This window comes from Ursus arctos, unplaced genomic scaffold (genome assembly GCF_023065955.2).
Source record: "Ursus arctos isolate Adak ecotype North America unplaced genomic scaffold, UrsArc2.0 scaffold_27, whole genome shotgun sequence".
In the NCBI taxonomy this organism is placed as follows: Eukaryota; Metazoa; Chordata; class Mammalia; order Carnivora; family Ursidae; genus Ursus; species Ursus arctos.
In genome coordinates, this window is record NW_026622952.1 from 27,270,878 (window position 1) to 27,414,698 (window position 143,821).

At 48.6% G+C, this 143,821-nt stretch overlaps 2 protein-coding genes across 9 annotated transcripts in view; one reads left to right on the plus strand and one right to left on the minus strand.

The window, feature by feature from the left end:
- Positions 1-4,342: 4,342 nt before the first annotated feature.
- Positions 4,343-85,787, plus strand: TDRP (testis development related protein). Its single transcript, XM_026508519.4, has 7 exons — positions 4,343-4,471; positions 6,595-6,768; positions 16,800-16,877; positions 41,227-41,376; positions 42,350-42,538; positions 81,936-82,039; positions 83,409-85,787. Exons 1-7 carry the CDS (start codon positions 4,343-4,345, stop codon positions 83,752-83,754), a joined length of 1,170 nt encoding a protein of 389 aa, XP_026364304.3. The 3' UTR covers positions 83,755-85,787.
- Positions 85,788-95,006: 9,219 nt separating this feature from the next.
- The window catches only part of FBXO25 (F-box protein 25), a 58,050-nt gene continuing 9,235 nt past the window's right edge, over positions 95,007-143,821 (minus strand). For 3 of the 8 annotated variants that reach the window (XM_057303387.1, XM_026508513.4, XM_026508514.4), the window contains exons 3-11: positions 119,453-119,556; positions 118,533-118,582; positions 116,036-116,128; positions 105,829-105,922; positions 104,534-104,718; positions 100,859-101,038; positions 98,787-98,930; positions 96,320-96,346; positions 95,007-95,726 (exon numbers count right to left, since the gene is read on the minus strand). In XM_057303387.1, the coding sequence (XP_057159370.1) occupies positions 95,637-95,726; positions 96,320-96,346; positions 98,787-98,930; positions 100,859-101,038; positions 104,534-104,718; positions 105,829-105,922; positions 116,036-116,128; positions 118,533-118,582; positions 119,453-119,556 (967 nt within the window). In that variant the 3' untranslated portion in view covers positions 95,007-95,636. Of the gene's footprint in view, positions 95,727-96,319; positions 96,347-98,786; positions 98,931-100,858; positions 101,039-104,533; positions 104,719-105,828; positions 105,923-116,035; positions 116,129-118,532; positions 118,583-119,452; positions 119,557-143,821 lie in introns of those variants that run through there. The other 5 variants (XM_026508516.4, XM_048226243.2, XM_044387571.3 and 2 more) reach the window with 4 other exon arrangements.

A 143,821-nucleotide genomic window follows, 5' to 3' on the forward strand; every position in this document is an offset into this window, starting at 1 on the left:
AGCACATTTACTCGAATTGACCATCTTTGAGCGGGTGGGAGCTCTGCCTAGACGAGTCAGCGCCGGCCGTGTGAAGATGAGCGCAGAGTCCTGCGTTCGTGAGAGAGATGAGTTAGACCTACTTCCAGCACATGCACGAGAGCTGATCGCTAGGGTATGTGGTTTCTGTAACTAAAAACATCACTTCCAGATCTCAATATTCTTTTTAGGGATGTTCTTAGTGGCGTGGAGGTGTATTAGGGGAAAGCACATCAACACAGACCAGAGTCCCAGCTGCAGCACTTGGCAGTGCGTTCGGGGCTTCAGAACGTCCTCACAGGTGTGGTGTTGCCCTCCCAGGACGGGCTGCCTGAAAGTAGTCAAGTAACACGGTAGATGGAGAAGTGGCGATTTTTGAAAATCTACACACACTCACACACACACGCAGCCCTTCCTTGTACTCATCCTCCAAGAGTGAAACCGCCTGCACGAGCTCTCTCTGCTGCACAGGGCACGTTTGTCTTCATAGAATTACAAGCTCAGACTCAATACCCTTCTCCCTGTACAATTAGTCTGACAATATTATTAAACTATAATTTGAATGATCTTTGAAAAAAGTCTTATAGATGTGGAGGAAAGAGACCTTTTAAGAGATGCCTCGGGTACAAGCTATTAACCTTTACCAAGCTAATTAAAGCCATCCAGAGTTATAATTGTATGTAAATGAACTTTGCTTCCCATCAGCGTCCTTCCCGAGACCCTTAGGGGGTCTTGGGGATTTCTTTTCTTTTCTAATTTTTCACTTTGAAAATGACGCCCTGCCAACACTATTTACATGTGGCCACTAAGGGACATCCGAAACAAGATGATTATTTTAATGCATAAAGATTGTTCTTTTCAGCATTATTAATTACAGGCTTATACCATCTTGAAGACTTTTCCCGCACAAGAATTAATTCAAGGAAATTTGAAAAATAAACTCTTGGTCAGGTTCCAACAAATTGCCCCATCATTTCCCACAAGTCTGTCTACATGTAACAATTTGGACCTCCGTGACTGTTGGGTGGCCGGCCCCCCTGGTCCAGGGGAGAGGAGGGGCTGGGAGGGGCTCTCCAGCCAGGCGGGAAAAGCAAACAACTATCCTGGAGTGTTTTGTTGAATTTCACATCACCCTCTAAACTCACTGACCCTGGAAGCACTTGTTTTGAAGTCTTGGTTGACACGAAGACAGGAGTTTTAAGAAAAATAACATACTTTCTGATACTTTAAGATGTGAACTGTTTTAAGCTTTTATTGACTTCTGTAAAATCAAATTGGAACAACTTCAATCCCAGCTGCACTCCGACTGCAAAAAAATCTGATTCTATTCCCAAAGCAGCAATAGAAAGAGCGTGGACCTGAAGGGTGTCTGAGCCCGAGATCCCTGGTCAGGTGCATGCTGCCCAGTGCGGGCCGTGGGCAGAGTCCGGGGCTCACCTCCTTTCCCATCAGCTTTCTCGCATTTTGTCTCCACCGGAAACAAAGTGGACAGGAAGTACTAAAGCCTACTGGGGGGCATCACAGCTGGAGGGCAGCAGTTTGGGGGAGCTGAGGCATGAGGCGGGTCAGTCTCATGGGTCTTGGGTCTCAGAGTATTTCAGAGTCACAAACAAGATAACTTCATAAATGGGAGGACCCCCACTCACACATCCAGGGTATTTGCATACGTTGCTTCAAAGGAGGTGAGCTGAAAGAGAGAAAGGTCATCACAGCCAGAAAGGGGTGCTGGCCCCTGGGTGTGCTCCTGATGAGGGAATAGAAGGCTGGCTGAAGACAAAGCAGAAGCTGACACCCTGCAACCCCCCCCCCCACCATGTATGCAACATTCCTCAGCACTCCTGGCTGCCCTAAAACTAAGAAAAGGACCCGCAGCTCATTGATAGGGACACAGTGATAGTGTAAACAGCTTGGCTTGACAATAGTGGGGCCTCCAATATCCTGCGAGTCTTCTTTGACATATGGAAGTAACTGCAGCTCATTGATAAGGACACAGTGATAGTGTGGACAGCCTTGGCTTGACGGTGGTGGGGCCTCCAGTGTCCTGCGAGTCTTCTTTGACATATGCAAGTGCTTTCTCAGCCTCCCTTTTTCCTCACCTCCCCCAACCCCACAGTATATAATCAGCCACCCCTCACAACCCCAGGGCAGCAGCTCTTTCTGCCCACGGGTCCTGTCCCCGTGCTTTAACAAACCACCAGTTTTGCACCAAAGACGCCTCAAGAATTCTTTCTCGGTCATCAGCTCTGGACTCCACCCCACTGAACCTCACCTGTATTCTACGACCTCATCATTTCTGCAGGGTGTGTGGGATGCAATGTGTGCAGAGTGCGTGGGGTGTCCAGGGTGCCGGGGCCAGGGAGTCACTGCCGGCTGGGTTCATGTGTGAGCGGCCCCACAGGGGAACCGGAAAGTGAAAAGTTTGCCAAAATAAAGAGTTCATAATTTTGGTATAAAAACGTGGCATCCACTGCGGTTTTCGTGAGCACACACCCTGTGCAGGCTCTGTCCATGGAAGTGCAAGAATCCGTGGTTTGGCTCAGCTCTGCACTCACGTGTTTGTGGAGCCCATCCGTGCTCTCTCCGTAAAGCGGGCACGGGGCCACAGCCCCTGAGGACACAGCAAGTCCCCGCCTGCCGGAGCCTGGAACACCGTGAGGTCAAATGTTGTCTGTTGAGAACTTTAACTGGAAACATAAGCTCAAGAAATAAGAAATCTAATTAAGGTCAGACAATCAGTAAACGGCAGGGTTGGGAATTCAGAACCAGCTCCTTTCTCACTGTGCCCCGAGCAGTCTTGGTGCCCCCATCCAGCTGGGGTGGTTGCCGCCCCCCCCCCCCCCGCGAAGGTCACGTGATCTGTTTGATGTTTCCCGTGTGCCCAGAGCCATGGCCCAGAGGCTCTGAAGTACATTCTTGGTGCAAAGTGCTTTTCAAATCACGCGTTATTTATTTAGGTTTCGATTTTTCTAGGAAGCTATTTATCCCAACGTTACAGATTGAAATCTGCAGCATGCGAGGAGTGAGCAGTATGGCCAGGGCACAAAGGCTCTGGGGTGATGGGAGCGGACCCGCGGAGCTTCTGTTGGTGGCTGGGGGGAGAAGATCCTCCTGAGCTCTCCAGGGGATGGAGACAGGCAATATTACTACAGTGTAATTTGAGTACCGTCCGGCTGGAACAGAAAAACAAGTTTCTTAACCTGGGTACTGCGCGTGGGACGCACAGCGTGCCCCGGGCGGTGGCCGTGGCTTGGAACGGGCTTGTGTCACAGCCTCCACGAACAGCGGTGAGTGAGTGTCATGGAAGTGGCAGTCTGGGCTCTGAGGCTGGGCAGCCGGCGGGGCGCACCCTGCCGTGTAGACGCCTGGTGCTAGTGCTGGCCTGACACATGGTCTCCGGTCCGGGAGAACGCGTATCCTGCTGCCCCTTCATCGCCTCCGCTCCAGATAAACTGATGTCCAGAGGCCTCCTTTGGGGGACATACCACCTTCCCTCAGCATCGTGCTGAGATGTCGCTCATCCTCCATCAGGTGGAGAAGCCGGAGACACAGGACCACAGCCGCAGACCTTCCCAACACGCTGGGGCTCCGACAGGGACTCCGGAAGGTGAGGGGCAGGCCCAGAGGCATACAGCTCTCAGAGGGCAGAGAAGTCCTGTCCTCCTGATACAACCACTGAGGACTGACATTCCTACAGGTGGTAGGTGGCCTGTGCTGTGCCTGCAGGGGGAGCGAGACCCGCCACGCAAGCCACACGTGGGACAAGTGGGCTTGCTGGTTCAAGATGGTCTTGGGGAGAACTGCCTGCAGGCAGCACCAACCCGGGCGCTGAGGCTCAGGTGCTTCTGCAAGAGTCCATGCACGTGAGCACAAGGAGCAGCGTCTGTGCCCTTCCTCTGCGGGCGCCACCACGTTCGTGCCAGAGAGGGCGTTCTTGCTGAAGCCTGTCACTCGGAAGGGTGAGGTGACTTTGGGCGTAACCAGGGCAATATGGTTCTTACAGCGGGGAATGCGCTCATATCACAGGCCGGGAGATCGGACTAGAATTTAAATTCTACGCCATCAACAGCATTAACTGTGAAACGTGATTCGGAAATTCCCGCCGCAAGACGAATTCACTGTGTTGAAACAAGGTCTTGGCCCCTGAGAAAGTCTGAAATCCCTGATCTGAGTACAAGACAGGTAGCAGCCCAGCGAGGGGCTGTCGCCGCCCGAGCCTGGGACTGAGCGCACGCCAGGCAGCCCTAGCCTCCCGAGCAGAGCGCCTGCCTCCTTGGTGCAGGGTTCACACCACCGGACTCACAGTTCCAGACTCGTGGAAGGAACCATGGTGCTGCAGCTTCCTCTCCTGGAGGCCATGGTGCCTCCAGACTGCGTGTCGCAGGCGCGGAATCCCGTGCCTCACGAATCGACACCCACAGGGGTGAGACGCAGCCCCTGCGTCCGCAGCTACCCTGTGAGCAGGAAACCGTCCCCTGCAGGAGTCGCAGCCGAGCTGAGGAGCGCAGACACTGGAACCAGGAGGGGGAGGCGGCGGGTGGGGCTGGAGTCGGCGCCCGGCCCAGGCAGCCCAACAGTGTCATTGGGCCAGCCCAGCTGGCCTGCAGGGCAGACCAGGGTAGAGTCAGGGTGACAAGGCGTTCCAGGGCATCATGGCCACAGTCGGCGGGGGCCCAAGCCCAGGGTCCGGGAATCCAAGGGCGAACAGAGCAGCCTGTGTCTGAGTGACCCGCGTGGCGGAGGGCTGGGGGCTCCCTGGACGGAGGGGCTGCTCTCTGGGGCACCACAGATTTGGGGGCAGCCCCAAGTTCCAGCAGAGCCCGAGGCCCTCGTGGACAGGCTGAGCCACAGGCCTCCTCCCTCAGGGAGTAGAGGGGGCGCCCGCCTGTAAGGTCCTTGCAGGAAACCCGCCGGAGATGCAAGCGAGGCTGTGTCTGGAGTCTGGCTTACAGGCCTGGAACCAGCCCTCAGCACAGGGCATGAGGACAGATGCGAATGCCGCGAGATCCCCAGGAGTGCACTTCCCTGCATTCCATCAGAGGTTCTCGAGGACCCTGGGTGAGCGTGCACCTGCCAGGGCACTAACCCAGGACCCGGAGCTGAGCCAGCATCTTCACAGCCCCTGGGGCAAGCAGACCCCGTCCTCATGGCGGTCACCCCCGCATCACCCACACTGAGAGTTTTTCTGCAAAGTCCTCCCCCCATTTATACGCGATAGCAGGGGGGCCGAGGGTGAGCACGTGCCCAGTGCTCTGTTTCTGGGCGCTGGGGCATGAAGGAGTGTCTCTGGGCCTGACGGGCGAGGCAGAGTATTGTGCCCATGTCCTACACTCCACCCTCAGTGCAGAGACGGCAAGGAGCTCGGGGCTGTGTCTGCTGGGGAGGGGTAAAGTGTGCTTCTACGGTAAGGAGCAGGGGGCGCGTGCTCCGTGCACTGGCTCCTGACTTCATTCCTCTGTACACGGCAGGGCTGTGCACACCTATGTCCCTAAGTGCGTTGGTTTCTAGGGCCACCGTCACCAGGTGGCTTACACCACAGAAATTCACCATCTTGCAGTTCTGGAGGCTGGCGCCAGTGACCAGGGTGCCCATGGGTTTGGTCCCCGCCCCAGGGGCTCTGAGGGAGGGTCTGTGCAGGTCTCCCTGCTCGGCTTGCAAGCGTCTTCTCTCCAGCCATGCTGGGATAAGCCTCCACGCAGACGACCTCGGCTAACTCCGTCACCAGCAAATACCGAGGTCAGGAGTGGCAGCTGGGACTCGGGGCTGCAGGCGAGTCCGGGCTGGAGCCCTATGGCGTGAACTGCAGGCTGCGTCCCAAATGTCCTTCCCAGTCACAGCAGTGATGACACTGTGGCTCACGACTCTCACTTTGCAGATGCGGGCAAGCCAGCGGCGATCTGGTCTGCAGGGACCGCCAAGCCCGAGTGCCCACGCTTTAGGGCTAAGTCAACATGCTCAATATTCGGGAATTATTCTCATAGAAACATCCTGTTTATTTGGGCACATGCTTTGTTCTCATCTATGTGAGCGGCTAATGTGTTCGCACACCCTGGGTTTTCAAAGTGTAAAACACAGTCCATTTTTTAGCCTATTCTGTGATGTTTACGGAAAGTGGCTCTGCGGCGACTGTGTCGTGTTTTTGTAACTGAGCCCAGCTCGGTCAGTGAATTTCTCTTTCGTGTGTGCCAACCTCTGTGGCTAAGATCCACTAATTCAAAGTGAGATGGTTCAGCAGGACCACTTACACCCTGTCGGGTGTAAGCTTTGGAAGTCGGTTTACAAAAGGGGACAGGTGAGCCAGACGCAGGTGCTTGTTGGTTGGTTTGGGGTGGGTGTGAGCTAGGGGGTGTCCGTGTTCTGTCCAGGGAAGTATCCATGGGAGAGCGTGACCTCCCAGCACACACACCAGGCCCTGCTCCAGACCCGGCTTCTCCCCAGCCACCGGACCTTCTGTGATGTAAAAATAATCATATTCTAGTCTTCGTCCGCGCCTCCTGACACAGAGCCCCGAAACCCCTTGACATTTCCTGGGTGGGAGGAGCACGTTTGTTCGAATGAGGTGACTTGGCCTGGCTTCAGGCTGGGGGCTGCTCGGCAGAAGCCCCGAGCCGTGATCGGGAGTGTGGAACCTCCAACCGCACCCCACACCCTCCGAGGAGAGGAGAGGGGCTGGAGGTGGAGTTTGTGCTCCATCACACCTACGTGAGGAACCCCCATAAAGTTCCCAACAGTGGGGACTCGGGGAGCCTCCAGGTGGGTGAACACGTTAAGTGCGGAGGGGTGATGCCCCCAACCCCACGAGGGGGTCCTCCCAGGCCTCACCCTATGTGCATCTTCAGCTCATGGCCCATCTGTATCCCTCATCATATCCTGGGTTCTGGAATAAACCGGCACATGTCAGTGTTTCCCTGAGCTCTGTGAGCTGCTGGAGCGAGTCACTGAACCCGGGGACGGGGCTGCAGGAACCCGGCGTAGAGCCACGTGGGGCCCGAAGCACCTGCCGCCGGCATGTGGGGTGGGGCCGGCCTGCGGGGCAGAGCCCTCAGCCTGGGGGCTGCAGGAACCCCGGGTGGACTGAATTACAGGGCGTCCAGTTGGTGTGAGGACCTGTGGGTGGGCAGGAACCCACAGGGTGTCCTGGATGAGCAGAGGGGGACACGAATTTGCACCGTCCATGGAGACCTTGCCTGGCATGAAGGCTGACAGGTGGCTCCCGCTTTTCCGAGTGTGGCTGGTCTGTGTTCACGCCGCTTGCCGTCTCCTTACCGCATGGGTCCCGTGTAACAGCCTCAGGGACCATTTCTTCTCGGTGGCGGCTTCTCCCTGCAGATCCTGGTATTTGTGGTGAGACATGTTTCTGTCTTCAGGACCAGTGTCAGCCCCCTTCAGCGGAAACATGCCTGGCATGGATCTGCACCTACTCAGTTAACTTACACCCACTGGCTTTCCCCCGATCACCTGGAACATCCTACAGGGGCGAGGTGCACACCGAGGGGGACCAGGGGACGCGCCCGCCCGCCATCACGCCCTGGGACGCACCTCAGCAAGAACAGGCTCCCTGCCATGTGCCGTGGGGCCCCTCTGTCTTTTCAGCAGAGTGTGACCCCGGGTGCCAGAGGCAGAGGGAGGGGAGGCGCAGCCGGCATCAGGGGACACAGGTGGGGGAGAAAGTGGAGGTCTGGGGGAGGCAAGAGCCCAGTGCCGACGGGGTTCCAGGAACAAGAGCGCAGCCCGCTGTCAACCGGGCTTCAGTAATAAGAACTAAAAGTCAATTTAACAAGAAATCTTGCAACAATCCTCTCTGCCTCCAACTTATGGTTCTGTGATTGCTGTTTTTATCGGGAAATGCACCGCAGAGCTGAAGCCAGTGTGCGTGAACGCGCGCCCGGAGGCACTTGTCTCTCCGACTTTGCTGGGCTGGCAGGATGTGGGTGATGAGGCTGGTGGACACGATGTGAAGCGCACACAAAAGCAACTCAGCTACGGGCTGTGAGAACCGTGTCCACGGAAAGGGGCCCCCAGCTGCGGCCCCAGATCCAGGCAGGCACACAGTGATAGGGGCCTGTGTTTCCAGAAATATGCTGGTACACACGGTACCCACACACACGTGCACATGCATGCGTGCGCACACACGCATATGCACACACATGCACACATGCACATGGTACATGCACACGGTACACACACACATGCACCTGCACACAGTACCCACACACATGTGCACGGTACACACACACACAGTGTACCATCCCATGCGTCCACTGTGTGATTGTTGACCACTCTAACCAGGGACCCTGAGAAGCTGGAGGCTTGCTCACACAGGGCCAAGGCCACTCCGGCCATCAGGGACCCCTGCTTTGGAAGCGCCCCGGGCCGTGTGCTAGCTGTCCCCGCAGTGCCTGCATAAAGCAGGAAACCATCACGACAAGCAAAGCTGAGGACATGGACCCAGGTGGGAAATTCAGAGGAAGAGCCTTCCCACGTGAGGAGTCCACGGACAGCATGGAGAGCACGTGCTCTGCAGCCACAGCTGTGTCCAAAGTGGGGCTGAGTGCCATGCACGGTCCGTCCAGTACTCACATGCGAGGTGAGGGCTGCTGGGGGTTCAGGTGAGTGGATACAGGTGAAGCCCTCCACGGCCTGGCCCAGAGCAAGCATCGTGTCATCAATACTACTACTGACTGAGCGCGACAGCGGCTGGCCGCACCGTGCAGTGATGTGTGGAGGGATGCATGGGTCAGCCCGGATGTGTTCTGCTCAGCATGCTTTCCTGGGGTCCAATAAGGTCTCCCAGGTGGTGGGGACACATGGTGAGAACAGAAGGGATTATTTCTGCACGTAGCCCCACACGTTGCAGGGCACCCTTGTAACCACCGGCTATGGTCTGAACATTTGCATCCCCACACACCGTCCACGTGGAAGCCTAACCCCAGGTGCTGGTGTGAGCAGGTGTGACCGGTGGGCGGTGACGAGGCCGTGAGGGAGGGATCAGTGCCCCTGGGAGAGCCCCGGAGCGAACCAACCGCTCCCTGCCCTGCTCACCACAGGTGTCTGCCGCCTGGCCACGCCCACACCTGCTCTCCGTCATCCAGGGCCCAGAAAAGCAGACTCTGTGGTTTATAGCCCCAGGGCTGCGGTGCTGGTGAACAGTCATCCCAGCTGATGAGCACTCAGATTTCTAGTTCCTTCTTGGGATGGGTGGGCTGCTCCTCAGGCTCTTCCATCGTCCATCCATCCTCTGGCCACTCCAGACACCAGAGCCTTCCGTGGGACACTTCCTGCCATTTCGCGGTTTTCCACCCTGCTGGCCCGACCCAGCTCATACTTCCCTGCACCTGCTGGGAGACTCTTCTGTTTGTTGGTTGGTTGATTTGTTTTGATGGGGGGTTGTTTTCTCTTTTCATCTTTATTAAGATATAACATATGTGAACGTAAGGTGTAGGACATGATGATTTGATCCACGTGTGTATTGAGAAGTGATCACCACCACAGGGTAAGCTAATACCCCCGTCACGTCATATTACTATTTCTGTGTGAGCTGAGAAGGTTAAGATCTACGCCCTGGGCGACTGTCCAGTGTCCAACACAGTACTGTTAGCCGCAGTCGCCATGCTGCACACTAGATCCCTAGGACTCCCCATCCCCCCACCCCAGACCCCTCAACCCCCGCCCACACTCTGCTTCTGGGAGTTCGGCTTTTCCAGATTCCCCACGTTAGTGAGAACATACCGCATCTGTCTTTGTCTGGCTGATCTCTCCCTCAAGGTCCATCCATGTTGCTACAGATGGCAAGATTTCCTTCTTTTTATAGCAGCATAATATTCCATTGTGTATACACATGCTGTGTTTTCTTTATGCGTTCATCCGTCAGTGGACACTTTGTGGTTGCTTCCGTGTCTTGACTATTGTGAATAACCCTGCAATGAACATGACAGTACAGTTATTTCTTAAAGGCCCAGAATTCCTTCCTTTTGTACATACTCCCAGAAGTGGGGTTGCTGGGTCATAGGGTGGCTCTATTTCTAATTTTTTGAGGAACCTCCATACTATTCTCCAGAGTGGCTGCAGCAGCTTGCATTCCCACCAACCGTATGAGGGTTCCCCTTCCCCCACATCCTCTCCAACATCTGTTGTTTCCTTTGTTGTTAGTTTTAACCATTCTGACACGTGTGAGGGGGTATCTCATTGTGGTTTTGATTTGTATTTCCCTCATGATTAATGATGTTAAAATCTACATATCTACATAATCTCCATGTTAAGAATCTATATATATCCCATTTGTATGCAATCTAGGGTGTAAAAGTCTGTTCAGGTCCTCGGCCTATTTTGGGTTTTTTTTGTTTGGTTTTATTTTGTATTGTTTTTCTCCCTGTTTTACTGAGATATGATTGACATTCAACCTTGTATAAGTTTAATGTGTGCAATATAGAGACTTGACGTGCATGGATGCCGCAAATTCATCACCACAATAAGTTAACATCCATATTTTTCCTTGTGGTGAGAACTTTTAGGACTTTCTCTCTTAGTAACTTTCAAATACAGCACACAGCACAGTAGACTATGGTCACCATGCTGTGCATCACGTCCCAGGAGTTATTGTATAGCCTCTGCCTTTTTTTTTTTTTTTTTTGCTTCCTGTGGGCCTGGGCTCTGTCATTCTGTCTCTCCAACACCTGCCTCCCAGGTGCTGTTTTCAAATACATTACATTTCTGTAGGATATAACCAAATAATACAGTTCTACGTAAGTTATCTTATGCAATTATTCTTAAATCAGTTAAGAGAAGAAAGGGGGAGAAATACGCCCTGTGCCATCTGTTATAACTATCCACACAATGGCCTCTAGCAGCACTCCGTTGTATCACATGAATTTGAATTCTGTCTGGTGCCACCTGCTCTCAGCCTAAGAGCCTCTTTGAATGTCATGTACAGTGATTCTGCGAGCGACAAATGCTCTGTTTCTCCGGGAATGTCTTCATTTGGCTGGCACTTCTGAAAGTCCGTTTTGCTGGATGTGAGATTCTTGGTTGACAGCTTTACCTGCAGCACGTGGAGCGTGTCCCTCCACTGTCTCTGGTGCCCTTTGTTTCTGGTAACCCAGGGGCTGGCCCCGCTAGGGTTGTTGGCGGGCCCTGTGAGGAGCACGTGGGACGGTGTCCGAGTCTGCCCCACGTCTGTCTCTGAGTGTCGCCGAACAGGTGCCACCCGGTGCTCGGGGACAGCTTTCCGCAGACAGAGACAGAGAGATGAACAGAGAGAGAGGCTGTTGCCATGGAAACCATAGGTACCAGTTTTTTTGAGTGGTACCTTTTGCAGGAATGGCATCATTTCACTTAATTCTTATAGAGGTAACAGCTGCCCCGGCTACTGTTAGAGTAGTTGGTCTTGTCATTATCCTCGCTTTTATGGCGGGGGGAAATGAAGACCAGCGGGACGAATCTTAGGTGTCCTTTGTCCCCAGGGGTCCGCACCTGTCTGTGGATCCATAAATGTTGAATTAAAGCTGAAGACAACTGATCTCCCTTAACCAGGTGTTTCTAGGAGTCCCGAGCAGATCTAACACTGACAAAATGAGATGACAAAGGACAGAGATATCACCAAATTGACTTACAGTGCTGACCTCTGCTATCACAGGTCAGAACTGACTTTGTCTTGCTTTCACTGTAATTGTTTTGTGTCATGAGTAACTTTCTTAAGAAAGAGCTGGGAGCCCAAGACTCAGGGCTGCGGTTGACTCTACAAGGTGAAGGAGAGCTAAGATTTCCAATGACCCGGGAATTTCAGACAGTTGAAGTTGGTCATTTTTCTGCCCCAGGGTGGCTTGAACGCAGGCATGGCTCTAGTCCCTCTGACAGTCGTGTCCCTCGTCCCTACGTGCGACCCGCAGAGACCTGCTCCTTGGCGTCATACAGGCGAGGAGCTCCGTTGGCTAGGTGGGTCTCCTCTGTACCGACTTCCATTGATCCTGAAGGATGCCCTCTTTGGATTGACCAATCTCAACGTCTAGATAAAGACCTTAAGCTTTACTTCGGATTGAAGAAATTCATGGCATCGGGCACAGAGCTAAGCATCAGTTAAGTGTATGTTGGATAAATGAATGGATGGATGAAGTAAAATGAATTGAATGTTGACTGAACACTCCTTCCTACTTTTCATTTAGTCCCACATGAACTACAGAAGAACTTAGAATAGGGGCGGGGACATGAGACAAACACACACGTCATCAGTGCTGTTGACAGCGTCGCCACCGGCAACCTGACACCTTGGACAAGTCACCGCGTGCGCAGTCCCGCACCTGTCCAGATGAGTGCAAAGGGGGGTGTTGGCAAAACTGGGGCCAAATAAGCAAATGTGTGAATATTCCCACGATCCCAGACTGGAGGAAGTTAAGTGTCTGCAAACATGGGAAAACACGCTGAATGGTGTGGCTTTAAAAAAAGAGGAGGGTAAGTGTTGCTCTTTTCATTTCTGAAAGGTGTGGTCCCAAGTCTCAAAGTAAATGAGTTTCCAAAGGGTCTGAGGTGTGGTTCTGCACACACATCCCTCAGGTGAAGACAGGAGCACTCCACCATGGTCGCGAAGGGAGACCTCGGAAGGCCCAGAATCGTTACAGAGAAACGCAGGATCCGTGCACAGGTCTTCAAGAGTAAGTGGCCTGTGGTTTTCAGGTGATTTGGGTGCAGAAAGGCACCCGTGTTCCATCATCCACCGAGCCGACTAATAAGGTCCCTACGGCTGCTGGCTCAGCCGCTCCCGCCGCCCTCCTGCTGTCTGGGCCGCAGGAATGCCAGCTGTCTCTGGACACGCTGGGCTTGTCCTCTCCCCTGAGGACGCGCCTCACTGCCACCGCCACCCCCACCAGCCTGCATATCTTCAAGTAATTGATGAGTATTTGCTAAAAGAATAAGTGACCAATAATCGGGTCAACAAGATTGTTAGACTTCCAAGCCAATCTGGGGCTTTGGTCACTTGTAAAAGATCAGAGGCAGAGAGAAAGAAAGGCCTCGGAGCAGTTGGAGATCTCCTCAGCTGAACACCACGTGTTCTCTTGTTCATCAGCTTTTTTTTTTTTTAAGATTTTATTTATTTATTCGACAGAGATAGAGACAGCCAGCGAGAGAGGGAACACAAGCAGGGGGAGTTGGAGAGGAAGAAGCAGGCTCCCAGCGGAGGAGCCCGATGTGGGGCTCGATCCCAGATCGCCGGGATCACGCCCTGAGCCGAAGGCAGACGCTTAACCGCTGTGCCACCCAGGCGCCCCATGTTCATCAGCTTTGACTAGGGTTTCGTCACCCACACTTGGCGTGTCTTTCCTGTTTACACATGTCCCAGGTTGAGTTTCGTGAATATTTAATTTGTTTTTAAAAACTTGGTCGTGCTTGAGTGTGTAAAATTCAACCAGTCAGACCTAAATTTTCTCACAGAAGAAGACCAATGCATTTAAAATGTACCTTTGGCACAATATTTGGCTGAACTTAATGAAAAATGCTGTTTTTTCCACTTCACATACATTTTATCTGTGTAATGAGGTTCGTTATTTGTTTCTTACGTAAGTTTCATTTTGCGCCTTCTACGAATGTTATGCACACGTGCACACAAACACGTTATTGGACCGCAGATTCCATTTACTGCCATCTCATTTTTTAAAAAGATTTATTTATTTATTTTAGAGAGGGAGAAAGAGAGCATGAGCGAGAGGGAGGGCGGCAGAGGCAGAGAGAGAGTCCCAAGCCGACTCTGAGCGGAGCGTGGAGCCTGACACAGGGCTCGAGCTCACGACCCTGAGATCATGACCTGAGCCAAAACCAAGAGTCGGACACTTAAACCGACTGAGCCACTCAGGTGCTCCAACTGTCATCTCATTTTAAATAAATACTGGAAGTTACATAAAAATAAATCTTTTTACTTAGGTGAATGATCATTAATGGAAGATGGACAGATTTGCAAAGATTTTAAGTCATCCTGGGAAACAGGGCCCTGCGTGACTGTCACTTTGCTAGAAAATCCATTCATTCCCGTTCAAGCACCTTGTCCTTTCAGCACTCACCCTACATCTTAAAAGTAAACATTACATTGTGCTGCTTCTGTGTTGTTAATTCTATTCTCGATTGCGTTTGAGCTTTTCTGCTTAGAACAGAAAGCTCACACTTGACATTGACTGCAGATGTCCAGTCCAGCTTCTCTAAAGGATCGACATTGATCTTTTTTTTTTGTCCTTCCCTCTACTGATTGTAAGAAATTGAGTTGATACAGACATAGTGAAGAGAAGGGCCATATGCACCCCAATGTTCATAGCAGCTTTGTCCACAATAGCTAAATCGTGGAAGGAGCTGAGATGCCCTTCAACAGACAACTGGATTAAGAAGATGTGGTCCATATATACAATGGAATATGACTCAGCCATCAAAAAGAACGATTACACAACATTGGCAGTAACATGGACGGGACTGGAGGAGATAATGCTAAGTGAAATAAGTCAAGCAGAGAAAGACAATTATCATATGGTTTCTCTCATCTATGGAACATAAGAACTAGGAAGATTGGTAGGGGAAGAAAGGGATACAGAAAGGGGGGTAATCAGAAGGGGGAATGAAACATGAGAGACTATGGACTCTGAGAAACAAACTGAGGGCTTCAGGGGGAGGGGGGTGGGGGAATGGGATAGACTGGTGATGGGTAGTAAGGAGGGCACGTATTGCATGGTGCACTGGGTGTTATATGCAACTAATGAATCATCAAACTTTACATCAAAAACCGGGGGTGTACTGTATGGTGACTAACATAATATAATAAAAAAATTATTATAATAAAAAAAAGAAATTGAGTTGAAAGAGAAAAAATAACGATGGGGACTCCCCCCCACGACCTCATCACCCCCAAAGGCCCACCTCCTGACCCCATCCCATCGGGAGTGAGTGTGCACCATGTGGGTTTTGCGGGGGGTGCAGACATGCAGTCCCTCACAACCTTGAACAAGCCACTGGACTTATTTCCTGTAGCTGTGACATGAGGAGACCGGACTGGAGGGTCTCTTGGAGGGTCCCTTCTCTGGCATTCCTGCCCTTCTTATCTCATTTCTCCAGGAAGAGCAGAAGCCAGGAATCCCGCCAGATCTATGGCTTCTGGACGTTGAAGCCAGTTAGCTGTCAAGACGACAACACATGGTCAGTTAAAACTTAATGAGATGAATAAAACCAGCCGTGTGTAGACGTCTTCACGACAAAAATACTGTCTAACACTTGGCGTCGGTTACTGTGACTGGAGACACTCCCACACTACACCGCTGTCACCAGCGCTGAGACCGGTCTAGCTCGCGGCGACTTTCCCGTGGGGCTCTCTGTGCTGAGAAAGCAGCGTCCCGGGAATAACGCGTCTAAGGGGTCCCGGGATTCTCTCCACAGGGCGTCATGCGAAGCCTGTCTTCTCTTGGTGGCAGAAGCCTCTGGCAACCTGTATTTCAGAACAAAGATGAGGGCTGACTCGTGCCATGATCCTGGTCTCCAAACTAGACTAGTCTCTACTCATTCACACGTCTGAGTGATACAAAAAGAAATTCACATAAAATCAATAACAGTTAAAACACAGTTTAGCTTGGCCCACAGAATACAAACAAAAAAAAAATCATTTGTCTCCCAAATTAATGTAGGTCTACAAACGTCACCCTGTCAGACCTCTGTTTTCTCAAAAATCACGTTGGGACACCTTCTTTACGTCTCCAATTTGAGGTTAATTTTTCTCATGTCTTTTTGAACCAAACGAAAATGCCTTTGGAACAATTGTAGGCAGTTAGATATTGTTCAATCGTCACAAAGTAAGAGAATCAAACAGAACCACCTCTAAACCAGAAGAGAGAACCCCAGTGGCTCTTCAAATTAGGGCACCAAAAGGATGGAAACAGTAACAGAACGTAAAGCGTGGAACAGAATGACACTGACTATGCCAAGGTGAAGCAACCCACGGACTTCCTTTTAAAAATCCCTTTGTAGTTAAAACAAATGCAATTGTTGTCACAAGTCAATGACCCACAGTCCGTGTGTTCGGTCCCCTAACAGCAGAACGGTCACAGCGGCTGAATGGATACTTCCCTGTAAGGCCTTTTACTTAGGAGGGAAAGCCATGCTTGGCACTTTTTCTGTTGGGGGAAAAAGGAGCGGTTATGGTATTTTGTTAACTGGGTAATTTTTGGAGAAAGGTTTTATATTATTTTGGAAAAGCATTTTTCAAACAGATGCTAGTTCTACCAAAATGCAAAACAACTAGAAAGTTGAATAAATTAGCCAATCACTTTCTGTTTTGTTGACAAGGAACTGACCTATTCATTTGCCATCTGTAGGCAAATGTGGTGCTAAATATTTATTACATTCCATTAGATGTCAAATCATTAGTTAACCTAATTAGGCGCAAATAAATTTCAATAAATTATCTCGTTGGTACACCCGCTTTCATCTGCTGGAGATTTACACGCTCCAGACACGGTGCAGCTCCACGGCCGAGGGGCTCATGAAACACACAACCGCGTGGCCGCTGCGGTCACTGACAAGTGTTCTCTAACATGCGGGCCCTGTGCTGGATTCTGCTCTGTCCAAGGGGCCGCCACGAGTCTTCACAAGAGCCTGTGAAGACAGGAGCTTTGTCCCCACCGGCAGCTGGTCTGAGCGACACTGAAGGCCAGGGACAAGTTAGGTCTTCCAATCGGTACTGGACTCCTGCCAACTCCACCAGCCACTGAAATCGTCAAGTCCCTCCCCTGAGGTTTTTCCTAGACCATTGGTTTCCACATCTTTAGGGAAAAATGAAGATCGACCTCCAGCAAGCTCTTCAGACGCCGTCTACACGTGCCTTCATGCTGCAGGATTCTCCTCCAGTAAGTAAACGAGGTGAATATTTTACTTGTTTTTAAAAGAATTTGCTTTCCTGTTCTATTCTTGAACAAGACAAGCAACAGAAGCCACTTCTGGCTGATACACACGAGAAAGGGACTTAGTAAAAAGATACCAGGAAGGTGACTTGTGGGAGCTTGAACCGTCATCACAGCCCAGCAAGGCCAACGGAGGCACTGGGGAGTACCTCACGACCTCCCGTGATCCCTGCACACAGTCCCCAGAGGCGGCTGCCATGTCCTCGGCCACACCAGCAGGGACACTGCTCTCCTCGCCCTCTGCTTCATTCCGCTGCAGATTCAAAATCCCAGCAGGGCTCGATCACACGGAAGTCAGAGCACAGACCTTGCTCGGGGATGTCAGCTTCTGTCTGAGGAGGCACAGCCCCCACCCCTGGACTCCTAATGGGGGAATTGTCCAGAAGGAGGAAGGAGGAGGGGGGATTGTCTGTGTAGAAAATCCCAGAGAAGAAATTAAAAAACCAAAAACTCCTGGAACTAATAAATGATTATAGCAAGACTGCAGGATGCAAAGTTAATATACAAAAATCAATTGCTTTCTTATATTCCAGCAATGAACAGTAGAATTTGAAAGTAAAAACATAGTACCATTCATTTATATTTTCACCCCAAAAATTAAATACTTAGGTATAAATTTAATGAAACAGATGCAAGATCTATGGGAGAAAACCATAAAATTCTGATGAAATAAATCAAAGAAAAATAAGTGGAGAGATGATTCATGTACCTGGTTGACAGGACTCAGTATTGCCTAAACATCACTTCTTCACAATTTGTTCTATAGAGTCAATGCAATCCCAGTCAAAATCCTGTTATTTTGGCGATATCAATGAACTAGTTTTAAAGTTTATGTAGATAGGCAAAGGACCCAGAATAGCCAACACAGTAGTGAAGGAGAAAAACATAATGAAACAATGACACTGCCTGACTTCAAGACTTACTAGAACACTAGAGTAATCAAGACAGCGTGGCATTGACAAAAGAGTAGACAAATATATTAATGGAACACAGTAAGAGTCCAGGAACAGACCTGCACAAATATAGTCCACTGATTTTTGGCAAAGAGGTAAATGCAATCCAGTGGAGAAAGGATGGTCATTTCAACAAATGGTGCTGGAAGAAGTGGATGTCCACATGCAAACAATTTAATCTGGACACAGACCTTACATCCTTTACAAAAATTGACTCAAAATGGATCAGAGACCTAATGTAAAATATAAAACTAAAAAACTCCCAGAAGAGAACATCAGAGAACACCTAGCTAACCTTGGGTTTGGCGGTCAGTTTTTAGATACAAAATCAAAAGCATGGTCCATGAAAGATAAATTGACAAGTTCATTGAGATTAAAAATTTCTGCTCTGTGAAAGATAGCATTAAAAGAATGAAAAGACAAGCTACAGACTGGGAAGAAAATCTTTACAAAACACACATCTGATAAAGGACTTGTATCCAAAATATACAAGGAACTCTTAAAACTCAGCCATAAGAGATCAAACAACCCAATTAAAAATGGACAAATGATCTGAACGGAAGCCTCACCAAAGCAGCTAGACAGATAGCAAATAAGCATATCCACATCATACGTCACTACAAAATCGCAAATTGAAAAAAGTGCAACTATGAAATGGCTAAAATGCAAAACACTGAAAATATTGGATATTGGTGAGGCTGTGGAGCAACAGGAACCCTCATTTGTTGCTGGTGGGAATGCAAAATGGTGCAGACACTTTGGAAGACAGTTTAGCAATTTCTTACAAAACTAAGCACGCTCTCACTATGTGACGCAGCATTCCTGTTCCTTGCTATTTACTCAAAAGAATGGAAACCTTGTGTCCACACCAAATCTGCACCTGAATGTTAATAGCAGCTTTATTCAAAATTGCCAAAACATGGAAGCAATCAAGTGGTCCTTTACTAGGTGAATGGATAAATATTCTGTGGTCCACCCAGGCAATGGAATATTATTTAGCTTTAAAAAGAAATGTGCTATCAAGTCATGAAAGCACATGGAGGAAGCTTACATGCATATTACTAAGTGAAATAAGCTATACCCTGTATGATGTCAATGAAATGACATTCTGGAAAAGGTAAAACTATGGAAACCATGGTTTGCCCGGGGTTAGGCGAGGGGCATGAGTCAGTGGAGCACAGAGGACTTTCAAGGCAGTGAAACTACTCTGCATGACACTATAATGATGAATACATGCCATTATACATCTGCCCAAACCCACAGAATGCACAACACCAAGTGGAAATCCTGGACTCTAGTCAATAATAATGTATTACTGTTGGTTCACCCACAGTAACAAATTTCTATACTAACAAAATGTATAAATAATAGGGAAACTGATAAAGGGAAAAGGAGGTATGTGGGAACTTTCTGATAATTTTTCTGAAAACCTAAAGCTGCTCTAAAAAATAAAATCTATTAAATTTCTAAATGTAATAAACAAAACGGCATACGTAGACTATGATCCAAATTATATGTTTAAACACTGAAAAAGATACACTAAAATGTTAATTATGGTTGCCTCTGAGTGATGGATTATGGATTGTTTTGATTTTCTTCTTTACCCTTTATGAATTTTCTTATTTTTATGCAAAGAAAATATGATTTTTTTAGTCATTAAAAAACAATAAAAGTAGTTCATTTTGTTTTGTTTCAACAGGATACACAGTCTCACAAGTATAACTATACTTTGGGGATAGTGGAGAAGAATGTTGGAAACTGAAAATCCAGGGACCATGTTTTCTGTTATTACACAGAACACCAAGACCCATTCCTCAAGGAACTGACACTAAGTGAGAACAAATGTTGGACAAATTCGTGTGTATCTCTAGCTAGTTCGAGGCAGTAGAAGGGATATGTGTAATGGCATAGCATTAAGAAAAGGATCTATACAGGCATTCTGCAATTATTTAAACTCCACTCTGTAGAATAAGCTCCCCACTGAAATCAGTGATGAGGCCATGCTTTGATTCCCTTAGACTCTGTGGATTGTTGCAGTGTGTTTCAGGGGGTAGAGAATGAATGCTGCCTCATTCCCTCCTGCCTATCCGCTGGCAAGTCCTCATGTATTTGCTTATTGTCAGTATTTTGAAAGAGTTTCATGGTATTTTGTTAACTGTTTTGAGTGAGGTCAGAGGGTCTTTTGTTTTTTGCTTTGGGGTTTATTATGTCCTTTGGTTTTCCCAAGTCGGTCACATCTCTTCAGAAGCCTAACAGTGGGCGGAGTGTGGATACAGCTCTGTGCTCCCAAATATTCTGTAATTTCTTGACTGTCCCTGATGGACGATCATATGCTGCGTGGGAGGGGAGCCCTTGGCTTCAGGGTAGTTGCAGTTCAGAATGAATTTGGGTAGCAAGCAGGGCTTCACAGCAATCAAGTTTGATCAATTTTAGGTACAGACTGTGTTAGGTGGAGTGGGTGACGGCAGACTTGGGGAAGAATGCAGGCACAGTTCCAAAGGCCCCATCACCCAGGTCACCAGTACAAGGAAACAGCTGCTGAGAGAAGTCTGGATGTCTGGATTACAAGATTAACTGCTTCCCTGACTAGTCCTGGCTCCACCAAAACCCTAGCTTTGTGATCTTGGGTAAATTACTTTTCCTTTTGGACCCTCAAGTGAAATGAGGAGTTTGGATTAGCTCTGTGGTTTTCAAACTGTTTTTTGGCCATACAACCCTATGTTAAATGAAATTTAATTACACAGAAAACCAACATAGAAAAGAGAAAGAAGAGGAGTATTTCAGACAGGAGTGGGATTCCTGGCGCACTGCAGCCCCTAAAGGGCACACGTAGAACAAAATTTGAGCATGTTCTTGTCATGTGAATTCTAAATCTCCTTTAAGCTGGCACATGCCATGTCCTCTGTCAGTCTTCTGGCTTCTGTATTGAACCTACCACACTCAATTTTAAAAAGTTAAGCTCTCTTCGTACTTACTAGATATTAAGAGTCACAGCTAGAACCGGAGGTAAAATGGTAATCTAGGATCAAAGCAGGTTGGCTTGGTCCTAACCGACCGCTGATGTGGACAAAGAGCTTCGGCGCTCTCTCTCTGTGAAGAGGGAATGACACTGCAGCTGTTAACCTGGTGGAGGGGTAGTAGGGTGGCGGGGTGGAGGGGTGGCGGGGCCGAGGGGCACCCAGCAAATGACAGAGTGAGGAAACACTGTTTGTGAATTCAATCCAGCAGCATCTATCGGGCATCTGTTATGAGCCAAATAGCAGGCTGGGTGCAACAGAAGAAAGTGAAGAAATAACTGAAATATGGTGTCAGATCTGATGTGGCCACCATAACACCTGGATAAATATAAGGTACTGTCTTCACAGGGACCCGTGCAAGAAACGTGATCCCATGGGTTTAAACAAACCTTCCAGAACTTGGAAGAGATCGTTTGTAAAGCTGCTTCCTGGAAAGGATTCTATCTGAGATAAAGATTATCTTTGGCACAAAAGCCAAAAATAAAATATTTACCTTTCTGAAAGGTAATGTCCTTTATGACATATCTGTGAAGGTCCCTTCACTGAAAGGGAAGCAGCTCTGATTTCTTTCCTTAGAAATGACGGATGAGGGGCGCCTGGGTGGCACAGCGGTTAAGCGTCTGCCTTCGGCTCAGGGCGTGATCCCGGCATTACGGGATCAAGCCCCACATCAGGCTCCTCCGCTATGAGCCTGCTTCTTCCTCTCCCACTCCCCCTGCTTGTGTTCCCTCTCTCGCTGGCTGTCTCTATCTCTGTCGAATAAATAAATAAAATCTTAAAAAAAAAAAAAAAAGAAATGACGGACGAGGACTTGTGCTCATGGGAAGAGGCGGTAGTGGTACTTTTCCCTGTTCTTCATACCAAGTGCAACTAAAAACCACATACAGTGTATAAAGGAAACAGTGTATTCTGGAAGACAGAAGAAAGAAGCCCGAAGAGGGGGATGATGCTGGCCTTTTCTGTGGTCTCCTGGATCACAGACTCGGAGCTGAGGAAGCCAGAAGCCTGGACACAGCGAGAGCGCCCAGTGGAGGCCCCAACAATGCAGCTCTCCTGGCCGAAGCACCAGGGAGGGGAGTCCAGAAAGACAGAACTTGAGACAGAAACTGCCGCACGCCAGAGAAGACGGTGGTCACAGCCCCACCCCCACCAGCAGAGGATGGGGGTCCCTGGGAAATCCGCAGCTCGGGGCCCTGGCACCTCCTGCAGAATCAAGGAGCCTCGCCCAAGACTGAGACAAACCAAGAAACACAAGTGACAGATATCAGGATGGAGTGGGGGCTTCTGCTACAGACCCTGCCGACGTCCAGGGGACAGCAAGAGAGCGTTGTGAGCAACTGTAGACACTTGATAACTTAGAGAAACGGACCGATTCTTCCAGAAACAGAATACCACAACGCAGCCAATATGATACAAACAACTGAAGTAGCCGTAGAAACTATTAAGGACATTGAATTCATAATTTAAAAACTCCCCCAAAAGACTCCCTCTCCAGGCTCAGATGGTTTCACTGGAGAATTCTACCAAATGTTTATAGAAGCATTAACACCAATCCCACACAATATTTCAGAGAATAGAAGAGGGACTACTTCCTAATTCATTTTTGAAGATGGTATTACCTGGTACAAAGATCAGACAAACAGTGCATAAAACCAAACTGCAGACCGACATCCTTCATGGATATACATGAAAAATTCTTCATTATTTTAGTTTATTTAAATTCCAATTAGTTAACACAGTGTAATATTGTTTCAGGTGTACAATATAGTGATTCAGCACTTCCATACATCACCTGGTGCTCATCACAACAGGTACCTCCTTCATCCCCATCACCTGTTTCCCCCATCCCCCACCTCCTCCCCTCTGGTGACCATCAGTGTGTTCTCTGTAGTTAAGAATCTGTTTCTTGGTTTGTCTCTCTCTCTCTCTTTTTCCTTTGCTTGTTTGTTTTGTCTCTTAAGTTCCACATGTAAGTGAAACTATATGGCATTTGTCTTTCCCTGACTGACTTATTTCACTTAGCAGTATACTCTCTAGCTTCATCCAGGTCATTGCATATGGCAAGATTTCATTCTTTTTTTATAGCTGAGTAGTATTCCATTGTGTGTATATATGAACCACATCTTCTTTATGCATTCATCGGCCGATGGACACTTGGGTTGTCTCCATAGTTTGGCTATTGTGGACATTGCTGCTATAAACATAGGGATACATGTATCCTTTTCAATTAGTGTTTTTGTATTTTGGGGGTAAATACACAGTGTGATTTCTAGATCATAGGGTATTTCTATTTTAATTTTTAAAGGAACCTCCATCCTGTTTCCCAGAGTGGCTGTACCAGTTTGCATTCCCACCAACAATCGCGAGAGGGTTCCTTTTTCTCTACACCCTCACCAACACCAGCTGTTTTCCTTGTTAATTTTAGCCATTCTGACTGGTATGAGGTGATATCTTATTGTGGTTTTGATTTGCATTTCCCTGATGACGAGGGATGTTGAACATCTTTTCATGTGTCTGTTGGCCGTCTGGATGTCCTCTTTGGAAAAATGTCTATTCGTGTCTTCTGCCCATTTTTAAATTGGATTATTTACTTTGGGGGGGGTGAGTTTTATAAGTTCTTTATATATTTTGGATATTAACACTTTATCTGTAATGTCATTTGCAAATATCTTCTTCCATCCCATAAGTTGCCTTTTACTTTTGTTGACTGTTTCCTTTGCTTGGCAGAAGCTTTTTATCTTGATGAAGTCCCAGCAGTTCATTTATGCTTTTATTTCCCTTGCCTCTGGAGACATGTCTAGAAAGAAGTTGCTAAGGCCGATGTCAAAGAGGTTACTGCCTGTGTTCTTCTCCAGGATTTTGATGTTTCCCTGTCTCATTTTTAGGTCTTTAACCCATTTTGAGTTTATCTTTGTGTATGCTGCGAGAAAATGTTCCAGTTTCATTCTTCTGCATGTGGCTGTCCAATTTTCCCAACACCATCTGTTGAAGAGACTATCTTTTTTCCATTGGATATTCTTTCCTGCTTTGTTGAAGATTAGTTGACCATACAGTTGTGGGTGTGTTTCTGGGTTCTCTGTTCTGTTCCATTGATACATGTGTCTGTTTTTGTGCCATTACCATGCTATCTTGATTACAGCTTTGTAATAGAGCTTGAAGTCTGGAATGGTGATGCCTCTAGCTTCACTTTTCCTTTTTTCAGGATTGCTTTGGCTATTTGGGTTCTTTAGTGGTTCCATACAAATTTTAGGACTGTTTGTTCTAGCTCTGTGAAAAATGCTAGTAGCATTTGATAGGGATCACATTAATTCTGTAGATTGCTTTGGGTATTACAGAGATTTAATAATATCTGTTCTTCCAATCCATGAGCATAGAATGTTTTTCCATTTCTTTGTGTCATTTTTAATTTCTTTCATCAGTGTTTTATACCAATTAGATTACAGGTCTTTTACCTCTTTGGTTAGGTTTATTCCTGGGTATCTTATTATTTTTGATGAAATTGTAAATGGGATTGTTTTCTTAATTCCTCTTTCTGTTGCTTCATTATTAGGGCATAAGAATATAACAGATTTCTGCACATTGATTTTGTATCCTGCAAGTTTACTGAATTCATTTATCAAGAAAAGATGTTTAACAACATTTTAGCAAATAGAAGACAGTGACATATAGAAAGAATTATCCACCAATGACCAAGTAAGTTTCATTCCAGGATAAACATTCAAAAATCAATTATATTTCTGCTTGCTAGCAATGAACACATGGATACCAAAATTAAAAACACAGTATCATTTATAATCATTAAAAAAGAAACGTGTAAATGTAACACATTATCTATGAGGCTTGTGTGCTGAAAACTATGCAACAACAAAGAAATATCAAAGAAAATCCAAACAAGTAGAGAGACATCTTATTAATGGAGGAAGACGACATAGTAAAGATGTCAATTGTCCCCAGCTGAGATACAGGATGAACAAAGTGCCTATCAAAACCACCACAGGATTTCTGGGGACACAGACAAGATTCTAAAATGCATATGGAAAGGCAAAGGAAATAGAAGTTAAAATAATTTTATAAAGAATAAAGTGGGAGGAAACATCCCATCCAATTTCAAGACTTACTTTATAACCACGGTAATCAAGAGTGTACAATACTTGCTTGGGGTAGGCCCATAAGTCAGTGGGTCAGAACGGAGAACCCAGAAGTAAACCCGCGAGATTAGGCCTGATCGAGGTTTGATAAAGGCACAAAAGCAGCTCAGTAGGATACAGATGGCCTTCCCCACAAATCGAGTGGGGCGACTAGCTGCGCATCAGCAAGAACTGAACTCAGCCACCCAGCGTGAAACAATGAATGAACCGCAGTGAGACACGTCATGCAATAGTTAACTCAGAATGGATCCCGACTTAAATGCAAAACATGAAACTATAAAAAGGTCAGGAAGAATATAGGAGAAACTTCGGGATCTAGAGTTAAGCAGAGTCTATGTTTGACACCAAAAACACAAAGGAAATGATGTCCAAATTGGACTTCATCAAAATTTTTCAACTTTCGCTCAGTGAAAGGTCTTGCTAAGAAGATGGAAAGGCAAGCTGCAGAGTGGGAGAAAATATTCCCAAATCATATGGTGTCCAGAATATAGGCGGGAAGCTCCAAATTCCACAGGACAAATGAGCAGAAAAGCGGAAGAGAATTTCACAAAAGAGGATCTGCAGATGGCAAACAAGCACACGAGAAGTTCTGCCTCGTCGGTCGTGAGGGAAATACAAATTAAAACCACAATGAGAGGTTACCTCTCAGAAGAGCTCAGATGAAAAACAGTGACAACCCCCAAGCCTGGGAGGATTCGGAGTACCCGGCCCACACTTGCGTTGCCGGCGGGCAAGAGAAATGGCACAGCCAGGCTGGAGAGCTGGTGCATTAGAAGCGGAACGCGCGGCTCCCCTACCATCCAGCCCTTGCGCTCCCGGGCGCTCTTCCCAGGAAAACAGACTTCCGTCCTCACACAAACCCGCACGCAAATATTTACAGCTGCTTTAATCATAGAGCCCATACTGGAAACCATGCCCGTGTCCTGAAGGAGCAAAGAGCTAAACAAACGCAAGCATTCCGCGAAATTCTGCTCACGGTAAAGGGATTGGACATGATCCACGTAATAACCTAGATACGTTTCCGGAGAATCGTGCTGAGTGAGTCACACTAGTCCCCGAAGGTTACAGGCTACGTGATTCTATTTACACAACATCATGAAATGGGAAAATTGCAGAAGGGGAGGGCAGGTGAGTCGTCATCCGGGTGGAGAAGGACGTGGGAGCACGAGCGCCACGTGGAGGACCCCTCGTGGCAGACGTGCGGTGTCTCGGTTGGAGGACGCTCGGTGAGGAGGCACCAGAGCCTCTGCGTTACTTCTTACAACCGCATGTGAATCTACAATTACCTCAAAGATTGAAAGTTTAATCACGACGATAAATTGCCAGTCTTTATTTATGTAACCTTCTCTCGGCTGATTTTGAAAGCAATTAGACATAAGGGACTATCACATACACTTCCTCTCAAGTATGTTACATGTATTTCTTTACTCTGAAGACCCTACCATGCTTTAGGAGTCCCCACTGGAAACATTAACTCTGATACCATTTTTTAAAGAATAATTAATAACAGTAATAAAGTTTTGAGCTTCTGATGCCTCAGAACTCATGTGAACGCAGAAACCCTATTCCCACTCCCACAGAAGATAGGACAATTCATGTCCTCCGCGGGGTCATGTTTGTCTCGGTGAACTGTGATGGATGGAAGGTCCTTAAAACGCACATGGCATCCTCACCTGGAATGTGCTGGAAAGAAAACGTATCTGAACGGGGACACGCTGTCCCCCAGTGCACGAGGGGCTGTCACAAAAAAGAGCCGTCTTCTTGCTACAAAGGGCAGAGAGGGAGTCAGCCGGAATGGAGCTGTTTTCTTCTCAAACGAAGAAAGCTTTGTGAAGACCGGAGCATCTGATGCGAGGTCAGCTCACAGTAAGCGAGGTGGAAACAAATCAGGGCCGCCCAGGGCAGGACAGGCGGAGGCTGCGAACTCACTCAGAGCCTGTGGGGCCGGGGAGGCGGCCAGGCTCACCCGCGTTGGGCAGAAACTCCAAGGTAGCGGAGGAGTGGGAGCTCCACGTGGGAAAGAGATGGTCCGGGGAGCGCCAGGTCAGCCCTGACAGAGGCCACGGGCCCCGGGAAGCCAGACTGGGCTCACAAGGAGGGTCGTCCTCACCACTGGTTTGGGAGCATATCTGGCTTCCCAGGGTGGGTCCTGAGCTGGCAGTGGGGACAAAATTAGGGAAGCTGTCAGTTATAGATCAAGCTCTGGCCATTGGGCCAACTGTCACAGGGTTATTGTCAGGCTTCCTGGATGGGTTGCTATCGACAGGTCTGACTTCCAGCTCCCTGGGTCCCCAGGCTGCTGATCGTGGAGGACGGGCTGGTCACCGGGCTGGTGATCATGGAGGACGGGCCAGGTCCCCCCGGGGTGGTGACTGTGGAGGATTGGCCAGGTCTCCCAGGCTGATGACCATGGAAGACGGGCTGGGTCCTCAGGACTGGTGACCACACAGGAGGGACTGGGTCCCCCGGGCTGTGACTCTGGAAGAGGGGCCAGGTCCGCCAGGCTGCTGACCATGGAGGATGGGTGGAGTTCCCAGGCTGGTGACACATCTGAACAGGGAGGGCTGGAAGATGGGCTGGGTCCCCCGGGCTGGTGACCGTGGAGGATTGGCCATGGAAGGCTGATGACCATGGAAGACGGGCTGGGTCCTCAGGGCTGGTGACCACGGAGGAGCGACTGAGTCCCCCGGGCTGTGCCTCTGGAGGAGGGGCCGGGTCCACAGGGCGCTGACTGTGGAGGACGGGCTGGGCCCTTAGGGCTGGTGACCGGAGAACACTGGCGATCTTTCCCAGAGCAGTCTCCCCCCCACAACAGAACCAGAGAAGCTCTAGGCTAAGGGGCACACATACCCACAAAGGGTATTGGTTCTGGGGAATTCAGTGTGGAGTTGGGGCAAAAATCATCCTAAGGTGACTCCCCCAGTTGAAGTCACGAGGCGACAGGGCTCGGCATGCAGTCTCGGGCCCCAGGGAGTCTGCTGTCTGTGGGCTCAGAGGGGTTTGGATGTAGATCCCGCAAAGATGAGTGAAGTGTGCGTGAGGCCAGTGTTCACTTCTGCATGTGACAGGTTTCTCCTGGCCTAACAGTGGCCGTTTGTTTATGTCACAAGATGGCCCGGGGCCTAAAATGACTTTTCTCCTGTAAGGAAAGCTGTCTGTCCCACTCTTTCTGCTTACGGTGACTGTGAGGCATGGCCGGCCCCCCTCCCCAGCCCTGGGCTTCTCCCCAGCTGAGTGGCCGCTGGCCTGTTCTGCCTCCCCTTCTCCTCTGCGTTCCTGCAGGCAGCGCCAAGGGGCAAACTTCGCGAGGCTACGAGTGGGAAGAAACCCCACTCTGCTCACGCATCTGCACTGTCCAGCCGCAGGGAGAAAGCCAGAGAGGCCAGGCCAGGGACACCGCAAAGCCGCCAGAGGGAAAGACACAGCTGTCTTCCTCGGTAACACCCTCCTCCAGACCTCGATACGAGCAAGAGCAAACACCCGTTCTTGGAGACGGAGTCGGAGGCTCTGACCATCCTCACCAACTTCTCAGAAAGGACTTCGCGATGGGATTTCATACCCAGTGCCAGTCTGGGGTCCCGTGCCACGCAGACTCCCAGCATACAGGAAACGCCGGCGCCACCCTCAGGACGGTGCGGGTCTGCCACGCGTGGCCCTGTGTGTGGCCCCCTGGTGGCCGGTGCGGGGGCGTGCGGGCCAGGCCCCAGGGTCAGGCCTTGACTTTGGTGAAACAACGGCCGCGTTCTAACAGCCGGTCGTGCCCGCGCTTGAGGGAAAAAGAAAATCAGGCGTATTTGGACTTTACAGCCAATAAAATATATTCATTGGGTGAATAAAATATATTCATATGGGTGAATAAAAAAATTCACCCATAGGTTTGTAAAATAACCCAAATCCTGTGACCGATCAAACGGCCCTCCTTCCTGCCCGCTCTTCGGGAAGCATTCCAGGAATTTTCCCTGAGCCCCAAGGGTGGGAGGGGCAGGTGAGGGGAGGTCCCCGCAAACCTTCATCCCAGAACTTGCCTCTCTGCACTTAAATGTTGTCTCAGAGTCAGGGTTTTGTGTCCCTCCCCTGAGAAATGTCTTACTCGCTTGCAAACCAAAGCATTTCTGAATGAAAAAAAATAATGTTTTTACACAAAATTAGCAATTCAAATGGTAATTCAAAAAACTCCCAAAAATATGCCTGTCAATTTTATACTGCTCTGAAGGTACAGGTATGTTTTCTGAAGGCTCAGAACTGTGTCTTGGGGTCGCACTAACAATGGAAACATGCAAACAGCACCCTGCCTGGAAGAGGGGAAACTTGAGTCCTGCTCTGAAAGGCACAGGAGGGCAGGTGTTCCGAGGAGGCCGTCTGCAGGTGGCAGGAGTGTGGAGGCCAAGGACAGGGCCTCCTGCAGACAGGGCCCCGTGGACAGATCGTCCAGGCTGGAGCCAGGCAGAGGGACGGGCGAGGCCAGAGTCTGGGACCAGCCTCACCCCACACCCGTGCTGCACAGAAGAGACAAGGCACACTCAGTGACTCTGAGGGAGGCACATTCCAGAGAAATGGTGTTTGTGGTGACACAAAATAAAAGGAAGATTGAGCGCTGCAATTGAAAGGATATTTCACCTGTCAGCCCTTCCTTACCCGTGGAGAGGCTCAGTGGTTTACCGGAGCTGGTCACCACCGTAAGATACATACGACAGCAATAAAAACCCAAACAGAACGCCTCCTTTGCTTGCAACGTCTTGCTAACTTGGGCAGTCCTAGGAGGTAGAGGAACCTACTGTCGGCAGAACCCCAAGCGGGGTCACCTTCCCTCAGAGCTGCCCTCGGCCGCACCAGCCACTTCTGAGCTCAGCACAGGTCATCTGAGACCAGTGCAGGTGATCTGTTTGTGCTGCGTGCTGCTTGGCATCCCCTGCCAGACTGTGAGCCTGAGGATGATGACGATGCTCCCTGGGGGAGTGGTCCTCTCCTGGGGCTCCGAGTTCCCACAGACACATTCACACCGCGTGTCTGCATCTGAGATGCTTTGGGCATGCAATTTTTTAATGGGCTGATGAAAATCAGTGGTCCATTAAAGTAATGCATGGTGCTCTGCGGTCATCCTTCCGCAGAGAGCTCCTAGAACGTGGATCTGGAAGCCTGTGGAGCCCGTGAAGCCTCGGCAGCAGCGCTGGTGATGAGCAGAAGGCTGTCTGAACACAAAGCGCACGCTGACACCCTGCAACCTCCCTCCATCCCCCACTCCTGGGTGGGACACACGTGACACTCTCCAAGGATGCTCCCGGCTATCTTCATGTTTAATGCCTTGCTAGAGGGAAAAACAACCTTAACTTGATAATGGCAAAGCCTCCGGTATCTGGTAGGTGTCAGGTAGATTGGTCCTCTTTAGCATATGAAAGTTCTTTTGAAACCTCGCTTTTCCCTACTTCCCCCAACTCTGCGGTATATAATCACCACTCCTCAAGCCCCCCACCCCCACCCCAGGCAGCAGCTCTTCTGCCCACGGGTCCTGTCCCCGTGCTTTAATAAAGCCCCCATTTTGCACCAAAGACATCTCAAGAATTCTTTCTTGGTCGCCAACTCCGGACTCCACCCCGCTGAACCTCCCCTATATCCCAAAACCCCATCACTGGGACGTGCTACCCCTCTTCCCAGGACTGCCCCACACCTCCCCAGTCAGGAACCACATGGTTTCACTGCACGGTAGCATGGTAAGCATCGCCCTTCCCACTGTCTGCCTTTTCCACATAAAAAAACTAAGACCCACACAGGGTCTGGCTGCAAGTCCCGTGGCCACTTTGTGACAAGGACCAAGCAACCTCTGATAACATTCAAGAAAGACTGCACTCAGAGAATGGGCAGGCAGCCATTGCAAGGTGATCCTGACCCATCCATGCATGAAAGAAAGCCTTCCTTATGATTTGCTGTATAAACGCAATGCATTAATTATTGCCATGGACAGTCTTTTTACAAAAAAAAACCATTGTCAGTGATATCTCCGACCGCCCATGTTTGTGTTGGCGTATTTAGGCTTTGCAGTCTCATTACTTCTAGGAAGCATTTGTTAGTTCACGCAATTAAGACAACACACAGAACAAAACCCGATAAAATGGCGGACATCAGAATTTGTGCTGGTGAGCAGCCTGGTGAACTGTACATAGCTGACCTCATTGTGAGTTAGGTGTTCCGTTCCTAGAACTGGGGCAAGGCACCTTACTTTCTGAGTAAAATTACGAAACCGAGCGTGTTTAGCTGATCACTAAATGTGTGTGCTCATTCACGTGAACGAGCAGCAGCTCTGGGGAAGGCACGCCCCACACTCACACAGCGCCACGGACACCTCCCAGCCTCTGTCGCGGACAAGCTGACGTCTGTCATCGGAAATGTCCCGCGTGGGTCCCAAACTGGCAAAACTAGAAGGTAATTAGAGCAACACCTCTGAGAGATAGTTGATGGGCATTTAGAGTGTCTCTCCCCCCCCCACCCCGTGATCAGTGAGGAGCAAGTTGGGGGGAGGGGAGACCCTACAGTGGGAGGTGCACTCCAGCTGGTGGACCCCGCGTGGACCTTCTGAACCCGACAACCCAGCCTCCCGGACGGACCCTCAGACCCTCAGGCACCCCGTCATTCCCGTCATTCCTGAGTCTTTTCCCTTCTCGGTGAAGGAGAATGTTTCTGTCTGGGAGGGTGAGAGCCCACGCTTGCCGTTGAAGGCAATGCAATTATTTCCAAAATCTTCGACGCCTAGATCCCCCAGACGAAGAACTGTAGAGGACAGACAGACAGAGAAGGAAGTCATGTGTGCGGATGGATCCCTGCGTGGGGACAGAGAGCAGGCGGCGCGGGTCCTCTCCAGCCGGCTGTCCCCTCCTGCTCACAGAGCCTCCCTCACTCCGCTCCCACAGGAACCCTGCTCGGCTTCAAGCCTGTTTCCAAGGTCTGAGAAAGAGCTCCACTCCGGCAACCTGTTTACAGGCGAGAACAGAGATTTAGGGAGATACCGGGCCCGGTAACCTAGTCTCTGAAAGGAAAGGTGCTTTTCCAGAACTCGAAGACAGCAAAGGTGAATCTCTCAGAGGCTGGCAGCCCCACGAACAATGGGTTTATTTTCAAACAGGAACCTCTGTGCCACACCCAGACCTTTCTTTCTATCTCGATGGGTAAATTTTGCCTCCAAATGGCTGAATATTGTTTTTAGCTTCCTCTCCTCCTGTGCACACGTGTGTGGTAAAGCCCTGATTGCACATTGTGGCACAGGCCTTCCGCTGACCATGTTAGATGGTCGTGACCTTGGTGACTTCCGCTCTCGCTTCTTCTCGCCCGATCCTGCCACAGAGAAATGACCCCGCCTACTTAAAATCTGTGGGCGCCAACTTGAAACCATGGTTGATCACCGAGCTCGTCACGTGGAATTACTGGCTAATCTGTCCGCGGCTGTGTCTGCCCTGGAGGCGCCCCTGTGGCCCCATGTCCTTCCCTCTCAGGCGGACCTTGGTGTACTTTAACCTAAGGGACTGAATTTGCCTACAGAAAGTGAGTGCAGAATCGGGAGAGATAGGGAGTGACAGAGAGGGAGAGACAGAGACAGAGGGAGAGACAGAGACAGAGAGGGAAAGAGAGAGAGGGGGCGCCTGGGTGGCAGAGCGGTTAAGCGTCTGCCTTCGGCTCAGGGCGTGATCCCGGCGTTCTGGGATCGAGCCCCACATCGGGCTCCTCCGCTATGAGCCTGCTTCTTCCTCTCCCACTCCCCCTGCTTGTGTTCCCTCTCTCGCTGGCTGTCTCTCTCTCTGTCGAATAAATAAAGTAAAATCTTAAAAAAAAAAAAAAAAAGAAAGAAAGAGAAGAAGAGACAGGGCAGTCAGAGAGACAGAGGGAGACAGGGGGAGAGAGAGGGAGAGAGGGGGAGAGACAGGGAGAGATAGAGGGAGAGAGAGAGGGAGAGAGGGGAAGAGGCAGAGGGAGAGACAGGGAAAGACAGAGAGGAGAGACAAGGGGAGAGACAGAGAAACAGAGCGGGGCGGGGGGGAGACGGGGGAGAGACAGAGAGGGAGAGACGGGGGGTACACAGGGAGAGGGCCGCTGAATTGGGGTCAGCTACCCAGACAGTAATGTGAGCTGTCAGCAAGAGCCCCATGGCAGGTGCACCCTTCCCTGCAGACGGAGGCGCACGGAGACTTCTCAGAGACGCCTCCTGCAGGGGGTGTGCGTGGAATGCTAGGCGGCCACTGAGGAACAGGAGCTCCTGAGCTGGGCAGAAGGAAGGGGACTCGGCTCCTCAGGCTGGGGTCTGCCTGTGGGCGGTGGGAAGGAGGCGGCTGCTGGCGAGTGGGAGCCCCTGCAGACTCAGGGGCTTTGCGAGCTCAGGGCCCTGCAGGGAGGTCCCAGGCGGGCCTGAGGGGGAAGGAGTGGAGCGAGCAGGGCATTGGAATACATGACAGTTTAAAACCGCAGAACCTCACAGAAGCGGGTGCTGTTGTGCTGCATTTGAAGGGCCAAGTTGCTTGGCTCGATCACTATGTTACTGCAAATTGGGGGATGTGTAATTGCTTTGTGCTCTTCATTATCTACCAACTTGCCTACTGTAAACGTGCATTATTCTTGTAAGCAGAAAAATAAGCCATTTTAACAAAGATACTGAACATTTTAACACCAATATAGTAAATCTGTGGCTATTAGCCAAATGAAAAGGAACAGGCAAACTTTGGAGACTCTGTAAACGCATGGCTGTAAAAAGGAGGGGATACAGGAAAGGAAGAAAGGAGGGAAGGGGAGAAGAGCACAGCAAGGACAGGGCAGAGCCGGGAAAGGCAGGGCTGAGGCTGCCGGTCTCCGGTCTCCGTGCAGCAGGCAGAGGCGTGTGGCCCCCGGGGAGCAGACACCTCGCTTCCTGGGACTGTCCTGCCAGTGCTTGCTGGCGCCCCGCCAGGCCGCGAGGCCATGAGGCCACCAAGGTCAAGGCTTTGCTCCTCTGGGTTTGCAATTTGCACAGGGTGGGAAGGCCAGCCGCCCTCTGTCGATGGCTGAAAGGATTGTCCTGCTGTTTTTCTTCTTAAAAAAATGTTTTTTAAATTTAACATCTTAAAAAAAATGACAAATTCAATGGTGAGATGGGGTTTCCTCATGGATCAGGGGAAGCTCAGTATGCCCTCCAGGCCGGCGCGGCGGACCGGGACTCCCCGCTTCTATGCAGGACCTCGCAAGCGCAGTGCAGAGGGGAGTTTCGTGCGCTGCCAGGCACATGTGCGGTGTGCGTGCGGTGTGCGTGCGGTGTGTGCACGTGTGGTGTGTGTTTGTGTGTTATATGCGTGCATGCGGTGTGTGTACTGCGTGTGATGTGTATGTGCAGTCACGCATGTCTGTTGTGTGTCTGTGTGTGTGGTGTGTGCGTGTGGAAGTCCAGATGGGAAGAAGACCCTGCACGTGTGCACTCTGCCAGCCGAGCACCCAGACGCCCCGAGTTTGGACACCCCTGGAGCCCAGCCTTAGGTGAGTCCTTGTAGAAAGTTCACTGCCTCTGTCCCTGTTTCACCTTGAAGGAGTTTGGGACACACCACCCCAAAACGTGCTGCTTGGGTGCACTGATTATTCTGAGCGGAAGGCACTAGAAAAACAGCAAGTGCCTGGAGAGGCTTTCTCTGAACACCCCTCAACTGCCTGAAGACAGACCCTCCAAAGGACGGGTGGTCACCCATCCCCTCCCTGGAGTCGGACCGGCCAGAAGGATGGACGCTTGTCACAGGCCAGGGAACCGGACGTCAACCCACCCCAGGCGTTGTCACCAACAGCCACGCCCCCCCCAGTGTTCTTCCCAGGGCCCCGCATCTCCTTAATCATGCCCCCCCCCCGCCGCCCCCTGTGAAGCGGCCAAGGCCCCAAACCCCGGGACACCTGAGCCCTCAGCCTTCCAAGTTCGGGACGCCCACCCTCTCCTCCTGCTACCCTGCCTGTTTCAGGGCCCAGCTCTAGAACCCAGGAGGCCTGGGGGGGGGGGCCTTCCTCCCCTACAGCTTCCCAAGACCCTGAGGAACTGGTCAGCAATTCTAACTCTGTCCCCTCAGGCCACCTTACCGTTTTCTGTTCCTTTAAGGACAGTGTGCAGGTTCCAGAGCAGGTGTCACTGTCCTGGTCCTGATGGGTGGGGCGGGGGGGGGAGCAGCAGGACCCTCCCAGTCCTCCTGTGGGTCCTCCCACCTCCCCGCTCTCCCTGCAGCCTTCCTGCTGGAGCTGCCTGCCAGGCGCCGCCCCACAGAAGGAATGAGACTTGGTGCAGAAGCAGAGCTTGCAACTAGCTTCCCGCAGGAGTGGCCCAGATGGTGGGGGGTCTGCGGGAGGGGGACACGTGCTCCCCGTGGGCTCCCCCCCCAGTCTGACCCTCCCTGCTCCCAGCAGGCCTGCCCCAGCTCTATCTCCCCGTTGTTCTGACCTGGGTGCAGCTGTGGACGGTCAGGATGACTGTCCGCAGGTCCTCGGACACTGGTCCTAGTGGCTCAGTACTGACTGTGCACCAGGCACTACGTCAAGGTCCTCCCAGCTGCCCCAGGAGGTAACACCTCGCATTTCTCCAGCCTCACTTACGCGGGAGACACGGAGGCAGAGGCATGGAGAGACGGTGTGAGGGCCCCCGCGTCACAGAGCCAGCGGCCGGCAAAGCCCGCATTCCCAGGTGGGCTAGCTTGTCGTGGATAACCGCTATTTAAAAATGTTTCTGAGTTTCAGTTTCCATATTTTAAAAACGTACAAATATAACTAAATACAGAGCAACAATTTTAAAGGATTGTACTTTAAAAAGGAATAACTCGGACATGGGTCGTGATTCAGATGGGGCACCAGGCACGAAAGTGCTTTGGAAGGGACGCTGGCCTGCTGGCAAGGAGTGGCAATGAAGATGCGCTGGCCTTGGGGCTGGTGACAGAGGAGGGCCACTAACGGAGGTGAAGGTGATGGTTGGGGGCAGGGAGGGAGGGTCAAGGTCCCTGTGCTGTCCCGCTGACATTCGGGATGTGGGAGGTGAGTGCTGCTCCAAGGAAAGCTGTGTCCCCATCCCTTGGCACTTCTGCTTAAGACAGGCTCTTCTGCCTTGGGTGCTGAGGGTGGGACGGGGCTCCATCTGCCTGACCAGAAGGGAAGTGGGGTGTGCACCCCAGGAGCAGGTGGGGGCACGGAAGAGGAAGCGTCAGGAGGTGGGGGCTCTGCCAGACCAACCTCACAGGCTTTTTGCTGAAGTTGGGCCAGGTGATGGGATTCATCTGGGGAGGGGGTGGTGAGGCACCTGCTCGGACACGGGGGGAGGGGTGGTCCCCCTGAGACTGGGCAACACAGGCCCCATGGGCCAACACTAAAGGCTGAGACCCTGGAAGAGCCTCGCTGGAGTTTGGTCAAGGATAGAATTCTGTCGCCTCACAAGGGGTTTGTTTGTTCCATGAGCAACGCGTCAGGTCAGTTATACCAAGTGCGTTTACCCATCTGCATCCGAGACCCAGAAGCAGGGCTCCTGGGAGCTTTACTAGGGAGAGGTAGAGGAATCATGCACAGGTTACAGACCAAAATCTAAGGCTCAGAGTGACTCTCGCAAAGCCTCACAGCAATGCATATCCAGTCTTCATGTTGCAGGCAAGCCTCCCAGTCTCATCTTATCTCCTCAGCTCATAACCTGTGAGGCATTCCTACTCCTGTCCCATGGGGAGCAATAGGCCAGAACGCTCGAGGGGCCCAAAGTCACAGCTTTCGTAAGTCAAACGGCAAAGTTTTTTATATTTGCCAAGGGATTTTTTAATCTGTAAAACATAGAACAGTACCAAAACAGAAAACCAATTTCACATAAATACAGATGTGACTCTGTGATATTTATGTGTGCATGTTGTTTAATTGCCAGAATGTGAGTTTTTCTATCTTTGTCATCATTATGTATATATTTGGATATAGTCGCTGAGGTCATTATAGGGTTTTTTACGTGAAAAATACGAAATAAATTAGAATAGGGCGCCTGGGTGACTCAGATGGTTAAACGTCTGCCTTTGGCTCAGGTCATGATTTCCAGGTCCTGGGATGGAGCTCCACATCGGGCTCCCAGCTCAGCAGGGCGTCTGCTTCTCTGTCTGCCGCTCTCCCTGCTTGTGTGCTCACTCTCACTCTCTCTCAAATGAACGAATAAAATCTTAAAAAAAAAAAAAGAAAGAAAGAAAAGAAATCAGAATAAATCAATCATTTAAGTTTGTTGTAAAATGCCTACGTGCAAATTGTTTATATTTTATAAGAGTAGATTTCTTAAAAATTCAAAACGGCAACTACTTTCTGAACATCTTACATACATAAGTCATAGTAGATACATACTATATGATGTACACATATATATGGTAATAACTTCTGCAACCACATACACCTCACTCTGCCCCAGCATACTCCCCGAACGTGACCAGCATGAGGCTTCGGTGCAAACGTTTGTTCAGGTTTTGTTTTTCATCAGTAGAGCCCAAATTTGTAACCCAGCTCAATGTGCTTCAAATTCTGTGTTCCTTCCATTAAATGCGATCATGTATATACAATACTGATGAGTATTTGATATGCAGTAAGCACTCAATAAATATTAGCTGCAGTTTCCAGCTTTATTTCCCTCAACACTGCTCAGCTAAGAGAATTAGTGGACCAACCAAAGACTGTGTTTGGCACACATTCTGTTCTCAGCATTATGCTAGGCACGGCTGTATAGGAGGGTATTCGAGAAGCTCCGGACAGGGTGTGACTGGTGTAGACCCTTAGTTTATTCTGTACCCACGATGAAGGATCTGGGAGCTCAGGCTGCATCCGCGCCTGCCTCTGGGGCTCCCAGGCATTTGAGGACGGAGTCCGAGACAGGAAACACGGCCCGTTTCAGTGGAAAACACGATATCTAGATCGAGAAAACTGGCAGTGCTCTGATTAGCCTACCTCCCGGTCGGCCGGTGAACTCACTTTCTCCTGAGGCCCTTCCTCTAGTTTCCAAATACTTTGGTTGCTAGAAAGTTCTATGTGGGGTGCTCCTGGGTGGCTCAGTCGGTGAAGCATCTGCCTTCGGCTCAGGTCATGATCTCAGGGTCCTAGGATCGAGTTCTGCATCGGGCTCCCTGCTCAGTGGGGAGTCTGCTCCTCTGTCTGCCGCTCCCCCTGCTTGTGCGCTCACCCTCACTCTCTCTCAAATAAATAAAATCTTAAAAAAAAAAAAAAGAAAGTTCTATGTGGTACCCCAGAGCATACTCTCATTTAAAATTAATTTTGCCAGAATAAAACCTCACTAAATTGAGGCTTCAGACCTGGATGGCAGACTTGACCTTAGATAAATAAAAAGAGTTTCTCCACTAGTGAATTTTCAGGGGCTCTGTTAGCCATCGGGGAAATTCCAGCTAAGGCAGCTTCCTCCGCAGGAGGGCCCAGTACTCGGAAGGGTTTTCAACCATGTCTTTCTGGATACAGAAATGAACTCTTGTGCGTCATGTTGTCTTTTTGTGCCCCCGGGTTGTGCGAAGTATACCACTTGTGAGGTTTAACTAGCATGACTTAATTTTATAAAAATCATGAATGAGTAAGTCAACGACCCATGGGTCAGCTTGCTAGAGCATGGGGTGGGAGTGCCTCCCAGGGTTCCGGAAGGCCTGACGCGTCACACAGAGGATGACCACCTGCTTCGCTCTCCTCCCATCTGCTTGCTCGGGCTTCCTGGCCTTCCACCTCCTACCATCCTAGACGTCCTTCTCTGCCGTGCTCTCCCAGAAATAACATGAATGCTGTTTAAAACAGTCTGGGATTTAGCCTTTTGATTTAGGAAGTCTGGCCTTCTCCTTCCTGGATTTGCAGGGGGTCACAGTTGAACTTACAATGAAGACTTGAAAAGCCCAGGAATGTGGGTACAGCAAACTGAAAGGAAGCCGGCGGTCTGAGCACAGGCCCCAGCCCCTCTCGCATGAAAGAAAGGATCTGTGTTATTTGTTGAAGTGTTCTGAGTTGGTTTTCCACGTTTTGTTTGTAGTGTCCTTGAAAGGGCTGTGTTTAGATCCTGGCTTTGTTTTGTAACCTCTGCTTTATGGTGTTTGACTTTTATCAGTGTTTGTGCTTGGCCTGTGTTTATTTTGACAGTCCCCTGTGGGACCCGGAGTACAGACTGCCATAACCGCGGTCACATTGTCCGCGCACTGCTCTTTCTAAAGACTTTCCAGCCCGAAGGCCAAGCTTGTTTGACCTGGTTTGAAAAGGTGTGCGTATATACACATCTTTAACATTCTTATATGTTCCGAGGAAGCAGTTCTAAATTTAATTCCTACTGGCGATTTGTTAGTAAGTGTTCTATGGTTTCACGTGACTCTGTAATACTTGTGCTTGGTGAATTCAGAGATATTTGGGAGTGGGTGAGGCAGATATGTGTGTGACTGTTATCTGCTGATCCTTGTGACCTACTGAGAATGTAAGGTGGGTCACACGGTCTTGCTTTCCAGGTAGCTGGCTGCTCTTTAAATTTTGGCTTATCGGGCTCAGCTGCTTGGCCCCATCCAGACCTTCACCACTCACCCTGTAAGGGCCTGTGTGCCTGTCTCCAGGGGGTCTGTTCTTAGGGCTCCTGCAGACCCTTCCCGAAGACAGACTCAGACCCGCTTTTCATTTAAATGTTCTGCTCCTCATCTATTCTGGAAAAACCCCAAAGGTACCCTTGCTTATTGTTATTATTTTTAGAGTAGCAAAGTTGCAAAGCTTAAGACAGTGTTTACTGAAGCCAACCACTCTGCATTCCTTTTCTAAAATAAATTTTTAAATTACTCAAGTAATACATGAATATATATCTGGTATGAAAATATAAGCAATATTGAAGAGTACAGAGTAAAAACTTTATGCAAATTAATTTGCTGGGTACGAGGGTATGCGCATAGACTTTTGATAGCTATTAACAAATAGATCAAACTTGCCTTCTAAAAGTTTGTACCATTTACACTGCTGCCAGGAGCCTATGAGGGCTTCCCTATCCTGTTCCCAACACTAGGAGTGTCTTTATAAATGTTCGTTACACCCACTTAGATAGGTGGGTATCTTTTTTTACTAAGTTTTTATTTTTAATTCCAGTATAGTTAGCATAGTATTGTGTTAGTTTCAGGTGTACAATATAGTGACTCTACAATTCTACGCATTACTCAGTGCTTGCCAGGACAAGTGTCCCCTTCATCCCCAACGCCTACTTCACCCATCCTCCACCCATCTCCCCTCTGGTGACCATTGGTTTGTTCTCTAGAGTTAGTTCGTTTTTTGTTTTTTCCTTTGTTTTTTTCTTAAACTCTACATGGGAGTGAGATCATATGGTATTTGTCTTTCTCTGACTGATTTCACTTAGCATCCATTGCTAGGTGGATCTCTTAATTTGCACTTCCCTGGTTACAACCCAGTTGAGTATCTTTCTGTATTTTATTGTTCGTCTCTTTTCGGAGACAGGAAATGCATGTCATTTTGTACTTTGAAATAAGTAAAGTGCAAGAGGGCCAGAAGAGCCTAGGCATCGTGGGGATGGGTCCTCTGACCGTCCAGCTGGGGGTACAGGCCAGCGTCCTGCCACACTCCCACCCACATGATGGTAACCTATCTTAGCTCAGAAAAGACCACCTGTGAAAGTCCTTCTTGTGGAAGCCTATAACCTACACCCACACATCTTATTTGTCGGCGGTCGAGAAAGCCGGAGAATCCTTTACCACTCTGCCCCCGGCAGCACTGCCTAGTGGGGCTTCTTGAGTGCGAGGGGCTGGTGCTGACGCGGGTCAGTGGCGGCCAAGAGCTGTGCTCCAGGGCCTGTGCGGGGTCCACGGGGTTGTGTGACTCTGTCCCAGCCCGGTCTGGCCGCCCTGCTGCCTTTTCCTGGACCCGGTACACCATGCATCCTCCGAAAGCTGCCCCTGTCCTGTCCCGGCCTGCGTCTGGACACAGTCGTCCACCTTTGTGGGCCCAGGCCACAGCCCCAGCCGCGCACACCTGCCGCCATGCACACCTGCTGGAGCCTGGGTGCGGGGAGGAGGGGGGCAGGGCAGGCCCGGGTTCGCCTGCGGGAAAGCCGAATGCTGGGCGCCATCGCGCCCCGGGACACCCGCGATCCCAGGCTCGTTCGAGGACAGCCGCCGCCCAGGTCCAAGTCCTCGCGAAAGGGTCACAGCCTGGCGCGCGTCGCCTTTCCTTTTAGGGGCGGAAGCCCGGCGGGCAGAGGGCAGTGGGCATGCGCACTGCACCCGCCCCGCGTCCGGCGGCCGTTGCCATGGTGACCGCAGCTAGGCCGCCCGGGCCCCGCCCCCGCGCCACCGCCCGGCGGACCTGGCCGCGCCCCACCGCCGGGGTGAGGGGTCGGCCGGGGTTGGGAGGGGGGTGGTGGTCCCGGGGTGAGGCGGGGCCCAGGATGAGGGGGCGGGCTCGGGGTGAAGGGGCGGCCCGGAATGGGGGGGGTCCCGAGGTAAGGGGGTCACCTCGGGGTGACGGGGTCGGACCGGGGTGGGGGAGGGGTCCAAGGTGAGGGGTGCCCGGGGGGGGCGAGATGAGGGGGGGCGGTGAGGAATGGGAAGTCCCGGGGTGAGGGGGTCCGCTTGGGGTAGGGGACGGTCAGCCCGGGATGGGGGTGGCCGAGGGTGAGGAGTGGTCTGGGGTGAGGGGGCCGGAGTGAAGGGGTCCAGGGTTGGGTGAGGGCCGAGGGAGGATAAAAGAGGGTGGTGAGCGGTGGGGGGGCCCCGAAGTGAGGGTGTCAGCTCGGGGTGGGGGAGTCCGCCCAGGATCGGGGTGAGCGGGAGCCAGGAGAAGGGGAACCCGGGGTGAGGGGGCCAGATTTGGGGGCCCGAGGGTAGGACCTCTGGGGGCGGAGGCCGTGAGGGGCGGGGTCTCGCGGAGGGGGCGGTGAGGGGGGCGGGACCGTCGCGGGGGTGGAGGGGGAGCGTGGTCCTGGGGGCTTGGTCCGGGCTGGGGCCTGGCCCGCGGGGCGGGGTCCTCGGTCGGGGTGCGGGCGGAGACCTTGCGTTGGGGGGGCGATAAGGAGGAGTGGAGGCCGGGGTGCGGTGGCGGGGGGGGGCGGCCTGGTCTAGAGGTGGGCCTGCTTGGGCTTGGGGTCTGGGACTTGGTCAGGGGTGGGGGCGCCTGCTCCGGGGGCGGGGGCGGGCATGGTGGGCCTGGCTGGGCTCGGGGAAGCCCGGGCGGGGCGGGTGCGGGGGCTCGGCCCACCCGGGGTGGGTCCGGTCCGGGCAGGGTGGGTCGGGCCCCGCCGCCGCTGCCGCCGCAGCCGCCCAGCCCCGCCCTGCCCCACTCGCTGCGTCCCGGTCCCGCAGGAGCCGCAGCCAGAGCCTCCGCGCGCTGCGGGCCGGCCCAGGAGGGGCTGCGTCGACGCGCGGACCCCGGAGCCGCCCTGGAGCATGTGGAAGCTGAGCCGGAGCCGGGTGCTCCTCGACGAGCCCCCCGAGGAGGAGGACGGCCTGCCAGGGGGGCCGCAGCCGGTCCCTGCGGCCGCTGCCGCGCAGGTAGGGGGAGGTGCGGGCGGGGTGGGGGAGCCGGCGAGGGGGTACGCGCGCGCCAGGCTCGGGGCTGTGCGGAGGTAGAGGCGCGCAGCTGGGGCGTGCTTAGGTGGACCGGCGCGCCAGAATGGGGCGCACAGGTAGGGCTGCGCAGGTGAGGCCCGGGGCCCGGGGCCCGTTAGGGCCCAGGGCTTGTCCCGTGCCGCGCCGCTGTGGCCCGTGTGTACCCCCCAAGTTAGCAGGCGTTGAACCCCACGTCCTCGCCTGCCCCCACGCGCGGGCTCGGGAGCCTGGGGCAGCGCCCGGGGCGCGCATCCCGTAGCACCTCCGCTGCTGGCCCCCTGGCCTTCCTGCCTCGGTGGGCCTGGCTGTCGGGAGGCGGCTGCCCGGGACCTGGGCAAGTCCGCTCCGCGCCAGTCCCGGGCGGCTGGGGGGCTGAGGGCCTGCCCGTGGACGTGAGAAAGCGCTTAGACACCACATACTTGCTGGGATAAGTATTTCCTTTCCTTAAACCTTTGTCTGGGGAAAGAAGGCAGGTGTCCTTCGTGCAGAAAATGGACAGACACTGGCCTTGCAAGTTGGGAGATATGCTTGGAATGCTTAGAATTTTTTAATTAAAAAGGATCCCAGGTGGAGCCTGGATGCGTTACATATGTGTGCCCCCTTTCCAATGCAATGTTCTTTTTCTTGCATTAAGAAATTGAGGTCAGAAATTCAGCTTTTTTTTTTTTTTTAAAGGACGTGGTCATAAAATTTCTTCCCCCCTCCCCCCTTTTTTTGTTAAGTGTTTGGAAACTCCTGCTGTTGGTAAGGCTCTCATTCGAAGTTCATGATGATCTGTGTCTTCCCTTACGAGACTGGGGAATAGTTGCCGAGATCGCTTCATCCCCAGCGAGAGGAACATAACTTAGCTTCCAGACTGAAGGAGTTCGTCCCGACAGCTACTTCTTATAGGATTTAAACGCATCTGATGAATCATTTAAATATGGTTCCTATCTGAGCTGGCCTTTCAGAATTTACTTTTTGATCGAGTTAGTGCTCATCCTACTTACAACTTTTTTAATCCCAAATTTAATGATTGCTCTAAACAACTCTCTTAAAGGTAATGTTGAGAACGTATATGTTGTTTGTATGTGGCAACGGAATTATTTAGTGCTATAAATAATTCTTACTGGTCAAAGATGAGAAATACTGCTGTTTCTGAATGAACTCTTTGAATTGATCCTTGTTGTGTTCTGCTTCCACTTCTAATGAATCCTAAAACCCATTTTGCTTCTTCTTTTGTCATCTTAGCTCACGGTGTTATGTTGTGTGTTTTTTTTTCTATTTTAACAGACTTTATTCTTTAGGTATCCAGCAAGATTGAGTGGAAAAGACAAAGCGTTCCCTCATCCTCTCTGTCCCCACACATGCCTGGTGTCTCCCATTGTCAGCCTCCCATTTGTTGTAATCCGTGAACCTCTGTTATCTGGGGGTCCACCGTGGTACACGCTGGCGTTCACTAGGGGTGATATGTCTGATAGATTTTGATGAATGTAATGTGAAATTTGTCCACCATTAGAGTACCAGAATAGTTTCACTACAGACCTCCTTGTGCTACTTAGTCATCCCTCCCTCGTGCCCCTGGGTCTGTCTTTTCCAGAAGGTCCTAGGGTTAGAACCCTACAGGATGGAGCCTTCTCAGACTGGCCTCTCTCATTTAGCAGTATGTGTTTATGGTTCCTCTGTCTCTTTGAGGCTTGAGAGCTCTTTTCCTTTTAGCTCTAAATAACATTTCATTGTCTGGTTGTACTGGGTGGCCATCACCTGCGGAAGGGCGTCTTGGTGGTTTCCAGGTTTTGGCAGTTAGGAACGAAGCTGCTTGCTCTAAATACCTTTGTGCAAGTGTTTGGGCATCAAGTTTTAACTCAGTTAAGCTCAAGAGTGTGGCTACTGTACGGGAGGGTAAGAAGTGGTTGAGTTTTGGGAGAAACCGCCACTCTGCACAGTGCCCGGGGGGATTCTGCCTCCCGCCAGCAGGGCGTGGGAGTCCCCTGGGTGCTACGGCCTCGCCAGCACTGGGTGTGGTCAGCGCTCTGGGTGGCGGCCTCTGATGGGCGCGAAGTGGTGTCTGGTTGTTTCAGTTTGCGGTGCCCTGAGGACCCAGGATGTGGAGGATCTTCTCCCGTGCCCGTTCTTCATTGAGGCGTCCAGATCCTTTGGCCCATCTTTTAACCGGGTTGCTTGTTCTCTTCTTGTTGGTTTGGAAGGGTTCGTTGTGCGTTTTGGATAACAGCCCTTTAGCGGAGATGTTTTTTTCAAATATTTTCCCCTGGTCCGTGGTCTGCCTTCTTCTCTTGCCAGTGTCTTTCACAGAGCAGAAGTTTTAAAATTTTTAAATTTTTTCTTGTGTTTTAGAAGGTTCTGATTTTAATGTAGTCCCGGTTGTCAATTATTTTTTTCACGGATTGTGTCTTTTGTGTCGTATCCCAGAAGTCACGGCCACACTCAGTGCCGTTTGGGTTTTGTTCTGTGTTTTCAGGGAGATGACAGTGCTTCTTGTGCTGCTGTATCAAGGGTGCGTGTGGTTTACTCTGTGGGGACACTTTGCTGTGGAAGTCAGAGCCATGTTGAGTTGGGACCAGGTTAGTCATACCCCACGTTGTTCATCCCTTCAGGACGATTCCTCTTTATCCCAAAGCCAGTTCTCCTTAGAGTTAAATTTTAAAATTCATGACAAGTCTGCTGGACAACTTCTGCCTACAAAATGTTATTTTAACGTTAAAAGAAGTTGGAATTAAGGCGCGAGGGATTAGTGGAGCCGTTCAGGCCAGCGTCTCATTCGCAGGAGGCTGTGCTTCTGCTTTGTGTCCAGCCTTTGGGTGTCCAGCCTTTGGGTGTCCAGCCTTTGGGCCCCCACCCCACAAACTCAGCCAGCCGCTTGGGCGTCACTCTTGCGGGAGAGCGCGCTGCCTTGCTCTAGACGGTGTTCTGTTGGCATTCCTGTCTGGTGTTCTGCTTCCTTGGAAATCAGGTCACGTGGCTATAATTCGTGTTTTGTTTAAAAAGAAAAAAATAGCTTCACGTTAAGCTTTAATAAGTTTGAGATGTGAGGCATTCCAAATTGGTACTTGGATGTGGGTAACACCAAACTGTTACTAGAACAGTTCTAACACAGTAGAAAACCATCTCTTGAGCTGCTCTTCAGGCTGTTGGCCTTTATTGTCATGAATACGTACTATTTTGTATTAAAATCTAACAGTAAGGTTTATAAAGCAAATCATTCATTACAGTCATTTAACAAGGAGAGAGAAGTTTCGTTGAGTCTCATGTTTATTTTTTTTAAGGATTTTATTATTGTTTTTATTTATTTGAGAGCGAGAGAGAGAGATACTGAGAGAGAGCACGAGTGGGGAGGAGAGGGGAAAGCAGGCTTCTCCAGAGCCCCAGGATCACGACCTGAGCTGAAGACAGACGCTTCACTGACTGAGCCACCCAGGTGCCCCAAGTCCTATGTTTATTTAAAAAAAAACCCTGCTATGCACGTAGTAAAAGATTCCTGGAAGTTAAATGTTAGCTCTTAACTTCTTTCCATTCTCCCAAAGAAGTATTGTTACTTTTGTTGTAGAGCTATCCATGAGAAATATTTATGCTTATACATAAATGTGTGTTTAAAATCATGTATTTGCTTTCCTGCTGTAAATCTCTGCATGTTGAGCTGTTCCCTCAGTAATATGTGTATCACGGAGCACTTCCGGTCTCAGCACTGTGGCTGAGAAGAATTCCATTTTTAAGGCTGTATGGTATTGAATGTCAGAATTTCATTGGACTGCTTCTGATGGCTATTGAGGTTGCTGAGCCTTTTTTTAAACCTCTGCTTGTCAGAGTTCTGTGCAGTAGCAGAGAGGGAAGGTCAGAGACGTTCCACGACAGGCAGTTCACACAGCTTCTCAGTTGCTTTGAGCTGGACCGCATTTCTGTTGTGTGAGGAGCCCTTGACATGGGTTAGTGCCTCCGTTTGCCAGAGGCGGGGAGACCAGTCTCAGAGCCTGACGGTGACCTGGGAGGGCCGGACAGCTAGTAGGTGGTGATCCAAGTTGAGTCAGGCTCGCCTGAGCGCTCTTTCCGGCTCTGAGAATATTTGTTAGCAGTCTCGGGTGGACTTGCTGTCCACGTGACTTCAGCTGGTGGGGTGCAGGTGGGCAGGGGACCCGAAGGGGTGATTCTGTGCAGCAGGACAGCTGGCTCTGCACTCGTGGTGCAGACTTCCTGCGTTTTAGTCCCTTGATAGGTGTTTATTTATTTATTTATTTAAAGATTTTTATTCATTTATTTGACAGCACACAAGCAGGGGGAGCAGCAGAGGGAGAAGCAGGCTCCCCGCCAAGCAGAGAGCCTGACGTGGGGCTGGATCCCAAGACCCTGGGACCATGACCCGAGCCGAAGGCAGACTCTTAACCGCCTGAGCCGCCCAGGCGCCCCTTGATAGGTGCTTAGAGAACATTTATTATCTCTCTTCTGAAGAGTCACTTAGAATCTAGGTGGACAACTGCCCAGAGAAAGGACTTTGTGTCTGCTCTGTCCCTAACGCCAGGAGGAGTGCCAGGCACCCAGCTGGTGGGTGCCCGTCAGTACCTGTGAAATGAATGGTCTAGGCGCAGGATTTCCAGGAGCTCCCCCCTCCTGAGCTAAGTGCCGCTCCGTAGTGCTGCGTGAGGCACTGAGGGAATTAAAGGAAGGGAGGGCCGTGAAGGAATCCTAGAACAAAACTCGTTTTCACTGGATCTGGAAGGATGAGTACGAGTTCTCCAGCCTTAGAAGATCGGAGTCATTTCTAGATACAGATTCATCATGGGGCAAGCAGATGCATCTTTGTAGGGTTAGTCTTATTGGACACTCAGCAGCTAAATCGAATTTAGTCAGCAAAACTACTTTTGTCAAATACAAGTAAACGACTTTGTCTGACTCCATCAGAAATACTTGATAAATATTTATATTTTATAAAATTTGCTGTTAAAAAAAGTAGATTATTTTATCCAGGTTGTTCCACACACACTTAAAAGCTTTCTGGTAGCTGAGTTGTGTATCTGTTTTTAAATTGATACTGCATCGTTAGAAATGCAGTTCCTTGGCTGTGCTAGCCTGGGTCAGCCAGGGTTATGAGTGGACGGCACAGCTCCAGAATCCCCCCAGATGTAGATGAGCTCGTCCAGGAGGGTTTGTGGGTTCTTGTGCTTGCTTGGCCTGTGGGGGCCTTCCAGTCCTTAGCCAGGCATGTGTTCAGGCCCGCAGCTATTGGCACAGCTAGTGATGTGAGGTCAGAATTGATCCAGGCTTGGCGTCGCTCTCCTAGGCCCTGGCGTACTGCTGTGTATAATGTTCGCCCATAAATGCTAAAATTGTTACTCCCAAGAGTTTAAAGTCCAGATTGATAAGTTTTACTAGAGCTTAATGTAGCATGACTTAGAGCATTCTCAAAAAAATCAGCACTCCACATGACATGTGCGTTGGACCGTGTGTGGGTTTCAGTGTGAGAGACTGGGAGTGACTCTTCTGCTCTGAGGCTGTGCTCCTTCGGGCTGCATGTCCCCTTGCTGGCGACCCCACCGGGGGAGTCATGAGGGGTAAATACTGGTGGGAAGCAAACCCTTCTTTGCCTTGTGTCTGGGTTTGAGGTTAAGGTGTAGTATAGGGGCTAATCATTCCAGTTCTAGGAGCTTAGGAGGGCTTTCACCTGTTATTTAAGAATGCGTCAAAGTCCACCCTAGGGACAGCCATGAGAACTTGGTAGACTTTGTTGTTTTCCTATCTGTTCATGGCAGGTGGCTCGTTTTGCCTGCATAGTCATACACTGTGTGAGCTCTTCTTGGTCTCAGACTTGTGGGTAGTCAGATAAACCAGAGTTTCTGTCTCGAAAGTCTAGGGGGAGCTGCTCTGAGGAAAGATGGACTCTTGTCACTTGTGCTCATCACAGAGACTGAGGAGAGGAGGGACCTAGACGCAGGGCACGCACACAGGGACCGTGTCCAGGGAGCGCGTGACGGGGGCTTTTCACCTCCCAAGATGGTAACTGATGTTCCGTAAGAAAGAAATTGCGGGTTAGCTTTTGAGTCTTGTAGACGGACGTACAGTATTCCGTATGAGCTTCGCAGTGTAGGAACTCGGTGGCCGATGCTAATGGGTTCTAGTGTTGGAGCGAGAGCTTGAATCCTCTTGGGAGTGCTTGCTGTCATACACAGTCAGGGGAATACCGCGCGCATCTCGGTCCCGCTGTCTCAGGGCAGTCTTTCTGGTACTTTGTGTTGGTGGATTGGCCGTGTTCGGTGGCCCCCAGGTGTCGTGTTGCGGTGCTCTCTAGCGTTCCTTAGGGCGAGAAGGCTGCGATGTGCCTTACAGAGGAAATGCACGTTGAGACGAGCTTTGTTCGGGCGTGAGTTTCAGTGTTAATGAATCAGTATGTGCGAAATAAGAGGTCTCTGTGCAGAAATACACAGAAGACAAGGATGGAAACGTGACCAGAGGCTCGCAGAAACCTGACCCTGTGTTTCCCCCTGAGAACTGGGACTCAGTCGTTTAATTCCGTGCTCAAGGCCATGTTTACCTCAGTGCTACCTCGAATAATGACCATCACGGTAGTTTACATTTGAGGAATTTAGTGACATCAAAGACTTGTGTGCAGTTATACAGTCACTAAGAGGAATTTGAATCCAGGTTTCTCTGAGTTTATATATATATATGCACACATATATATACATACACACACACACACACACACACACACGGGTGTATGTGTGTGATATATACATCCTTTTTTTTTTTTTTAAGTAGGCTCTGCACCCAGCGTAGGGCTTGAACTCACGACCCTGAGATTAAGAGTCACACACTGCTGAATAAGCCAGAGGCACCCTGAGGTTATATTTTTTGCTATACTGTTTCTCTTACTAGGTTATCATAAACTTGTGATATCATTTTTCTTCATTTTCTAAATATTGATATTTTATATAAAGAAAAATTTTAGAATTTCAATGATCAGTGCCATAAGAGAGCATTGATGAAATTGTGTTTTGGCTCAAATTCCTATGTGGTATAGTTTTACTTTTTGCTGTAATTAAGTTTTTTTTTTTTTTTTTTTAAGATTTTATTTATTTGACAGAGAGAGACAGCCAGCGAGAGAGGGAACACAAGCAGGGGGAGTGAGAGAGGAAGAAGCAGGCTCCCAGCGGAAGAGCCTGCTGCTGTACTTAAGTTTTGTGATACTGAGCGTATTGGTAGAAGTCTTACATGGGTGGTAAGAGTCCTACCAGAACACTGTGAGAAAAGAACCATCATGTGTACCCCTCCCCTCTTCTTTTTTTTTTTTTTTTTAAGATTTTTTAATTTATTTATTCGGCAGAGATAGAGACAGCCAGCGAGAGAGGGAACACAGCAGGGGAGTGGGAGAGGAAGAAGCAGGCTCCTAGCGGAGGAGCCTGATGTGGGGCTCGATTCCACAACGCTGGGATCACGCCCTGAGCCGAAGGCAGACGCTTAACCGCTGTGCCACCCAGGCGCCCCCCCTCCCCTCTTCTTTGTACACGTCTTTTCTGTAGTTAATTATTGGAGAAGGAGCAAATAGAATTTAAGCTGACGCTTGAGAAAGGATATCCAGAAAGACGTAGCAATGCAATTTAACTGGCACAGGAAGATTTGTTTAGGGGGAACCTGGGAAAGCCCCATTAAGGAGTTCAGACTTCACCTTTTAGGTAAATAATAAAGATTCTGAGTGAGCACTTCATGATGTTTTATAAGGAATCCTTGCCTGAGGAGGAGGGATTAGAGGCAAATGCAGATGGAGCAAGTAGGATTCTAGTGTGGCTCTTTGGATGTGAAAGAGCCTGAATTTTAAATTGAAGAGTTGTAGAGAAAAGCTGGAAGAAGGGAGCGTGCCAAAGCTGGTCAGTGAGTCTGTGCTTTGGGAGGTCAGGGTCAAGGCCTAAAGGGCAGCTGGAGGGATCAGGACAAAGATGTCACCTTTGGCAACAGGGAGGCCCGAGGGCAGCATGGCTTTGGGAGCAGTAGGATCCAGATAGAAGAGTGTAGCAGGTGATTGATGGGCAGAAAGGCTGAAATGCTCATCATTTATAGCACTGTAAGAAATCTGCAGGGATTGGCTCTCCGTTTCAGAGCTCGTAATTTGTTAAGTGAATTGTAAAGGGAGTAAGTAGCAAGGTGTGTTGACAAAGAGTCTGTCGAGGAGTCAGCAGGCAGATCTGGGTCTCAGCTGTGTCACTAATTTTGTGACTTGAGGCAAATAGTTATTTTGTGTTCTACACCTTATGTTACTGTAAAGGGCCAGATAGTAAACAGTTTAAGCTTTTCTGGGGGCCAGATGGTCTCTGTCACTACTGCTCAGCTTTGCAGTTGTAGCAGACAAACAGCATAGACAATATGTAAATGAATGAGTGTGGGTGTTCCAATAAAACTTTATTTACAAAAACAGCTGCGCAGGTCTGCGGGCCATTATTTGCTAACCTCTACTTTATTTTTAATTTTATTGACGTGTAGTTGACATAAAATATTATATTAGTTTCAGGTGTACAACATACTGATTCAGCATTTCTATATGTTGTGGCGTGATCACCACTATAAATCTAGCCACCTTCTGTCACCATACAAAGTTGTTACAGTGTTTTCGACTATGTTCCCTATGCTGTAGGTCACATCCCCTTGTCTTAATTATTTCGTAACTGGAAGCTTGTCCCTTTTATTTCCTGCCCCTCTGCCCCCTGGCAACTGACAGATTGTTCTTTGTATCAGTGAGTCTGTTCCTTCATTTCTTTTTCCTTTTCCGTTTCTTTGTTTTTAGATTCCACATGGAAGTAAAATCCTACGGTATTTGTCTTTTGTCTTTCTCCATCTGACTCGTTTCACTTAGCATAATATGCTGTAGGGCCATCCCTGTTGTTGGAAATGGCAAGATTTCCTTCCTTTTTTGTAGCTGAGTGATATTCCGGTGTGTGTGTGTGTGTGTGTGTGTGTGTGTGTGTGTGCGCGTGCACGCGCGCATGAGTACACACACATCACATCTGCTTTATGCATTCATCAATCAGTGGACACTTGGGTTGCCTCCGTTTCTTGGCCATTGTAAGTAATGCTGCTGTGAGCATATGGGTGCATGTGTTGTCTTATGTGTATATTGTATTTATATAAATAAACTTATTTATTCATTATTAGTCATTATAAAGGATAAAACTCAGGAACAGCTGCAGGGAGGAGATGCATGGGCCAGGTATGGGGAGGGGTTCCGGCTTCCTTGCCCGCTGCGGGCGCGCCACCTCCTAACACGGGAATGTGATCACCAACCTGGAGCTCCCCAAACGCTGCCATTCAGGACGTTTTATGGAGGTTGCATTACCGAGGCCTGATTAAACCACAGGCCCATTTCCAGGACTTTCCGTCCCATCGTCAGGGGAGGAGGGGAGGGTAGCAGGCTGCAAGTGCTGTAGGGCTTGGTTTTTCTGGTGACCAGTCTGGGCCCCAAGCTCTCTAGCCCCCTCCGCAGCCACATCATTAGCATACAAAAGGCTGTCAATTCTGAGGATTTTAGAAGCTTGTGCCAGGAAACAGGGACAAAGACCAAATGTTTTTTACTCTACCACACCCAATATTTGATTTGTTATAAATATGTATGAATTTCAGGTTAGACATTTTATCAAGATAGGTAAATTACTTCTTTGAGAACTTCACAAAAGATAAAATCTCTATTTCTCTTTGTTTTTATTCCCCTCTTGCTTTTATGCCTAGAAAGGCATTTCCTTCCCTGAGATCCGATTCTTCTAGTTCCTTTATGGCTTTATTTAAAAGGAATACCTCTTTCATCTGTGTGGAATTTATTCTGCTGTCTGCTGTATAAATAAGGATTTAACTTTTTTTTTTTTTTTCTCAAAATAGATTACCAGTTAAAAAACTGTTCTTTTACCCTCTTTTTTCATACTGTTTACTGAAATCACTATATGTTGGGGTCTGTTAGATTTTTCCATTCTGTTTTCTTGACTTTGTGTATTCTTGCCCCATTCCTGCAGTTTTGCTAACTGAAGTTTTATAATGGATTTAATAACAGGTACCACAAGTTACCTTTTATTAGACTTCGAAAATATGCTTCCTTTTCCTGTTCACTTTACTTTTGTGTTATTGAGCCAGTTTTTAATTTTCTTTTTGTTTTTAATAGACTTTATTTTGCGCGGCAGAATTGAGGGGAGGAGGCAGAGATTTCCCATAGACTGCACCCCCTCCCCTTCCTCCAGCCTCCCCCACCATCAGCACCCCACCAGGTGGTACATTTGCCGCCACTGATCTGATGAACCCTCATGGACACGTCGTCATCAGCCAGAGTCCACAGTGTACATCAGGGTCACTCTGTGGGTTTGCACAAATGTGTGATGACAGTTACCCATCGTTGTCGTGTCATATAAAGTAGTCTCACTGCCCCAAACCCTCTGTCTGTGCTCTGCCTGCTCCTCTCCCACCCCCTAACCTCTGCCAACCACTGATCTACCACCTCCATAGTTTTGCCTTTTCCAGAAAGTCACAGAGTTGGAATCACGCAGTATGTAGATTTTTCAGACTGACTGCTTTCACTTAGTAATCTGCATTTACATTTCCTCCCCTGTCTTTTCCGGCTTGAAGCCTCCTTTCTTTTTGATGCTGAATAGTATTCTGTTGTCTGGATGGACCACAGTTTATTTAGCAGTTCAGTAACTGAAGGACATGTTGGTTGCTTCCAGGTTTTGGAAATTATGAATGAAGCTGTTGTAAACACTCGTGTGCAGGATTTTGAGTGGCGGTAAGTTTGTGACTTGTTTGCGTAAGTACTAAGGAGTGCAGCTGCTGGATTGGAGGGTGAGAGTCTATTTAGCTTGGTAAGAAGCTGCCACATCGCTGTGCTGTGCTCGTTCCCGCCCGCAGTGACGGCCATTGTCACAGTTGTGTGAGGGTGTCACATTGTAATTTGCAGACCCTCATGACATATGATACTGACCCTCTTTTCATAGGCTTATTCACCATCTGCATATCTTCAGTCAGTGCGTAATGCTTTCATTGAAATAACCGTGCCCCGCAGCCCCTGCTGTCGATGGGCACACCAGTCTCGCTGAGACTGGACGCCAGTTACCGCCGCCATCGTTGTTATGGGTGTTCGCACACGAAAGTGGGAAACAGGCTTGTTTTTGTATGAGAAATAGGAATTCACCTATTTGGTTTTACTCTGTCTTTGATGAAGTGTTTGTTCAAGTCTTTTGCCCATTTTTAAATTGGGTTTTCATTCTCTTACTGTTGACTCTTAAGAGTGCTTTGTATGTTTTGGACAGTAGTCCTTTATCAGGTATGTCTTTTGTGACTATTTTCTTTCAGTCTGTGGATTTTCCTCTCCTTCTCTTAAATTTTATCTCTAATCTTGTATTCCACACTCCTGAGGGCCGAGCCGCAGTGCCAATGTTGATAGCAGCTCCCTGGGTCTCTGGAGACCTGGGGGAAAGCAGTGGCCTGGATCCGGGTCTTCCTGGGCCTGTGTGACCTGGAGCCCCCACAGATTCTGTCCTTCACCCCCTGAGAAGTCAGCCTACCAGCCCAGTAGAGTCATTTAGGAAGAAGTGATGTTTTCTAATGCCCCGTGCCATTCCAAAAATGATTTTATAATCATCATTTATTCAAGTATTTTTAACATAATTGGTTAAGGCAATGTGTAAACTTTTTTTCCTGAATATTTTTAATGTTTTTGTCCTTGTGACTGGCTTTTTTCCTATTGTCTTTAACTGTAATAAAGCTATTTTTCCTACTTAGCCGCTTCCTTAGGTCTAATGGTTCTTCATTTGATGCTTTTCCATTTTCTTGTGATATAGTTTCAATAATAATAATTGTAATTTCCTTTCAAGTAGTTTTAATTCATTTCTATTTTATGCCTTATACTGATTAGAACTTACAGAATAATACCAAGTAAATAGTGTTAGAGGGCTGTTGTATGTTCTTTTTGACCCCAGTGGGCTATGCTGGCTAGAATGTCATTTATTTTGATAGGACTTTAAACATGCAGATATACACACTACTTTAATACTAGTAGTTACATTCGGAGAGAGATTTCATAGTATTACAGAGTCAGGGTTTTTTTTCCCCTTTCTCAGGGATTTCTAAGTGAGCATTTAAAAATCATAGAAAGTGTAGATCAGAAAAGATACTTAAGAGTGAGGGTGACGATGGGGAGGGAACCGTGAGGTTTCTCCCAGCAGCTCTCAGGAGTCAGAGGTCAGTGCAGAGTCTGTTTCGTGAAACTCAGGCCGAGGAGTTGCTGGGTAATGTCCAGCAAGTTGCAGAGCTGCTGAGTGAGGCCCTGAAACTTGACCTGCAGTCCCAGTATGATGATGTCTTTATTCAGAGTTATTAGCTAAAGCATAATAAATTCTGAATTGTAAAACTCTTCCTTTTCTAGATTTTTTTTCTGGGTAAATTCCATCAAGGTTCAGTTCCTTTGTGTTACAAAATGAGAAACTTAATTTAAGGGAGCTCTTCCCCCTTGGGAACACATACTCTCCTGCGCCCTGGTGCCATCGCTGGAGGGCGAGGGTGGGACCAGGCTGTGAGCGCCACCTTCCATGGCTCAGGCCTCCTGTCCAGCAGCTGGGAAAATAAAACTTAGGATTCCCCTTGTCTTTGGGGCCTGCCAGACTCCCTGTACCATGCTGCCTGGGAAAGAGTTGAATCTGGAACGGAGTTTATTGGGGAGAGAAGAAAGAGGCCTTGACAATCCATCTTGCCGATGTATCAGTCATGGGGTGGCTTTGTGGCTGAACAAGTGGTTCTAACTAACACAGTGATTTTCTGGAGTCACCAGGTTTGTCAGGGGCATCGCGATCCCTGGACTGGGGCAGAGAAGGTTGACCTAGAGCAACAGTGAGGACGGCAGCCTCTAGTTCCTCCAGTGGGGTGGTGTCTGCGAGCTACGGAAGCATTGCGAGAGGAGGCCTCGAGTTCCCCTGGGCTGTGGGCTTGTGTGTGTGATCTGGAGAAGCCTGGGGTCCTCCCGCTGCTCTGTCACTCTTGAAGCATTGGGAATGCAGCTCATTCTCTGTAGTAAATGTATTTAGAACAAATAACGTTTCATACAGATTGTGCGGGAGCTCTGTAGCCCTGCATGTGCTGGTTACCTTGATGGGAATGTATGTGACATCGCGATAACTGGCATTCTTGCTCAGGCGTCAGTACGTGAGTAAAATGGGAAGTGGGTCCAGGATATGGTTGTGGATTGTTTCCTGTTGTAAGACTCTCTTAGCCGCCGCCTTGTGAGCCGTGAGCAGGTATTTCAGGCGTTCTGTTCGCAGGGTTTGACTGCTGGTGGTAGAGGTGGTCAGGTGATCTCTGCGGACCTCCTGAGTTTGAGCTCATCCTCATGGCATTTTTAAATATAACTGTCTCCTTTTTCTTTTGAAACAGCTTTATTGAAATATTGTTCCTGTAACGTTCAATTCATCCACTTACAGTGTACAGCTAATGGTTTAGTGTATTCACTGATACGTACAACCTGTCAGTTTTAGGACAAAATTTTCGTGACCTCAAAAAGAAACCCAATCCTAAAGCTATGCACTCTGCTATATTTCCCCTCCCCAAGCAGCTCTAAGCAACCGGCTACCAGTCTAATTTGTATCACAGAGATTTTAGTATGTTTCGTGGCCTCTTTCACTTCATGTAAGTTTTAAAGGTTCAGTCGTGCTGTGCATTTGTCAGTACTTCATTACTTTTTTTTGCTGAATAATTTTTTATTGTATCAATCTACCATAAATGGGCTCCTCCCGCTTTTGGCTATTGTGAGTTATATGATGTTGTATACACATGTGTAGAAGATGTGTGGACCTGTGTTTTTGTGTTCGGTGGGGGTATACGCGGGAGTACGGTCGCTGGGCGCTAGAAGCCTGAGTGTTGGCATCCGCCCCGTCCCCCGGATTCACATGCTGAACGCTTATCCCCAGTGCGATGGTGGTAGGAGGTGGGTCCTTCCCGACGTGGGTAGGTTATGAAGTCGCTCCCGCATGGCCTCAAGTGCCTTTATTAGAGATCCTACAGAGCTCCCTTCTGCTGTGTCAGGACCCAGTGGTCAGATCGCCCTTGGCGAGCCTGGAAGAGGGCCCTCACCAGACACTAAACCCATTGTTGCCTTGAACTTGGTCTTCCAGACTCCAAAACTTAGAGAATAAATCTGTTATTTCTGAGTCACCCAGTCTGTGGTATTCTTTACAGCAGCCTGGTGGACTAAGACACTGGGTCAGATGGTAACTCTGTGTTTAATCGTTTTAGGAACCTGCTGGACTGTTTTCTGTGGCCACTTGCACCATGTGACATTCCCAGCAGTGATGTATTGAGGGTGTGATTTCTTTCTTTTTTAAAAATATTTTAAAATTAATTAATAATTACTATTTTTAAAGATTTTATTTATTTGAGAGAGAGCGAGGGAGTGAGCACGTGGCAGTGGTGGCAGTGCCGGCGGCGGGGTGGGGAGGCTGAAGGAGAAGCTGACTCTCCCCTGAGCAGGGATCTGGATGTGGGTCTCAGTCTCAGGACCCTGGGGTCATGACCTGAGCTGAAGGCAGATGCTTAACCAACTGAGCCCCCCAGGCGCCCGAGGGTCTGATTTCTCCACATCCTTATTATCTGACTTTTCTATTTTAGTCATCCTAGTGGGTTTGAAGTTGTAGCTCGCTGTGGTTTGGATTTGTATTTTCCTGATGTACTGAGTATCTTTTCATGTGCTTATTGCCTACTTACACAACTTTTTGGAGAGGTATTTATCCTGATGCTTTGCTCAGTTTTAAAACTTGGGTTTTCTTTTTATTATTGAATTGTAAAGTTCTTCATATGTTCTGGATTCAAGTCCCTTATCTGATAATATGATTTGTAAATATTTTCTCCCATCCTGTGGGTTGTCTTCACTTTCTTAATAGTGTCCTTAGAGGCACAATTTTTGAAGATTATGATGAACTCCAGTTTATCTCTTTTTTTCTTTTGTTGCTCCTGGTTTGGTATCTAATCTTAAGAATCCTTTCCCAAATCCAGGATCTTAAAGGTTTGCCCCCTATGTTTTCTGTTAAGTGTTTTATAATTTTAGCTCCTACATTTAGATCTTTTGAGTTAATATTTGTATGTGGTGTGAGGTAAGGGTCCAGCTTCATTCTTTTGCATATGGCTCTTCAGGAGTCCCAGCGTCATGTTGAGAAGACTGTTCTTTTCCTAGTTGATTGTCTTAGGTCCCTTCAAGAAAATCAGTTGACCTTAGATGGATGGGTTTGTTTCTGGATTCTAATTCTATTCCATTCATCTATTTATTTATTTATTTATTCATGTGCCAGTCCCACACTGTCTTGATTGCCATTGCTCTGTATGGCAATCCATCTGTTCTTTTTAAAAAAAAAATGTTTTGAGTCTAGTTGACACGTTACATTAGTTTCAGGAGTATAACATTGTGATTCAAGTACTTTACACGTTGTGCTGTGCTCAGGAGCGTATCCGTCCCCTGTCCCCATACAGCACTGCTGCAACACCACTGACTTTATTCCCTGTACTGTGCCTTTCATCCCCACGATTTACTCATCCCGTAACGGGAAGCCTGTACCTCCTACTCCCCTTCACCCATGTGGCCCATCCTCCCATCCGTTTCCCTCTGGCAACCAACAGTTTGTTCTCTATGTTTATAGGTGCTTTGTAGTAAGTGTTTTTTTGTGAGTCCTTCTACTTTTTTTTTTTCAAGATTATTTTGACTACATGGAATCTATTGTGATTCCATATAAATTTTAGACTCGTTTTATCATTTTCTACTAAGACGTCAGATAGGATTGTGATAAGGGATTGCATTGAACCTATAGACCAGTTTGGGGACATTGCTATCTTGACAGTGTTACGTCTTCTGGGCATGGTATGAGTTTCCGTTTATTCAGTTCTTTTCAAACTTTATTTCAATAATATTTTGTAGTTGTCAGGGAAGAAATTTTCAGCTGTTGTAAAATTTATTTTGAAGTATTCTATTTGATGTGTTTATAAATAGAAGTTTTCTTCTTTTTTGATTGATCGTTGCTGGTGTATAGGAACACAAATGACTTTTGTATATTGATCACGTATTCTCTCAACTTGTTGAACTGGTTGATTAGTTCTAATAGGTTTTTGGTGGATTTCTTAAGATTTTTTATGTAAAAGATGATGTTATTAAAGAAGAGATAGTTGCACCTCTTCCTTTCCAATCTGGCTGCTTTTTATTTTATTTTTTCCAATTGCTGTGCTTGTGCCTTCATCACAGTGTTAAATAGGAGTGGCGAGATTGGCATACTTGATCTCAGGGGGGAGGCTTTCAGTAGTTACTCATTTAGTGTGATACTAGCTGTGGGTGTTTCTTAGAGGCCTATTGTCAAATTGAAGAAGTTCCTTTAAAAAAAAATTGTTGATTACAAAAAAATAGCATAAAAAGCAAAGCAAACACTTAAAACTTACTGCTACCATACTTGGAGCCTGCAGTGACAGTTTTATTGTAACTATATGCAAATTGTACTTGAAACTTGAATGGACTACTTTCAATTTATATGTTTAGATAACATGAGATAGTAGGTCAGAATAACAGACTTCACACTAATAATAATACATAAAAGTGGGACTTAAAAACATTAATTTCTGGTTAAAAAAGTTAAATATGCTCAAGGTACATTCTTCTCTATTCCTAGTTGGTTGAATGTTTTATCATGAAACGGTGTTGGATTTTATCAGATGCTTTTTCTTATCTATTGAGATAATTATATAATTTTTGTTTTTTCATGAAATAATTTTATGATATTAATAGATTTTCAGATGTTGAACCAACCTTGCATTCCTGGGATAATTCTCACTGAGCCATGCTGCATAATTCTTTTTAATTTTTGCTGGATTCAGTTTGCTAGTATTTTGTTGGTGATTATTTTGTTTATATTTGTAAGAGATACTGGTCTATATCCTTTACTTGTGATGTCTTTGTCTGGTTTGGTATTAGGGTGATATTGCCATTAGAAAATGAGTTAGGAAGAGTTCTTCCTCTCATGTCTTTTGAAACAATTTGTGACTAACTGGTATTTATTCTTCTTTTAAATGTTTGGTAGGATTCAGTTGTGAATACATCTGGCCCTGTGCTTTTTTTTTAGGGTAGCTTTTAGATTACTAAATTCGGTTTCTCGCTTGTTATAGATCTATTCAGATTTTTTGTTTTCTCTCAAGTCAGTTTTGGTAGCACGTATGTGTAGGGATTTCATCTGTGTTATATAATTTGTTGTACAGTTGTTCAGAGTTCCTTTATTATTCTTATTTTTGTGAAGTCAGTAATAATGTCCTCTCGTTCATTCCTGATTCTAGTAATTTGAATCTTCTCTCTTTTTTCTCTTCTTTGGTCAGTCTAAAGATTTGTCAATTTTGCTGATCTTTTTAAAGAACCAGCTTTTGTTTTCATTGATTTCTCCATTGTTATTTGTTCTCTTTGATTGATTTCTGCTTTAATCTTTTTTATTTCCTTCCTTCCGCTTTGTGTTAGGTTATTTTGTTTTGTTTTGTTTCGTTTTTTCCCCAGTGGAAGTTTAGGTTATTGATTTGAAGTCTTTGTTACATTGAAGGTTAAACATTTTCCTGTAAGCACTGCTTTAGCTGTATCCCATAAGTTTGGGTATGTTGTGTCTTGTCTGTAATTTATTTCAAACTATTTTTGGTTTCCCTTTTCAGTTCTTGTTTGACTCACTGGTTGTTTGGCAATGTGTTGTTTAATGTCCATGTATTTGTGAGTTTTTCCTGCTATTGATTTCCAATTTCATACCACTGTTGGCAAAGAACAAGAACCTACTCAGAATGATTTCATCCTATTATTTTTCTTAAAGATTTTATGTATTTGAGAGAGAGCTTTATTTATTTGAGAGAGTGCAAGTGTGTGCAGGTGGGGGGAGGGGCCGAGGGAGAGGGAGAAGCAGACTTCCCGCTGAGCAGAGGGCCCGCCATTGGGCTCAATCCCAGGACCTTGAGATCATGATTTAAGTGTAAGGCAGACGCTTAATCCACTGAACCAGACAGGTGCCCCTGATTTCGTCCTATTAAATGTATTGAGATTTGTTTTAGGCCTGGTGTATGTTCTGTCTTGAACACTAGTCCCTCTGCACTTGAGAGGAGTGTGTATTTTATTGTTTGATGGAATGTTTTATAGATACATATTTTGTTTGATGGAATGTTTTATAGATACATTAGTTCTAGTTAGTTTGTAGTGGTTGCCATGTCTTCCGTTGCTTAGCTTCTGTGTAGTGGTATTCCTTATCGATAGTGGCATATCTTTTATTGTTGGGTTGTCTAGTTCTCCCTTTATTATTTCTCCCATTTTTGCTGCTTGTTTTTGTTCTGTTAGTATGAATCTTTATGTCTTCCTGATGGTAATCCAGTTACCATTATGAACCTTCTCTTTATCTTTAGTAACTTTTGAAATGTTAATGTCTATCCACTGATACAACCCTCCAGCTTTTGTGGTTCCTGTTTGTATGACCTCTCTTTGCCCTTCCTTTTACTTTAATCTCTTTTTATCTTTGAATTTAGGGTGTGTCTCCTGTAGGCCACCTTTAGTTGGATCAGTTTTTAAAATCCAGGATGACAGTCGCTGCCTCTCTGATTGGATTATTTAATGGTTTACAGTAATGGAGCATTGTGCTGTAGCAACTTTCTACCTGCCATTTTACATTTTTTCTAGGTCTTCTGTCTGTTTTGCTTCTCTGTTCCTCTTCGGGCTCTTTCTTTGCATTGTGTATATTTTCTCATGTAACATTTTAATTTCTTCCTAACAGTAGTCCTTTTTTAGCCCAGTACAGTTTTCTCCCACCCATGTCTTTAATGCTGTTTTTGGCAAATGCATTATACATGCATTGTATCTGTATTTATTATAGGCCAGTAGTACATTATATGCATATTATTGTCTACACTCTTTTTTAAGTTGGTTGTGAGAAGAAAGAAAAATAGGCATTTTTTTTTTAAACATTTTATTTATTTGACAGAGAGCGCAGGAGCAGGGGGAGAGGCAGAGGGAGAGGAAGCGGCAGACTCCCGGCTGAGCAGGGAGCCTGATTCGGGCTTGATCCCAAAACCCTGGGATCATGACCTGAGCTGAAGGCAGCCCCTTAACTGACTGAGCCACCTGGTGCCCCAGAAAAACAGGCATTTATACTGTGTTTTATGTACAATTAAACAATGGTCCCTACCAGTGCTCTGTTGTTTCATGTGGATTTGCTCACTGTGTTACTTGCTTTCAGCTTGAAGGACTTCCTTTAGTGTTTCTTGTAAGGCAACGAATTCTTTCAAACTTGTTTATCTGGTTTATTTCATCTTTCTTTTTGAAAGGTAGCTTTGTTGGATTTAGGATTTTTGTTTGACAGTTTTGGTTGAGCTCTTTGAATATGTTATCTCAGTGGAGACCTCCATTATGGCCTCCATTGTTTTTTCTGAGAGTTCATCTTACTAGAGTTTCCTTGGTAAGTGACTGATCACTTTTTTTCTTGTAGTTTTCAAGATGCTCTCTTGTCTTTGTGTGGTGTAATAAAAAAATGTATGTGGTCTTTGCCCCTGATTCCTAGCACAGAGATTCTCAAATCCTTGGCATTTCCTCAGTGTTCGGAGTTTTTGTTATGCTAGCGAAGTGACTGAAGATGGGGGATGCTTACCAGAAAGGGCAGGCCTGTGATTAGAGGCTTGAGGTTTTCAGCCCCCTCACCTCCAGGGAAGGGAGAAGGCCAGAGGCTGAGTTCTAGCCTCTGGCCAGTGATTTAATCAGTGATGCCTACAGGATGAAACTCCTATCAAAACTTTGAACACAAGGCTTAGTGGAGCCCTGTGGCTGGTGAACACACTGATGTGCTGGGGTGGGGGAGTGAGGAGCTGACCCCGACTCCCTTAAGGAGGCAGGGAGGCTCTCCATTGCCTCCCAAGCTTCCTGCTGTCTCCTGCCGGGGTGTTGCTGAGCTGTTTCCTTATAATATAACTGTAAGGGCAGTGCTCTCCTTCCTTCTGTGAGGTTTTCTTTCAGTTACTGAACCCGAAGGGATTGTGCGAAGCCCTGAATTTATACTATGCCAGCAGAAGTGCTCCGGGCCTGGGACGCCTGAAATCAGGCCGGTGTCTGACGTCAGGTCAGTCTTGAGGAGGAATGAGCCTTCCCAGGAGACGAACTCCCAGTGGTTAGTGTTAGAATTGTATTGTGGTAAACCAGTTGGTGGGTGAAACAACACTCTGATTTTCTTTTACACTGTGTGTGTGTGTGTGTGTGTGTGTGTGTGTGTGTGTGTATCTCTGTGTTCATCCTACCTGTAGTTTGTTAAGCTTCCTGGATGTCCTGATTTTTGGTATTCGGTGAATTTGGGAAATGTTCTATAGTTTCTTTGGCTATTTTCTTACTAATTTCTTTCTTCTCCTGATGCTTCTATTTCGTATGTGTTGGCATCTCACATCTCTCTTGGGCTCTTCATTTCTCTTCATTCTCGTTCTCTCTGGTTTTGGCTGGCATCTTCAAGTTCCGTAATTTGTTATTCTCCACATTCAGACGTGCTGCTGAGACCCTCCAGTACATTTTTATTTCCTTCATTGTACTTCTCAACTTCAGCGTTTCCATCTGATTCTTTTTGATCATGTCTGCTCTTCACTGGTGTCTTCTCTGTGCAACCTTGCCATTTACTTCTTTCGTGGTGTTTTCCTTCGGTGTTAAGAAAACATATTTATTTATAACAGCTATTTTGTCGCGGTGGTGGTGTTAATTATATTTATTTATAGTGGCTGTTTTGTAGTGGTGGTGGTGTTAATTATATTTATTTATAGTGGCCGTTTTGTAGTGGTGGTGGTGTTAAAACCGACATCTGGGTGCTCTCACAGACATTTTGTGTTTACTTTTTTTCTGGTGTATGGGTCATGCTTTTTTTTGGCTGCTTCAGAATTTTTTGTTGGAAAGTGGATATTTTAATTTTTAAAACAGGATTAATATAATATATTGGTTTCAGGTATACAATGAATAATTTGACATCTGTATGTATTGTAAAATGATCACTACAATATATATATACAGTTAGGAAATCCTTTTTTGTTGTGGTGAGAACCACAAGAGTATACCACATGGTATTATTAACTACTGTCACTGTGCTGTACATTGTATCTCCATGATTTATTTATTTTATAACTGAAAATTGTTCTTTTGACCATTGTCACTCATTTTGCACCCCCTTCCCCAGCCCCTGGTAGCCATCAATCTATTCTTTGTATGTAGGAGCTTGGTGTGTGTGTGTGTGTGTGTGTGTGTGTTAAGATTATACATAGGAGGAGATAAGGTGTGTTTGTCTTTCTCTGACTTACTTCACGCAGGGTAATGCCCTCAAGGTCCATCTGTGTTTCCTTTTTTTATGGCTGAGTAGTAGTCCATTATTTACACACACACACACACACACACACACACACACACTCTCTTTCTTTTTCCATTTATCTTCTGTTAGACACTTAGGTTGTTTCCATGTCCTGGGTATTTACGTGAATAATGCTGCCGTGAGCATGGGCGTACAGATGTCTTTTTGAGTTGGTGTTTTCATTTTCTGTGTATAAATAGCCAGAAGTGGAATTACCGAATCCCGTGGTAGCTGTTTTTAACCTTCTGAGGAGCCTCCATGCTGTTGTCCACAGTGGCTGCACCAACTTGCACTCCCACCAACAGTGCACGAGGGCTCCTTTTCCTCCGCACCCTTAACCAACACTTGTTATCTCTTATCTTTTTGGTATCTTGAGCATGGCTTGAGGTGGTGTCTGTGGTTTTGGTTCGCAGCTCCCTGAGGGTGATAGTGTTGAGCGCCTTTCCAGGGTCCGTTGCCCATCCGGATGTCATCTTGGGAGAAAAGTCTATTCCAGTCCTCTGCCCATTTTTTAATTGGATTGTTTTTTGGCTGTTGGTTTGTATGAGTTCTTTTATATATTTTAGATATTGGCCCTTTATCAGGCAAAAGATCTGCAAATATTTTCTCTCATTTGGTAAGGTGCCTTTTCATTTTGTTAATAGTTTCGTTTGCTGTGCAGAAGCTTGTAGCCTGATGTAGTCCTGCTTGTTGATTTTTGCTTTTATTGCCTTTGTTCTTTCTTCTAGGAATTTATGATTTCAGGTCTTATGTTCATGTCTTTACTCCATTTAGAGTTTATTTTTAAGGGTGGTGTAGGACAGGGGTCCAGTTTGATTCTTTTGCATGTAGCTGTTCAGTTTTCCCAGCGCCATTTGTGAAGAGACTGACGTCCCCAGTTTCTTTGGTTCCTGTGTTCTAGGTTCCTTTGTCATGAAATTGATCTTGCCCATGTGGGTTTATTTCTGGGCTCCCTGTTCTGTTGGTCTGTGTGTCTGTGTTTATGTCCGTATCGTACTGTTTTGATGATCACAGCTTTGTGATAGAGCTTGACAACAGGGAGTACGAGGGCTCTGCTTTGTTCTTTTTCAGGATTGCTTTGGCAATTCGGGGTCTTCTGAGGTTCCATGCAAATTTTGGGATTGTTCTGTTTTTGTTTAGAAACTGGACATTCAAAATACTGTGTTGTAGCAACTCTGAGTACTGTCTTTCCATTCCACCCCGTTACTGTGTTACTATTTTTGCTTTTTTGTTTAATGACTAGCTGGATTATTTAGTGACGTGTCTCATGCCTCCACTTCCGTTGTTCAGCGTCTGATGTCGCCTCCCAGGGAGTCCCAGCTGTGGGCACGCCCACATCACCTTCTCTTTCCTGACGACAGCCAGCTGGTAAACTCCACTAATTCCCGCTGATTGCTCTTGTTACTTTTAAAATATGCTGGGTATGAATTTCTCTACAAACCAGTCCAGTCAAACCGGCTCCTTTGAGGGAATCATTTTCGAGGTTCCTGTGTGATAATTCTCCGAGTGTAAGGCGCCCCTTCTCGGTTTATTCTCTGTTTTTTCCGCACGCTAGCGGATTGGATTATTTACACACATGCACACATACACACATACACACACCAGCCTGCATCACCGTCCCTGACTGAGCGCACCCTTAGGGTTACATTTCTCCTTGCTCTGCTGCGAGTGAAGTCAGCCCCTGGGGGAGTGAGCCTCTGGTCCGTAGCTGCTGCGCCCCGCTCTGTGGGTGGCCTGCTTCTGTCCCAGGTGAAACCTCTGAGCCAGGGCTCTGGAGATGGAGGTGGACGCATGACAGGCTTCTCTCTGAGTGGCTCCTTTACTCTAGGAGCGGAGTGCTTGCTGGGGTGCGCAGATGCCTGGGGTCCTCTCAGCTTGCTCCTCCCCGTGTGTAACTGTCACCCCGTGGACCAGGCACGGTGGTGAGGGCCCAGGATTCCCAGTGATCCATACCCACGGTAAGCCTCTGTCCCCTGAGTGGGCGCTGGATGGAAGAAAGGGGCCCCGTCTCTCCAGGGAATTAGCCTCAGGATGAGAAATGCTGAGGTCCTGCTTCCCTGGGAGCTGCTGGCTGTGGTGGTGGCTGTGGCTGTCTCGAGGGGCAAGGACACAGCGGTCATGGTTCAAATACCGCAGAGGCTCATCTTCTGTAGATGGTGTGAATTTCTGAATTTTCAAATATTCGTAGATTTTCTTAAGTAGATTTTCTTTTAAAGTAGATTTCTTCATTTACAGTTTGTCCTTAGGAGCATTTCCAGAGGCTTTAAGTAGTTGTTCTTTGTTTGGGTTTGGGTTTTAGGGGGAGTGAGTCTTCAGAGCTCCTCATGCTCGAGTTGGAAGGTGATTCTTGCTTTCCTTTTTAAAGCCCCGCTTAAGTAGCTTCCAGACGTGAGGACTGCGTGTGTGCACGCGCACGCGGACAGTGTCGGAGTGACGACCCTGGTGTCTTCTCTGTTACTCATGTTGCTCCTTTCTTGGTGTAAGTAAAAATCTCCTTCTTATAATAGAAGTGTTTAATACAGTAAATTTTCTCAAGAGGAGTTTTCAGGGGAGAGGGTGCATGGTGTGGGGGTGGTGTGAATTCTGCTGTCGTGGGTGCTGTCTTAGCCTGTAGGGGAGGGACTGCGGAGGAGAAGTCAGGTGTCAGGCTGGCATGTGGGGGCCCCTGCTGTTGTCACCGGGGTGCGGCGGCCCCCCTGATCTGAGGCTGGCACCCCTCCTTGACGGTCAGTGCTGAAACCATTTGTTCAAGTCAGTGGTTGGGATTGCTGCCACTTGGTGTGTTCGTGTGTGTCGAGTAATTTTCAGAAGGAATGAATGATGGCTTGAGTGAGGGCACAGGGTCTTTTTTTCCTTTATTGACTCTATTTCTGCCTTTTATGTATACGCATTTACCGTTTAAGTTCAGTTTTACAGCAGTAACGTAGGACACCGCTGTGATTTATAAACAGTAGTGACGGCTTTGGTCTGTTTCATGTGTTTCTTTTGGCATCTTTATACAATTTGGAATTCTCATTTGACATTTTGTACGGCTACCTTTTTATGACTATTTTTGGTGGTACGATTGCAAATACGTAGAATTTTAGTGTCATTAATGATTGTATGATGATTATATGATTAGCTTCTCATCCAGCTGTGGAGTGGGGGATAGCATCTAACATTTCTTGCAGCATTCTGGACTCTTCTTATCCTACACAATGGATAAGAAAATAAAGCGCAGGGAGAAAACAGGGTAGTGTTTCGTTTGGCCATTTTGCTTTTCCTGAGCACCCTTTGTCAGGAGATCTACACGCTGCTGGGGCTCACGGGTGCCCCTCTGGTCGCTCTGAGAGTTGGGCTGCCTGCAGGAGTGGGGTGAAGGCGGGGGCAGTGGTGCTGCTCACACTTGGCCCCTGCACTCCAGAGCCCTGTGGGGAAGGCGGCGGCGGCGCTGTCAGAGGCGGGAAGGAGGGAAAACCGTGCCCGGCCTGCCGTCGGAGAAGCCAGCCCTCGGTGAGGTGTGTCCGTGACCGCCACGTGCCATGCGGAGCAGCCTTCTAGACGCCGGCCGAGCAAACAGTGCAAGCCCCACGCCACGCGGGGGAAAGCTGGAGTGTCACGTTCTTGAGCTGGCCGTATCCCTCTGCCGCTGCCTCATGTGACCGTGGAGGCGGAGGGCCTGGAAGAGGAGCTGAAGGCAGAGCAGACCCCTGGCCCACTGGCGCCCCGCGTGCCTTCGGGCGAAGCCGCCAGCGAGGCTCCAAGCGTCCCTGGCTGAGCCTGATGCCCTGAGGGCTGGTGGGGGGGCGGTGCGCGTACGTGCTGAGTCTTGCTCTGCGTGCTGTTGTGCACAAGTGTGGCCTTTGGGAATGATCTTGATTTCTTTTATTCTCGACCTGAGCCTCCTTGAAGTATCGATTATCTGATAAAGTCGGGTTTCATCTGCTTTTATGTATTCCCATTGCTGTGGTTGAAGGGGGAATTCAGAGACTTCATGTAGGAGTAGGTGGAATTTTCCATTGGTTTCTGGCAACATGTTAATTAAGTTCATCTGCCTGAAATATTTCTAGTAAAAAAAAAAACCCGTATTTTGGATTTTGGTTGGCAAAGTAATGGACTCCTTCTCTTCATTGGGATTGTTTTTTCTGGTTCCTTACAAACAAGTTTTAAGCATCTTTGTCCTTGTCTGTTGTGTCTCTGTAACACAGTACCAAGAACCAGGGGGCTTAGGATGCAGAGATGAATTCGCAGTTAACATGCTTTCTCAGAGTTGTGGTGAGGCCTCTCTCCAGGCTGCAGACTTCTTGCCGTGGCTGTGCCTCCCGTGGCAGTGTGTCTCCGTTACCAGGGCACGAACCTCCGTCGTGGCAGCTCCAGCCTCATGAACTCCTCCCCCCGAAGGCCCCACCTCTGAGCACCCTCACGTCGGGGGTTAGGATCCCAACATGTGAACTTTGCGGGGCACAGACCTTCGGACCATAGTGGCCTTCGTCACCGCACAGCAGTATTCCTCCCCCTGGGAGACGCTCCGGCCCTGAGTTCTGCAGGAGGGCCGGCGTAAGGAGCGCTGAGCGACAGGTGTGCGTGGACTTGTGCGGCACATGTAATGCCTGCAGGAATCGTGGCTTTCAGTACCTGTGGAACAAGAGTCTCTGTCCCCAGGGAGGCTACTGCCAGCTGCTTCCCACGTGTGGTCCCTCGCTGTGTGGGCAGGCGCTCCCCATGCGTGAGCCATGTGTCTGGTTTCATTAGGCATACACGATTAGATCGAGTTACGAGCGATAGTGTTTACATCAATTGAATATTAGTCGTCACTTAAGAAGGTTAGTTTTCATTTCCACGAAATACTTTGTTAAACAGTGTGGGAGGTAAAAATCCTTTTTTCCGCACTCTCCACATTCTCCTTGCTCTAAGTAATCAGCACTGTCCATGTAGGACCAGTCATTTGTCTCAAATAGATGTTGTAAAGGACATAAGGGAGACGTTCCTAGGGATGGGATATGGTTAAAAATGCTGCCTCAAAGCTCTGAATGAATTATTACTAACTTTAGTTTCCAGAATGTGCATAAGCAGAGAACCCCAGTTGATTTGTCTTAATGAATGGTCTTCTTTCGAGTGCCGGTTTTTGGTGTGCCAGAGTTTAAACGGTACCAAGGCCTTTAAGTTCATTGTTCTGAAATGTCAAGGGCAGAGTATGAAGAAATGGGTTAGCTCCGAGTGTAGACTGGCCACACTGACAGGCGTTGACAGGCCATGTGTGCCTGAAGAGATGCGCTTTTCCTCCTGATAGCGTGTGGGTGTTGGACGCAGAAGGTTTAAGGTGGTGGACTGAGTGTGTGTGTTGGTTTGGGATTCTCTGCAGGGCCCCCGAATTCAGTTCTCTGACTAGATGCCCCTCGTGCTTGCTGAAGAGATCTCCGCTCGCTTGGTAGATAAATGTATGAGGGACCCTGCTTTCTCTCACTGTGTGCTGGCTTCAGGACTCTTAATATAAAACACGTCATTGCTATATCCCAAGAAAGAGAACTAAAGACAAAAAGGAACATGTCGCCCCAAATGCAGTGTTTCAGCCTGTCTGAGGAAACGCGAGGAGCCCCACTGTGGGTGCTGGCAGACCAGGCCCGTGCATGTTTCACAGCCACTGCAGGGAGACCGTCTTCTGGCGGTTCGTGCCTGGGTCTGACAGCTGAGCAGAACCCAGGGAGAAACAGGAAAGCTGTTTACAGGACCAGAAGGTCAGCAGACAACACAGATTCCTTTGAGTTTTGAAGGCCACACGTTGTCTCTTAGGGGCCTTTGTTTTTGTATCTCTGCCACCATCATTAAACTTGCAGAGATAACCTGAGAGGGCCGGGCTGAGACAGGTCACCATCTTCTCCTGCAAACAAGAAATTACTTCTGTATTCAGAAGATTCTTGCTTTTCCCATTGTTTTACCCATTTTTCTACTTAACTGTTTTTATTTCTTTTTTTAAATAAAATCCTTTATGTTGAAGTCTGGAATTTTTTAGAACTTTTCATTTTAATTCCAGTATAGTTAGCATACAGGGTGGTGTTAGTTTCAGGTGTTCAAGATAGTGATTCCACACTTGCGTACGTCACCTGGTGCTCACCACGTGCAACACGCACAGTCCCTGATCTCCCTGTTCCCCCCGGCCCCCGGTCCCCTGCGCTCTGAGACCCGCGGTGTGCTCTCTGTAGTTCCCAGGCTGGTTCTTGCTTGGCCTCCTCTTTCTTTTTTCCCCTTTCCTCATTTGTTTCTTAAATTCCACATATGAGTGAAATTATATGGTATTTGTCTTTCTCTGACTTATTCCACTTAGCATACTGCTCTCTAGTTCCACCCATGTCATTGCAAATGGCAAGATTTCATTCTTTTTGATGGTACAATAATATTCCACGGTGTGTATACGACATCTTTATCCATTCGTCTGTCTGTGGACACTTGGGCTACTTCCATAGCTTGGCAATTGGAAATAATGCTGCTATAAACATAGGGGTACATATATCCTTTTTTAAGTTTTTAAATTTTTATGTGTTTATTTGAGAGAGAGAACATGAACAGGGGGAGGGGCGGGGGCAGAGGAAGAAGCAGTCTCCCCACTGAGCAGGGAGCCAGATGTGGGACTCAATCCCAGGACCCTGAGATCATGACCTGAGCCTGTGGCAGATGCTTCACTGACGGAGTCACCCAGGCGCCCCCACATACCCTTTTGAATTAGTGTTTTTGTATCTTTTGGATAAATACCTAGTAGTGCAGTTGCTGGATCGTAGGGTAGCTCAGTTTTCAACTTTTTGAGGCACCACCATGCTATTTTCCAGTGTGGCTGCGCCAGCTTGCATTCCCACCAACAATTCCCCTTTCTCCACATCCGCACCAACACCTGTCATTTCCTGTGCCGTTGATTTTAGCCATTCTGACCGGTGTGAGGTGGTCTCTCATTGTGGTTTTGATTTGCATTTCCCTGATGCTGAGTGATACGGAGCATCTTTTCATGGGTCTGTTGGCCGTCTGGATGTCTTCTTTGTAGAAATGCCTATTCACGTCGTCTGCCCATTTTTAATCGGATTGTTTTTGGGTGGTGAGTTGTAGAAATTCTTTTTTTTCCCCTAAGATTTTATTTATTTGACAGAGACAGCCAGCGAGAGTGGGAACACAAGTAGGGGGAGTGGGAGAGGAGGAAGCAGGCTCCCAGCAGGGAGCCCGATGCGGGGCTCGATCTCAGGACACCAGGGTCACGCCCTGAGCCAAAGGCAGACACTTAACGACTGAGCCACCCAGGCGCCCCGAGTTGTAGAAATTCTTACTGTGTGTTGGATACTAACCCTTTATCAGATATGTTATTTGCAAATATATTCTCTCATTCTGTAGGTTGTCTTTTATTTGTTGACTGTTTCCTTTGCTGTGCAGAAGATTTTATTTTTTTATTTTATTTTTATTTTATTTTTTTTAAAGATTTTATTTATTTAACACAGATAGAGACAGCCAGCGAGAGAGGGAACACAAGCAGGGGGAGTGGGAGAGGAAGAGGCAGGCTCATAGCGGAGGAGCCTGATGTGGGGCTCGATCCCACAACGCCGGGATCACGCCCTGAGCCGAAGGCAGACGCTTAACCGCTGTGCCACCCAGGCGCCCCAGAAGATTTTATTTTGATGAAGTCCCAGTAGTTCATTTTTGCGTTTGTTTCCCTTGCCTTAGGAATATATCTGGAACGGAGTTTCTATGGCTGATGTCAGAGAAATTATTGCCTGTGCTCTCTACGAGGACTTTTATGGTTTTGGGTCTAATATTTAGGTCTTTAATCCATTTTGAGTTTATTTTCGTGTATGGGGAAAGAGAATGGTCCAGTTTCATTCTTTTGCATGTGGCTGTCCAGTTTTCCCAACACCATTTGTTGAAGAGACCGTCTTTTTTCCTTTGGATATACATTCCTGCTTTGTCAAAGATTAGTTGGCCATATAGCTGTGGGTTCATTTCTGGGGTCTCTATTTTGTTCTGTTGATCTATGTGTCTGTTTTTGTGCCAGTACCATGCTGTCTTGATGATCACAGCTCTGTAATGTAACTTGAAGTCCAGAATTGTGATGCCACCAGATTTGGGGTTGTTTTTTCAGCATTCTGGCTTTTTGGGGCCTTTTCTGCTTCTATACAAATTTTAGGATTGTTCTAGTTCTGTGAAAAACGCTGTTGGTATTTTGATAGGGATTGCATTAATTCTGTAGATTGCTCTGGGTAGTATAGACATTTTAAATAATAGTTCTTCTTCCAACCCATGAGCATGGAATGTCTTTTCATTTCTTTGTGTCATTTTTCCCCCCTTTCATCTGTGTTTTATAGTTTTCAGAGTACAGGCCTTTCACCTGTTTGGTTAGGTTTATTCCTAGGTATCTTATTATTTTGGGTGTAGTTGTCAGTGGGATTTTCTTAATTTCTCTTTCTGCCGCTTCATTGTTGGTGTGTAGAAATGCAGCAGCTTTAAGTGTGTTTATTTTGTATCCTGCGACTTACCTGAATTCGTTTCCTTAGTTCTGAAAGTTTTTTTGGTGGAGTATTGCAGTTTTTTACATGTAGTATCATGTCACCTGCCAGTACTAAACGTTTGACTTCTTCCTTGTCAGTTTGGATGCCTCTTATTTCTTTCTGTTGTCTGATGGCTGTGACTAGGAATCATTGGATTTTTTATCATTATATGTGGCAGTTGTTCCTAATATTTTGCTTCCTTGCTTTTTGTGTTTCAATTCAAAAAGAACTCTAAAGTTACAATTAAAAGAAGCATCGCCCCGCTTGTTCCCTCCCCTCCCGAATGTATCACTTTTAATGTTCGAAGCTGTTTCGGAGTTTGGTGCTCGCTCTGCATGCTGTGGAGTAAGCGCTCTGTAGAGACGGGCACACTGTGCCAGCGGTCTCCCTGCCCTGGCCTTTGAGAGCTGAGCCCTTGGAGGAGGAGCTCCTTCCCACGGGCGGGAAGGGCACAGCGTCGTAGACGCGGCTATTTTCCCGTAGCGTGTCCTGCTCTGGCCTCTGCTGCCGCGCACGCGCAGAGGTGTCGGCGCCGCTCTTGCTCTGCTCCTGGAGACGGTCTGTCTCGGCAGCTGTGATGCATGTGCCTCTGTGCTTCCCGTCAGCACGCTGCCCTTTTGTCCCCGTCTTGTGGGCTTGAAAAGAGGTTTTGCTCTGAGCCAGGGGTGCTCCTGCAGGTGACGCTCCCTGTCTGCTCCGTTCTGGGCTGTTCCGCACCGTCCTCTCATTTCTCATGACACTTGTGTCAGATGCACTAGTATCTCGACCCTGTCTCGCAGTTGGGTTTTCATTTGTTCCATTCTACACGTCTCTCTGTTGCACTTGGCGTCTCTTCAGTAACACCTGGTCTCCTTTCTGTGGCCTGCTCTGCATTTTGACTGGCCCCGGCCACTCCGCCCTGGCCCCGTCTTCCCGGCTTTCCTGTCCCTCCAGGGCCAAGAGGACCGGCCGCACGGAGGGCCCAGCCTGTCCTTTGCCCTTCCGGGCCTTCTGAGCGTCCCTGCCCGGGTGGCGCGTGCAGCCGTCTTTCTTGCATGTTCCCGCAAGCGCCCCTTGTCCGCGGGGGCAGCCAGAGCTGAGGCCACCGGGCCCTCCCTCCCGGCAGGAGTCCACCTGCGATGTAAGGTGACTGGAGTCCTGTTGCGTGCCTCTGGAACGGGGCCAGGTTATCGCCCCCGGAGAGAACCGCGGGCAGTGCGGCCTTTGTGGCTCAGACGAGGAGTGACAGGGTACGAAAGGAGGGGACTACTCCCCAGGGGAGCCCACACGCTAGCGCTACAGGCTGGGTGTCTGTGCCCCCTCCAGTTATTGTTGAAACCTAACCCCCAACGGCATGGTTCGGCCAGGGGGCTTGGGGAGGAGAGGCCGTGACGGTGGGGCCTCCGTGACGGGTCCATACCGAAGAGACACCGTCTGTGAACCAGGAGGAGGTAGACCCTCACCCGACCCCGGACCCCCCCCCAGAACTGTGAGAATGAAATGTGGGTTCAGCCACCCCATCTGTGGTATGTTTTTTATAACTGCCTAAACTAAGACACACACATAAAATTTAAAATGTGCTAAAGGAAGGCCGGTGAATCTCTAATTTCTGTCTTCCAGCCACCCGGTTCTTTTCTTCGGGTCTGTCTGCATAGAAGGGCACGTCTCCCAGAGAGATGTGAATGTACAGACTTGGGAACACTTCACGCAGACTGTTAACATGAATATCTACTCGTAAACACGGACGTGTAGTCCACACATAAGCGGGCATGCAGCTACGCACACAGGGGCCAGCACGCAGTGGGGATTCGGATTTGTGCGCGCGTCTCGCTGGCAGCTTCGTTTCGGGGCCACACGGCCCGGCCTTGTTAGGCTCGGGCCCCGACGTCCCCCACTCTGTCTCGCCGAGCCCTATGCAGGTGGGCGTCAGGTGGGGGAAGTCAGGGTGCGTCTTCTTGTGCTTGGCTCTGAGTCCTGGACGTCTCTCTCCCCTTCTGTCCACATGGATAATCCCGAGGGGACTGGTCCATGGTCGGGATACGGAAAGGAAGAGCTGGGAACACTGGAGCGAGTGACCCGATGGGCACATCCCTGCAGTGTCGCTGGCGGTTGATGGCAGACGTTTGTCGTGTGTTAGGAACACCTATACGTGTGTGTGGCTGTGAGCGAGTGCAGCTGCCATGTTGTGCACGTGAGAACAAGCGGCCGAGGGCAGGAGGTCACCTTGAGGTGCAGGTTCCCCGCCGAGGGCCCCTGCGTGGGGCACAGCTGTACAGAATGTGATTTTCAGAGCAAACTGCATCATGTGCTGTTGCTTCTCTGCTTTAAGGAGTCTCTGGAGCTTCTCGCTTGTGCCAGCTTAATAGGGGAGAACGGTCTGTGGGGCGGATACACACTGCGCCTCGCCCGAAGAGGCCTGTGGTTCCCAGGGCCGCCTCTGTCCTGTGGACTTGGCGGAGGCCCGCTGTGCTCCTGGCATCTCGGGAAGGCTGTATTCTCCAGGAACGGAGCAGTGCTCCTGCCTCACTTTGGATGGAGGGGAAATCGCAGGGACGGGGCAGGCCAGTGTCACACTTACCAGAACCCAAGGACCCAGGGGCATTGCTGCTCCAGTTCAGCCACATGCCCTCAGTGGCGCATAGGGCTGCTCGTCACCGTACTGCCTTTGTGTCATCTGAATGGCCTTTTGGGTGACAGTTTGAACAGGCAGTGCCCAGGATTGTGCTGCCCCTCTTGCCGTCAGTGCCGGCCCAGGGCGCCCTGTAGCAGAAAGGCCGGTCACCCCCTCCCCCGGGCCCGGTGCAGCGTCTCGGTTTCTGTGACAGCAGCAGTGGGACCATAGCCCTCTATGGCCTTTCCAAGGCACGTGCTCTGTGGGTGCTGAGTGTACCATGAGAACTGTCCCCGTGTCCTGATGACTCAGTTCTGTAAGAGGGCCAGGCACCTGACAGTTGGAACTGGAGCCCTGAACTGGGTTATGAAATCCGTTTTCTCCAGGATTACCAATTTTTCAATAACTTCAGAGTGGCTAGACGTTAAGACTGTTGTGAGTTCTAAAATTTAGAGTGGTCTGAAAAAAAATGAGGCTTTTTAGATTGTATCGTAATTGAAACCCTTGGCCTGGCTGTGGCTCTGTCCGCTGCTCCTCTGAGACACAGCAGACTCTGCTGTCCCCACTGGGACACTCCGGAGCGGGGTAACTGTTGTCTCCACCGTCCTCAGCAGGGCAGGGATGGCGGTGGCCGGGGCTGGTGCTGGGGAGAGGCTCCAGGGAACTTCCCGTCGCCTTTTGTTGCCAGGACACACACCGCAACCCTTCCTTGCATTCGAAAGCGCTTCTGCAGGAAATCCTGGACTTGTGCTCCGCTGGGACAGAGGGCGGGGCCCCGGGGTTTCTCGTGCGCTCAACTCTTTGCCCTCTACACAAGGAGATGCATGCAGGGTGCAAGCGATTATAGGGGTGAGACAGTCCCGTGCACCAGATCACACACTGCATCGCACACCTCAGACCTCGTGAGATAAACTGAAATGCTGACCTTGAACTCTGCCACCACATCATCCGTGAGATAGGTGGCTTCCTATAAACATTGGGATACCTAGCCTACCAAAGATTTTTAATTTTCTCCCCTGACCTATGAACTTAAATACCTTTAAAAAGTACACACATTAAATGGCTTTTATAAAGTATTGACCTGAGTATTGACATTACACAGCATCTGGACTGGACCAGCGCCCACAGCTCTGTGGCGTTCACGGAACCGACCAGAATGCTGTGCTCCCTGCACTAGTTTCTGTTTTTCAGAGGCATTTTGGTATTATATTCCCTTTGTCCTCATCATTGAAATGCTGTGGCTCATTCGTCACCATTCAGCTTTGATATGATTTTTCTTGCTGTGGTAAAATCTGTGTTTTGTTTAAAGATTTTATTTATTGGAGAGAAAGAGGGTGTGTACAGGTGAGAGCGAGCAGAGGCAGAGGGAGAAGCACACTCCCCACTGAGCAGGAAGCCGGATGCAGGACTCTCAGTCTGCATGTGTCTTTATGTCCCAGGACCCCGGGATCATGACCTGAGCCGAAGGCAGCTGCTTCACCGGCTGAGCTCCCCGGCGCCCCCCTCCTCTAATCTTTACCATTTCCTTCGTTCTGCCGACTTTGGGCTCAGTCTGTTCTTTCTGTAGGGCCTTGAGGCATAGTGTTACGTTGTTTACCTGAGATCTTGTTTCTGTAGGAATTTCCCTCTTAGAACAGCTTTTGCTGCATCCCACATGTTTTTGTATTTTGTTTTCCGTTTTTGTCTCAGGATTTTTTATTTTCCCTTTAATATCTTCTTTGATTCAAATGTTCATTTAGAAGAATGTTTTTCAATTTCCAGGCATTCCTGAATTACCCGTTTTCCTCCTTCATTCATTTCTAGTTTTACACCCTTGTGGTCAGAGAAGACCCGCCACACGTGCCTGAAGAGTGTGTCGCACTGTTCTCAGAACACTCTGTGTGTGTCTGCTGGGTTAGTCTGAGTATTCAGATCCCGTTTCCTTACCGATGCTTTGTCTGGATGACCCCTGTTGACGGTGGGGCGTTAAATTCCCCACTACTGCTGTATCAGTTTATTTTTCCTTCCAGCTCCGTTAGTTTTTGCTTAATGTGCACAGGTGCTCTGATGTTGGGAGCATAAATATTTACAATTGTCATGTCTTCTTGATGGATTGGCCCCTTTATTATCATGTAATGACCTTCTTTGTCTCTTTTTACCATTTTTAAGGTCTATTTTGTTTGATCTGAAGATAGCTACTCCTACTTTTTTTGGTTACCATTTGTTTGAAATCTTTTTCCATACCTTCTATCTCAGTCTACATGTGTCTTTATGACTAAAGTGAATCTCTTGTAGGCAGCACATCTTTGGATCTTGTATTTTTATTTATTCAGTTACTGTATGTTTTTTGATTGGAGAATTTGATTTTTTTATATTTAAATGTTGGTAGATAAGGACTTAACTATTGTCATTTTCTTGATTGTTCTCTGGCTGTTTTATAGACACATTGTTCCTTGCTTTTTATCTTGCCCTTTTTTTTTTTTTTTTTGTATTTTGATGTCTTTTGGTATCAGTATGCTTAACTTTTTAGAATGTTCTTTTGTGTAATCACTACAGGTTTTTCCCTGTAGTTATCATGAGGATTTTGTAAAACAGTTTACTGATTACTTCAGTAGTGTTCCTCAACTTGCCACTTTTACTTCCCCTCCCTCTCACATTGTAGGTTGTTGAGGCTACAGTTTACGTATTTCTTATATTGTGTATCCAATGACAGAATGTTATAGTTAGGTTATTTTTACTGTTTTTTAATCTTTAAAGTTTTAAGTGAATTACGTACCACTATGACTATATTACAGAATTGAGCAACTATAAATTTACTTTTACCAGTGAGTGTTACATTCCCTTCTCATGTTTTTATGATGTTAATTGGCATTTTGTTACTTCCGCCTAGAAGACTCCTTTTAGCGTTTTATGGAGGGCAGGCCTAGTGGCTGTGAGCTCCTTCCAATTTTGTTTATTTAAAGAAAGTGTTTATCTCCCCTCATTTCTGAAGGACAGCTGTGCCAGGTATAGAATTCCTGGTTAACAGGGTTTTGTCTGTAAATACTTTGAATACATCATCCCATCGTTTCCTGGCCCCAAGAGTTTGTGGTGAGAAATTACCCCATGTAAGGTTGGTTCCTTAGATGTAACTTGTCTGGTTTCTCTTGTTTCTCTCAAAGTTCTCTCTTTGTCTTTGACAATGTAATTACAGTGTACCTCTAGCCGTCTTCACGTTCAGCCTGTTTGAGGTCCCCTGGGCCTTGTGGGTCTGGATGTCCATTTCTGTCCCCAGGTTTGGAAGCTTTCAGTCATTACTGCTTTAAATATACTTCGTCTCTTTCTCTTCTCCAGGAATTCCCATAATGTGGGAATAATTCTCATAGGCTTTCTTCATGCGTTTTTCTTTTTGCTCTTCTAGTTGGATAATTTCAAAGGTCACTCACTCTTTTTCTGCATTGTCAGGTCAGCTGTTGAAGCTCTTGAATTTTTCTCCTCAGGGATTATTCAGTTCTAGAATTTCTGGGTTATTTCATGTTTCTTTTTCTTCATTTTACTTTTCATTTTGCTTGTGCATTAAGAGCGTTACTCTGAATTTTCTGTGTGACCGTTCATAGATATCCATTTGTATGTTGTACTCAGAGCTTGGAATCTCGTGGGGCCAGTGGAACATGTGCTCGAGGGCGTGTTTTGGATTTTGTGCTGTCTCCAAATGTCATCTGGCCTCTGAACGTATTTGGTGAGGAGGCACTTCTACTAAGTTGCTCTAGCAGAAAGAATTTTGGTCACTTACGGATGATTTCACAGCTTTTTCCTCATGGGGCATGAAGTGAGGTGCAGCTGAGGTCTGGGCAAAAGGGACACCTTGTTCTGTGCTGAAGCTCATTTTCTCATTTCTGCAGTCTTGGGTACCACTCGGGCTATAGAACATCATTTTGTCTTCGTTTTTCTGGCTGTCATGTCTCCCTGAACCTAACCTTAGTTGTAAAGAACTCTGAAGCCCCGATCCTGTGTCTCCAGGAAGCGCTGGGCCTGTTTCACCTTTGGTGGTGTGTCCTGCCCCCAGACGGGACAAAGATGCCCCGTCTAGACACAGCATCCCAGGAGAAGCTCAGGTCCTTGTGAGCAGACCCAGTCCTGGCATCCTTCAGAAGGGCGTTTGGGATGGTGGCTCCCCTGAGGTCAGGGCCGGCTGGGACCTGTGGGGTGACTGCGGTCGTGTCCGAGTGCGTCTGTGATGTTCCCTCGGGCCCTTCCTGGCACAAGAGGCAGAGCCTGTTGGGCGTGTGTAACGCGTGTTCAGGACCAGAGTCGAGATCGGAGACGGCCCCCTCCAGGCCAAGCACGGGTCTGCCCCTGGTGTCATGGGGACTCACTGCGGGACTCCTCTGCTTTGTGTGTGTCTCTGCTGCCATTTATCATCTTATCGCTGTTGTTTTGTGTGACTTCCGCCTCTTCTAATAACTCCCCTTCCCGGAGAGAGTGTTGCTCACTTGTTCTGCTCACGTGTGGTGCCTCCGAGGCTGTGTCACAGCCGTGACCCTGGACGTGTGCTGCCGGGAGCCTCGCCCTCCTGTCAGCTGGCGGCTGTCCCCGGGCGCCGTGTCACCGTGTCACGGGGCGGCGAGGTGGGGGTGAAGGCTGGGCGTGTACGGTACGAAGTGGGCCGTGTGAGGCCGATTTGGGTCTGAGACAGGCTCGCGGACTCTTCCACACGGTGGTGGGCGGACCCGGAGGGAAGCGCGCCACGTGCTGCGGGTGCGCGCGTGCCCCCTCCCCGGGCTGCGGTCGTTGGTGCGTCTGCGGGTCACGTGAGCGGGAACGGGCCGGGAGGCACTGGGCGGCCGGCGCGGCGGAGGCCCGCGTGCAGAGTGCGGGGAGGGCAGCGCGTTCCGCGTGCGGAGGTCCGTACTCCCCAGACTGGCGGTGTCGGGCGCTTCTCCGGCAGTTGTTCGCTACCGTGTGGGGGAGGCGCATCGGCCCCTCGGCTGCGGCTCCTCCCCGACGTCTTACTGAGAAACAGTGGACACCGTGGCCGGACGGCACGATGGCGTGATTGACGCCTGCTGTGAAGTGATCCCCACGACCCGTTCCGCTGACATTCATCCTCTCAGAAACACTTCTGCTTGTGGTGAGAGTCCCTGGGGTCCTCTCTTCCCGCGTCCCGTCTGCCACGCTCCATCGCAGCTGTCGTGCGTCTGCACACCCCAGGGCTGGTTTCTCTGCGGCTGGAAGTTGGCCTCTTTGGACCGCCTTCCTTCCGTGCCTTCCCCGTACCTCCTGCAACGCCAACTGCAGTTCTTTGGGGAGGACTTGAGTATTTGGGTGCATGAGAGCAGACGGTAGTGATCTTCCTGTGATTGGCACCGCCGTCTCCGCCGGGAGGAGCCCTCGTTGTTTGTGGCGAAGAGCCGTGTGCGTGCCCCGCACCCTTCCGCTCCCCGGTCTGGGCTGCAGCGAGTGCAGCTCTGCGTCCTCACCTGTGAGGCCCCCCCAGGCGGCTCCCGCGCCCCCGGCTAGCGCGTGCTGCCCCACTTCCGTCCGAGCTGCCTTCGCCTCTCAGGAGCCGTCAGAGGACGTCTGTGGCTTGTGGTCTCACAGGCGATTGCCCCCAGAAATGCTGTGAATGGTCAAAGTGAACGGTGTCCAACCCCACGTGGCGCGCATGCTCGGAGCAGCCGCAGGGTCGGGGTGGGGCGGCCGCTGAGGGACCCGGACCCGGGGCAGGATGTGACGGGAAAGAACCTCGGCCCTTCGGGAGACCCCGTGTCCTGGCCTCCTGCACCCAGCGAAACGTGTCTGACAAGTCTGGAACGTCCGGGGAGGCGCCTGTGAGCACCCGGCTTCAGGGGAGGCCCGACTGGGGGGAGAGACGGACAATTCACCGCTGGGAACTGCGTGAACACCCAGGAAGCGAATGAGTGTCCATGAGAACGCGGGGCGGCAGGAGGGCCTGGGACTGCACGGCCGTGCTGCTGAGATGTGGTCCCTGGCACGTGGGGGTCCCCCAGGCCGGCCAGCGCCTGCCGGGAGCAGGGGAACCAGGTCCCGCAGCAGAGCCCCTGGAAAGACGTGGCCTCGCCCGACGGGCTCATCAGGGAGGCCGCTGTGGGATCCTGGGGCCCTGGCAGAGGTGCTGGACCCTCGCGCCCTGACGCCCACCCCCGGCTCCTGTGTGCTGAGCGGACGTCCGTCCTCCTCTTCTCCCTGGGCTGTTTCAGCCACGGCCGCGTGAGCACTGCCGTCCCTGGCCTCGAAGGGCCACGGGCCCCAGCTGTGCCGCGTCTTGTGCGACCCGGTCTCCGGGCGTCCCGCCTTGCCGGCTGCTCCCCCTCGGCGCCCCCGCTCTCGAGTCTGTCTGTGTCCATAGGGTGGCGCGGCAGGCTCCTGAGACCGCGGACTGGGCCGGGCCTGCTCCGGTCGGGACCGCAGGGCACCGGGCTGCCTGCAGCAGCTGACCCTGGCTCTCGGGCCACCCGGCGGCCCAGTGAGCCGGCTCCTGTGGCGTCAGACTCTCAGGCGGATGCCAGCGCCGTCGCGCAGCCTCCCGGTCCAGTTTCCGGGGTTGCTTTAGGTCGTGTTACGTGTTTAACATTTCGGACTATTACACTCTCCTCCAGCCCCTTCTCTCCCTCACAAAAAAAGTAAAGCCATCCAGGCCCAGCTGTGCGACCCTGGAAACTGAGTGAGTTCGCCGGGCAGGCATCAGGCCCAGGGCCCTTCCTTTCCCTCCGTTCCTTCCTTAATGCAGACCTTGGGATCTGCGCAGAGCCAGACACAGCCTGACGTGTGGGACTTCCCGTCTGGCTCGGGCCCCCAGCCTGTTCGGAGCACGGGGAGCTGGGGACGGCGCTCTTGCTCACTTGAGGCTCCACGGTGACTGGATCCAGAACTGTCTTCTGTTTCTTTCCTCTGTCAGAGTTGATCTTTTTCTAACCTTTTAGGTTCAGGGAGCAAGTTTCCGAGGTTGGAAAGAAGTAACTTCTCTGTTTAATAAAGACGATGAACAGCACCTGCTGGAAAGATGCAAATCCCCCAAGTCCAAAGGGTAAGTCTCCGTGGGGCCCAGCGGGAGGTGCGAGGAGGCGGACGGGAGGTGAGAGGACAGAAACGCCTTGTGCTCATTTTGATGCTGTGGAAACAGAAGAAAGAGAGAGAGAAAGATGCGCTTCTGGGAGAAGGTCACAGGGGTAGCCGCCGCAAGCACCTTGAGAGCTTATGGGAGGAACGAAAGAAGGTTTCCCAGACCAACACTTGAACTCAATTGGAAATTGCACTCGGCCTTCAAGCAGCTTGCCATGTGTGAGATGTTTACTAACTGCAGAAAATCAAGGGGCAGAAAACGTTAAAAATGCAAAGGATTGGTGAACTGTAAAAGATTTTAGAAAATTGCATATATTTAAACTGATATATTGCTGTTTATTATAAACAGAATTTTAAAAAGTAGATTTAAACATGGAAAGATAAGTCAGAACTGAGTGGGATTGCCAGTGGCATGTTTGATGGGAGGTGAGCCTCAGTGGGCCTGGCCACAATGAGCTGCTGTGTGGGCCAAGGGCACCCAGACAGCCCTGCTTCAGCCCCATGGCGGGGATGCCTCCTTACTATTCCCTGCCCTCCCCCCCACGGAGGGCTGTGGGCCGGGGTCCCTGGGGTCAGCATCTGCAGGGTCCCTCTGTCCAGTGCATGGAACTCTAGGGGGTGCGGCCTGGGCTGTGGGTGCACCATGGTGCCCCAGGGATGCCCCTGCCCTCGGGCTGGCATGACAGCAGCCTGTCTCCAGCCCCCTGGTGTCCGAGTCTTGTTTGTGTTCAGCAAATTAGCCACTCACTTCTTCTGACTAGCATGCTCTATGTGTATGTGAATAGCTGTTGGAAATGGATTTGATAAATGGAATATTTATCCTCATATTTCTTAATTTGGACTCTGCATTTCCTGTTATCTACTTTGCTCAAGTATTTCCTTGTATGAAAACTAGCTCTTTGGGGCTCTGGGTGGTGCAGCGGTTAAGCATCTGCCTTCAGCTCAGGGCGTGATCCCGGCGTTACGGGATCGAGCCCCACATCGGGCTCCTCCGCTATGAGCCTGCTTCTTCCTCTCCCACTCCCCTTGCTTGTGTTCCCTCTCTCGCTGTCACTATCTCTGCCAAATAAATAAATAAAATCTTAAAAAAAAAAAAAGAAAACTAGCTCTTTGTGTATAGCCAAGTGTGGTACCTTAAAATACAGCTTTCACAGTTTCATTAATATGCAGTGACTAACTTTTCTTTACTAATTTTAATTAAAATTTATATTATAGATTTGTGTTCATGTTCTAAATGACTTAAACTTTTAAAAAGAGTGTTAGGTGTATACAGTGGACACTAATTGCCCTGAGATCACTGGGTCACCAACACTCGGCTGTCTTGTCTCCCACAGAACTAACTTACGGTTAAGAGAAGAGTTGAAGACAGAGAAGAAGTCTGGGTTTTGGGACAATTTGGTTTTAAAACAGACTATTCAGTCTAAGAAACCAGATGAGATTGAAGGTTGGGAGCCTCCAACACTTGCTCTTGAAGATGTGACGGCTGACGCAGGTGACACAGCGAGTGGCCGTCCCCCTCGGCCAGGCTGGGAGGAGGACGGCAAGGGCTGCAGCAAGTACAGCAGCCTGGCAAGCTCAGGGAACAGCTCCCGCTGGAGCCTCCGGTCGGCCGGGAAGCTGGTTGGCATCAGACGGCAGAGCAGAGGCCACCTGACGGACAACTGGGAGGAGCTGGAGTGACCATCCGGCCCCACTGCAGACCAGAGAGGTGCACACACCTGAGCGTTCCCAAACCCCAACTCCTAACGTGGCCCCTGTGTCTTCTCTCTCTCTGTGCAGGTCTGAGAGTTTGCTGTCTCATGCTGTGTTTGTCCATATGTCCGCGGGTCCTCTGGTCTTTCCCGTGTGGACGAGAGCAGAGCACCTTCTCTGGCTGCCCGCATCGGGCCGTTCCTCCCCGCGGGCTGACGGAGGAGAGCCCCAGCACGCTGGGAAACATCTGCGCCCTCTAATCCCAGCATTTCTGGATGTGGTCCCGTGAGCTGTGCCCTGCTGTCCTCCCCTGTGTGCCCTGTCCCCACCGTGCCCCCCGTGTCCTGCATGTGGTATCCGTGTGTGTGTCTGACACTCGACTGTAGTGGCAGGGCCGGGCCCTCCTGTTCTCAGAAGCCCGTGATCCAGCTGTGAAACCAATCTTCCAAAGGTTATGTTGTGTTCAACCTGGCAAATTAAACTTTTTCTCATCGTAAATACCAGGAAAGCAAAGGTTACATGTGATGCAGCATGAAATGCCACTCTCCGCAAAGCATCTTCATCTCTTGCGCTGGGAAGAGGAGTCTCCGTGTCCACGGAGGATGGGGACAGTGGTTCTTACTGTAGGGTTCATCTTACTCGTTCTGAACTTCGACGCTTTGATCTTCATGATCTTCTGAAAACGTGCTGTTCTGTGATTGCAGGTTGAAGAGTACCATCAAGTGTGGACCAGGTTTAGCAACTTGATTCTCTGAATTGTTTTTGGAAAACACTAATTTGCTGATGGAGTTAAAACTGTATAAAATACTGCAAGTGCCTCTTTTCTATAACGTGCAGGTGTTTGGTTTCCAAACGGAGCCAGTTGCCGTGGCTGCTGCCGGACGCCGAGGAAGGACGGGCCGCGCACTGGGCACAGGGCTCCTTTGCAGGATGGCCGTGTCTGCAGGCGGCGCCCATGGCTGCCTGAGGCAATGGTGGTTTGGAAAGAAAGGCTTAGGGTTTTTTTGGTTAAAAACAAAAACCTCCAGTGACACTGTGCATACCTCTGGTGAGAAAACACAGTCCCCCAGTTGGCTCTGCGTGCACGTCCGTGCTGCACAGCGAACTCACCTGGGGGAACCCGCACAGGCCCGGTGGCAGGACTCCTGATGGTAACAGCGTCAGTCTGTCCTCCATCCATCCATCTGTCCGTCCATCTTTTTTTAATAGAACAAGAAGCTTACTTGACTGAGTTTTGAACGGGCGGCAAGTTTTAAGTGGCATGAAAATAAAAATCCGGTTTGTTAGAACCTTGAAATGGGGGGTGTGTCTGGTGATGCAGAGGGAAGCTGGTGGTTTTTGGTGTAACAAGTCCTCAGGGAAAGGGTTCAGGAGGTAGCGGTGGCCCTGCGGCCCCTGCAGCTGCACCCACGCTGGCTGTGACTTGGGCGCATGTGTCAGAGCCAGAGCTGAAGGCGCCGTGTCTGAGGCGCTGCGCGCGGGCGGAGCAGAGTCAGGACCCTGAGACCCGCTGCAGGTCGCTGCACTTGAGTGGCGACGCTAAGTGCCTGTAACTCACCTCCGTGCAGATCTGTGACGCAAGGCGGGCGACACTCGTTCATGATGCTGTTTCTCAAAATCTGAAGACAAAGCCAGATCGCGATTGGAATACGCACTGTAGATCACATTTTTCTTATCTGCAGAGATTCATGTAAAAATAAACTTTTTCTTCTGTCCTATCTAACTGAAAATAAGTATGTTTGCGGTTTTTAATATATTTATTGATGTGCTTTGGGAGAAAAGTATTTTTTCTTGATAGAATTTACCAAAGCAACTTTGTGTTCACGGGTTAATGAGAGAATGTGGTTTTTTGACGGGGTTTTTGTTTGCATTCTGTGAACACACGACTTCACTGTGTAAAGAGCGAGTGGTCTGTGCTCCTACTGTGGCTTATTTTGTAAAGGAAAGTGGCTTCTGAGAAGGTAGAATTCATTCTCAGTGCTGAGGTTTTAAAAAAATAAAAGTATTGTTCATTTCCTCTTTCGTTATTAGTTTGCATGGTTATTGGCATCGACTTTGAGGCGAATGCTAACGGTGACCTTAGTCACTGAAAGCTGATGGCACTTTTCTTGATGACACCTTAAACCTCATTTTAAAACGCAAACAATACACGTAGACTTTTTCATAAATAAATGACCAATTTCAACTGAAGTTTCTGGGATGTATCTTTTGCATATTCGAGAACCGCCTGCTCTCACCCTCAGTCTGTGAGGAACCAGGGGCGCGCCTGTGTTCTGGGCAGAGTTTATGGTTCAGGAATTTAGGGACGCACCCAGCTGAGAAACTGCGAGCATCCCGGCAACGGTTTTACTTAATCACATTTCTCTTTTAAAAAAAGGATCACCATCTCTTAGAAGGAAGTCTGTGAGGAACAGTGTCCTGTCCAGAGGAAACAGGTACATACCCCAGAAACTGGGGTCACTCGGGATCTTGGAGCACAGGTCCTTCGGGAAGGAGGCGGGGGGGGGGGGGGGAGGCACTGCGCTGCCGTCCTGTCCTCAGGGTCCTACCTCTGGAGTTTTCCTTGTCTCAAGGGAGAGCTATCCATGTCCTGTCACCAAGGAGGCCCGGGGACCCCCACCCTAGTCATCCACACCCTGCCTCACCTGCGGGGCTGCTTCCCCCAAACCCACCTGCGGAGTGGGGGTCCCTATGTGTCAGGGAGCTTTCTCCGCCTGCCCCTCCCAGGTTATTTCTAGCCACTTCCCAGTTTTCTGGTTTTTATGCTGCTTCCTCAGTGGGGATTTCTTGGCCTGGGCAGAAAAGGACAGAAGACCAGCAGGCAGGGCGCTATTTAGGAAGCTTTGAAGATTAATTGGCTAAGACAATTTCTCTAACTTTGTGATCCTTTAAAACAAATGTTCAAAATCACCCATTGGGTGAGGAGCTGAATGCTACGGTGGGCTCCAGGGGGAGCTGAGGCGGCATCTGCCTGACATTTCCTGAGGGATTCAGGGTGTTCCCAGGGGCCAGGGAGCCATCTGTCCCCAAGTTCTGGTCCCCTATGGCTGTGCCTGGCAGCTGGCCCTCACCCCCAGACCCCATGTGCTGGTTCCAGACGCTGGTTCACAGGAGCCGGGCAGTCCCGTAGGATCTGCTCCTGGGCCCAGCTTGGGCCTTCCTGATGCCCTGCTAGAATATCCTAAGTACAGGGGGTTCATGGGTGTGCCCCCCACCCTGTCCCCTGTGACCCCTGTGCCACCACCTTCACAGAAACCAGGGCTGAGGGTGTTTTGTGTCCTGGTCAAACTCCCCGGGACCGTGGCATCTGTGCTCCCCAACTCCAGTTGGGATGCTCCTGTGATCTGCCGTGTGTGGGTGGACGGTCCCCCGTGCCCATGGAACACAGTCCCGGACGCCCAGCCAGCACCTGAAGCCGCAGAGCATGGGGAGCCCTGCAGAGCCTGCGCGCCTGGAGCAGATCACTGATGACTGAGGCGCGGTGGTGGGAGTCATGTGGACGCTGTCCCTCTCAGATACCCCCGCGTCCTGTGCAGACAGGAGAGACCAGGATGCCTGGGACAGACGGAGAGAGGGCAGTGGGAGGCCTCAGGGCACTAGCGGCCTCCGGTGTCGTGGCAGGAGGGGCCCACGGCGTCAGTGGCTGGAAGTGCTGCTGCAGAGGCCGCGAGCCCCGGGCTACTGTGGGGCTGACTTTTAACACTGACTTCCATTGAGGGTCCGTGTAGTCAGAGACCCTCCGGCAGGTTTCAGGAGCACCCACACGGCGTGCTGGGCCTCTGCTGCTTCCTCTGCCAGGGACTCCGCGAGCCCTCGCGGTCTCTCCGTGCGTCCTCCACTTGGCCGTCCAGCACTGGTAGCTCCTTCTCCGTCCCTGTCTGGTCAGCCCAGGAAGCCTTGAAAACCACTCCTGCTTTACCCCCTGTGACCCCTGGGGGCACAGGGTCCGGGTCACTTGGTGCTGTGGCTGCCCGGCGGCAGCGACAAGGACTTCTGGCACACACTGGGTCCAGATTAGGGTCTGCACTGTGCGCTGACGCAACGTGACCGTGGGATCACAGAACGCACGGGGGCCGTGACAAGCCCGGTGCCCTGGTCGAGGGGTTGGAGCGATGAGGCTGTGTTTGGAGGTAAACATGCAGGCTTGCCAGGTGCTACTTCTATTAACAGGGCTTTAAATTCAAACCCTTCCTCTTCCAAATACTTTATTTTTGAGATGAAGTATTGGTGGCACCTTTCTGGCGACAAGACGGCGGCACCCACACTACGTAGTTATGTTGCCGGAGCACAGGCATGTGGTCTCTGGCTTTGTTCCTGAGCGCGTGCAGGCCCTCCTGCTTCGTGCCCCGGAGCTTTCTGTGCGCGAGTGTGAACGCAGCGCTATGGACCGTCCTCTTCAGAGAGCCTGGTCTCCTCGTGGTTGAGGGCTGGCTTTGGAGGGTATTCATCCTCCTTGACCAGCGTCTTCGGCTCTGCTGGGAACATGACAGACGCAGCCTCTCCGGCACGAGCCTCCTCCGGGGTCTGTGTGCTGGCCACGCATGCAGGGGCGCTGTGAGGCGTCAGGTGCCGTAGCAGAACCGGCGCCATGCGGCTGTTCCTCCTCCACTGCCTCACAGGTGGAAGGCCGCTCGTGTGTCCATCGTGGCACCTTCCACCTGTGGCTCTCCTTCCCTTTTCACCTTGTGTGACACGCAGTCCGACAGTGACTAACATAGTAGCTGACTGGGCTATTTCAAAATTTAGATAGATTTATTTACACACTTAAAAGTAAACTTTTAACATGACATTTCAACCCTAAATGCTATCAGCATCCATTTCTAAAAATGAGAATGTTACCGGCACAACTAACAGAATTACTGATTCTCTACTGATACACATACGCAGATTTTTCCAATTGGCTGGAAAATGTCTTTTTAGCTCCTTTTAACTTTTTCCTCAAAACCAGGATATGGTGTATGAACTGTGTCTGGCTCCGTCAATACGGCATAAATGTTAAATACGGTAAGTTAGGGATTAGGTGTCCTCACAGCAGTGGAGGCAGGGTTGAAGGCCAGCCGGCCCTGCTGGTACCTTGGGAATCGCTCCCCTCGTGTCATCCAGCTGCCTCCCTGTACGGTTTGTCGGACAACCCCCCGAGGTTCTGATCAGCTCGCGAGGCCCTTTCAACCTCTGCCTCTTAGTCCACAATCTCTCCCGTGTGTCCCGCAGCAGCTGCTGCACTGAGCAGCACCTTGAGTGGAAAAATTTATGCAATTAACATGGTTTTCCAGAATTGCAGGTGAGATCTGTCATTTGGGGATAAAGCCTGGGTAGAATTTCAGCTTCCCAAATAAGTGCTTATTATTGATCTCTTTGGGATTACTTCTATTAAATGTAATTTCCTTAGTAAGTCAAAATTCGTGTTGGGATTTTAGGAAAATCTTTATAGGATTTAAAAGTACAAAGTTTAGATAATTTAACTATTTTCAAGAAAGCTGAACGAGTCTGGAAGCAGAGGGGATAATGGGAAATACCATTCACTCATTGGAGTTTTGAGAAGTGAGGTTTGTTCTTCCTTTGGAGTCTAGAATTTCAAAAGTCTCCTCCCAGGCGACTTCAGAACTGGTGCAGGAGGTGAGCCAGACACACCAAGATGCCAACAAGTTCTGTTCTGTAAGAAGTCTTCAAAGCTCAACACTCAGAAGCAGCACATCAGAACGCCCGCTTTCCTGAGGAACCAGTGAGGAGAACCCATTCGTCAGGAGGTACACAACTCCAGATGCTCTAGGAGGGCATCATATCCTCATATTTCTCTCCCTTAATGTTTGGGAGCTTAGGTGTCTTCAGAAGTAACATAAAATACTGGGGAAATCTATCTAAATATGAATAATTACCTCAAGTAGAATTATGGGTAGCATTTAAAATTTTCTGTGTATTGGCTTTTAAGAAAGCTTTTTACAATGAACATCTGTTACTTTTGTAATAAAAAAAAAGGTTAACAGCCATTTTTAAAAGTAAAATGGAAAGTATCAGATATACAAAAGAAAAATGTAAGTAATAGGCTGGCAAAACTACAGCCTGCTGGCCCAATTTGGGCCACCACCTGTTTTTTCATGGCCCATGAGAATTATTTTTACATTTTTAAATGGTGAAAAAACTTAAAAAGAATCCTATATCATGACACATGGAAAGTATCTGAAATGCACATTTCTGTTTCAGTAAAGTTTGACGGCAGCACAGCATGCACACTCGTGGACAGGATGCTTGCATTATGGTGTTGCCGCTGAGCGAGCATAACAGGGGGCACGTGGCCCACAAACCCCAATATATTTACAGAACAAATTTGCTGAGCCCTGGTATAAACTCCTGTGTGTACCCATCCTTCTAGCCTCAGTGATGATCCGATCTTACTTTATCTAGGTACTCCTGAGTGATGGAAGTTAAAGTCAATCCCAGACATCCTATAATTTCATCATCTTCACGTTGTTTAAATAAAACACAGCTGAGAATTCATCAAGAAGATACAATAGTTACGAACATACCTGCAGCAAACAGTGACAGAATTGAAGGAGGAAATAGGCAGCTCCAGGGTAGCAGTAAAGACATCAATACTCCACTTTCAATAAGGGATAAAATCCACCAAGTGATAATTTATCATACACATTAATAGAATGAAGGGGAAAACATGATCATTTCCGTTGATGCAGAAAAAGCATTTGATAAAAATATTCAACTAACTCAGGATAGAAGGAATCTGCCCTTACTAAGGGACATATAAAAAGCCCAAACTAACCTTCTTGGTGACAAAAGATTGAGATTTTCCTCTAAGGTCAGGAACGAGACAAGGATGTCCACTCCCCCACTCCTATTACACATCGTACTACAAGTCCTTGCCACAGCAACTAGGCAAGAAAAAGAAAAGGCATCCCAACTGTCAGAAGTAAAATTATCTGTTTATAGATGATGTAATCTTATTTGTAGAAAACCCTGAAGATTCTACCCAAAATATCCCAAAGAAACCAAAAACCACCACCAAAAAGTAGAATAGACAAGCTCAGGAAAGTTGCAGAATACAAAATCAATATTAAAAACAACAGTTGTGTTTCTATATACAAACAATGAGAAATTGCAAAGGGAAGCTAAAATCCCATTTACGACAGCAACAAAGAATAAAAAATAGGAATAAACTCAGCCACAGAGGCTAAAGTATTGTACACTGAAAACTATAACGTGGCTTAAAGCAATTAGAGCAGACACAGATAAACGGAAAGACCTACTGTGCTTGTGAGCTATATTATTATTAAGATAAAACCACCACCCAAGGTGATCTATAGACTGAATGCGCTCATCAAAATCTAGTGGTTTATGCAGAAATAGAAAAAAATCCTAAAATTTACGTGGACTCTCAAGGGATCCCAGATAGCCAAAACAATCCTGAAAAAGAATAAAGTTGGAGGACTCACATATCCTGATTTCAGAACTCACTATGAAGCTACAGTGATGAAAACAGTTTGGTCCTATCATAAGAACACATAGACACACAAACCAATGGGACAGGACAGGGAGCTTGGAAATAAACTGTCACATACCCAATCATGATTTTCAACAAAGGTGCCAACACCATTCAGTGGGGGGAAGGGCAGTGTTTTCAACAAATGGTTCTGGGAAAACTGGATGTCCACACGTGAAAGAATGAAGTTGGGCCTTACCTTACACCATACACAAGTATTAACTCAGTGGACCAAAGGCTTAAACATAAAAGGTAAATAAAACTAAAAGTTGGGGGTAAAAACAAAGATTCGTGACCTTGGATTTGTCAGTCATCTCAGCTAGGAGACCAAAAGGTCAGCCAACAGCAGGAAAAAGGGAAATTGGCTCCATCAAATTAACACTTACATGTATCAAGGACACAACAGTAAAAAGGCAATCTTCACAATGGGGGAAAATATCTTCCACTCACATACCTGTAAGGAGTTGGTATTTAGAATATGCAGGGAATTCATGCAAACTCAACAACAAAAACACATATTGACTAAAAAAATGGGAACAGTACTTAAATAGGTATCTCTCCAAATATGACACACAGCTGGCCAACAGACACATGAGAAGGTGCTCCAGACCACTAATCACCACAGAGATGCAAATCCAAACCACCGAGACACCACCTCACGTCGTTAGGATGGTTACCGTACAGTAAACCCCAGAAAACAGTGTTGGCAAGAACGTGGAGAAACCCGAGCGCCTGTGCACTGTTGGGGTGTAGCACGGTGCAGGATTGTGGAACACGGTGTAGCAGTTCCTCAAAACATGATCAGCATGGAATTAGCATCTGATCCACCAATTCTGCTTCTGGGTATTTATCCAAAGAAGTGAAAGTAGAGTCCTGCAGAGATACTTACTTGCACACCCATGTTCACAGCACTCAAGTGGAAGCCACCCAGTGTCTCCACGGATGAACAAAACAAAATGCAGTCCATCCATGCACCAGAACATGACTCAGTCCTAAAGTTAGGAAATCTTGAGACGGGCCACAGCATGGATGGACCTGAGGACACGATTTGAAGTGAAACAAGCCAGTCACAAAAGGACAAGTACTATATAATTCCAGGTATATTCTGCATCCAGGGTAGTCAAATCCATTGCATTCAGATGATAGATGGTAGGAGCCAAGTGTGGGGGACTGGAAGTAAGTGTCTAATGGGGATAGATGGGCGCCCAGGGCAGGCAGGTCCTAATGGCCTTCCTGGTGCCCTGTGCAAGCCCCCAGGCATTTCACTGAGCAGTGTCTGATGCACGAGGTAGGAATAAGGGTGGAGGGTGGGGTCAACCAAATGTTTAAAGCAGAATTAACACCAGTCCTTCACATATTCTTCCCCTAAAACAGTAGAGGGACCACTTCTAAGGCAAGCTCATCCTACGTCTGCCAAGACGTCTTCAGCCTGACACCAAAACAAGACAAAGACAGCACAATAAAGTACCGACTGACATCTATGAAAAAGCCTCAGTGTAATACCAGCAAACCAAAACCAACAACTCAGTACAAAAAGGACAATTTACCACCACAACCAAGTGGGATTTCAGCCCAGAATGCAAGGATGGTTCAACGTACAGAAAACCACCAATGTGGGGCCCCGGGCTGGCTTAGTCGATGAAGCGTGTGACTCTTGATGTCAGGGTTGTGAGTCTGAGCCCCATGCTGGGTGTGGAAATGACTTAAAATCTTGAAGGAAAAAAAAATCAACTGATGGCATACACCACACAAGCAGGATGAAGGATGAAACCACATGATCTCAACAGATTCAGAATAAACATGATAAAATCCAATACTCTTTTATCATTAAAAAAATCCTCCAAAGAGTACGACCGGAGTTAAGCCCCAACCTGATAAAGGCGGCTACAGAAAGCACACAGCCAACCTCACACTCACAGAGGAAAGACGAAGCGTTCCCTCGATAGGAAACATGACAGGTGTGTGTGTGCTGCTGGCTCAGCACCACAGGCTCCAGCCCGGGCCGTCACGGCACCCAGACTCAGGCTGCGTGTAGCCACTCGTGAGGAATCTACACAACGACCACTACATTGAGCTCAGCAGGGTCACGGGTCACAAAACACACCAGCATTTTACGTGGGTGTTTGTCTAGTATTCTAAGGGCAGCATTTATGGCACACGTTGTATGCAGTCAGATCTTAAATGTTGTCCTAAAGCAAACCTAGTTCCGGGTACAGAGTCAACAGTACCATGTGGTGAGGTGTTACAGAGACCACCTCAGTCCTCTGTGTCCACACACTGGGTGAGAAACATCTTTTTGTGCCTCAAAAGGGGCAAGGGGAGGCTGCATCTGGATGGGTTTCCTGGCAGGCAACGCCTACTGGGGCCCGCCAGGTGCACGTCCCATCTTGGGCATAACCAGACACCTCGGTCTAGCTCTGTCAGGGACTGAAGGCACATGAGACATGCTGCGGGGTCTCCAGCTCACAGTGTCCTTGACTCTCCCTGTCCTGACCTCTGGCAGGCCCCCCAACAGACCTGTATTCACAAATATCATTCCGTGTGTGAATTCATGACGATTCTGCGTCTCATCCCTTCCTGTAGGTGACTGATGGCTGCCTTGATGCCGTCTGTCTTCTGCTTAGCCTGCAGCCTCTACTCATTTCCTGTCTCTTCCCTGACGCCACCAAGAAAGCTGCCACTGTCCCCAGCTCGGCCAGGCCTCCCGTGCACCCCTGAGCCTCACATACCGCTGGGCCTCTTGTGCACCTGCAATAGGTGCGAGCGGAGCAGAACAGCTGTGCTCCCCTCTGTGCTACCAACACGTGTTTGGGGAAAATGAGCTCAAACTTCAATGTCTTTTTAAGAAGAAATTAACACCCCAAAAGACCAATACTGAAAACAGGCAAAGGACACACAGTAGATATCTTACCAAAAAAACACAACAGTCGATAATCCAAAGAAATGTGGACACACCTTGTCCTACTTAGGAAAACAGCACCAGGGGAAAGGACTCCATGGCAGCCATCTTTGGGGAGCTTGGGGGCTCCCCATGCCGCCACTCAGGAAGATCCTGACAGCTCCTGTTCACAGGGGCAGTCCAGACACATCCTCAAACGTGTGACACTGTCACCTGGGTCCCGCTCCTTGTTTGTCTCAAAGGGTTGATGAGCCACACACAAGCTGCTGACAGCCCCACTCGTCAGTGTCTCTGGCGACAGCATGAATCGGCAGCACCCTGCCGGCCACGACGGTGTGCAGCCAAGAAAACCCATGTTTTCAAACATGCTTTTGAAAACACGACTGGTTGTTGAACAGAAAGGGTAAACAGGAGAAGCCCCTCCTGCAACTACAGATACCCTGGACTCCACACCGCGTCCAGAGGGAAGCACATTGCTGGCCCTCAGTACCAGGTCAGCACAGACAATGATACTGAAAATCCAGAATCTTTATTTACAAATACGCAAAACTGCAAACCATTTTAATATGCTTAGAAGAAGAAAAACTTAGAGGAGGAAGGAGAAATGATCTGTGGGGGTTCACACTGCTCTCCCACAGCAAGGGGCTGGGAACTGCTCTTTGTAGCAGGAACAGTGGTCTCGGGGGGCAGGGTGGGGGACTTGTATATTCTTTTATAACACCTTTAATTTCAAAATTATCTAAAATAGACATGCATTATTTTAAAAATAAAACAATCTTTTAAAGGTTTAAATCAACAATATCAAAACCACGGACACGACTTTTTCAAGAAGATGCAAAATCGATGAAGTCAGATCAGTAGATAAAGAGGATTTATTACCCTGTCTAGGAAAGCACTTCCAGGACAGTGAAGTGGAGGCTGCACCGGGCGGTCCCACCACCCACACCGTGGCTGGCCACAGACTGACCACTGAACGCAACAGTACCATACGCTGCCCTCGGCTCACTTCGCATTCAACGAGGACTCACTTGGACACAACCAATGCAGTTAAAATACATGTTAAGAAAAATAAATATTCTGCACCCCGTATTTACAAGGATCAATTGTTCTGTCCCCTGCCCCTAATTACTACAAAATCAGGAAACTATGAATTGACAATTAAGAAGCACAGTATTAGCTGTTAGTGTCAGTTTGGCACAGAACATGGTGCTAAAAATCCAGAATCTTACTGAACCGTATTTATAAATACACAAAGTTGCAAACCTTAATAGGCTTAAATGAAGAGGATTTTTTAGAGAAAGTAGAAATGATTTTGCTTGGGTTCCCCGACCCCGTCAAAACAAACCAATGCCCCTGCCCTGTCCATGCAGGGAGGGGGAGGCGCATTCTCCATGTTCCTGTCGCTCCCTGGCGACGGCACAGCACAGCGCAGCGAACCCCTTCCACTGCCATGGCGGATCGGCGGCAGGCGGGGTGCCTTCAGAACTTGAACAGGTCAATGAAGTGCTGTGGAGACACGGGCATGAAGCAGCTGTCGGGGTCGGCGGCGGTGCAGGGGTGCCCCGAGTCCTGTGGGAGGAGGCAGAGGCGTCACCACGGAGCACCCAGGCCCCGTCACAACGCCGTGTGGAGTACCCGGACCCGCGTGACAAAGACACCCAGCCACGGGGAACTGTCAGCAGAGGCAGGTGGCCCAAGCTAGAGGGCTGGGACCGGGGGTTCTCTGCCTCCCTGGCCTGGCCCTATGCCTCCATTCCTGCGCTGTTCCTCTGCTCCCCTCCTGGCCCCTGAACACCCGCTCCAACGGCAGGGTGCCCCCCAGGAGCATGCACTCAGCCAGAGACCAGGATCCTATTTAACAGGAAAAATGACCAAAGAAACAGGCGTTCTGTAGGACCGACAAACTTGAAAGAAGGAGGAGCCTAAAGAGCACAGGCTGGAGGGAGCTGGAGGCCATGCCAGGTCGGCCCACAGGGCACCTGCCATGTGGCACCTGTGCCTGAACGAAATCGCACGGACACGTCTACGACTTCCCCCTCAGGCTGAGCCTGCCCCTCACGCGCTGGCCCGCAGGACATCCCGTGAACGGCTCGGGGGGCTGGTTCTGGCCCGCTGGGGAGCATGCATGGACGCGACACGAGGCCTGTCTAGCACGGAGGTACCTTGAACAACAAAGCAAGGCGGCAGTCCTTTGAGATCGTGGAGAGAGAACCAGGAGGAGTGCAGGGAAGGCAGGGAGAGAAAGGAAAACCAACGTTAGAGGCAGAGCAGGCTGCACGGAGCATTAGCTTGGACGGCAACGATCTACAAACGGAGGTGAAAACATCCAGTCACTGCGCTGGGCAGTGAAAACATTCTTAAAGCCAGGGCATCGAACACCCCGAGGACCCGTCCGTCCTCAAGACCATCCTGAGACCGGGATGGACGCTCCCCTTGCCTTGGGAGCCTCGGCTGAACGCTGGGCAGGCTGCAGCCTGGACTCCTCAGAACGCCCCAAAGCACACGCAAAGCGAGGCTGATGTCTCCAGTTTGTACTGAAAACACATTTTGGAAAGTCATTAACTCTCTCCCTCACATCCTAGCTTCTGCTTTGCCAAGTGCCCACCCTCCACCTGAGACACTCTCGTTCCCGTGTATACGTGCTTGTCAACGCCCTATCCGCAGCAGCCTGCTGCCTTCACCACCCGCCACCAGGCCACCTGCCTGCCACCCACTGGGGCCAAGACGAGCGGGACCACCGCCCACCCCCGTGTGCCCAGCCATCAGTGTGTCCTGTGGGCACAGTGCGCGAGCACACTGGGGAACCGGCTCCTAATCCCAACCGGAGCCCTGGACCTGCAGTGTCAACACTAGCTTCTGCATGTACTTTGGTGGCAGACACACAACGACAAGGGTGACACAGTCCTGACCCCTGGTCCTGGCCTTTAACTGGACTCATTCTGTCTGGTTCGCCAGTCTACCCCACATCTCACTTTCACTGGAGTATCAGGAAGTTGAGAAATACAGAGATTCAGCTGCAGAACAGACAGGAGAAGGAACAGAGGCGCCTGTGTAACCAGTGAGGGAGGGTGCCTTCCCAGGGGCCTCCTGAGGCCCTGAGACCAGATCCTACTCAGGGACCTACTCCAACGGCACCATGAGGTCACTGTCGTGGGTTTGCATCAGTGCCAGTGATCCTCCCAGAAGCAGGGACGCAGGGAGTGGTCAGCCTGGTCCCAGCCGGTGAGCCGCCCACATTCCTCGATCTGTGTCTACGAGCACCTGCTGTGTGTGACGTGCACACAAGCCTCCCCTTGTGTGGCATGGCTGGCACCCTGGGGCTGGTGACACGGGCTCCCCTCCTGCCTGCAGCCCCACTCCTCGAATGATGGACTTGTGCTCTCACTCCCTCATCAGACCCAGGTAAGAACACACCTGCTCATGGATTGCTCTGCCCTCAAGGAACCATGTTCTACAAAACAGCTGTGACTGCAGAACACGGAACACGTACCATCTTTTTCATTGTGAGATGGGACCCCTACTAAAACAGACGTCAGTGACTTAGAAATAAAATCCATATAACTCGTGCATGGGCCGTAAGTAGGCGTGACGCTGCCTATCTTTCCTGTCGAAAGTAAATCTCCATTAAAGTAACACAGGAAACACTGTCCATACCGTTGCATTCATGGCTCGCCACGGGTAATTTGAAAACCACAAATGACACTATCACGAATGTACTTGGAAATGAGAAAACCCTCAAGTGGCTGTCTCCTTTCCAACAATCTAGAGTTTTCCACTTGTCCATCTGACAAATTACAGATAAACGTAGAACAAAAAGAAGAGCACGGATGGTGCTGCCCAGGCAGAAGGCGATGGCCATCCCCAAAGAATGTGAGGGGCCACCCCCACGTGGGACACACACATGGATCACACTCGCCACCAAGCGAGCTGGGAGATCTCACAACATAAACGTATTCACGGTCAAGGAGACCGTGGGAACACAACCCAGGATGAAGGAAAACCAACTGACATGAGCTCTCCTCCAACCGCAGACAGGCTGAGCCCCCGTCTGCATAGCGGGAAGTCACGGGGTGAAGGGCTTCTAGCACCCCTGGGTACTCGGATTCCAAGTGTGAGTCAGGAGACGCTGGTTCAGTTTTGAGCAAATAAGAAAACTGTGTGTCTCTCTCAAAGGCTGGGACCTCCCTGCTTCAGGGGCTTGGCATGGAGGGGAGCCATGAGGAGGCGCTGACAGTGGTCCTGGGGGCACAGGGCTGGAGGCCACGTCTGGGGCACCCCGCTTGAGAGCGTTCTTAGCTTTATAAAGGACGGGCACCCTTTAACCCCTTTCTCTCAGCCTGAGGGCTGGCAGGGACCCGGCACCGCCCAGGACCAGGTGCCAGGGGCCCCGCCACCCCCAGGGACACACGTCCCGGCAGCACACGTCCCCAGAGCAGAAACAGACACTTTGCTGCCCAACGTTTCTGACTCAAACCACAGGCTGTATGTTTTACTTCCGTGAATCTATTCCTCTGTCCCAATATTTGGTGAAATCCATCTCACTTTCCCATCACAATTTCCCATTTTTTCTACCCTTACACCTGAAATAGAGCAAAGAACATGAGCCCCGCAGAGCCCCGCAGTGGTTACCTTCCAGAAGAGGATGCTGCAGTGGCGGCAGAAGTGCAGGGTGTCCCCGTACTGCTCCCGGGGCGGGTAGTGCTTCTGAAGCGCGAAGTACATCAGCTTCCACTCCACGTGGCCCTTCTCTGACAGGATCAGATGTCTACAAAACTGACAGACAAAACACTGCTGAGCGCCAGCACGTGCTCTCATGGCACAGCAGGGGCAACATTATAAAAGGGCCACGTAGTGCGTGGAACGTCCGGTTATAGGAACTCAAACTCCCGCGGACTGACTCAATGAGGGGCTAACCACGTGACCCACGGCGTGTGTATGGTGGGACAGCACATGGCAGGTGTGAGCACTCTGGTCTGGAATGATGCCCATGATCCGTATTAAGGTAAAATCATGTCACAGTCGTGAGGTATCTAAGGACTTGTACCTGGAATACACGAGGAACACTTGTATCTCTATGAAAAAGACAACCTGATTGAAAATGGGGCAAAGGACCTGGGAGCCACACTCCATCACCAAGGACGCAGAACGAGGCACCTCTACACATCCTCTGGGACAGCCATGATAAAAAAAAAAAAAAAACCCAGTAATGGGGCCACCTGGGTGGCTCAGTGGGTGAGGCATCTGCCTTCGTCTCATGATCTCAGGGTCCTAGGATCGAATCCTACATGGGGCTCCCTGCTCAGCGGGGAGTCTGCTTCTCCCTCTGCCTGCTCTGCCTGCCGCTCCCCCTGCTTGTGCTGTCAGATAAATAAATAGAATGTTTAAAAAAAAAAAACAACAACCCAGTAAGCACAAGCACTGGTCAGGGTGTGGGGACGCCGGAACCCATGTGCTTGGCAGCTGGCAACGTATGATGGTGCAGCTGCTGGGGACAACATTGTGGCAGTTCCTCCAAACTCTGACACAGCTGCTATGTGACCCAGGAATTCCACTCCCAGGTGCACACCCACATCCATACAAAAACGTGTACGCCAGTGTTCACAGCTATAGAATTCATCAAAGCCACAAGGTGGAGAACGACCCAGACACCCGCCAACCGTGGAACAGCCAGCGGAAACAGGGTCCCTCCACAGAACAGCGTGCGGCGCTGCAGGCTGCAGCCAGGGTGGCGAGCTGGCAGCCCGCAGCGTGGTTCCACTTAGAGGAATAGTTTTCCAGACCAGGGAACAGTGCAAGGACAGGGGTCGGTGAGGGGCTGCGTCAGGCTGACGTCTGTTCCTGAGGAGAGGATGCAGCATGTAAAGAAGGCAGGGAGTTACAGGCGACAGGATTTCATCCTCGGGAAGCAGCAGCTGCCTCCTTTGCAGACCAGTCTTCCAACCGAAGGGCGCTTCTCTGTCCACGACCCTCTGGAACCCTTACACCAGCCTCCTCGTCTGGTCCCCAGGGTGCGCTAGTGAGACCACCAGCCCCAGTGTCCCGGCTTCTCCTTCGTCCACGCCTGCGCTGCCAGCCACCACCCTCCTCCCAGCCTCTGATGCGGCTTCTCCCCACTCCAGCATGCTCCTCAAACAAGACTATCGCTCGCAAACCACACTCCGCTCCCAGCACTTCCGCAGCTCTTCTAAGTCCACCGGGAAAACCCCAGGGCATGGCGTGGCCGCTGCACCTCACGCACAAGACTCCGAGAGCTGCACGTGCCCTCTGTTTTCTCAAGGACACCCCACCCCCCAGGCCCCATCCTCTCAGAGTGACAGCCTTCCCCGGGCCACACGTCCGTGATTCCGTCCTCCCGCTCTTCTGTCCCGGCTGCAGCCGAACCTGCCTCTGACGGGATGTGTCGCATCCTGCTGAACCGCCCCTACCACCCCCACCCCATGCTGCCCTGCGCGTAGCAGATGCTGCACACGTGTGCGGCTCTCACGGAGCCCTGTGTGAGGAGTAAGCACGCCGAACACCTAGCAGGTCACACGTGAATGTGCTCCGAGCCAGTTCCCACAACTGGGTCTGCAGGCACGAGGTGCGGGGAGGGTGGGCTCGGAAAGCTATGTGCGGATGCCAGGGCCAGGCGAGGGGCGCACGCCAGCCTCCCTCCAGGTGACGCGTCCCGCATGCGAGGGCCCCGAGGCCACCACACTCACCTGCTTCTCAGCAAAGTGGTACTGACACAGTTTCTTCCACAGCCGCCTGTCCTCGCTGAGCATGGACAGCGTCGGGGTCACCTGGCCTAGCGTGACGATGTCCCAGCCATCGGAGAATCTGTACAAGATGTTGTTGAGCATGTGCAAAGGGAGGTCACTGAGTGTGAGGCCGTCGTTCACCTGCCGGAATGAAAACGGACAGGGTTTCACTGTGTGTGAGGCCCGGGAGCGCCAGGTTACAAGGGGACCTAGCGGCCAGCTGGGAGCAGGTGCTTCAAAACGCAACACAACCGAAGAGACACAACCGAAGTGTCACCGTCCCTCGCACTTGGCCGTGTGAGCCCTTAGCCCCCGTGTTAAGAGATGGCTAGCCGCACGGGGACCCCAGAAGAGAGGCGGGAGCAGAACAGAGGCCAGTCTGTGCCCTCGGCTCCTCCAGACCCTCTCCGTGTGCAGGATCCACTAGTCGGACACAACACAGAGACTGGATGGAGAGAGAGCAGGGTCCGAGGACAGAGGAAATAAAGCTGCTGACCTGCCACCAAGGCCCTGTCCAGCTGTCAGCATCTGATTTCAAATGGAGAAGCCACACCCTCCCTCCCACAAGCCTGCGGGTGTGTCCCTGAGAAAGGACCCAATGTGGTGGGGCAGAACCTCTGTACTGTCCTATCAAGAGAGAGGGGAGAACACAGATGGGCAGAAGAGGGGAGCATGGGAGGACAGAGTTGTGGGGGGGGACAAAGGGGTGTGGGGCAGACACAGTGTCATAGCCCCGGGCTGGGCACACACCCACCCCCCCTATCACTGAGACGGGGCGACATCTCTGAGGGAGCACAGCAAAGGCTGGATGAGCCTGCTCGGTCCCGCGGGCTTGGGACGCCTGCATCCCTGGCCATAGTTGTACGTTTCTGACGTGGCTGAGTGACTGTCTTTGTCCCCAGTGGTCAGCCCTGAGGACGGCTGGCTTCTTTCTGGTTTCTGTTCTCTTTGGTGACTGTAGCGCCCACGCACACAGCACACGTCCACGGAGAAATTACTGCGGCAGGGGTGCGGTGAGATGCTGAGAGGCTGGCCATCCCGTTCTCCATGTCCTTGCAGCCATGGCATGGCTGTACTGCTACAGAAATGTTCTCCTGGCACTTTGTGTGCAGGGACCCAGGAGGAGGTGTCCTGTGTCCCCTGGCAGGGTGACAAGTCAGGGATCATCTCTGAGGACACCTCAGCAGCACCCCCCCAGGGCATGGTGGCCTCGGCACCGGCTGCGCGTCTGGGGAACAGCCCAGCGCCCAGGATGTCACCGTGCAGCATGGTCATGCATGTCACTTCGGATCCCGCTATCCCACGGGCACGTGTGCCTGCACCCCCGATAGGCTGTACGGTGTGAGGAGGTGACAAGGGGCTCACACGGAACAGGTGTGACCACAGGGTCTCGCGGGCTGGCACACGGCAGAACGCACACACAGATTGCACACATGCACGTTGTTCCCAGCCAGTCTTCATGCCGTTACAGGAACGACCGAGACTCATTCTGAACGGCTGCTTCATGCTTCCTCCTTCGAACAGAAGCTTCCGCGTCAGACAGGAGCTCATGAACATCCTGCTGTGACTATCCCAAGGCCTGTCAGGGTGTGTGAGGTGGTACGAAAACCCTGGATGCGCGAGGTGCAAGAACCCGGCGTCACCAGGTCTCCAGCCCTGTGTGACCGCCAACGAGATACACAGCCGCCACACCAGCAGTTTCTATCGAGACGGCTGTGACCACTCTGACATGAAGGGGCATGAGCAGCCCGGCCAGACAGTCCGTCGGGGGCACGGGGCCTTCAGCTCAGCCCCCCAACTGCCTGGCTGAGCCATTTCCCACCACGAACCCTGTAACTGCGTCAACATGTGTGAAGGAACATGGCTTTGGGAGGTCCCGCTAGCCCAGCAGCCACAGTGATCCCCACTCCTGTGGAAGTATGTCTGTCCTCACTCTGGGCTCTTGTGCTGCTAGAACGCCCGGGGGACTGAGGGCAGAGGACCTGATGCATGAGGGGCCACCGAGGGCTGTCCCGTGTCCACCCGTTGCTGCCTTGGGGAGTTCTCGCCACCTTCCAGCAGACAGTGAGAGCAAGGAGTCTGTCCCCACGGGCTGGACCCCAGACTCAGGCCTCAGGACTTGCGCACCAAGGCCCCTCACACGCACGAGCTGGCCTGACCCTGGGACATGCACAGTCCCAGCTCTCCTGCCCGGGCTGCTTGGCTCCCAGCACACAGTGACCCCTTGAATCCAGGTTCCCTCCACTCTGGCCACACAGTTCTCTTCCCCAAAAGGCCTTCTGTCCCCAGTTTTGCAGCAGCTGCTGGAGCTGCCCACACCGGCTCACAGGGCCACATGTGCATGTGAGGAGCCAGCGTGACTGCAAGTGACACCATCACCCCCAGCTGGGGCCTTAGGGGACGAGGCCACAGGAGAGCCAGCTCTGAGCGTGTGGCCAGGCCCCAGTCAGGAGGGCATCCTCACCACTGCCCTCCCTCTGTGTCAACAATAGGAAGACCCTAAAGGAAGCCAGTGACTTCTCGGTCCTGCTAGCCAGCCGAGGCGAGGAAGACAGACCCCGCCTCTGCTCTTTTCTCACTGGCATGCATGCCGGACCAGCTCTGCAGCGTCTTTGCCCTCCTGCCCTGCGGTGAAGCACACTTCTCAGCCTCGAGCTCCCTTGCTGACCAGAGAGCCCTGCTGGCTGCCTGCCCCCAGCTCACTAGGTGCGGTGGCACCACCACATAGGCCACGAGGGAAGAGTGGGACCTGGATGTGTGGCTGTTTGTGTGAGGTTTCCACACTGCGTGCGTGTCCACCTCACAGACAGACCTTCTGATCACAACCCTCAGCGATGGAGGGGGTGGGCAGGAGGCGTGTGACAGCTCGTCCACACCCGCTTCACCGACACTGAACGTAGGATTACGCATTGCAACTTCAAGCCATAATTAGGGAACTCCACTCTTCTGTAAACTTCATGCTTACGGCTAATGGCCCAAAGCTAAGGCTTCCCTCAGTCACTCCTGAGAACAGCTGCCTTCACGTGAGGCCTCGGACACACGGGTGAGCGTGCACCATCGCTGTGCCAGGAGGGTGGTTTGGAGAATGATGGGTCAGCTCTCAGGCACTGAGAGACGCAGTCCATTTATTCCTTCACTCACAGAGTCCTAGGGAGGCACAAAATACCACCCGAGACGCTGAGCTGAGCCGATGGTGTTAACACTGCTCTTGCTGAAACTAGTTCCTGGGACAAACAAACCAGATCAGAACCAGCGACGTGATCTGCACCATCTTCTCTCCCCATTTGCTCTGCCGGGAGCCACACATGACCTCGAAGGACAGCAGGGGTGGGGGCAAGCACGGACCCTGTGTTGCAGGAAGTCCCTGGCAGAACAGGGCAGCCATGACTCATGGGCGTTTGTTTTAGCCCCAAACGTCTCGTTTTCCCTGGAAGGCTAATCACCACACCACCTTGTCACCCGTCCCCTTCTCCATGACGACCATCCCCACCGTCTTCCCAAAAGCAATCTAAGCCATCACAGGGCCTTTGGACCCAAATCCACCTGAGAACAAATGTTCCAACAAGGGAAGGGGTCAGCGTCTTTCCTTTCCTGCACCCCAGATCCCCACGGTGTGACCCGGAGCGCGTCTCGTACCTTAGTGACCTGCAGGTTCTGCAGCTGCTGCTGCCAGCGGAGGATGGTCTCCAGGCGGCAGATCCAGATGTTGATGTTTCCCACCAGCACCGACTTCCCGACGCCCCGGATGAGGATGCAGAGGGTGGAGCTCAGGTCCTGGAGGAGGTCCTTGATGAGCCGGGGGTTCTGGTGGTCGTCGAGGACTGGAACGCACAAGAACACAGACTGTGGGAAGGTGACAGAGACCCAGTGCCATGCCTGTCCACGCAGCACCAATGAACACAGCATAGACATGCCACGGAAGAGGAGGGGGTGCCAACACGGGCCCAACATGTGCGAGCCCAGGGGGCGTGGTGTCGAGGGAAAAGAGCCGTTGTGATGGGACAGACCCCGCATGACTCCACTCAGAGCGGAGGGGTCAGGGTTCAGTGGGACAGGGGTCAGTGCGGGACCACGGGACATTCTGGCGGCAGGTGGAGAATGTGCTTAATGCGACCGAACTGTGTGCTTAAAAATAATTAAAGTGGTAAACTCAGGGTATGTGTATTTGACCACAGTAAAAATAATGAGCTAATTTCACTGCAACCCCAAACTGGCATCATTTTTGAGACACCGCAAGTATGATTTAAATTAAAAACTTTAAGTTAAATTTAAAAGAACATTAAATATGGCCTGATAGTGTGATTCTGGTTGCATCTACAATTTGGCTTTAAATTGGCAGTGTCTGTCCCCCTTTACACTCATCCTAAGGAGCTTAACACACTGTAATCATCAACTCACATACACGCATAAACTCATGGTGTTAGATTTATTGTTTTTTTTTAAAGATTTTATTTATTTATTTGACAGAGAAATAGACAGCCAGCGAGAGAGGGAACACAAGCAGGGGGAGTGGGAGAGGAAGAAGCAGGCTCCCAGAGGAGGAACCTGATGTGGGGCTCGATCCCAGAACTCTCTGATCACGCCCTGAGCCGAAGGCAGACGCTTAAAGACTTAGCCACCCAGGCGCCCCACATGGTGTTAGATTTAAAGTTCTTTTTACAATCGGCCAGTAATCGATCAAGACAGACTGAAGGATAAAGCCTCGGGCTCATCTGACACCTTGGCAACTACGCCACGGCCGTGCTGGTTACAGAGGCGCACAGCTGAGGCAACTGACCTGCCACCTCGACAGGTGAAACTTCTCTGAGACACAGGGATTCTTCATCCTCCTGTGGGAACAGCCCGTCCTGATACGACGGCGTCACACATACAGAGGAATAAAGAGAAGCCCCGTATCCTCTTGTTATCAGACACATCGGTCACGATCTTACCCTTCTGAACAATTTTGTCCAAGATGTTGAAGTAATTCTTCTGCGCCACGCCGCTCAGCGACGTTAACTGGGATTTCGCAATTAGCTGCAGGAGCTGCAGGAGGAAAGCACGTGTGTTACTTAATTTGCTGCTGCCACGCTGGCTTGCCCTCTTCAGAGACCCCACGCCTGTCACTGTCTATGGTGTTCGGTCATCTCTGAGGGTGGGACACAGTTTCAAAGGGCAGGTTCCAGGTGATATTTACCTCAGGCAGGTTCTCTTCAACGTTGTCTTTAAACGTTCCTTGGACCCACCTTTCTCGTCGTGCTCTGACCACGGGGTCGTCTCCCGTGGCCTCTGCAGCTGGGGTGACCTTCTGTCTCCCCTTCACACTCACACTCTCTGTGTTCTCCTTCCTCATCTGCCCACCCCTGCCCCTCCATCCCTTGCCCTGGGTCCCTCAACCACCCCACCAGTGTCTCCTGTGCCCGTACAGACCCACGTCTGATTCCCTGCAACCCCCGCTGGGATCTGCCTTCACGCTGCACTCCTGAGGAGACGTCAAGATGCCGGGTGGCAGTGTCACGGGCTCCCTGATGCACCTCTGCTCAGACTCCCTCCTGCACCTGTTCCGCAGGGCCTCCCAGGCACCTCACCCCAACGCTGCTGCCCAGAAAGCTGCCTTCCACACAGATAGGATTCGCAGGGAACCCAGAGCCAGGCCAAGTGGGAACACACCTGTTCACTTCTCTGGACTGTTTCTGCCCAATTGAGGCTGTTTTAGGTAATTACACCTGCCTCCTGCTTTCCTGAACATGGAATTCTCCACCTTCCCTCCCATTCATCTTGCCGGTTTCCCAAGGGAGGAAAGGAACCCAAGTAGACTGCAGACATTACAGACAGGAGAGCACATAGTGATCTTCCGGGGAAAAACCATCTAATAACGCTTCCATAAGCGTCCTCTGCTGCAGTGATCACAGTCGCACTCACTGTGGGGCACAGCCCACAGCTCCAGTCACATCAAACCGGACACGCCTGAGATGGGCCCAGTCCTGCTCCCCATTCCTATCTTACCACCCACGTGTTGCCTCCACCTGCCACCTTCAAAGAGCCTTCAGTGATGTAAAATTTCATAATGTGGTTTTTAAAAGTCTTCTCAATATTACACATTTAACAAAAAAAGAATGTGACTGAAACTCTGTAATACAGAGCATTCTAACCAGCCGTCCTGAGCCAGAGGAGAACCGTGACCCCGACCCTGGACCCCTGTAGTCTGGGCTGGTGTCCTGGGATGGCTTTGGGGCCTGGGACCCTGTCCCTCTGCTCAGAGGCCAATGGGTGTCACGATGACACAGACTGCGTTTGAAACAAGCCTCCCATTTGGGGCTCGGCTTGGGCAGATGGTTTGTCCTGAGTCCAAATTCCCACTTCTTGCTTTGTCCCTTTTCTCCCCTTTCCTTCGAATTAACATCCCAAGGACTCTTGTCTTACTCAGACTTCTAGACGTGGCAGAAGGAAGGGCTGCTATTTCCTTCATATTATATTGTGACACAATTTACGATTTTACTCTTGTTACAGAACCCCTCGGTGGTCTATTCATCATGCTGGTTGTCCCGTTGACAGCACTGGTGTGTGAACAGTTAAAGCCGGGCTGGGTCCCTGCAGACCCGTGAGAGGGACATTTCAGGTTTCTGGAGGACATGCTTCTACTGGCCTGCCCTCTAAAGAACAAAAGCCCACATTCCCAGCGTCCCCATACCAGGACCTACCCATCTACCATGATCATCAGTTTATGCTGCATCGCTTAAAAATGTCAGAGCTACAACGTCAAATTTAATTTCATCGAGGTCAAAGTGTCAAGTTAGTTGAAGATTGCTTCCTTCGACTGAAAATAGGCATCTCTCAGAATAACGAATGTGAAATACGAGTTTCTCAAAATTACATACAATATGATTTTACTAATACACAATTTTAAGCAAAAGACACAAATCATAAAACTATCTTTCAAAGGTTACAGAACGAGAAACAGGAAAGTCGGGAAAGCATCCACCTCTAAGGAAATCAGGCTGTGAAGATGTCCACAAGATGGCGCGTCGGCTGACACGTTGTTAGGAACGTCCTAGTTGTCCAGTCACATGCTAGACACACACATGCTCACGATACTATCGTACTGTAGTAAATATATTCTTTACTAAAGTAAAACAAAGAAGAAGAAAAACAGGCATCTGCCTGAGGCCCCACACTATTTCTTGGTCCTTCCTCTTTAATGAATCTTGTTCTAGGGGAATTGACATACCTTGTTAGTATGCTTTAATCCAACATGCTTATGGGGAGATTTAGCAAACACCTGGAGTAGTAGCCTACAGCCGATTCTTGAATTGACAATAAGGAAGATTTAAGAAAAATATATCTTTTTTGTGCTAAGGAACACAGAAGACATCTTTTCGTGAAGAATCTACATTTCATAATAAAGAACGAACTTTCTCCATTTCTAAATACCTAGTTTTTTTGAAAAGAAGAGGAACTGTAGATTCAGTAAAACAACGAGCAAAAAATTAATTATTTTAGAGTACCCTAAGAAGCCAGTTGTACCTTCAGCAGAATTTGTGGTGAATATTTAACAGCGGCAGGAAAAATTGGCCTAAGTCACCAAACAATTCACATCCACGGTGGCTCATTTGACCCTCTGTTTGCCCACTTGGGGAAGAACATGCACCCCCCCGATCTGCAGGTGCTCGTCACGGTGCTTGGGGGGCAGCGGGTTTCCTACATGGCAATCCCTCACCTGCGACCAGCAAAGGTGTGGCTCAACAGGATTGGAAACCTTAGTTCAATAGTCTCACTGAGCTCGAAAGGCCACTATTTCAAGATGTCATAGGACACATTTAGGAAAGTCTCTTGTTCTTGAAAGGGAAAGTTCCGAAAACTAAGAAGAGCAAGGTCTCCATCCTTGGGGCAGTGGTGTGTGTGGTATCTACCTGGCTCCTCCTGTGCCCTGAGGCACCCCTCCCCACCTGTCTCCCACCCTTACATCTTGGGACATAAATGGCCCTGTCTACTGCTATGACCCCTTTGTCTCAATCACCCTAAAGAGATCATCCCAACGCAGCCAACACGGAGCAGGGTACAATTTAACCAACACACTCCCCACAGCAGCCTTCAGAGGTTCAGAAATGTGTCCAGGACCCCCAGTAAGTAAATGAGACCGAACCCAGACAGACAGCGAGGCTCCCAGACCACTGCCCACCTCTTCCCCTCCCTGTGCACCAGGTGTCAACTGGGGATACTACACAGTTCTCACCAAGATTAGGAGAAAGCTCAGAAACGTTCATACGAGATATTCTAGCCACAGAGGCCTTTCTCCTTGTCTTCATGACCCCACTATTTAAAGGATCCAGGAGATACTTGAGAAACAGGGAGGAGGTTGTCCTCCAAAGCTAATAACACTGGAACACAGATGTCCAGGACTAGAGGAAGCCAAGGCCAAGAGGGTCTGGGGGAGCAGGTCCCAGGACGCCAACAGCCACGTGAAGATACAGGGGACAGCTCCAGGTACCAGGAGCACACGGGGGCCCCGGCGGCCCCCCGGTGGGGGAGGCAGGCCTTCCTTCTGGAAGCTGATGAGACAGACAAGAAAAGCTGATTGATAACAGGGGGGGAAAAAGAAACAAATGACCCCCCTGAAAACACCTTCCTCCAACAGAAGGAAAAGTTAAATTTCTTCAAAACCATCTCATGACATAGGCGCACCGCGGAAAAGCCCAGAGGGCGCCCCATGGGCAGTGCAGCGCTCTGCTCCCCGACGGTCCACAACCTGTCAGCAAGGGTCCCAACGAACCCCTTCCGCAAGAACAAAGGTTTTTGCAGATTTTGCTACTTATTCTCCAACATCAGATCAGTCTGTAGCCGTGGCCATGAACCTGCCATCACCATGGACGCAGACTGCACCTTCCACGTGACACCTCAGGAGAGCATCCCAAGGCTTCTGAGCTGAAACCATCCTCCCTCAAAACATCTGTGAACAACTGTGCTTGGGCCCTCAGGGAAGACGGAGTATACACAAAACACGGCTGCTGTTCCCTCGGATAAAACACCCCTTGTTCCCGTCAGCCTCCTGCCAGAGCTTCCCACAGCTGCTGGGGCCACGCGCCAGGCACTGGGTGCTGGGAATGTGGGACACGCATTCTCTCAGCTCCTGAAGCTACAAGCCAAGCCCTGCGGCCACCGGGTATCTACAGAACCCACCACAGCCTGCCTCACCTCGGGCTCCTGGGGAGGCCCTTCCCCCCCTCACCTCGGGCTCCTGGGGGCTCTGCTCAAGGCTCCTTCCACCTCACCCCAGCTTCTCATTTTAAGGCTCCATGTGAGCATAGACTTTCAGGGACTGCTATTCAACACCAGATTCACTATATAGAAATATTTCCTAGGAAAACATGATAATTCTGATGATTCGAATGCAGCAGTTACATGGAATCAGAAGAAAGTACCCACCAGTAAAGGACGTAAGCGAAACTCCAAAACTCTGAACTTTTCATGTGAGCACCACGGACAAGACGTGGGCCTTTCGGGACAACCTGGGGGTCCAGTCCCCCTGCCCGTTCACATTGCATCTTTCCTCAGGGGCCAGAGCTGTGCAATCCCGACCTGCTGTATCCTCCTGGTCGAGTTACTCAACCACCCCTTACAGAAATCTGGTTTCCACCATTAGCTTTCCTCTGAGTCAGGAAGCTGCTGAAATACTCTTTTAGAATACCATATGCATTTCTGGAAAATCCCACCTCTCCAGTGAAATGCTGCTGCCCAGGAACATGTGGTACTGTGAGACACCATCTTGTCTGAACAGGAATCTCCCACGACCCACCTCTCAATGACTAGCCTGATGGCTTTGTTTGTTAGCCATGTATAAACATAGCCACTTAATTAATATTTGCTCATCCCTTAGTATGACTAAAGGATTAACAAACTCCTTTCACAGGAGCCCAAGATGAGTTGGGGGCCTAAAGAGACTACAGATGGGAGGTCTGTGAACAGTCCCATCCTCGGCCACACCTGTTCCCCAAGCAGGTGACGAACCCTGCAGAATGCTGAATCTTTCTTAGCAATACTGCTAAGTACTTCTGTAATTAAATCATAGAGGGTGCACTCAAGTTTCATAAAACTAGAAAGAATACAGTACATGACCCCATATTTGACCTCACGAGAGTGTCCTATGGAATTCAGACAGGTGAGCGAGGGAGCAGCTTTCTAAGCTGGGTGACACAGCCTTATTATGCTGGGAATTAACAGGCTAATGCAAACTGGAAGAATAAGCTAAATATTAAATTTACCATATCACAGAGGAAAACAGATATTCCTATCAGGAGTTTTAAATAAAGTTTAAACCAAACTGTCCATACAGAAGACATGTTTCAATTACAGGTTCACAGAGAATTAAAGTGAAGAACCAGCTGTGACACCACTAGAAGATAAGCAGAGGGTGTCTGGGAAAATGCAGGACATAGCAAGGAATGCACTTGTCTGGAAAGGAAACCAAGCCACGTTTTCAGTATCACAGAATATAGGCATGGTCCTACCTGTGACTTAAAATTCTGTGTGTCCCCACATAAATATAAATAAGCATGCCCGGTTGTTTATGAAGGAGAACATTTCCTGGAGAATACCTGAGAAACGAACAGAGGCCACCTGTGGGGGAGAAGGGGCACAGCCATGGTGGGGAAGAGGTGGAGCCTAGGGAGGGATGGGGGCTCACAGCATCCCATGGTGGTGTGCAGCTCCCTTCATGATACTATCTTCTAACTACAAAGTATATCCAATAAAAACTACCCAATTAGCGAGTCAATACGTGGAAGAAGAAGAGAGTGAGTACCTTTACGCTTCTGAGGGGATTTTCCCCAAAGAGTCCCTACTTTAGGAAACACAGCAAATCTAACATGTTTGCAAATTTCAACAGCTGCTGCTTTTACAAACATCCTGAAAAAACACACACAGCCCTTCAACCCATGGCTGCTCCTGCCACCAGTGCACTGCCCTGCCATCCACGACGTCATCCTGGTCCCCAGAAGCCACCGTCTGTCCTGGGGGCAGCACGGTCTGTTCTCCTAGTGCTGCAGGGAGGGCCTGCGACCCCGCAGCACATAGGAGGTGGATGAAGGTTACACCCACAGGAGAGACACAACCTGAGTGCCCAGCAAGGAGGGACCAGTTCTGTGTTAGCTGGCCCTGAGTCTGTACCTGCCGCGGTCCTAGGCTGCCAGCTGTCTGACCGTGTGCCCTCACTCCACCGTGATGGAGGTGGCCTCGCACTGGGTGCTGGGACTCTGCAGGGAGCAAAGCAGGCTGAGTCCTCACGCTCCAGATGACCAGACCGGCACACAGGTCGCCCACACAGGAGAGAGGCGGTGCCCAGGTGCCACCAGGCCTGCAATGGCCTGTGCCCGTCCCCCTTAATGTGGCTTCACTCACAGAGAGGACAAGTATTTATGGTGAAGTGCAGCTGGAATCTGGCATAGAAGATTATCTGAAAGTGCTGGTTTGCTATGTTTCCAAGTGTGTGGTTCATTTTCTTAAGTAAAATCTTGTAAATTGCACCAAATCTGTCTTTATTCTAATGAAAGTAAGCTCATAAAACTGACCAAAAATGCCATTTAATTGACTTATACATGACTTATAAATGGGATAAATGAAATGTGAGCTGAATTATGCATCAGATATTAAGAACTGTTCACTCGGGTGCCTGAGTGGCTCAGGCGCTTGGGCAGCTGTCTTTGGCTGGGGTAGTGATCCCAGCCAGGGTCCCAGGATCGAGACCTATGTCAGGTTCCCTGTTCAGTGGGGGTCTGCTTCTCCCTCTCCTGCTAGCCCTCCTTGGGCACGCACGCACGCTCTCTCTGTCAAATGAATGGATAAAATCTTAAAAAACAAACTTTTCACTCACCAAGGGTCAAATCTCAGCGGTAATTTGACTTGTCTTTTTTTTCTTTATCAATAAGGAAATTTCTCAGAGCATTTTATGAAGTAATAACTGCAAACAGTTGATAAGAGAACAATTACTACTGAGTGTAAATATTTCAGTTTGCATTGATTTTCTGGAAGTAAATTTAATAGTTCAATAAATTATGCTAAGGCTTTTTAGTAAGTGGCCTGGACAATTTTCATGAAGTATTAAAACAGAGAAGCTGGTTTTGAATTAGAGATAGGTGTTAAGAGCAGTCTGATACCATGATGACCAGTTAGCCTGAAGCTAATACATGGCAGCACGTTTCTGAAAAGCAAGTGGGCACTGGTGAAGAAGGACAATGACACGGTGCATGCGTGCAGTGGGCCAGTGCAGGTGTCCATGTTAGTGCCGAGCAAGCTCTGGTGTCTGGACTCAGCTCCCAGGTGCCCGACGTGAGCACACGCACCTGACCACTTGCACGAATTCAGGAACCTGCCCCAGCACAGGAGGAGCGGGACAGGCTGCCGTCGCCCTCCCCGGGTTCTCCTGTGCAGTCACTCCCCGCTCTCAGGCTTCCCCACGGTCCCCATCAGCTCGCAGGTGCAGAAGTGACGCAACAGCTCAGCCCCGATTCTAAGTCAGCTGCAGGCACTTGAAGAACACAGCACCTAAAATTAATTTTCTCTTCTCCTTTAAAAAGTGGAGTGAGTGCAGCTTGGAAAAACAACGTTTATTCCTCAAAATCAGATGAAAATTGTGAAAAATTATTAAAGTAACCTAGATATGAAAACGTTGCAAATATTAACAGATAATCCCAAGAATGGCTTATCATGTTACACAGACGATTGTGGAGGAGACAACTGAGTTTGGATTTCTGTTTTTAGAAGACATCAAACTTTCACTAACACGGTGAGAACAAAGACAACACCTCCACTCCAAACTACTTATCTTTACCTCAGCAACTGAGACAATCTGTAATTGGATGCTAAACTAATACTAATTTTTATTCAGAAAACATGCAATAATTATTGATTAGTCTCAGTTTAAAACTGCTAACTTTAGGGGAATAAGAGGATCTCATACAGAATATTGAAAATATTGAAAAGTACATATTCTTAATTTCTTTCATACAAATCCTCAGGGAAACCACCACTGAATGCCTTTAGAAACATAAGGAAACTATCAAGGATTTCAAACACCATGGTGCCTCAAATCCTGTTTATATGTGTTCCAGCATAAATGAGTGCAGACAGCTCAGCATTAATTATGGGAAGAACTGCACAAGAATCCTCTTAGTTGCTGATGTAGGAAGAGCTGCTATAAACATGGAAAGCAGCACAAAAATCCCAAGCAACAGCTCCTGCGGACAAAGCTGTCTGCCGTCAATGAGGCCAAGGAGCACATGCTACACATGCTTGCGCCAGAGAACCCCTCTCCAGAGCACACGCCCTCCTGGGTAACAAGGAAAGCGCCTCGCACCCAAGCACGCGGAGTCCTAAGCACGCGGAGGCACCGCATCTCCGTGGAGAAGGTGGCAGCGAGTGGAGTGGGCCCCAGGGGGTTCCCAAGCAAATCCAGAGGTGAAAACACAGAACGAAACTTGGGGAGAGCCGGCATGGGCACAGAAGGTGCCACAGGGAGGACAGGGGGCTGAGACCCCACAGCGTGTGCCTACAGCGGCACGTGTACTGATGCAGGGCATTGCGGAGGGCTGCTTTCTGCCTCCCCGTGCTTTCAGCAGAAGGCGGACATAGCAAGTGGGTCTTTCAAAGGCAACACTCCTGGCCTTTGAAGGGCGTGCGAAGGGGCAGGGGTGAGGGGTAAGAGGTGAGGATTCCCGCTGGGCAGTGACTGAGCCGGTCAAGCCTCGTACACATGGCCTCAGCACCTCCCCGGTCACCAGGTTCCTTGCACACCATTTCCGCAGGACGATACAGAGACATGCGGTACTTCCAGGAGGGCACAAGAGCGTTTCAGTCGGCAATACACATGGTACATTTTAACTTCATACTTACGCATTTTTATGTATTAGAAAACATCCAACAGAGCAAACATACGGTTTCACAGCTACTACTGCTGGGATGAGGCTAAAGCAGGTATTTTCATTTTCAAAAAGATGAAAGACGTATGAGGAAAGGCTCTTCAGCAAGTACGAGTGTGGCATGCAGATGGAACGAACAAACTGTGAGGAGGTTTGGACGACGGGAAGCACGGATGGACTCTGGCCCACGATGCTCCTAGACAGAGCATAGAGTGCTCGTGCCCTTGCGGAGCTCCCAGCTCCACCCCAGCAACGAAGTTCTTCTCCCTCTGCGTGCAGGTGCTCAAGAGCGGCTAGGACACAACTCAGGCCGTCCTGAACTCTAAGAGGGCGTCCGGGAGAAATAGTTACTGAACTGACGCAGCTTCCTGGCCACTGGACTCTCGACACTCTGAACTGGTGGAGTCCAATCGCAGTGCCTCACCCAGAGAAGAGGTGAGTGACGGACATGCCCCGCTGGCCACGGCGCGCATCAGAATACACCCCACAGGGCCCCAGAGCGCAGGACTCGCGGGAAGCACGTGGCATCAGAGGGGGCCCCCTCGCACTGGTCACATGCAACTCAGTGGCAAACTCTGACTGGGGCCAAACCAAACAGGTACTATTACCTCAGGTGCAAAGTGATTTAACCCCCAATATTTCTGTCCTGCCACTAACACTTTTAATTTCCTAAAAGCCGTTACAAGGAAACTATTTCTAATGTCTCACAGACCTATTAAAACTCGAAAATAACAACATCACGAACCATCGTTTACGTTTTGCCTATAATACACATGACACAGGATATATATATTCTTTTTGATCCAAGATAAAAATTTCCTCTACAAACAGATCATCAATGCAATCAAGGCTTCTGTGGAGATCTACTCTGTATCAATTCCCCTTTTCCTACCAGCTCGCTGCTTGCCTGTGAAGCAGAGCTCCTGCTTGTGAGGGACACGGAGTAGAAAACGCACGTGAAATCGTCGTGCTTTCCCTCTGGGTCTCCCACGGCAATGCACCTGTGCGCATGGCTGGATGAAACCGAAAACATGAGGCGGCCCTGGGAGAAAGCGCGAGAAACAAGGGGCACCAGGGTGGGAGAAACCCCCACTATTTCTGTTTCCTCCTGAGCTCACTCCTTGTGCTCTGCTATCACACAAGCACAACTTAGCACCAACGCCAGAAGTGTCTTAAATATGTACACTTGTCACCTTTAAAACCAGTCCATCAAGTGTCCTCGAAATGGCTTTTGAAACAGAAGACTTACTTTGACCACGTAAGTGAACCTTCGAATATCCTGAATTGCACTTGAGAAGTCTAAGCGATTGAAAGCCTCTCCCAAAGTACAGTAGCCGTGCCTCTGGAAAAACAGACACAAAACAGTTGAAATCCGTAAGCAGTCAATTAGTCAAAATAAAGTAACACTTAATGTGAGGTAATCTGTGCAATTTTTTTTTAAATTTTGGCAAAGGGCATTTGTTTTAATGATTTATACCATGTTTAGATTAGTGTGGAGTAAAACAGCGATGCTAAATATGTCACATATAATCAAGACACTATCCTCTGCCATTCTTACACCACTACTGATACAACGACAAAGACAAATACTTATTAAATATTTTGTTGATTTCTCTTGTCGGCACAAGCTGGGGAACTGAAGTCACAATGGGTTGCGTTCTGGGCTAAGCACCTACAGATACACAAACCATCTGCCCAGCTACTGTGAAGATGTGTCTGCTACAGACACACGTAGAAACGCCCAAGCCCTCTGCAGGGAGCCCCGTGCCCCGCAGGTCTGGAGGGCGCCCCGCTTACTGGACCAAGGCCCAGGACTGGGGGTGACTACGTGTGGTTTCCAGGTGGGGAGCAGTGGACGCCTGGCAGTGACACCTAGGGGCTGGTCGTCAGACCCACAGGACCCAGAACCCAAGGGAACAGATGAACTCATGGGATGTGTTTTCGGCCCTGAAAACCCTGCCATCTATTTCAGCTGTGTGTCCTTTATGATGGGCCCTACAGTCTACACTAGTTTGCACAGGATTGTATACTGGGTGTCAGAAGTCATTTCAAAATCAATCTTCTGCATTTGAAATCCTGAGAGTATATAGAGATTTTCAAGTCATAGTTGTGGGGTTAGACAAGCTGGTGATAATCCTAGAAACATGAGGTGACAGATTCCCCCTCGCCTCTCTAACGGATGGCAGGACAGGAGCTGACGCAGCAGCTGGAGTGCACACCTGAGCCTCAGACCGAAGATACCCCATGAAGGTTGATTTAGTTTTGTGCCCAAATCCCAAGAACAGTCCTAATGTGTGCACAAACCAACAAAACACATGTTTTTAAGACAATACACATTATTAATGGATATCTACTACATGCAAACTATTCTCCTGGGAGCTGCGCAGGAAGCAAAGGTTAATAATAGATTATAATGTGAAGTCAATCACTGCTGACATTTCTACTTTAATTCCCTTTTCTTCTCAATGAACAGAACTCTAAATGCTGGGTATAGACATAGACTCCTTTTCAGGCAGCCACCCATGCCACAGCAGCCTCTTCTTTTTTGGGGAATTAAATCTGATTCACAGACTACAAAACACTTGCTTGGGCCACGCAAGCCTGTCTGTGTTTGGGGGGCCTGGAACCACACGTGGAACCTCAGAGACTATGGGGCACCACAGTGGGCCATGCGGCTAGCAGCAGTGATACCTGGTCTGTATCAGGTGCTCAGCCCAGAGATGCCGCTGAGTGCAGGGAGCCCAGATCCTCCCGAGCGTGGCTGTATCCCTGCCCCAGGGCCCATGCAACACATCTGCAGACTCACGAGAAACTTCCCTTTGCTGCTTATGCTATCCCAAATGGGACTCTGCTCTGTAATCAGTGTGGTAACACAGAGCAGATGAAGTATTAAATAGTCTGTCATAAGCTCCAGCCAGTCAGATTCTTCCAAGAGCTCCTCTGATGGGTCTCATTTAGTGTGTGTGTTTGAGCAATCTCAAACCCACAGCAGTCCTAATCACCACCAACTAGGCCAAATCAGTCTTTGGGCTCAGAAGTTAGCCCCTAATCTTCTGGGGAGCGGGGCCATATCATCAATCCATTATTAACACTTCCGGAACATCTAACTTCCACCTATGCTAAACAACTCCTTCCTAAACTACGCTCCCTACTGCTGCAAAATAAGGCAAAGGAAGAGTTCCTCAGGCTGCAAAAGGAAGGAAGCGTTCCTGGTCACTGAGCAGAGAAGAAGGAAGCAGAGTTGAAGTGAACGGTCCATGGCTCCGAGAAAAGCTGCAGCCAACTTGGCAAAAGACAGGATTGGGAAGGGCTCCCACTGTTCTGGACAGGTTCGGACTTCACCACAGAGTCACACTGGTTCTAAATGTTCTCACCGCCCATAGCCCACGAGAGCAAGGACACACATGCCAGCAGCACCAGGGGCTCACGCCAGCAGCTTTGGGGAGAGGCAGGGAGAAAACGTCAAACCGTCTAAGGATCCATCCTTGCTCTGAACCAGCCCTCTGGCTGACTCAGATTTGTAGCAGGGGCACTAACCACACACCGGACATGCGTGTGCACACATGTACACACACGTGCGTGCACACACATGCACACACGAATCACCACTTCAAAGATCCTAGGTTTTCATCTGCTAGAATGAGCCAGAGATTTCATACTGCAAGAGAAAGAATTTATTTAATATGACATTACGTATTCAATAGAACACCACCAAATACAATCTTAATGTATGATAGAATACTTACTTCTCTCGTGCTTTCTTTATGGACATAGATCCATTTCTCACGATAAAAACCTAGAATAAAAATTAACTTTGTTTTTAAAATCTGGCAGATCATTTAAAATGAAGATTTTTATGGAACTTCAACAGTTGTACATGCTAACAAAATTATTTGACTTATCATATAGATAAGAGATGCTATTACTTGGTTAAATGTCAACAGAACTGCTTTGTTTCCTGACATCAGTTTAAGAGGTGCTGAAACATCCTTATATGAAAAATGACTCAAGACAGCATCACATCTTCGCAACTTAGAAGAAAACTAGCTCTATGAACAACTGCAGTAATATCAAAACATAAATGAGTATAAAAATGTGATTAGTCATTACTTGTGTACCCTAACAATTCTTCTATTGTCTTTTTCGTGTAACTCAGTACGAAAACTTCAAGGACCGTGATGACTCTATTCTCCACAGGACCTCATCTTTTCCAGTAGACTGAATCCCCTAAGACAGCTGCCAGTGACTCCTGCTTGTGCTGCAGGGCGGAGTGGGGCCTGTCCCACAGGTGAGCCACCGCCCGGGGGCTCCCTACCCGGCCTGTGTGCTTCCCTCAGCTCCTAGTCCTGCTCTGGCCGAGTCCAAAGTCAAGACACCTTGCCACCTGGCCTCTTTGCTTGGGAGTAAACTGGTAACTGAACTCACGACCATTTTTCAGTCATTCCAGATGCACGAGCTGCTTTGTGGGTTTTGCTATCTTTTGTTTTTGCAAATCTTACTAACTAAATGGTGAAGCTGCAAACCAAGTCAGTGGGCAACACTGGATACAGAGCTGTCATTCATGTATCGTCCTTTATTTCTTGAGATAGCATTGTCAAAACAATTTAGTATATCAATATATTAAACAAGCAAAATATCATAAAATTATTAATAAAAATGATCTTACATTGAGTATTTGTATCATTTCTAAAATGATCCTTTTTCCTCTTTTTGGATGTGTATTCCTGCTCTTCATTACTGAATATTTCTTCATCGTCACTATTTAAGATACTGAAATAAAGACACATTTTATTAAATACTTTTACAGGGAGATCTTCACTTGGCTTTTCTTTTATAAAAAAGAGATAATATTGGTTTGCAATTCTGGAGACCAAAAGAAAAATCGTGTTGAATTCTGAAAGCAACCAGTAACTTTCAAAGCAGCATATCAGAGGTCTGAGGTTACGAGGCTAAGTCTCACCCGTTGCTTGCTGTCACAAATCTGAAATTTATCCTGGTTCTTTTGAGGATGTCAGACCAGGAAGGGTGAAACATGTTTCAGACTCTCCCAGGTACACGCCACCAAGGGAGGCTCAGGCTTCAGAGACTTCACTATAACACAGACGTTACAAACAATACTACAAACACTTTGGAGAGAGGTCAGAGAACAGGACACCCAACATGGACTCGTGACGTGCTAATTCCTGGTCCAACATTTCCTTCATCCCCTCCAGGCTCACAGACTTAACCAAAACCACCACTGCACAGGAACGCTTTCTCATGAAGCCATCGACAAAACAAGGCTAACTGTTAAGGCACTTAACTGAAGCCAGGTGAGGGAAAATGTTCGCTTTCCATTTAAATACATCTAATTAAAAGCTTTCTCAATTTTTCTTTTTCTTTCTTCCTTTTTTTTTTTTTTTTTTTGGCTAAAATAAGGAAACAATTTAAGGCAGTAACTCAACAACTTGAACACATTTTCTTTAAAAGGTAATTTATAGTTAAAAAAAATAACTGTATACAACAGCCCACCCCATCAAAGGTAAAGGTGCACACAATTTTTATTTTCAACACACTGACACTGGGTGGGTTTTGGTCTGGAATCAGGGAGAGGCTCCGTGGAGAGACGACGAGCTGGCTGGCAGAGGTCCAGGCCAGATGCTCAGGCCGAGGGCAAACGCTGCTGTTTCCCAGCACACTTGACAAGAAAGCTGTGATGGCTCGTCCGCTCACCAGCGCTCACGTTTCACGACCACAGCTGCATGTGTCAAGGGAATCTATTTATCACGTTCACAACAGACTCAAAACACACTGACAACAGTTGTAAATCATCAGGACAAGCACAAGTGCCTTGATAAAAACATGCAAAGCTTCCCATTCGGTAGCGGGCGCCACAGAACACCAACTTGTGGACACTGGTCCCTGGGTGTCACACTCGATCTTGCACGAGTCGGCTGTCATTGATTCAGATCCTGAACACAGAAGCTCAGCTTTTCCTAACTAGGGTCATGAGCATGCCAAGGAAGAGCAGACAGCTGCTGTTCTCTACCGACCATGCCACCCAGACAACACAGCCTGCAGGACAAGGGGGTGGAGGAGACAGATCTGGGCGGCACCCCAGACCCTGCCCCAGAGATAGGCCCTCTGATCCTCTGCACCCACAGGGAGAGCAGTCCCATTTTATTCCCATGGACACGCGGCAGGACCGGCTGTAGGAGCCGCATCCTTCCAGCAGGCTTATCACAGACGGTGCGACTGTGGCCCCTGGGGCTCTCCACACTAGCATACACAGAACATGGAGTCCACCCACTTGGCCATGTGGGCAGTGAAGGCGCTCATCGGACTCAGGCCCCGGGGCCACACCAGGCATGCCCCACCTGGGTCTATGTGGAAAATCAAGAGAAAATACCCACTCTAAGGAAACTTAGTTGCCATTTTCACAAAGTAGATCTTCAGTGGTTTTTATACTGTCAGGCAAAAAACATATATATATAAAAGTTGGTAAGAAAAATAAATGTTTCCAAAATTAAAATTCAACATTCAAAACCATGAATTCAGCAGTGTTGGATGCTGCAGCATTGTTCCATTTCACGTGCACATAAGCCACTGACTGACTGCGTTTAATAGGAAATGGTCTTATTTATCACCTCTGGTTTCACGAGCGAGATTAACATCACCAACCCGGATTTAAAAGTCAGTGGAAACTTCAACAACAAAACCAAACAACTGGATTAAAAATGAGCAGAATGAACAAACATGCCTCCAAGGAAGACGCACTGGTGGCCAACAAGCACATGACAAGATGCTCATCATCACGCGTCACGAGGGACACGCAAATGCAAACCACGGCGAGCAGTCAGCCCCTACCTCGTAGGACGGCTACCATAAAGAACCCCGAAAATAACAAGTGTTGGCGAGGATACAGGAGCCCTTGTGCTGGCGGCAACGAAGAAGGGCAGCCTCTTCAGAAAACACGTATTTGCAGCAATTGCTACAGAAAGTAAGCACGGAACCCCCACCTGATCCAGAAGTCCTACTTCTGGGTGGGTACTTAAAAGAACTGAAAGCAGAGTCTCCACAAGACGTCTGCACACCCACGCTCCCAGCAGCTGGCAGGTGAGAGCCACTCGTGTCTGTGCACAGGGGTGGACGAGCACAACAGAACGTGGTCCATACACACAACGGGGCCTCATTCAGCTCAGAACAGAAGGAAATCCCGGCACACGCTAGAACGTGGGGGAACCAGGAGGGCATCGTACGAGAGAAGTAAGTAGTCATAAAAGGACAAAGTCCGTGTGCTCTGAGGATCGAGGGACCTCGTGGAGCCAGAAAGCAGGGCGGAGGGAGCCAGAGCTGGGAAAAAGCATGGAGTCCGTTCACGGGGACAGAGCGTCAGTGCTGCAGGGTGAGCGGCGAGGAGGGTGTGGTGACAGCTGCACACGGGGTGCACGCACTCAATGCCCCCAACACCGTAAGATGGTGAAGCCTAGGTGAGGTGTGCTTTATTTACCACAATCCTCACGTCATCCCCCTCTCCACCCACGTGTGGCCCCCTTACCACCTCCGAATGTCCTGAGGTAAGTCCCACACGGGATATCATCCGGGGGCAACATCTCAGGATGATCCCCAGTCCTGCGGGGGATCCTACGGTGAGTGTGTCTCTTCACCGATGAGCTCCCACCAGGCAGGGACGCGCAGTGTCCCTAACGCCCTGCAGTGTGTGCCCACTTGTATAAAGCCCCCTGGGGCTCCCACCACGTGGCAATGCCACGCACTCCGACAGAAAGCCCGTCAGTGTGGCGCTGCACCTGCTCTCACCAGCTCCCCACCTCTTCCGAATCGCCAGTTTATTTCTTCATAACATCCAAGATAATATGTATCTTTTCTCCTTCCTTGGATTTTGCTGAGGAAGGGAAGCCGCAGCACCCCCCACCCCCAGACTGCTCGAAGGCAGGACCTCGCACACTGAGTGGGAGCAGATGTGACGGGTGGATGAGTGGCCTTTCAGAGCGTGTCTAAGTGCTCACCCCGGTTCCTGTGCACGCCACCTTATGGGTCCTCAGAGAGGTCGTGTGCCCTTTTCTCTACCTCTGCTCCTTCCTCTAGCGGGAGCGTTTGTCTGCTGCACGTGTCCAAGACACGCCTCGCCCCATCCTCCGCTTCAGAAGTCATTTCCTCTTCTCGCTGCTCAGCTTGGGTGCCTTCCACCCCCCCCCCATCTCCCTGACCCCTGACTTGCTCTTCTGCATCCTCCTGTCTGCTGTGGATCCTCTCTGGCATAGTTTTCATTTCTGTTGCTGTATTCTTCAGCTCCGACCAGCTCTTTTTGTATTTCCTGCCTCCGCTGAAGCTCTGAGTTCACCGACCCTTCCCCTCCAACCGACGGAGAACCTGTACGACCGTTCAGCTCTTCCTCAGGCTCACTGCTTACCTCTGTGTCAGGTCGTTCCTCACTGAGGTTCTGTCTCGTTCTTCTCGACCATACTCCTCTGTCGACCCCTTCTGCTCAACTTCTGTGTTTGTTTCTAGGAATCGGGCACAACAGCTACTTGTCCTAAACCTGAGGGAGTGGTATCGTGCGTGCCGGGTGACTCAGGCTGGCTGGACGGAGCTGTGGCTGCTGGAGGCTGGGGGTCGTGGCGCTCTCTGTGCCGGGCTGCCCTGTGGGATGGCCAGCGCTACAGTGGGAGTGGGCGGACAGCCCTGAGCTCCCCATGCAGACAGTACTCTGGCAGGACAGCTGGCGCTACAGTGGCCTCCCCAGTGTGGGCACCACAACAGGACAGTACATGAGGGGAAGCGAGCATACATGGATGCAGTCTCTGGGCTCTCGTGCAGGGGGCACCCTGGCAGGACACTGAGGCGGGGGGCCACCAGGGTGCTCCAGGCTGTGCACAGTGTGCACTGGCAGGACTGCTATAGCTGAAGTGGGGGCGAGCTGGGGGTCCCTGGGCTGTCCATACAGGGGGCATCCTGACAAGACAGCGGACAGTGCAGTGGGTGCAAGCCAGGATGTGCCAGGTGCTCAGTGCAGGGGATGCCCTGGTGGGGTGGCTGGGAGGCTCTGGAGCAGCCGAGCAAGGCACAGGAAGTCGATGTGGTGAGGGTCTCATGTTGGTGAGACAGCGGGAGCTGCAGTGAGCACGGTGCTGGGGCCACCTCACTGGGGCGGCTGGGGCTGGTGTGGGCTCAGGGACCTGGCTCAGTGAGGCGGCAGGCTGGTCAGGACACCTGGACCCTGGTCCCACCCACACTATCAAGGGGGAGGAGAACGTAAGCCGTGAGGCTCACCAGCCACAGACCCAGAGAGTTTCAGCAGCTCCCCACAGTTTGGTACAATTTTAAGGATGTCTCTTTTATAAGCTAGTTGATCTTTTCAACTGTGGCTTTTTTCTGTGACCCAGGGCAGAAAGACGCATGTGCTCAAGGTCCCTCAGCGCTCTCTCTCTCCCAGCTGTAGTTCACAGCACCAGGGATGGGGGCCCTTCCACCGCCATGTCCTCCTCTGTTTACTCTCCGCGTGGTCTCTAGCTCTGTTGTGCAGAAGCTATTCAGTCAACCCTCAGTTCTTCTTCAGGAGGAAGTGCTCAGGTAATAGCGCTGGATTTGGAGTATCCCTGGAAGTGGTGAATTCAGGGTCTTCCTATGTCGCCATCTTGGACCAGAACTAATCCTGAACATAACCTGATTTGGAAACAGGACCTTCGGTGATGGAATTAAGTTTAGGACCTTGAGATAAAATCATCCTGGATTAACCATGCGGGCCCTAACTCCAACGGCAGAGGAGAAGCCACAGGGAGACCAGCAGGGAGAAGGCCGTGTGATGGTGGAGGCAGAGACTGGAGTGAGGTGGTCACCAGCCAAGGGACGCCAGGACTGCGGCAACACAAGCTGGGGATCCCCTCAGAGCCTGTCCACACCTGCATTTTGGACTTCTGGTTCTTATGCCACTGATGTTATGGTTATGGCGACCGTAGAAAACTAACACAGTGACCTATCCTTTAAAATTACTTGAGGTTGATATAGATCTTGAAAGCACACATGTGCTATCAATGCTATCAAATACACAAGATGTTGGGAGAGAAAACTCAGCAGATGGGATGCCTCATCAGAAACATAAACCAAAGCAAACCTCAGATACAAAATGTGGTCACTTCTACGCCAAACGAAACAAAGCACAATGAAGCCCTCAAACACAATCACTGACAAATGATTCCAGGCTGACCTCCTCTGGCATCTCTATCAGAGTCCCTGAGCTGTATGTCCTTGTCAAAGTACCAGCTGGATGGCATTTTACCTCCTCTCCCCAAAGGTGCCACAATCTCTGCTGTAATAGTTCCTGATGATGGTTTTCAGTTATACATCAATTCATCAATGGCTGCCTGTTCAACTTAGCTCTTTATCCACACATTTTCCAAAAAGAGATCAAGGATTATATATTACCTTCTCCTGCTGGCCAAATGTCCACTTTTACTCATTTTCCTATTTAAGTTCACTCTTGCATCAGCAATTAGTCTCTCTTACAAAAAGATATTTTAAAAGGAAAAGCTCAATTTAAGTTTTTAAGAAAAGATTAAAAATGTGTTTTTAGGATTAGCACTTTATTCCTGAATACTTCCCACAACACAATGAAGGACTCTGATGCAGACGTGTTACGGGAAGGGGGTGCAGAGAGGGTGGTGGCCATGCAGCCCCACGGTTCACCCAGCAAGGAGATGCACTGGCCCCCCAAAACCATGTGGTTTAGTGAAGGAAAATGTGGTCTTGCAGAGGTTCAGGATGGAGCTCTCCCAGAGACAGGCTGACGAGTAGTCCAACTCCAGCAGCTGTGACATCTGTGAATGAGAAGCCAACGAGAAGCGTGGAATGCAGGGCAAGCCAGCATGTCCTGGCCCTCACTGACTCCCTGCACACACAGAGTTAACCACCACCTCCAGCTGCTGCCATTCCTGACAGACTCACAGCACCAGCCATGATACTCACACAGCCACCAACCCTATCAAGTCCCCCCCACCTCATGTCACAACGCGGGGCCATAACCTGTAACAATGAAGCAGACCCCACTGCAGTGTCATAGCAGGGATCACAGGCCAGGAACAGGTGCAGGAGACAAATTCAAGAAATTCAAGTGAGCCGCAGATATATCATCTAGGTACATGGACGTTTAGGGTAAAGGCCACAACGAAATTTATGAATGTGCACCAACATAGGAAGTGGCAAGACCAGGAGCTTAGTGAGGAATCCATTAGAGAATCCACTCTGGAGTAGAATGCTGGAGACCAGCAGGACGAGACAGGCAGAGGCAAATGGCTGTCGAGCAAATAACATGTATTTATTTGTAGGACTATGGGATGCAACACGGCGTGTCATGGTCATGTGACAATGTGCACAGAGAACAACCACTAACAGTGTGGTGCAGTGGATGGGGCATGAGATCAGCAGCAAACTGCATTATGTACTGTAGGGAACCGACAGTCAGAAACCAAACAGAAGGAACGAAGTATAATATAAACATGTTACTGTCAAGGTGAAAATAAGGGGAAAAGACGTCCTAAGTACTGAAGGAGTGAAGGCAAGCAAAATGCAAGATGACAGGCTCTCTATGCATACATACAAAAGACTATCCACAGGTACAAGGGAACAGATACAATGAGGCCCGAAACACGGGTAACTGCAGCCAGACGGAGCGGGAAGTGCGGAGGGCATGGCTTAGCTTTCAAAAGGAAAATAGCTCTGCATGGGCGCACAGGGCAAAATCAGACACAAATACTGAGTAGGAGAAGCACACCTCTGAGAAGACGGGAACACACATCAGAATTCATGTGACCTCAGAAAAACAACTGTCACAGGAAATTATAGCATCAAGTACATATAGTTTAAATATATATATAGATAAAAACCTAATAAAAGTAAATAACATAGCCATACAATTTAAAAAGCTAGAAAAAGAATTACTAAAGATAAAAGCAAATACCAATAACTAGAAAAAAGGTAGTACTAAAAAGTCCAAAGCTAGTTCTCTGGAGAAAATAATCAGCCAGATAAACCACAAGACAGCTTATCAGAAAAATAAAAGTACAAATACTTAAATTTCACAATGATAAAAAGAAAATTATCAATGCAAACAGAAAATTTTAAGACCTATAAAGGACTATATTACAAGACACTATAAATCAGTTAGAAGAAATAAAACTGATAGTTTTTTATATACATAAATTTGGTAAGACACCAATAAAAAATCGGATTTTTTTCTTAGAGGCAGGGATGTTAATTATAAAGTGCATTTAAGCAGCAGCAGCAAGGAAGAAGAAGCAGACAACTGTGAACAAGAACAGCGGCGAGGGGAAGCGACTCGTCCCAGCTGATTCTGAAACACATTATAAAACCTCGTGAAAACTGCTTCTGCTCTGGCTCAAGATGGTGACACAGGAAGACCCTGAACTCAACGCCTCCCTTGCACATATCAAGCGTCTGTGGCCTAAGGAACAATTTCCTCTGGGGGAGAAAAAAAGGCTGAACAACTCTTCCACACTGAATGAACAGGAAAAACTCCATGGGAGCAGGTGGGAGAGGCTGAGACACAATCGCGCCATAAACCCTACCCCGGCACAGCAATACACAATCGGAAGCAAATCTCAACCACAAGCTTGTCCCTGAGGAGCAAAGGATTTGAACCTGCGTGGGGAACCCCCATATTTATGACCTGCATCTGAGAGACAAGCCCTCAAAATGTCGAGCTCGGAAAGCCACAGACATAAGGCCAAGTAAAGTGAGAAATGGCTCTCAAAGAACTCCTGTGTGCAGACTCTCCCACCCTGTGGCCCAGCACAGACTTTGCGGGAACAAGACTTCTCTGCTCTTTATAAGGCACAGGCCTGGCGGAAAGGCCTAGAATCTAACACACACCTTGGGGCCGACTGACACACTGTCCAGAGACAGGGGCTGGAGGGAACATCTCTGTCCTCTCCTGCTTTACCTGGAAAGGAGCTTGTCCACTCATCTGGCAGAATGCCAGATGGGAAAAGAATTAAGAGAGCTGAAGGGAATTATGGAACACCACCAAGTGGACCAACATTCTCATTACAGGTGCCCCAGAAGGAGAACAGAGAGAAAAGCGGAGGAAACTTACTTGAAGAAACAATGGCTGCAAACGTCCTAACCCTGGGAACAGAAACAAACGAACAGACCCAGGAAGCTCAGGGAGTTCCAGTAATGAACCCAAGGGGATCCACACCAAGACACACTGTAATTCAACTGTCAAAAGTTAAGCAACATGAGAAAAACCATTTTTTGTATATAAGAAAACCCTGTAAGGCTACCTGCAGATTTTTCAGTAGAAACCGTGCAGGCCAAAGGGAGTGGCATGATATACTCAAAGTGCTGAAAGAAAAAAACAGCCAAGACTACAACCTAGCGAAGTTGTCCTGCAGAACTGAGAGAGAGTTTTAAAGACAAGCAAAATTTAAAGGATTTAATCACCACTAGACTAGCCTTACAAGAAGTGTTCAAAGGACTTCTTCAAGCTGACATGAAAGGGTACTGATTAGTAACAAGAAAAATATGAAAACATGAATCTCCCTGGTAAAGGTAAATATATACTAAAATCCAGAATACTCTAATATTATAAAAGTGGTTAATTACTAATAAAGCTCATATAAAGATTTAAAACAAAAATAGTAAAAATAACTACAATAATTTCTTAACAGATACATAAGATTAAAAGATGTAAACTCTGATATCAAAAACATAACGGGGGGTAAAATACCTTCCAACTTAAGTTGTTATCAAATTAAAATAGACCGTTATAAATATAAGTTGTTTTATGCGAGTCTCGCAGTAACCGCAAAACAAAAACCTATTGTGGAAACACAAAAGATTAAGACAGAGCAATGGAAGCATACCACACAGAAAAATCATCAAATCACAAAGGAAATGACCCAGAGAAGAAAGAAACAAGGAAACTACAAAACAACCAGAAATTAACAAAATGGCAGTAAGTACATACCTATTGATAATGACTTTAAATGAGGAAGGACTATCTTCTGCGATCAAAGACAGAGAGTGGCCGAACAGGTAAAAGAACAAGACACATCTGCATGCTGCCTACAACAGAGTCACTTCAGATGGAAGGGCACACACAGACTGAAAATGAGGGGATGGAAAAAGGTATTTCATGCAAATGGAAACCAAAAGAAAAAGCTGGGGTAGCGATACATACCTTGTAAAACAGACATAATAATAGACACAGAAGATCATTACATAATGATAGAGGGGTCACCCCAACAAGAAGATACAACATCTGTAAGTATTTCTGCATCCCATATAGAAGTACCTAAATAAAGAAAATACTAACAGATCTAAAGGGATAAGCAGCAATATAATAATCAAAGAGGATGTAATACCCTCATTTCATCAATGGATAGATAATACTCACAGAAAATCAGTAAGGAAACAATAACCTTAAAGGATACATGAAACCAGACAGGACTTAACAGGTACACACACAGAATATTCCCTCCAAAAGCAACTGAACACACATTGTATTTCAATGCACATGGAGCATTCTTCAGCAGAGATCATATTTTGGGCCACAAAACAAGTCTTATTAATTTAAGAAGATTGAAATTATATCAAATATGTTTTCTGACCACAACTGTATAAAACTAGAAAGCAATAAGAAAACTGGAAAATTAACAGATGTGTAGAGTTACAACAACCTGTTACTGCACAACCAATGGGTCTAATGAGAAAACAAAAGAGAAGTAAGAAAACTTACCTTGAGACAAATGAAAATGGAAAACAACACACCAACACATACAGGACGCAGCAACAGCAGTTCTGCAAGGGAATTTCAGAGTGATAAACGCCTATGTGGAGAAACAAGAAAAGTCTCAAACTAACTTCACATCTCAAGGAACTAAAAAAGAACAAACAAAAGTTAGCTGAAGAAAGTAAATATCGAATTTCAGAGCATTTAAAATGAAATGCAAAATAAAAAGACATAGAAAAGATCAACGAGACTAAGAGACGTTTTCTTAAAAACATAAAATTGACAAACCTTTGGCTAGATGCACCAAGAAAAAGAGAAAATGCAAATAAAAATTAGAAACAAAAGAGGATACATTACAACTGATACCACAGAAAACATACAGGATCATAAGAGACTACTAGGAACAACTACACAACAACAAATGGACAACCCTAAAGAACTGGATAAATTCCTCAAAACATACAACCCCGAAGACAATCATGAAGAAACAGAATATCTGAACAGACCTATTACTAGTAAGAAGATTGATTCAGGAAACAAAACCTCCCAGTAAACCAAAGTCAGGACCAGATGGCTTCACTGGTGAATTCCACCAAACATTTAAAGAAGAACTAAACTGATCCTTTTCAAGTTGTCACCAAAAAAGATGAAGGAACGTTTCCAAACTCATTTTTTTAGCTCAGCAGTGCCTTGATACCAAATTGGACAGGAACACCATGAGAGAATAAGCTTACAGACCCATATCCCTTATGAATATAGATGCAAACCCCTCAATCAAATATTAGCAAATGAAATTAACATAATGTTAGAAGAATTATACACCATGATCAAATGGTTTTATTCCAGGGATGCAAAGATGGTTCAACATCTGCAAATCAATCAATGCGATACACCACATGAACAAAAGGAAGAATAAAAATCATATGATCAGCACAACAGATACAGAAAAATCATCTAACAAAATTTAATACCCATTTATGGCAAAAACTCTCAAGAAAGTGGGTATAAGTATCAAAACCACAATAAGATATCCCCTCACGCCTGTCAGAACAGCTAAAATGAACAACTCAGGAAAAACAGGTGTTGGTGAGGACATGGAGAAAGGGGAGCCCTCTTACACCACTGGTGGGAATACAAGCTGGTACTGCCACTCTGGAAAACAGTATGGAGGTTCCTCAAGATGTTAAAAATAAATCTGTCCTATGATCCAGCAATTGCACTACTATGTATTTATCCAAGAATATAAAAAATACAGGGGTACATGCATCCTGATACTTATACAGCATTATCAACAATAGGCAAATTATGGAGAGAGCCCAAGTGTCCATCAACACATGAATGGATAAAGAAGAACGTGATGTATATATATAATGGAGTATCACTTAGCCATCAAAAAGAATGAAATCTTGCTATTTGCAATGACATGAAAGGAACTAGAGGGTATTAAGCTAAGTGAAGTAAGTCAGAGAAAGACAAATACCATATGATTTCACTCAAATGTGGAATTTAAGAATTGAAACAGATGAACATAGGGAAAGGAAGGGAAAGTAAAATAAGATGAAAACAGAGAGGGAGACAAACCATAAGAGACTCTTAACTGTAGGAGACAAACTGAGGATTGCAGAAGGGGAGAGGGGTGGGAGGATGGGATAACTGGGTGACGGGCATTAAGGAGGATGGAATGTGTACTGGGTGTGATATGCAACTGATGAATCACTGACCTCTACCTCTGAAACCAATAATACACTGTATATGTTAACTAACTTGAATTTTTTTTTTTTTAAGATTTTATTTATTTATTTGACAGAGAGAGACAGCCAGCGAGAGAGGGAACACAAGCGGGGGAATGGGAGAGGAAGAAGCAGGCTCCTAGCAGAGAAGCCCGATGTGGGGCTCGATCCCAGAACGCCAGGATCACGCCCTGAGCTGAAGGCAGACACTTAACGACTGCGCCACCCAGGAGCCCCCTAACTTGAATTTAAATGAAAACTTGGAAGAAAATAAAAGTGGGTATAGGTGAATCTACCTCAACATAACAGAGGTCGTAAATGACAAGCCCACAGCTACCATCACACACAATAATGAAGAGCTGAAAGCTTCTCCTCTGAGACCAGGAACAACACAAGGATGCCCACTTCTGCCACTTTGACTCATCACAGCTGGAAGTCCTTTCCAAGTCAGCAAAAAAAGAAACAGGAAGCATCCAAATGCTAAAGGAAGAAGTAAAACTGTCACTATTTCCTGATGACATGATCTCATACATAGAAAACCCTAAACACTCCACCAAAAGACTGTTAGAATAATGAATTCAGGAATATGCAGGATACAAACATACAAATCTGTTGGGTTTCTATATACTAGTTAGGAACTATCAGAAAGATAAATTTAAAAATTCAGAAAACAATTCCATTTACAATGGCATCAAGAAGAATAAGATACCTATGGGGCGCCTGGGTGGCACAGCGGTTAAGCGTCTGCCTTCAGCTCAGGGCGTGATCCCGGCGTTATGGGATCGAGCCCCACATCCGGCTCCTCCGCTGGGAGCCTGCTTCTTCCTCTCCCACTCCCCCTACTTGTGTTCCCTCTCTCGCTGGCTGTCTCTATCTCTGTCAAGTAAATAAATAAAATCTTTAAAAAAAAAAAAGAAAAGAATAAGATACCTAGAAATAAATTTAACCTAGGAGATCAAAGACTTGCACACAGAAAACCATAAGACATTGATGAAATAAACTGGAGAGGACATAAATAAATGGAAAGATATTCCATGCTTGTGAACAGGAACAATTAATATTGTTAAAATGCCCACATTCAAAAGAATTAATGTAATCCCTACAAAAATTTCAATGACATTTCTCACAGAAAGAAACAATCCTAACATTTATATGGAACCACAAAAGACCCCAAATAGCCAAAGCAGTCTTGAGAAAGAAGAACAAAGCCGGAGGCATCACCCTCCCTGATTTTAAACTATATCACAAAACCATAGTGATCTGAACAGGATAGTATTGGCATAAAAACAGCCACATGGATGAATGGACCAGAACAGAGAGCCTAGAAATAAACCAACACGTGTATGATCAATTAATTTAAAGCAAAGGAATTAAGAATATACAATGGGGGAAAGGACAGTCCCTTCAACAAATGGTGTGTGGAAAACTGGACACGCAAAAGAATGAAACTGGACCACTGTCTTACACCATATACAAAAATTAACTCAAAACGGATTGAAGAATTGCACATAATACCTGAAATCACAAAACTCCTAGAAGAAAACAGGCGGTAACCTCCTTGACAGCAGTCTTGGCAATGATTTTTTTTGGATTTGACACCAAAAGCGAAGGCAACAAAAGCAAAAGTAAATAAGTGGGACATATCAAAACAAAAAGCTTCTACACAGCAAAGAAAACCATCACAAAATAAAAAGGCAACCTGGGGCACCTGGATGGCTCAGTGAGTTGAGAGCCCAACTCTTTGGTTTTGGCTCAGGTCATGATCTCAGGGTTGTGAGATCGAGCCCCACGTTGTGCTCGGAGCTGAGCACAGAGTCTGCTGGAGATTCTCTCCCTCTGTCCCTCCTCCCGTTTCTGCACGTGTGCATGCATGCACTTGCTCTAAAATAAATAAACGTTTTTAAAAGAAATTTAAAAGGCAACCTACGAAGTGGGAGAAAATACTTGAAAATCATGTATCTGATAAGGGTTTAATATAAAGATGTATTTTAAAAACTCATACAACTAATAGCAAAACAACAACAACAACAACAAAAGGCCAAATAACGTGATTAAAAAATGAGCAGAGGCTCTGAATAGACATTTTTCCAAATAAGATGTCCAGACAGGACAACAGACACATTACAAAGAGTGCAGCATAATAATAATGAGAGAAATGCACATCAAAGCCGCAGTGAGATGTCACCTCACACCTGCCAGATCGGTTAGGGTCAAAAAGACAAATGGCAGGTGTTGGCGAGGACGTGTAGACAAGGGAGCCCTCGGGCACCGCTGGTGGGAGTGTGAACTGGTGCAGCCACTGTGGACAACAGTGTGGAGGCTTCTCAAAAAATTACACATAGAACTACCTTGCGATCCAGCACTTCCATTTCTGGGTATTTATCTGAAGAAAATGGAAACACCAATTTGAAGAGACACCCCTGTAGGTTCACCGCAGCACTATTTACACGGACACGGAAGCAGCCCAAGCCCATCTATTGAATAAAGATGATGTGTATACATACACACAATGTAGTACCATGCAGCCCTAAAAAAGAAATTCTTGCCCTCTGGACAAACCGAAAAAATAAAAAATAAAGTCCCCCTCCAACAAAACAAAGCTCCAGCTTTGTGGACCTGAAGCTTATAAAAATTTGGGGGTCTTCTTTAAGAAAAAGAATAGAGAATTACCAAAACATTTATGTTAAATTTTAAAAACACAATCATAAAATACACATTTGAAAAGTTCACAAATACTATAAAAAACACAAAAATGAAACAGATTGCAACAGTATCCGTTAGAATTCTTTTATGTGGTAAAAACCAAATCTTATACACAACAGTGCCCCTTCTTCATAGAAGCAGGAGAACCAGGTGCAATCCTACTGAGACTCAGACAATGTCCCGAGGATCCGCCCTTGGGCTCTGCTGCCTGGGGAGGCAGCTCTGCTCCCACACTGATCAGGGTAACCCACCCTTAGCAGCTCAGGCTCACGTCCCCACAACATCAGTGCAGGGGGCAGAAGACTGGGCTTCACCAACAGCTCAAACAGGCCAGAACTCACAGTTTCTGGCTGCGACTGGCTAGAGCCAGAGCGTATGGGCTGGCTCAGCCATGCCCCTCACACCCCCTATAGACCTGCTGGTGGCCAATGCTGCAGAGGAAGCAGGCAGTGAGAGTGGGGTGCCCCTCCACAAAGACACCGCAGTGCTGCTACAGTGTGGGGGAGGTGAAGGCCAAGCTGCAACAATACCCACTCCCCAGATCACTGAGCTACCCTTCCATTTGTAAATATGGTTTCTGAACTCATGAATAGGCATATTGAAAGAATACATGAAACAAAGTAAGTATCTGTTTAAGGTCCAAATATATAATTAGAATTGTAGATAATATAACTCAAGAAACCTTGATTAGTATGTACTCACTCCCTTTAGGATGCACAATGCAAACTATGACCATTCTAGTATCTGGTAAATGAACTACTCTTATTTTTTCAATTAATAAATGTAATTTATTTATTAATAATAAATAGGGCAAAAGTAATTTCTTTAAAAAAATTTCTTCAAAACTCACTCTTGGTAACAAAGAAATAAAATTTATAGTAAGTTTTTCCCCTACCAAACTGTTAAAGATCAGAAAGAATCAAGTAACAATATAGACAAAGCCACCGAGAAATAACCCACAAACACTTTGTGCACATGAAAAGCATGGTGAGGTGACAGCACATTCACATGAGGAGAAAGTGTCCCCTCCTCTGTGCACATGTAAGCCTCTGTGGAACACAAGGCTGGATATCAGTGATTCTTTCGTCCCTCTACCAGCCCCCTTGTGCAGTGCATAACCTGCACAAATGTACACAGCACTTTGGATGAAGTGTATGAAGTGTAAGGTGATGAAAATTTTTGTAAATTACTATTCATAGTATAAACTGCCACAAAATTGTGGAGAGCAATTCGGCAATACTAAGACTTAATATGCACAATTCCAATAAGAATTCAGACTTAATAAATATTTAAAGAGGTATGCAAAGTGATACAGAGATGAACAATGATATGATGTTAGAAATAAAGAAAAAAGAGAGATAAACACGTATGAACCTAGAGGACAAATGCAAGAGGAAAGGTGGAAAATTCATATACATGTGACGATTAAACACATCTACTGAACAAACAATGGGTCAGAGAAGAAACCAAAACAGAAAGTTAAAAATACCTTGAGACAAATGAAAATGGAAATACAGCATACCAAAATTTATGGGACGCAGCAAAAGCAGTTTTAAAAGGGAATTCATAGTGATAAACGCCTACATCAAGAAACAAGAAAAATCTCAAATAACCAACCTAACATTACATCTGAAGGAACTAGAAAAAAGAGGAACAAATGAAGCCTGAAGTTAGTAGAAGAAAAGAAATAACACAGATAAGAGCAGAAATAAATGATACAGAGACTAACAGACAATAGAAAAGATCAATGACACCAAGAACTGGTTCCTTGAAAAGATAAAACTGACAGACCTTTAGCTTAGACTCACCAATATGAAAGAGAGAGAAGTCCCAAATAATTTCAGAAATGAAAGAGATGTCACAACTCATCCCACCAAAATACACAGGATCCTAAGAGACTATTATGAACAGTTACACACCAACGAACTGGACAATCTAGAAGAAATGCATAAATTCCTAGAAACACACAACGTACCAAGACTGAGTCATGAAGAGAGAGAAAATCTGAACTGATTAATTACTAGTGTGGAGACTGAATCAATAATCAAAACCTCCAAAAAACAAAAGCCCAAGACCAGACAGCTTCACTGGTAAATTCTACCAAACATTCAAAGTAGAGTTAATACCAATCCTCCTCAAATTCCTCCAAAAAATAGAAGCTGAGGAAACACCTCCAAACTCAGTCTACAAAGCCAGTGTTACCCTGACAACACACCACACAAGCAAGCACACCACAGGAAAAGAAGCACAAGCCAGTGTCCCGTACCCGTAGCTACAAAATCCTCAATAAAATCTTACCAAACTGAATTCAACACTCATCAGAAGAGACATACACCATGATCCAGTAGGATTTATTCCAGGGATGCAAGGATGGCTCAACACACACAAGTCGATGTGATATGCCATATTAACAAATGAAGAATAAAAGTTATCTGATGATCTCACAGAAGCAGAGAAAGCATCTGACAAAATTCAACATCCACGTATGACAAAAACTCTCAACAAGGTGGGTCTAGGTGAATATACGTCAACATAACAGAGGCCGTAAATGACAAGCCCACAGCTACCATCACACTCAATGGTGAAGAGCTGAAAGCTTCCCCTCTGAGATCAGGAAAAACAGAAGGATGCCCACTTCTGCCACTTTGACTCAACACAGCTGAAAGTCCTGGCCTGAGCAACTTGGCAAGAAAAACAGAAGGCATCCGAATTGGAAAGTTAGAAGTAAAACAGTCATTATTTACATGATACTATATACAGAAAACCCTAGCGGCGCCTGGGTGGCTCAGCCGTTAAGTGTCTGCCTTTGGCTCAGGTCATAATCCTAGAGTCCTGGGATCGAGCCCCGCATCGGGCTCCCTGCTTGGCCGGAAGCCTGCTTCTCCCTCTCCCACTTCCCCTGCTTGTGTTCCCTCTCTCGCTGTCTCTCTCTGTCAAATAAATAAAATCTTAAAAAAAAAGAGAGAAAAAAAAGAAAACCCTAAAACCTCCACCAATTACAACAATAAACGAATTCAGTAAAATCACAGGATTCAAAATCAACATACAAAAATCTGTCGTGTTTCTACATGCTAATAACAAGCTACCAAAAGAGAAATTAAGAAAACAATCCCAATTATAATGGCACCAAAAAAGAATAAAATACCTAGGAATAAATTTAATCAAGGAGGTCAAACGTATATACACTGAAAACTGTAAGACACTGATAAAAAACTGAAGGAGACACAAATACATGGAAAGATACTCAGTTTTCATGGACTGGAAGAACTAATGTTGTTAACATGTCAACACTACCCAAAGCAATCTACAGATTTGGTGCCATCCCTATAAAAATTCCGAAAGCATATTTCACAGAAATAGAACAATCCTAACGTGTTTATGGAACCACGAAAGATCGTGAATTGCCAAAGCAATCTCCAGAAAGGGGAACAAAGCTGGAGAGGTCACACTCCCTGATTTCAGAATGTATCACAAAGCTGTAATCATCAAAACAGTACAGTACTGGCATAAAAACAGACACAGAAATCAATAGACTAGAGCATGCAGAAATAAACCCTCATGTATGTGGTCAATGGAGCCAAGAGTGGGGAAAGGACAGGATCTTTAATAAATGATGCCGGGAAAACTGGACAGCTTCATGCAAAAGAATGATACCGGACCACTACCTCACATACCCACCAAATTAAGTTGAAATGGATTAAAGAGTTTGACAGAAGACCTGAAACTATAAACTCCTAGAAGAAAATGTAGGGGGTTAGCTCCTTGACATTCATTCGTCTTAGAGATGACTTATTTTAATCTGACACCAAAAGCAAAGGCAATAAAAGCAAAAAAACAAGTGGGACACATCAAACTAAAAAGCTTCTGCACAGCAAAGGAAACCATTCACAACATGAAAAGGCAACCTAGTGAATGGGAGAAAATATGCACAAATCATATACCTGACACAGAATAAATATCCAAAATATATGAAGAATTTTAAACTCAACATTTTACTGTCCAATTTAAAAATGGCCAGAAGATCTGAATAGACATTTTTCCAAAGGAGACATACAAATGGCCAACAGGTATATGAAAAGGTGATCATAATTATAAGAAATGTATATCAAAACCACAATGAGACTTAAAAATTTTTTTAAAATACAATAAGATACCCCCTTACACGTGTCAGAATGGCTAAAATCAACAACACAAGAAAAAATAGGTGTTGGCAAGGATGTGGAGAAAGGGGAACCCTCTTACACTGTTGGTGGGAATGCAAGCTGGTACAGCCACTCTGGAAAACAGTATGGAGGTTCCTCAAAAAGATAAAAACAGAACTACCATGTGTGGTAATCCCTCTTCTGGGTATTTATCTATCAAGATGAAAACGCTAACTTGAAATTACACCTGCACCCCCCTGTTCACTGCAGCGTTATTCACAGTAACAAAGACATGGAAACAACCTAAGTGTCCATCAATGGATACACGGATGAAGAAGATGGGGCAAATGTATATATACTAGAATATTATCCAGCCATAAAAAATCATGAAATCTTGGCATTTGCAACAACACAGGTGCACCTTGAGGGCATTATGCTGAGTGAAATTAGTCAGATGCAGGACAAACACCAGATGATCTCACTTACATGTGGGATCTAAACATGACAAGTGAAGCTCACAGATATGAGACCAGAGAGATCGCTGACTGCTGGTCGCCAGAGTCGGTAGGTGGGGAATGTGCAAAATGAGTACCGGGGGTCAAATGTCACCAACTTCCAGTTATAAAGTAAGTCCTGAGGAATGTGAGGTCTGGCGTGGTAGCTAGAGTTAAGGATGCCATACTGCATATTTGCAAGCTGCTGGCAGAGAAAATCTTAGACGTTCTCATCGCAAGAAACAATGTGTAAGTATGCATGGTGACCATGTTCCCTAGACTATGGTGGTCATTTCACACTGTGTACAAATATCCAATCATGCTGCACGCCCAAGACTTCTCTAATATTACATGTCAGTGCACCTCAACTGAAACAACGGGAAACAAAATCAGATCAGCGAGACTTGGATAAAGAAGTTATCGATCTAGACAACAAAAAATGAGGTAAGTCCACACGCACTGACATGGAACTACTTCCAGGAAATGAACAGCAGCAAGAAAGGGTGATGCGCACAGTCCGATGAACACACGTTGATAGCAGGAGCATGAATGGAGACTACCTCATTGGAACATGCAAGATGCACCCGCCCTGCACCCTGGGAACCCCAGCCTTGGGCACCAACTCTGCTGAGTCTTGTGCACATGGGAACTAGAGGAGAGCCCTGTCCCCCCAATGCTCCCTGTTCACCTTCTCTCTGCCAGCACACCCATTTGCTCAATCTCTCAGCCAGCCCTGGGAGCTCTAGCTACAACACACACCCAGAACCTGCACCTTGTCACCCCCCCCAACACCTCCATCCTCCCCATGCGACGACCGCCTATCTTGTGGGGATCACCTCCCCCGGAACCTGCACCTTGTCACCCCGCCCAACACCTCTATCCTCCCCACACCACGGTCACCTCTCTGGTGGGGATTACTGAGAGCCTCTTCTCTGCCCTTGTCTATCTGCAGCCCACTTTTTTTTTTTAAGATTTTATTTATTTATTTGACAGAGAGAGACACAGTGAGAGAAGAAACACAAGCAGGGGGAGTGGGAGAGGGAGAAGCAGGCTTCCCGCTGAGCAGGGAGCCCGATGCGGGGCTCGATCCCAGGACCCCAGATCACAACCCGAGCCAAAGGCAGACGCCCAACCCACTGAGCCACCCAGGTGCCCCTGCAGCCCACTTCTAACACAGTGGGCAGAAGGAGCCTGTAAAAGCCTGACCTGAACTAATCTCCCCTCTGTGGAACACCTGTGACTGCCCCCCCACCCTTGCCCTTGGAGAGAAGCCCATGTCACCACAGCATAGGAAGAGCGTCCCCGTGACTGGCCCTGGCTCACTCCAGCATCTGGTGTCCTATTGTCCCCAGGGAGCCTCCTGTCAACAGACCCCTTCCTCAGGGAGCCCCCCCTTCCACAGTTCTGTGTACCCCCTCCTCTCCCTCAACGTTCTTGCCTTCCACATGGGCTTTTCCCCCTCGCAGCACTCGTTACATGGAACAAACCACACACTGTACTCATGTTGTTCACCTTCTGTCTGTCACACTAGAATAAAAGCTCCATCTCGGGGCCTGGGTTTTGGGTCTCCATGTTCTGCTGCATCCCGGTGTGGCAAACACCTCGTGTACCAAGTGGGTACAACAGCAGGTGAAATAAGACCTTGGCACCTCTTGGGTCTAGCTCACGGAGGGATCCATCCGTGAGTCCAAGGGGCAGAGGAAGACTCAAGCCCACTGTTCCCAAGCAGCTCTTTTCTGGAGGAGACATGACAGCGGCGTCCTTCCTGCCTACAGGCAAGTCACTCCCCAGCCCTCACGGTGAGGTGTCCAGCCAAGTTGTGAGCGCTGGGGCTAGGAGGTCTGACACACGTTCTGCTCGCAATGAGGGAGTTAATACAAAGTCTCTGATTCCGGCACCTTCAGTGTGCTTGATGAAGGAACAAAGCTTCAGGATTCTGAAAGCAAGCCTGCTGTCTTCAGATTCCTTGGGGCAGCGCGAGCTCAGAAGGCAGAGAAGGAAGGAGCTCTGCTAGAGTCCTCACGAGGCTGGATCTGCCAGACAGCGCTGCGGCCCACTGGGCACAGAGCAGACGGTCAGTAAGCACCGGTCTCCCGAAGCAGTGTTAGAACGAGGAAATGAGGAGCGCAAGTGAATAACTAGGGAGCGAGCAATGGACTGACTGAGCTGGTGAGAGGAAGGGAGGAAGGAAAGAGTGAATTCATAGTGGCCCCGTGTGTTCCCCAGTGGGACTTCTCCTTCTTCCATTGCATAGCTGCTCATGGGTCAGTTCATCTAGGGTTAAGAATCTGCTAAGTGGGTCTATTTAAAAAAAAAAAAGAATAGAATGGAAGTTTAGGGTATTGGCAAGAGCATCACTGAAACAACGGGTCATGGAATATAAGCTGGACACAGAGACGCGAGGGGAGAACGTGCGCAGGACGGGAAAACAGGTCAGTAGAAACCTGTGTTTCAAGACTGGACATTCATGGTTTTGGACCACGGGGACAGTCCTCCGATGGAGAAGAGAAGAAGTCCCAGGAATGAGGGGTCCAGCCTTGAGTGGCCAGGCTGTATGAGTGCGCCAGACAGACACTGCAATCATACTGGTGATAAGCAGTCTCGGCTGCAGAAAACGTCGGCGATGCCCTTGGATGTCCGGACAAAACACAGCAGTGACAGAGCTAGTTACGTATGCAGAACAGGATGTGAGCTACAAAAAAGAATTCTGGTTTTTCATATTACGTAGTACACAACAGTGTTTTTCTTGCTTTACAACTGACAAAAAATGCAATACAAAAACAAAGTCAGAGACAGGCATTCACAACCCACCATGAAATCATTACTCAAAAAAGCAGTAACAACAAATACTGCCCGAAACAATCCTTGCTGAGTCTGACGCTGAAGCTCGCTTTCTATGTCACTTATACTTACATTTTTCTTTCCAGTCACTGAAGAAACAACCTAAGGAAGGAAGGCTGTCCCAATAAAGATCCTCAGGGAAAAACACCAAAATGACAGGGGTGCTTCTCTGACTAAATAAAGGGGCATGGGAACGCCTCCTCACCCAGGCACTGTGGCCGAGAGAGCCAGCTCTTACTTCAAGGGCCAGACGACCTCAAGAGTCCTCTCCACCATCGTGATCAGAGACCCGTTCTGCATTCTCGTAAGGGAATCAAAAATACAGCCTCTTTCCTTTTTCCTTGGGGAGACCCACAACTTAAAAATGCTTTTTAAAGAATTCAACTACCTCCGGATATCCTAGGAACTATTAGAGTTGATGATACTTTCTGTGGAGCCCCGAATTTACAATGCGTTCCATTGCTCCACCCACTGAGAACCAAATGACCAAAATGAGCCTTAAATTACTCAAACTTGGGGGGGGGTGCCTGGGTGGTGCAGTCGGAACGCGTCTGACTCCTGATTTCAGCTCCAGTCATGATCTCAGGGTGGGGAGTTCAAGCCCCATATTGGGCTCTGCGCTCAGCACAGGGTCTGCTTCTCTCTGTCCCTCTGCCTCTACTTGTGCTCTCTTTCTCAAATAAATAAATAAATCTTTAAAAGAATATTCAAACTTGGATTGGAAACAGTGGGTAAGGAGAGGTCAATAAAAACAACACAATGAAAAGGTTTAATAAACTAACCACAAAGAGAGAAAACCCTAGAAATGTCACCGTTAAGGCAGAGCTGAGCACACTTCAGCCTCCCAGGGCAAGGACTGCCTTCCATCTACAGCCTCCTCTGAGCCTGGAGTTCCTAACAGTGCAATCTGATGGGAAAGGCTACGAATTCTCAAAGACACGCAGTATCCAGACACTGCTCTTCAGTGCCTTCCCTTTGCAAAAATCATAGAAGATCTGACATCAGACACAAAACTGCGTGCGAATCACGCCCTGATGAAGAGCTCGAGCCAGATTATTATTAAGCATGATTCTCCCCAAGGCAAAACCTCAAGATCTACTTGGGGGTTGCCCTTCTCCTTGTCCAGTCTGTTAGCTACTCTCTTGCTGATTCTGCCCCTCCCCGCCATCCGGCTGCGTGGACGCTGCGATGGGCACGCACTCACCATCCCTCACCAGTCTGTGTCTGCTAGAATCCCGAACTGGTTGTCCACTCGTCAACCTATAGCCCAGAGGATCTACCCTTTATCAGGCATCCACAGCTTAGTGAGCAAACCTCTTCAGAAGGGGTGCAAGATGGATCCCCCAGATATCACACTGTGCTCTGCAGTACAAGACGTGGTAACTCTACACATCTTTCACATGAAGAACGAAGCACGCAAAATAGGGGTTACTATTTATTTGCTCCATCATCACTAACCTCCATAAGATCATGAATGCTGCTTCAAAAAGCAGCTCAATCAGGATTCAAAGTGTGAATGGACTGGCTATCCCTGAACCGACCATGACGAACTGTGTGATTTCTTACCTATTTCCTCCAAACTTTTAATCCTAAATGAGGCAAAAAGAGAACAGAGGGATATTTAAAGGTCTTCTATTTTCATGCTCATTACAAAAAAAAAAAAAAAAAAAAATTAACAAAGTTGGTTAGAATCTTGATTGCCTAAATGATTTTTACAATTTTCCTAGTTTTAGAAAGCCTACCGTAAACCAAAGAATTGGGAGTGCTATTTCTCAAAGACATTCAGGGGACGAGAAGGTCATTTTACACATCAATTTGAAATGGTGGCTACCTATGGTTTTATTTTATCAAATTTTAGGTTCAAAATTAAATTGCTTTATCTTCCAGGGAAAGAAAAATATCAGACATTCGCTGCAGCTGTAGGTCATCTGTGGCCTCTCCCCACAGGCCTGGGTATGCACTTTTGTGGAAAGAGGACAAAAGAGGAGAAAGACGAAGAAAAAAGGTAGAGTGGGGAAAAAGAGGCTAGTAGGTTTTCAAGGCAACCACACATCGTAAAGGACAGAGTGTTGACTAATTCTCCATTGGCTTCACCCACTGGTGGGCAGCCCGCAGTTGCTGTAAGATAGCCAGGTCAGTAAGGGCACCCGGGCATTTTTCACTACACGCGGAGAAGCACTGTTAGCAAAGCTTACTACTTCAAAGGACTCTGAAAGCAGTTTGAATGGGGGTGGGTGAGGGGAGAGTTTGGGGGGAGGGGGGAAGGGAGATAGGCAGACATGGGAGTTTATTATGCAAAGAAAATGGGTCGTGACTATATTCTCTAATTCTATGTGTATATAGAAGACATTTAATTCTTAGATGTTTAAAATGTGT

Bases quoted from the DNA above. Each gene is read 5' to 3' on its own strand.
- TDRP (XM_026508519.4), top strand. From the start codon at position 4,343: ATGGTGCTGCAGCTTCCTCTCCTGGAGGCCATGGTGCCTCCAGACTGC. The intron at 4,472-6,594 runs GTGAGCAGGAAA...GCCTGGCTTCAG, and splicing joins CCTGCGTCCGCAGCTACCCT to GCTGGGGGCTGCTCGGCAGA. The intron at 82,040-83,408 runs GTAAGTCTCCGT...TGTCTCCCACAG, and splicing joins AAATCCCCCAAGTCCAAAGG to AACTAACTTACGGTTAAGAG.